Source organism: Pan troglodytes, chromosome 10 (assembly GCF_028858775.2).
Source record: "Pan troglodytes isolate AG18354 chromosome 10, NHGRI_mPanTro3-v2.0_pri, whole genome shotgun sequence".
Classification (NCBI taxonomy): Eukaryota; Metazoa; Chordata; class Mammalia; order Primates; family Hominidae; genus Pan; species Pan troglodytes.
The window spans coordinates 111,987,400-112,131,578 of record NC_072408.2 but is presented as its reverse complement, the minus strand read 5'-3'; the positions used below and the strand labels follow the sequence as shown (position 1 = coordinate 112,131,578).

The window sequence follows — 144,179 nt, the reverse complement described above, 5'->3', positions numbered from 1 at the left end:
TTCTTTGACTGGTCTGGCACACTAAAGACAAGCCAATTAAACAGAGAAACATAATTCCAAAATTTACTACAGTGGAGCCCCCAATAGACTTAATCCAAGTCGTGGGGTTTAGTCCAGAAAGATTTTCTGCCACCTGATCTAATGCCTCAGCTCCAGGCACAATGGATAAATGAGCTTGAGAGGCTTCAAAAATTTGTTTCTTTAATTTAGTTATGTCCAATGTTAAATTATCTTCCCTACCTAGAAGGTGTCCTTTGACCATTTCGCATGAATGATCAGTTTCATTACAGGAATACGGGGTGATACAGAAATCAGAAGTATTCCAATCGCACTGCATTTGCATGCGATGTTCAAGACTCACTACCCAATCTCCAAGCCAAATAACAGACTGTCTTAAATCATTAATTTGATTAGCAAATTTTTGATCAATGCCTTGTTGAGAATTCCACATTTGGGTGGAATTGGCTTGCCAATCATTAACAAAATGAGCCGTTTGAATAGATTGGTGTAATGCCATTCCAGCAGTGGTGGCCAGTGCAGTGACTGTAATTAGGCCCATGATCACAGCAATTAAAGTGAAAACAAATCTCTTAGATCTTTTTAGAATTTGCTGTAACACTTCATTAATTAAATGTATTGAGGGGGAGGATTCCCAAAGTCTGGGCAAAGTTACCGGAATCCAGATTCCTTCTCGAGCTCGAACCAACATTACACTTTTCCCAGAGTCAAAATGGGAGTTAATACAAGTGTATAAATGACTGTTAATGCATTGGACAGTTTGATTGCTCGTCCAAATTTTGATATTTCCCACTAACAGCATGTAAGGAGGCTTAACACAACTCTGCATGGGAACAGTCAGGTTGGAAGTAAGCAAAGCAGAATGTCTGTATTTATGTTGATACTGAGGGAGAGTGACGGTATCAGGGACAACAGACAGAATAGTTTCCCCTTCCCATACTTGCAGTCCAGACATGGCAATAGCCAATTTCCAAAGTTCTGGGTGTTCTGGGCTCAGAATGGGGAGTATCATATGAGGCCTCGGAGTGGGGGGGGGGGTAATGCCTTTATCTTCCCATTTTAAGGGAAAGAACGAGTTGAACCTCCTATGCAAAGTAGAATGATGATTCTTGTTCTCCTGATAAGAAATCAAATAAGCAGCCTCCAGGCATTCCTTTCTGCCAGAGGAGCAATTGTTTTTTAAATAGCCCTTTGGTGCCCAGTCTATTACTAAACCATATGAGTCATTTTTTAATATTACTGCATGTGAGTTAACACAGTCTTCCCAAATTAAAGTTTTACATGGGCCCTCAAAATTTTTAGGGCATGGTTTTCCTGCAGGTTTATATTGAAAGTATGGGGTATCTCCCATTACTCCCCCTTTCGTTTGTTTTAAACAAGAAAGGGAGAGGCCAGAGACTAAATGTCCCGGTTCCTCTTTAGCTGATCTCTCCAGAAGATAAGCAGCCCAGACTTGAGTTTGTAGATGGATACAACCAGGTGTATGTCCGAGGCACAGAGAGGGGTATTTATAACCCATGGTAACATTAAATGCAGTGCCTTCTTCTCCTGGTTGAGTGGGGCAATGGTCATCTGTAGCTCCAGGCATCCACACACTATCATTAGTGTAGATTTGTGCAGGAGCATCCATCCAGGTGAGAGGTCAAATAAGTGGAGGAAAAGGCACATAAGCCCAATAAGAATAATTTTGTGTAGCAGGTAAATCAGTGTGAGAGGAAACTGGTAAGACAGAAAGTATAAAGAGGAGAATCATTAAATAAAACATAGTAAGTGAGATTCAGTGCTGAAGGAGGAAGAGAAGAACAGAGAGATGTTATTTTCAGGCTAATAGAAATGGTGAGATTTTTAGGTTTGTAAGGAGAAAAAGAAAGGTAGTCAGGAGAAGTGGGATTAGTTAGATGGGTCTCCATTGCCATCAGGGAGGATTGAATCAGACCCATTGTGATTTGGTGTGCCAGCTTCTAAGGAGTTGACACAGATCTCACCACGTCTGAGGGCGGTCTCTGATACGGATGTCTTTTCTCTGTGGTTTTCGTTGTCAGTATTCACCCGAAGCTTGAGTCTCCTGGTGGGTACCCAGACAGGGGATTGATGATCTCCTGGTGAAACACAAGCATATCCTCTCCCCCACATTATAACTGTGCCAGGTTCCCAGGTATTGGTTTGGGAGTTTTTCCATAACACTGGCTTGCCTTCGTTTAGGGAGAATTTTTTGCCTGTATAATGGCGTTCAGCTGCAGTTAGATCTTTAGGAACATTAAAAAATTTTAAAGTTAACAATGCCAAATGTAATTGGGAGTGGGGGGTAGTTAAATTATGTTTTTGTTGCTCAGACTGTTTGGACAATTGGGTTTTTAAAGTGCGATTGGCCCATTCCACCACAGCCTGTCCCTGAGGATTGTAAAGGATTCCAGTAATATGGGAAATTCCCCACTGTTGCATAAATAAATCAAAAGCCTTACTGACATATCCAGGGGTGTTGTCTGTCTTTATTTGATATAGAAGCCCCATAACTGCAAAGCAAGAATACAGATGTTTTTTAACATGGGCCGTGCCTTCCCGTTTGGTAAGTAGCCCAGATAAAACCTGAGAAGGTATCTACAGAGACCTGCACATGTGACAGTCTGCCGAAGGAGCTAACATGGGTCACATCCATTTGCCATAAATCATTAGGAGTTAGGCCTCTGGGATTAATGCCAGGTTCCTGATTTGGAAGTACAAAAACTTGGCACTGAGGGCAGCGGTGGATAATAAGCTTAGCCTGTTTCCAGGTAAGAGCAAATTTATCTTTTAATCCAGCAGCATTGACATGAGTGAGATTATGGAACTCCTGAGCTTCTTGGGTTGCAAAAGAGACCAAACAGTCGACTTTATGGTTACCAGTAGACAGGGGTCCTGGTAAAGTGGTATGAGATCTAATATGCATAATATAGAAAGGGTGTCTACGTTGGTGAACCGACTGTTGTAACCTTGGAAATAAAGAAGCCAATTCAGAATTATCAATGTTTGATAGTAGCAGTTTCTATATTTTTAGTGGCATGTAAAACATAAGCAGAATCAGAGACAATATTTAAAGGTTTGGGGAAATCCTGTAAGGCCATAATCACAGCAATTAACTCTGCCTTTTGAGCAGAGGTATAAGAGGTAGAAATAAGCTTGTCTGTAGGACCTACATAACCAGCATTGCCATTACTGGAGCCATCAGTGAACACTATAACGGCCTCAGGAATGGGCTGATCTTTGGTTAATCGAGGGACCACCCAAGACGTCATTTTTATAAAATCAAACAAGTTGTTCCTTGGATAATGATTGTCAATAACGCCAATGAAATCAGCCAAGTGAATTTGCCACAGTACGGAATGTTGAAAGGCGGCTTGAACTTCCAGCCAATTTAAAGGAACTACAATTAAATTCGGATCAAATCTGGAAATTTTAAGTATTCTGCACTATGCCTGTCCAATTAGAGTGGCCATTTGAACTAGATAAACAGACAAAGTTTTTGACACAGAGTGAGGAAGAAAACACCACTCCACTAAATCATTATGTTGAACTATTAGTCCAGTAGGGGAGTGTAATGAAGTGAAAACCAGAAGCTGAAAAGGCTGAAACAGCTGTACTCTAGATAACTGGGTGGTCTGGATTCTTTCCTCTATGAATTACAGTTCTAGTGAAGCCTCAGGGGTCAAAGTCCTGGGACTGTGGAGATTGGAATCTCCCTGCAGCATAGAGAACAAGTTAGACAGCACATAGGTCGGAATGCCTAGAGTAGGTTTTAAATATTTAATGTTACCAAAAAGTTTTTGGAAGTCATTTAAAGTTTTTACAGAATCTCTCCTAATTTGAACTTTTTGAGGTTGAATACGTTGTTTATCGACCACCATTCCTAAATATTGAACAGGAGTGGTCTGTTGAATTTTATCCTGAGCGATGTGTAATCCAGCCTCTGTAACATGGCAGCTCAAACTTTGATAACAGTCAATTAATTCTTTATCAGTGGGGGCAGCAATTAAAATATCATCAATATAATGAAGAATAAATGTTGGGAGCAAAATCTGGCTATAAACTGGTCCCAAGACTGGCCATAAACAAAATCTCTGCAGCACTGTAACATGTTCGTAATGGCCCTAATGCGCTGCAAAGTTGTGGGTTTACGGGAATGAGGGCAAGGAACACCTGGCCCGCCCAGGGCGGAAAACCGCTTAAAGGCATTCTTAAGCCACAAACAATAGCACGAGCAATCTGTGCCTTAAGGGCATGTTCCTGCTGCAGTTAACTAGCCCAATCTATTCCTTTAATTCAGCCCATCCCTTCATTTCCCATAAGGGATACTTTTAGTTAATTTAATATCTATAGAAACAATGCTAACGACTGGTTTGCTGTTAATAAATACATGAGTAAATCTCTGGGACTCTCAGCTCTGAAGGCGGTGAGACCCCTGATTTCCTACTTCACACCTCTATATTTCTGTGTGTGTGTGTCTTTAATTCCTCTAGTGCCACTGGGTTAGGGTCTCCCCGACCGAGCTGGTCTTGGCAAGTGGCGTCCATCGTGGGGGCTCGAATCCAGGTCAAAGGATTGCTGGAGCGACGGTTGGAATGGAAAACTAGCTGGAGGACACCCGAGTACTCTTAAAGCAATCCCCATGGTGAGTAAGAAGGGGAGCTCAGAAGCGTCAGGGTAATGATGGGACAGGTATGGTGTCTGGTTTGTATCACCTTGGAACTTTTTCACACTGATAATGAGGAGGAACAAGAGTATAGCGAAGTAACAAAAGAGCTTACAGAGCATGTTTATTTACCAGCTAAAGCTAAAGCGGAAAAGGAAGGAGAGGTTCATCCTTACCCTTCTGCACCCCCTCCTTATTATTTTGAAGACAAAGACCCTCCAGATCTTTCTTTTCTGGAGGACACTGGGCGAAAAGTAGTTGCCCCAGTGACTGTTCGAGCAGCCCCTTGAGCGACGGCTCTTAGTTCTATTCAGGCAGGAATTCAGCAAGCTAGACGAGAGGGTGATTTAGAGGCTTGGCAGTTCCCTGTTAGAATACACCCCCCAGATCAACAGGGAAATATTACAGCTACATTTGAGCCTTTTCCTTTTAAATTCGGGAAAGCACATTCAGTTGATTATATCAAGGCCTGTGATGGTATCGGAGGTAATCTGCATAAAGCTACTTTGTTGGCACAGGCACTGGCAGGACTGAGAGTGGATAAAGGAAATACTCCATTTCCTGGAGCTTGTTTTAACTGTGGGAAGCATGGTCATACTAAAAAAGAATGTAGAAAAAATCAGCGAGTCAGGCTGCCAGATAGGGGAAAAAAGAAAACTGTTGAGCCTGAAATATGTCCAAAATGTAAAAAAGGAAAACATTGGGCTAGTCAGTGTCACTCTAAGTTTGATAAAGAAACCCAATTTCAGGAAACGCCATAAGGGGCCCATCCCGGGCCCTGTTCTAAACCAGGGCATTTCCAGCTCAGGCCATTCCCTCACCCCTGTACAATGTCTGCTCCCTGCCACAGCTAGTAGTGCCACAGTAGATTTATGCTGCACAAAAGCTGTGAGCCTTCTGCCTGGGGAACCCCTGCAAAAGGTCCCAACAGGGGTCTGTGGACCCTTGCCAGCAGGGACAATAGGATTACTTTTAGGAAGGTCTAGTGTAAGTTTAAAAGGAGTACAAATACATACAGGAGTCATTTATTTAGATTACAATGGGGAAACTCAAATTGTTGTATCTACTTCTGTTCCCTGGAAAGCAGAGCCAGGAGAGTGCATAGCACAGCTCCTGATTGTGCCACACGTGGGAATGGGAAAAAGTGAAATTAAGCAAACAGGAGGATTTGGAAGCACAAATAAACAAGGCAAAGCAGCTTATTGGGTAAATCAAATTACTGATAAACATCCTACCTGTGAAATCGCTATTCAGGGAAAGAAATTTAAAGGTTTGATAGATACAGGAGTGGACATTTCAATCATTTCTCTACAGCACTGGCCGTCCACATGGCCAATTCAACCTGCTCAATTTAACATAGTTGGAGTTGGTAAAGCTACTGAAGTATATCAAAGTAGTTATATTTTGCATTGTGAGGGGCCTGATGGACAACCTGGGACTATTCAACCAATTATAACTTCTGTACCTATAAATTTATGGGGAAGAGATTTATTACAACAATGGGGAACACAAGTTCTAATTCCAGAACAATTATATAGCCCTCAAAGTCAACATACAATGCATGAAATGGGGTATGTCCCTGGTATGGGACTAGAAAAAAATTTGCAAGGTTTGAAAAAACTGCTTCAAGCAGAAAAACAAAGTTCCCGCCAAAGATTAGGAAATAATTTTTGATGGTGGCCATTGTTAAGCCTCCAGAACCTATACCTTTAAAATGGTTAACAGATAAGCCAATTTGGATAGAACAATGGCCGCTAAGCAAAGAGAAACTGGAGGCTTTAGAGAAATTAGTTATTGAACAATTAGAAAATGGGCACATAGCTCCAACATTTTCCCCTTGGAATTCTCCAGTTTTCATAATTAAGAAAAAATCAGGTAAATGGAGAATGTTAACTGACTTAAGAGCCATCAATTCAGTTATACAAACTATGGGAGCATTACAGCCAGGATTGCCTTCTCCTGCTATAATTCCAAAAAATTGGACTTTAATAGTCATAGATTTAAAAGACTGTTTCTTCACTATCCCTTTAGCTGAGCAAGACTGTGAATGGTTTACATTTACAATTCCTGCAGTAAACAACCTGCAACCTGCTAAGCATTATCACTGGAAAGTGTTGCCACAGGGCATGTCAAACAGCCCAACAATTTGCCAGACATATGTGGGGCAAGCAACTGAACCTACTCTTAAAAAATTTTCATAGTGTTACATTATTCACTATATGGATGATATACTTTGTGCTGCCCCAACTCCAGAAATATTACTCCAATGTTATGATCACTTGCAAAATTCGATTTCTCATGCTGGTTTAATTATAGCTCCTGACAAAATTCAGACTACTACTCCTTACTCCTACTTGGGGACCTTAGTGAATGACACTACCATTGTGCTACAGAAAGTAACCATACATAGGGATCAACTAAAAACATTAAATGACTTTCAAAAATTACTAGGGGATGTTAATTGGATACGACCTGCTCTAGGCATTCCTACCTATGCCATGAGCAATCTGTTTTCTATCCTTAGAGGAAATCCTAGTCTCACTAACCCTCGGCAATTAACAAAGGAGGCTGAGGCAGAGTTACAACTGATTGAGAAGCAAGTCCATAAAGCTCAGATAAATAGAATAGATCCAGAGAAGACTCTAGATTTGCTAATTTTTTCAACTCAGCATTCACCTACTTCTGTTATTGTCCAAGAACAAGACTTAGTAGAGTGGCTTTTTCTTCCACATACTAATTCACAGACTCTAACTCCTTATTTAGATCAAATCACCACTATGATAGGGATTGGAGAACTCGAATTGTTAAATTACATGGATATGATCCTGGAAAAATTATTGTCCCTCTCACAAAGGCACAAATACAGCAAGCTTTTATAAATAGTCTTACTTGGCAAACCCATTTAGCTGACTTTGTGGGTATTCTCAATAATCATTTTCCTAAAATTAAGCTGTTTCAGTTTTTGAAATTAACTAATTGGATTCTCCCTAAAACAACTAAATTTAAACCAATTTAAGGTGCTGAGAATGTTTTTACAAATGGGTCTAGTAATGGTAAAGCTTCTTATTCTGGCTCAAAAAGTAAAGTTTTCCAGACGTCCTATACTTCAGCTCAAAAAGCGGATCTTGTAGCTGTAATTGAGGTATTGACTGCTTTTGATATGCCTATTAATGTGATTTCTGATTCTTCATACATGGTTCACTCCACACAGTTAATTGAAAATTCTCAGTTATGATTTCATACAGATGAACAACTGATGACTTTATTTACCCAATTGCAAACAGCAGTTAGGAGTAGAATGCACCTTTTTACATCACTCACATTGGAGCTCATATACCTGTTCCAGGACCTTTGACTGAAGGGAATCAAATGGCTGATTGCCTAGTTGCTAATGCAATATCTAATGCTAGACACTTTCACAATTTAACCCATGTTAATGGCTCTGGTCTCAAATGCAGATACAGCATTACCTGGAAAGAAGCTAAAGCTATTATCCAGCAATGCCCAACTTGCCAAATGGTACATTCCTCATCTTTTACAGGAGGAGTTAATCCTCGAGGACTGGAACCTAACTCTCTTTGGCAAATGGATGTCACACATGTTCCCTCGTTTGGGAGACTAGCTTATGTACATGTATGTGTGGACACCTTTTCTCACTTTGTCTGGGCTACATGCCAATCAGGAGAGTCTTCTGCCTGTGTTAAACGTCATCTTTTGCAGTGTTTTGCGGTGATGGGCATTCCAGCTTCTAGTAAAACAGATAATGCCCCAGGCTATACTGGCCAAGCTCTAGCTACATTTTTCTCTATGTGGAATAGAAAACACATTACTGGTATCCCATACAATTCTCAAGGACAAGCCATAGTGGAAAGAATGAATCTCTCCCTAAAACAGCAGTTGCAAAAGCAGAAAGGGAGAGACAGAGAATATGGAACCCCACAGATGCAACTGAACCTAGCATTATTAACTTTAAATTTTTTGAGCCTGCCCAAAGGCCAGATGTTTTCAGCAGCTGAACAGCATCTACAGAAACCAGCTGCAAAGACAAAAACAGAACAACTGATTTGGTGGAGAGATCTGATAACAAAAAGTTGGGAAATAGGTAAAATAATAACTTGGGGTAGAGGTTATGCTTGTATTTCTCCAGGACAAAATCAACAGCCGATTTGGATACCATCAAGACATCTGAAACCTTATCATGAGCCAGATGCCGAGGAAGAGACTCCAGGAAGATCCCGAGGACCCCCCCAGTTGCAGCCATGTCGAGACTGATGCTGAGGAGGACCCCAACTGTCACGAGCAACACCCGTCGAACACAGCCACCCACCTGTGGACAGATCAAGAAGCTGTCACAGATGGCGGAAGAAAACCTGAGGAAAACGGGACAAACAGTCACAATGAATAATTTAATCATAGCTATGATAGCGGTTATCACCACTGCCATGAGTATTCCTTCAATAAGGACTGGCAATAATGCCTGGATGCAATCACTCTATGACACAGTTACACATGCTTTCTGATCTCAGTATTTACCATAATAAATCTGCTCCTATCATTGAGGCATACCACCCTCAAAAACCTATTTGTAAACAGGATTGGACCCAATTAGAAAAAATGAATGTACTTGTTTAGGAAGATTGCTTTGCAGAACAGGCAGAGGTGCTGCACAATGATTCCTATGGAATCATTATTAATTGGTCCCCTAAGGGGATGTTTAGCTTGATTTGCACCTCTCAGTCTGCATACCATGGTCACACTATGTTCAGATGATCTGAACAAAATGGTCAGATGGTAGAAATGATAAGAAGTACGGCAAAAGTTCCTGTTATCTGTAACCATGATGGTATAGTGGCACCTCAACCTCAAATGATATGGCCCGCTCTAGGAGCTAAACATAAGGATTTGTGGAAACTATTAAATGCAAACTTTGGGAAAGAATAAAAAAGCATCTAGAAGGACACTCTACAAACTTGTTTTTGGATATAGCAAAATTAAAGAACAAATGTTTAAAGTATCCCAGGGACACCTGACCTTAATGCCAAGAACTGGAGTGCTTAAAGGAGCTGCAGACAAATTAGCAGCTAGTAACCCATTAAAATGGATAAAAACACTTGGAAGCTCTGTGATTTCAATGATGACTATGCTTTTAATATGTGTTGTTTTTGTATAGTCTGCAGATGCAGATCCCGACTCCTGCGAGAAGTAGCTCACCGTGACAAAGCTGCCCTTGCTTTTATCGATTTGCACATCAGAGAAGGGGGACATGTTGGGAGCAAGCCCCCCAAAATCTGGCCATAAACTGGCCCCAAGACTGGCCATAAACAAAATCTCTGCAGCACTGTAACATGTTCGTAATGGCCCTAACACCCACATGCAAAGTTGTGGGTTTACGGGAATGAGGGCAAGAACACCTGGCCCGCCCAAGGCAGAAAACTGCTTAAAGGCATTCTTAAGCCACAAACAATAGTTGCAGTGATCTGTGCCTTAAAGGCATGTTCCTGCTGCAGTTAACTAGCCCAACCTATTCCTTTAATTCAGCCCATCCGTTCGTTTCCCATAAGGGATACTTTTAGTTAATTTAATATCTATAGAAACAATGCTAATGACTGGTTTGCTGTTAATAAACACGTGGGTAAATCTCTGTTCAGGGCTTACAGCTCTGAAGGCTGTGAGACCCCTGATTTCCCACTTCACACCTCTATATTTTGGTGTGTGTGTCTGTAATTCCTCTAGCACCACTGGGTTAGGATCTCCCCAGCCCAGCTGGTCTCAGCAAATATAGGCCTGGGGACATTGGGCTTGAACTAGTGAAAGCACTTGCCCAATATAAAGCTGGCAGATTGTAGGGCTATTTAGCATTCTCTGAGTAAGTACTTTCCATTGATAATGAGCTGCAGGCTCCTGATTATTGATAGATGGTACAGTAAAAGCAAATTTTTTGCAACCCAATTTATGTAAAGAAATATGAAAAAAACAATCTTTAAGATCAATAACTATGAGAGGCCAATTTTTAGGTATTAAAGCAGGGGCAGGCATCCCGGGTTGGACGGCCCCCATAGGTTTAATTACAGCATTAATGGCCCTTAAATTGGTTACCATCCACCACTTGCCTGATTTTTTTTTTACTAGAAACACAGAATTCAAGAGGCAAAGAAAAGGTTCCACATTTCCAAGTTGTAACTGTTCAGAAACCAAGTGAGTTAAAGCCTCCAGTTTTTCTTTAGAGAGCGGCCACTGGTCAATCCACATAGGTGTGTCAGATTTCCATTGTAAAGGGATAGGATCAGGAGGCGTGGCAGTGGCCACCATTAAAAAGGATAACCTAAACTAGCCCTGTCTTCTTTTACAGTAATTAGGAGGGGTTTAGTAATCCCTTCATGTTTTGGACTGAGACCAAGCCCAGGAACAAACCCCATGTTTTCCATCATATGCTGACTGGGAGCACTATAAGAGTTCTGTGGAATATTAATTTCAGCCCCCCATTGTGCCAGCAAATCTCTACCCCAAAGATGAATGAGAATTGGCGTGATATAGGGCTGAATTGTACCCTTTTGACCATCAGGGCCAGGGCAAGGCAAGATAAATGTGCTCTCATAAACTTCCTCAGCTTTTCCAACACCTACTAGTCCCATTTAGCAGGATGTTTAAGCCAGGAGGAAGGCCATAAACTAGAAGAAATAACAGAAACATCAGTGACCTCGTAAAAGAAACAGGAGCTTGGCCTGGGGCACGTAATTTATCCGAAGCTCTGATACACACCTTTGTTACTTTTTCTGTGGCAAGAGCATCAAAGCCTAATTGGGCATAAGTATCAGAGAAACTGTTGGAGCCTGTGAGCTGAACCTGAGTAATTAGAATGCCATTAGTCCGATTTAGCCAAGCCTGCAAATGGGCCTCCTCTGCCCACCAGGTATGGAATTGTAAATGCTGAGATGGAGTTAGAAGAGCTTTTGCCTAAAGGTCCCAGTCTAAAGGAAGCAAAACGACCTCAGTACAAAAAGTTTGTAATACCATTTTAACATAAGGAGAAGTAGGACCATACTGAGTACAAGCATCCTTAAATTCTTTTAAAAAGGTAAGATTAAGAGGTCCATAACAATGCATTTGTACCCCTCGGAAGTTAGGAGGGTCTAGCGTGACCAGATAAGCCCATGCATCTAATCCACTTGTTTCTTTGTTTTGGCATAATAAGCATTGCATTGAAGTTTCAAGAGTAGGTATCTGAGACGGAGTTGGCATAGAAGTGACAGGAAAATCATGTGTAGATAAGGGAAACTGAGGGTGAGGGGGTCAGACCGGAATAAGAGTATGAGAAAGGGGAGCAGAAGGAGCAGAAGTATACTGATGATTACTGGCATCCATGTGTGAGGAAGGCTATAGAGAAGCAGGCTGAGTGGATGGCAAAGTGACCGGTTGAGGAACTGAAACGGCAGGAGGGTTAGGGGCTGTAATGGTTGGGGGACGGCCTGCAGAATTACAGGTAAACTGTAGTTTGGTCCCAGAGTCATTAGGTGATGCCCAGAAGCAAATACTGCAAAGGTTTGAAGAGGGAAGAATTAGCATATATATGGTCCCGGGCTGTGTGAGTTGGGGCCACAGGAACTACAAGTACCAGCTGTTCGTGAAAAGGAATAAGGTCAGCAGGGGGTAACATTAAGCCAAAGTCACCGGAGTTAGACATTGAATTTTCAGCATCGTTAAGTGGGGGAGGAGTAGCTGAAGCGAGGGGCTGATCAGATAATGAAGGCAGTGTGGGAGAGGAAGGTTGAGGAGGTATTAGGACAGCACACACCAAGGCCTAATCACCCCAAACAGTGATGGGAACATAATTCTCTGTCGAGACCAGTTCCTGGAATGTTGTACCAACAAGATCCAATACTTTTACATGTACGGTTCCTCTTTCAGGAAACCAAGGACAGTAATTTTCCACCGCCCTGAATAGAGTTACCATATTTTCCATGGTTACTCGGACCCTTCCCTGTTTTAACAGGTTTACATCTAAGGTTCCTTTTTCAGGAAACCAAGGACAGTATTTTCCCACTGCCCTGAATAGAGTGACCATATTTTCCATGGGCACTCGAACCCTTTTCTGTTTTAACTGGAGTTTAATATAGAAGAGATAAGTATAATTTTTAGACTTCGTGTGACCCATAGTTAACTCAGATCATACACAGACTACTCACCAGTCATCAGGGAGTCGAACAAGCATTTCTGTGGAACAAACCAATGATGTTTCTGCCCACCTACCAAAGGGAATCAGGTTCCCACGTGCACTTAGGATAAAAGAAAGACCATGTGGGCGCCAGATATCAGGGGAACCAGCCCCCAATAATTCAACGTAGGTTCTTTTCTATTTTCCCTAAGTGTCGGCCGGTCTGAGAAATAAAGGGAAAGAGTATAAAAGAGAGAAATTTTAAAGCTGGGTGTCCAGGGGAGACATCACATGTTGGCAGGTTCCGTGATGCCCCCCAGCCACAAAACCAGCAAATTTTTATTAGTGATTTTCAAAGGGGAGGGAGTGTACAAATAGGGTGTGGGTCACAGAGATCTCATGCTTCACAAGGCAATAAAATATCACAAGGCAAATGGGGGCAGAGTGAGATCACAGGACTGGGGCGAAATTAAAATTGCTAGTGAAGTTTCAGGCATGCATTGTCATTGATAACATCTTATCAGGAGACAAGGTTTGAGAGCAGACAACCAGTCTGACTAAAATTTACTAGGCAGGAATTTCCTCGTCCTAATAGGCCTGGGAGCGCTATGGGAGACCGGGGCTTATTTCATCCCTTATCTTCAACCATATAAGACAGACATTCCTAGAGCGGCCATTTTAGAGACCTTCCCCTAGGAACACATTCTCTTTCTCAGGGCTGTTCCTTGCTGAGAAAAAGAATTCAGTGATATTTCTCCTATTTGCTTTTGTAAGAAGAGAAATATGGCTCTGTTCCGCCCAGCTCTCAGGCAGTCAGACCTAATGGTTATCTCCCTTGTTCACTGAACATCGCTGTAATCCTGTTCTTTTATCAAGGTGCCCACACTTGCTTTATGAGAGATTTGTGCAGTTAACACAATCATCACAGGGTCCTGAGGCGACATACATCCTCAGCTTACAAAGATGACGGGATTAAGAGATTAAAGTAAAGACAGGCATAGGAAATCACAGGAGTATTGATTGGGGAAGTGATAAATTCCCCAATCAATTTATGTGAAGATGAAATCTTCACAATTTATGTTCAGAGATTGCAGTAAAGACAGGCGTAAAAAATTATAAAAGTATTAATTTGGGGAACTAATAAATGTCCATGAAATCTTCACAATTTATGTTCTTCTGCCATGGCTTTAGCCAGTCCCTCCGTTCAGGGTCCCTGACTTCCCGCAACACTATGATAGGGCCTAATATTTTCTCCTTCCACAACCTCCCCAGTCTAACTTTAAATTGCTATGCATTTTAAATCAGCAAACTTTTCTCTTGTCTCATTTGCCATGTGGTATTAGTCTATTTTCATGCTGCTGATAAAGACATACCCAAGGCTGAGTAATTTACAGAAGAAACAGTTTTATGGTTTTTGGGTTTTTTTTGAGACAAAGTCTCGCTCTGTCACCCAGGCTGGAGTGCAGTGGCGCAATCTCAGCTCACTGCAAGCTCTGCCTCCCGGGTTCACGCCATTCTCCTGCCTCAGCCTCCCGAGTAGCTAGGACTACAGGCGCCCACCACCATGCCCGGCCAATTTTTTTTTTGTATTTTTTAATAGAGACGGGGTTTCACCATGTTAGCCAGGATGGTCTCGATCTCCTGACCTCGTGATCCACCTGCCTCAGCCTCCCAAAGTGCTGGGATTACAGGCGTGAGCCACTGCGCCTGGCCAGAAGAAACAGTTTTAATGGACTCACAGTTCCATGTGGCTGGGGAGGCCTCACAATCATGGCAGAAGGTGAAAGGCACATCTTCCATGGTGGCAGACAAGAGAAGAGAGCTTGTGCAGGGAAACTCCCCTTTAGAAAACCATCAGAACTTGTGAGACTTATTCACTATCATGAGAATAGCATGGGAAAGACCCACCACCATGAGTCAATTATCTCCCAACGGGTCCCTCTCACAACACATGGGAATTATGGGAGCTGCAATTCAAGATGAGATTTGGGTGGGGACACAGCAAAACCATATCACCACGTCACTAGGCTTGGGCTGCTGGGGTAGCCACATAATATGGCCATGCTCATAAAAAACTGAGATGGGCATTACCAACCCCATACCACATGTGAAAGCACCCGTATATAATTTTTCTGCAAATAGGTAACCCTCTACCTGCAACTCCACCCTCTGCTACCAAAATACCAACACGTTTGCCACTTTCCTCTCCTGCAGGGAGCATGGGGTTTATCTCTTCTCTGGCTCTAGGGCTGTGAATATCTCCCATCATTACAGAAACAAATTCTATCAGGTTCCTATCCCCACTGCTCTTTCTGGCTGTCCTCAATTCCCCAGAGTATGGGTCACCTCTGGTCTCTCCATAGTCTCTCTAGGTGTATGCATCATGAACATTTGTTGAGCTTCTCCTGAGACCACCAGTCTCCAGACTCACCACCTCAAAGGTAGGGAGAGACAAGCACAGTCTCTCCTGTTCCCAATAGTGTTGGGTATTGCTGCTTGATGTAATAATTGATATACTAGGTGATGGCAGTGGCCTGATCTGGTTTTTGCCTGTCCAGCATTTCTTCTCCTTTCCTCTTGTCACACGCACTCAACTTTTTTGGCAGGAGTAACTGTCCATCTCCCCTTCAATGTGGTTCTGCTGGGACTTTGATCCATGATAGCTCATCAAGCAGAAGGAGTGGTTGAAGGGTATGCTGTCATCCAAACTAGGCCAATCCAACTCTCCCCCAAGAATCTGCACCTTGAACAGAGGAGCACAAAGCTGGAAAGTGGTTGGAGCTGTCATCCTGATGACAGTGCCCAGAAGGGCCTGTTCATGGCATCTCCAGAGCTTTCCTGCTTGCTTCTTTCCAGAGGCATCCTTTGATTTTGTAAAGCTATGCAGTTTTCTTTCAATACATGCCATTTTCATTAAGTTAACCTGAGTTGGTTTTTAACCATAACCAAAGAAATGTAACTGATACAGTGACTAATAAATATATTAATTAATTAATGCTTCTTTAGAAACCAACCTAGAAGTACAAATTAAACTATGCAGTTTTCCCGAAGTTATCATAATTATAACATGCATTCTCATGCAGTTTGATTTCTTAAAGTGATAGTTTCCAAAATGGGATAGTCCCATGGCTGATAAAAATCAAACTGAAATCTCTAAGGGTGTTCTTTCAAAGTACTCAGCTTCTATTCCAGTTGTTTCTGTATATACATGACAAAAAAGAATTATGCTTAAAAGATCTCTTGAGTTTTGTTCGAATTTTTTTTATTTTAGAAAATATAATGCAGTTTTTAAAAAGCTTAATCTTTATGCCTTGGAAACATATCATTTCTGCTACTTGTCACAAGCTGGGGAGGTGTTCAGCTTGGAGGGGCAGGTGCCTCTCTAAGGAATTTAAAAGATCCAATATTCTCATACCCCCTCCCCCATACTATTCATAATCTTTACTAAGGGAGAAAATGGACTCTAACTTATATTGCTTTAATTAGTGTTCTTGGCAAGTCTTAATTTGACTGGCCAAGATTCATCCTGCAGAAAAACACGTTTCACTGCTGGTAGATGACAAGCTGCCTAGTGCAGGGGAGCCCAGAGAAGTTCCTTGGCAGGCTTATTGACTTGTAATTGTTTCCTAGAAAACTATTCAAAATCCCTACCAATGGCTTTAAATAGCTCTTTTCAAAAATGAAGTCTTTATCTCTCGACAGAAAAATAATAGTTAAGGCAATTCACCGGAACCCAAGTTCAAGGTAAAGATTACTTTGTTAGAAGAACATAGTTTCAGCTTAAAAAAAGATTATTTAATTTTAACTACTTTGCCATTATTTATCTATTTATCTATGAACATCAGGCATTCATTCTGGGCTCTTCATGCAGACCTGTTGAGTACCATGTTTACACTGCCTCACTCTGACATGCTCTCAATAGAACGTCGCCTTATTCTTATGATAAATTCCATCTATTATCTTCCATACTTGCCACCAGTTGCCAAGGAAACTTTTCTTCCTTGTGTGTACGGTAGAATTTTGTTGTGTCTTTAAAAGAATCTCTTTGGGAGCAATTGTGTCTTACATTTCTTATTCTTATTAGGCAACAGGAAAGAAAACATAGTTTCTAATCTTCAGTGAGGAAAAGATTCAGCCAAACTTAGAAATGATTTATCTTAAAACATGTTTTGTCACATGAGCTAGACAGTGGTTTTGAAATACTAGTTCATAGACTGGCTTACACTCGAAATCATAGGGAAGCTTCTTCAAAAGCATAAATCTCTAGGTCTGGCCTAATCCACTAAATCAGAATCACTTGAATGAAAAACGTGTGCCCACTTCAAAGAATAAAGTAGAGCTAGATGTGCTACAGTAAAAAGTATCCGAGATACCGTGATTTGGAAAAGCAAGTTACAGAACAGTAAATACGGGATAATCATATTTGTAGAAAAAAAAATGAAAATGCATATGATTGTATTATGTACCAACATTTTTGGAAGGCAAGACACAATAATGTGTTAAAAGTGGGGTTATTCTAGTAAGTGCAAAGTGGAGGAGAGGTCATTTATCTTCCACCCTTTGTACCATTTGAATTATTTTAACCAAAAGCATGCACTACTTTTATAATTGAAATTAATTAATCAACAGCAAAAAATATGTTAAAAACTTCCCAAAGGATTCTGATAATCAGCCAGTTTCAGGGACCATTGCACCAGCCAAATGAGATAAAAGTCCATTGGTTTAATTTCTCAATTAAATGAATTGAGCTTCCTCTCAAGATGCAAGTTCTTCCAATTATCCTGTAACTACCAGGCCTCAAGCAATGTTGACACCTGCTAGCACTTGTCTACACAGCAAGTAATAAAGCAGAGAAGAAATGATGAGGGGAAAAAACTCATTTGAAACTGGGAGGCGAAACGTTACAGGCTGGAAAGAGGGGGAAGCCCTAAAACCTTTTTTACAGGGACAGCAGACAGGAAACCTAAATTCCTACCCACCATCTAATACTTCCAATATGTAAAGTGTTTTGTCTTCCTTCCTTTAATGAAAAGATCCATAAATCAAGCTAAAATTTTACTCGTTGAGTTCCTTCCTGGAAAGTTTAAATTTTGCTTGTCCATTGGCCAAGATATTGAGTGTTATTATTTCGAACTGCAATCATCTATGTTTCAAGGTAGGTCTTAATGAAATAGGATGACTCAGCACCAAGTGGAGTATTCTTTAGTATTCCTCAGTGATAAAATTCCACTGCCACTAGACAAAGAAACTGCTCTTTAGGTTATGGTTTTGAAACACCAGCTTTTACACTGTTGCTCTCCTTCAGGTAGGACTCAGCCCAACACCCTGTTAGAGATGAATGCAAGTTTACAAGCATGTAGAGAAACCTCAGGACAGAAATTCCTATGGGTAGGAATTCAGAAAGATACAAATGATTCTTAGCTCAGGCTCTTCATCAGAACAGCATGCAGTGCCAGTTCAATATTCAGATTCCTAATGGCCACATTTAATACTTTGGTGACTGGGCTCAAGAATCTGAATTTTTGTCAGTGCTCTAAGTGATTCTGATGCTGCCTTTAGAGGAACCATTGGAGTGGAAATAGGTCTGAACTGAGAGTTAAAATACTTAGCTAGTAGGCTGAGACCTGGTGCTGTCTGGGTTATTCTGGGCAGTCACATCACATCACTATGCCTTAGTCTTCTTCCTGTTGAATGAAGGTTTAGATTATTATAATAATGTATTACAATCATCTCTAAGGTCTCTTCAACTTCTAAACTTTTATGATGCTATAAATTAACACAGGGATCAATCAAGTCTTTATGGAACCTCTCCATATTGCTTCCTAATTCTGCCGTTGTTTCCGCTACCACTCAATGCAAGAACATTCTTTATGGGCTCTTCTGGAAAGCAAGGAATCAGTCCTTTTCATTAGATGTCTCAAAGTGTTATTTTCAAGGCCAGACCAGGCTAGACCACAGCATTGCTCTGAAGCACTTAATCACTTCAATAATTACTAATTCAGTTATTTCCAGTGGGTCTCCCAGCCATGGAATTTCTCTGTACGATTGTTTCTCTCCTGACCTGGGCCGGTCACTTGGGTAAATTCCACTTGCGTAATTGGTTATCATCTTCCCTAACCAGGTGACTCTTATCATCTAGTCATGCTTTGACAGATTCTAGTTGCTGACCCAACACTCATGCCCACCCCTACTCTTTGTCCCTACTAACAGAAGCTCAATTTTTTTCAAGGAAGCTGAAAATATCCAATTTCCCAGTTTTGTTTGTAGCTAGAGATGATTATGTCACACAGTTCTGTCCAGTGAAATATAGGTATAAGTCCCCAGAGAAGCTACCCCTTCTTGAATAAAAAGTCAAATCCTTTTGCTCCTTTGTTCTTTGTTCTCCCTGCCCACACACACACTATTTTTTTTTTTTGTGAGTGTGAACTTGGATGTGAGACCTGGAGGTGTAGCAATCATATTGAAACCCCAAGATAAGATGTATGAGGATGAAAGCCTATATGCTCAGGATAGAAAATGAGACAATTCTGGGACCCTGGAGGTATCATTGAGCCATGATACCAGCCCTGGACTGCCTACCCCTAGACATGAGACAAATAAACTTCTGTGTTTTAAGCTATCAAATGGGTTTTTTTTGTTATTTGTGGCATCTGATGAAATGCATACCTCCTTAGTTGACCAATGTAGCTCCCTTACCCTCACACAACTGCCATGCCTGCTGGCCATCAGCTTTTCTGAAACATTTCCTTTCCTTCTTTCTGCTCTTGTTCCCAATGACTCATTACATCTTTACACTTTTAACTCTGGGGACATTTCCCTACTCCCAAGAAATTTGTCTTGCCTTTTCCTGTAATTAATATTTTCAAAATATAAATATTCCTAAATATGATAATCTTCCATATAGATTTATTATAAAACAAGTTACAATATAATCCACATAAATTGAAAAGGTTTACAGACAGCTTTGAAATTGTCAAGCTTCTAGCAGTCATTAATTCATCCATTTATTCATTATTAAGCAAATTCTTGTTGCATGTGTATAATCTGCTTGTCACCAAATGATGCAATAAGCACTGAAGGATTTTTCAAAAGGAGTAAGGTCCACCTTCTCCCCTGGAGTTGGGATAGAAGAGATATACAAGCCTGAAACTGTTATGTAATAATGCAAAGACAGCAGGTGATCAAATGTTAAAAGAGAAGATTTTGCAAAAATAAATTATCATTCAGAGAGGATGGAAATTACACTGGTTGGAACAGTTTTCTAGACAATTTCTTTTTCTAAATAAGACATTTACTTCAGCAAAAGAAGCTCTTCTAACAAACAGAAGAGGGCAAATAGTAAGTCTATTTTGGAATAAAGAGGGTTATCTATAAAAGAGAGAGTCAGAAACTCTTTGTAGAAATGTTTTCATGTCCAGCCCTCAGTTCCAAATGTCTCTTTATTTTACCCCAAAGACACATTAAACCCTAAGTAAATATGAAGCTGTATTCCAAACCTTTCCTGCCAACTAGAACTCCAAAGTGGTGACGCAAATGATTTTCTTATCATATCCTGTTTTTATATGTACTATGTACTCTTACCAATGAGGCTGCAATCACACGGAATGCAAAGACTGGCACTTAGTCACCTAAGTCCCCACAATGCTAAGCACAATGCCTGAAATCTGGAGAGGAAGAAAACCTTTGAATTAAATCACAGAGATAATGTATGTGAAAACACATTAAAGGCAAAGAAATTTCTGTGGAAATAAAGCTGTGTAATTGTTGTCTGATAAATATGGCAATAAAACCCAATACAATTTTTCACACTTTTCAGTTTCATTTCATCATTTTATTTACGTTTTTAAAGAGACAGGGCCTCTCTCTATCTCCCGGGCCGGGGTGCAGTGCTGCAATCATGGCTGCCTGCAGTCTCCAGCTCCTCGGCTCAAGTGATCCTCCCACCTCAGCCTCTCAAGTAGCTGGGACTACAAGTAGGTGCCACTGACACACAATTGTACATATCTATGGGGTACAGTGTGATGCTTTAATACATGTGTATCAAATCCAGGTTATTAGCATATCCATCACCTCAAATCCTTGTTATTTTTGTGGTGAGAACATTCAATATTCTCTCTTCTAGCTGTTTTGAAATATGCAATACATTATTGTTGACTGTAGTCACCCTACTATGCAATGGAACACCAGAACTTATCCTGCTATCTAACTGTAATTGTGTTCTCATTGATCAGCCTCTCCCCAGCCCCTCTTCCCTACCCTCTGCAGCCTCTGGTAACCACTACTCTATTCTCTACTTCCGTGAGATCAACTTTTTTAGATTCCACATATGAGTGACATTACGTGCTTGGTTTGTTTCGCTTAACATAATGTCCTCTAGGTTCATCCGTGTTGTCATAAATGACAGAAGTTCATTCTTTTCTATGGCTGAATAGCATTCCATTGCGTATGTATACGGTATTTTTAAAAATCCAATCATCCACTGATGGACACTTCGGTTGATGCCAAATCTCAGCTATTGTGAATAGTGCTGCAATAAACGTGGGAGTGCAGATATCTCCTCAGTATACTGAGTTCCTTTCTTTTGGATATATACCCAGCTAAATCATAGGTCGATCTATTTTTAGTTTTTTGAGGAACCTCCATCCTGTTTTCCATAGTGGCTATACTACTTCACATTCCCTCCAGCAGTGTACTGGCATTCCCCTTTCTCGGCATCATTGACAGCACCTGTTAGTTTTCCTCTTTTTGATAATAGCCATTCTAACTGGAATGATGTGGTATCTCATTGTGGTTTTGATCTACAATTCCGTGATGATTAGAGATGTTGAGCATTTGTTTCATATACTTGTTGGCCATTTGCATGTCTTCTTTTGAGAAATATCTATTTAGATCTTTTGCCTGGTTTTTGATTAGGATAGTAAAAAAGAAAAAAGCAATCTAAATTTTTTCACACTTTTTGTTTCACTATACACTCATGTATTCCCTTCAACATGTCACACAGAAAACCTAGATGTTATAGTTTCAGAATAACAGAAATGTGAACCAATTAGAAACATAACAAAGAATGCTACTTTGCAAAAGGTCACTTTCCCTGAGTACCAGAAAGTTTAGTCTTTGTTAAAAGGCCAGGTATGGTGGCTTATGCCTCTAATCCCAGCACTTCAGGAGGCCAAGGCGGGAGGATCACTTGAGCCCAGGAGTTTGAAACCATCCTGGGCAATATAGTGAGACCTTGTATCTACAAAATATAAACAGAATTAGTCGGGCATGGTAGCGTGTGCCTGTAGTCCCAGCTACTTGGGAGGCTGAGGTGGGAAGATCGCCTGATCCCAGGAGATCAAGGCTGCAGTGAGCTGAGATCGTGCCACTGCACTCCAACAGTCTGGACAACAGAGTGAGATCCTGTGTCTAAATAAATACATTAGTTAATTAAACAAATGAATATATATTTTCAAAAACCTGTTTGCTTTATCATATGAATGGCATCATTTATCAGCCATACTTCTATCATAAAATAGTTTATTTGGTTTGTTCCTGAAAAATAAGTTAAAATGTCAGTTTCAGGATTATAATTGACAGCTTCTACTCTGTCACAAATACCAATAATAATCATCATTGAAAGTAGAAAGGAAAGGATGTAGTACAGCTTTGTTTAAGGTATCCCCTGGACTTCCCAGAATAATCCTAATGTCAAATATTCTGTACCACTGTCTCTGTACATGTCCTTGAACTGGTCAAACCAAGCATCTCTCTAATAGGCATCTATTGTTTTTTCTACTTAGCGTCGCCTGCTTTGCAAGAACTGCTCCTACCCTGACTCCAATCAGATGGTTTTGTTGGTGGCTCTAAATTAGAACATCAAGGGTAGGCACACGACCCTTAAAACAGATGTGATTACTGTGTCCTCTTGATTAATTGGTCCCTTTATTATAATGGATTTACCTGTGGCCCTTCTTTAGCCCTGGTAATATTCTTTGCTCACAAATCTACTTGATGAATTATTCATAACAATAAACTTACACAAAGTTTTGCACATCAGGGCTTATATGAATTAGTGATTTCAGGATTTTGATGAAAATAATGCCAAGGAACAAATTTTAGATTTTTTTTCACATCCGAAAACTGTGGTCACTATGAAGAGGCACTTTCATGAAAAATCTCTGTAGGTACTTTCATTGGCTGTCATTTTCCTTCACTGAGAAGTATAAGGTTAAAACATTTCAGAGGATTATGAATTCTCAGCGGCTTATAGTATATAGGCTTTAACTACTTTAAAGGCTTTTATCTGGATCTAGGCTACACTCCAATGGTGAATTGATTTCTGCCTCTTGAAACTTTAAAGAACCCCTTTACCTTTAAAAAAAATTGTATTAAAATACACATAACATAAAACTATCATCTTAACCATTTTTAAGTGTACAGTACAGTAGTGGGTTTTTTTGTTTTGTTTTGTTGTTGTTGTTTTTGAGACAGGGTCTGGCTCTGTTGCCCATGCCAGATTACAGTGGCACAATCTTAATGTACTGCAGCCTTGAACTCCTGATCTCAAGTGATCCTCTTGCCTCAGCCTCCTGGGACTGCACCTCATCTGGCTAATTTTTGTTTTTTTGTTTTTTTTTGTAGAGATGAGGTCTCACTATATGGTACAGCCCGGTCTCCAACTCCTGGACTCAAGTGGTCCTCGCACTTTGGCCTCCCAAAGTACTGGGATTGGATTAACAGGCATGAGCCACACAGTGCCCAGCCTCAGTTCAGTAGTGCTAAGTATATTCGTACTGTTGTGCAACCAATCTTCAGAACTTTTTCATCTTGCACAAACTCTATACTCATTTAACAACTCCTCACTTCCCCCTCCCTGCATCCTCTGGCAACCACCATTCTACTTTCTGTCTCTATGAATTTGAGTTTCCTTTACCCTTTAAACTACATTACACTTCATCAATAACAAAGTATTTTTTTGCATAAAATTCAGATAATTTGGAAATGTACAAAGTAGAACATTAAATCCTTCCTATTCCCAACCCCACAATCCAGAAATAGTGACTAGGTTTATGGACATACCACCATGCTTTTTTCCTATGCATCTATTTGAGAAAGAGGGGAGGGATTGAATCATATCCTCTTCCTGTAGAGTCACCTGATCACCATGCCTGTAAATTTCATGGTTGTCCTGCTGTTATTCACTCACTGTGGTTCCATGCTCATTTGTACTGTTCACAGACCGTAATTCCTGGACTCCGCCACCCATCACTCCCACCATGGGTAATTGGTAATTAATGGATAATTAATCCACTCTCCTTGCAGGGACCAGGAGGCACATGTAAACATGGAGTTTCAGTTTAGGACCCCATCATTTACTTCCACTCTCAATACCAACTCAGAAAAAGCAGCAGGTTTTACTAAGGGAGAGCATAAAATACTTCAAATAGCTGGTAATAAATAAAATAGTTTATTTATAATAAACCATCTACTAAATAGTACTTTTCCCACCAACCAAAGGAAAAGCTATTCATGTAAACTTTCCCCGGGGCTCCCCCATGGATTCATCCTGGTCCTATTCTTGTTCCCTTGGCCTTGAGTTTGCTGTTATTTCTAAGATACCTCCGTTTTCTAGGCTCTGTCAAGAAACTGTCACCCCATCTTTCTGGAAATCACACCCTCTACTGGCGAGGTTGTTCTCACCCAAGTTCTCTCACCTGCCTCAGCACTACATATGCCTGTCTAAGTTATTCAGTCCAAAATAACATGCCAGGGACTCCCATAGAATGGTTCCCCAGGACTTCCCATTCCAGGTTTCCGCAGCCCTGTGAGTTACAAATATATTTCAACAAACTTCCAAGTCTCCAGTTGGATCAGACACTCATAAAACCACATGGTTATCCTCCACACCTTGTTGTTAACGTCTGCATCATTTCAGGACTGAGTAATATAGCAGTAGCTGCCATGACAAACCCCCAAATCTCAGTAGCTTCATGTATGAAGCCTAATGAGGATGTTCTTGGTTGGTGGCAAATCTTCTACGTAGTCATTCAGGAGCCAGATCCCTTTCATCTGAGGCTCTGCCATGCCCTGGATCCTCAAAATTTTCCACAGATGACCCTTTGAAATTCCCTACTTCAGTTAACAGACATGGGCAAAAGAGTGTGAAGGTGCATGCAGGAGTGCTGATGGGCCAGATCTGGAAGTGGAGTGCATCTCTTTTGTCCCTGTTCCATTGGCCAGAACTCAGTCACGAGACCCCCAACCACCTGCAAGGGAGGGCAAGAAATTTAGTATAGCTACGTCTCAGCATGTAAGGGAAATGGATTTTGTGAATACATAGCAGTCTCTGCTACAACCTCCATAGTCTCAGTTTGAAGCACTCCACCCTCTCTCTGATGACCATCTCCTGTTTCCAACTCATTCCTCAAGTACCCATGTACAGCAATGCTTTGTCTTCCCAGCCACTCCAGTGCACTGAGCCCATCATCCCTTCACTCTCTGTGCCCCCACGTCCCATGTCATCACCTATATTTTTACGTGGTTTGGAAGCTCAGTTTCATTATTATGATCACCCTCTCGTGTGCATCTTTGACTCTCTTGTTTCTCTCTCCCTTTGTCTTAGAATTTCTATTGAGTTGCTTAAAATCATTTCAATGATGCTTGAGCCATGTAACTCTCTGCACATATACCAAGAGCACTAGTTTCAAACATTCTACCCCAATATCTGGTTCAAGTTCTTGTGCTCTGCTTGCTGGTGTCATAGCCTAACTAATCTGCCTATATGGATATGTGATTTTTCTTTCCCAATTCTCAGATATGCCAACTCTCAACTCTATGAACTTTTGGCTTGTAATGTTTGCTTGCTCCTCTAAAGCTAACATAACTCTGAGTCCTTATCATCCACTGTTCCTGAAATCTCCTTAACAAAAAGTTATTGCCTTGATCAACCCTACCTGCTCCCATATCTACCTCTCTAACTCCTACCTAAGGGAGATCTCCACCTAAGTCATGATCACAATCCAAACCGACAGTGGAATTTGGACAAGAAAAATAGACAGAGCATTTCAAATAAAAGGAATAAAATGAGAAAAGACACAATAGTAAGGCTATGGATAATAAACTTAGACCGGGGAGGCCCTGCCTTGGGGACAAGCTATACAGAAACTATAGGAGTAGGTGCTTGCAAACAATTATAAGTTTCTGAGAAACATTAAAACATATTTATAAAGCTATAATAATTTTAAAATAGTGGAGTTTTCTTTACAGATATTGATGTGTGAGGTGGGCATACTAATGAAATGCAATAGAAAGTCCATACATTGACTTAAAACTATATGAGAATTGAGTATGTGATGAAGGTGACATTTTAAGTCGGTAAGAAGAAGAGAGATTAATTATTAAGTCTGGGACAACTAGGTAGCCATCTCCAAAACAATAAAGTTGAAGTCACACCTCATACCTTACCCCAGATAAATTAAGGATTTAAGTGTTAAAAAAAAAAAAAAAACTTTGCAGGCACTAGATACAAAGTTAGGAGAATAGTTTTATAAATGTTGAGTATGAAAGTCATTATAAGTATGAAAAAATTCCCAGAAGTCAAGAAATGATTATTACATTCCATTTTCCAAAAGACAGGCAACAAATTAGTGGGAAATGTTTGAAACTCTAGACTGAAGATTAATTTTCCTAAAATATAAAGATTTCCTCAACCCAATAAGAATAACCTCAAAACCCAGTAGAAGAACAGGCAAAAAGAATAGCCTATTGCAAAAAAAAGAAAATACAAGTGGCCCTTAAACATACGACAATATGCTCAACTTTATTCATAAGAAGAAAAATATGTAAAAATTAGATCCACACTGAGATACCCTGTTTTCTCTGTCAGGTTAGTAAACTATGTTAGTAAGGGTTTGAGGAAATAAGAATTCCCTCACACAGAGATGGGGAAAATGTAAATTGATAAATCTTTCTGGAGGCTAATTTGGCAATATTAAAATTACATATCCACATAGTGTTTGATCCAGCCATCTTACTTCCAAGGATTTTTCCTAGAGATATGTGCAAAATACTTATGTAGACAATTATTCATCATGGAATTATGGGTAATTGCAAAAGATTGGGAACAACTAAAAATCCCACCAATAGAAATCTGGTTAAATTGATTTTTCATACAGTAGTACCCTACGGAGACTTTTAAAAGACTGAGGAAGAGCTCTGTGTATTGATATGAGATGATTTCCAAGTTATATTGTTAAATTTAGAAAAGCAATATGTAGCACAAAAGGTACAACATGCTATTATTTGGGGGGAAAAATAGGATGGGTAGAAATAAGTATATAGAATAAGGTTTATATTTGAATTGGTAGCATTATACCAATATCATTTTTATTGACTATATGCTATGCTAATGCAAGATTACCATTTCTGTAACTTCTTGTGATGTTACAAAAAATTTTTTGAAATATTTGCTATAAACTACTTCAAACTATAAAGTTATCTTTAATGATGAATTTATATACCTATGCAGGTGTATAAGTATTTGCGTGTGAATGCATAAACTATCAGGAGGGGGGAATCCATGACCAACTGAAAACATTGATTACCTTTGGGAAGGGTAACTGGCTGGCTGGGGAGGTAACGGAGGATGTTTCTTTGTATACCCTTGTGTTCTTTGTAAATTTTAAATCAGGTTTAAAAACACAGCTTATCAAATAAGGTTTTGGGCAGTGACAGAAAAAGAAGGAAGAGAAGCAGAAATCATAAATGAACATTCGGTTTCAACCCTGTGTCTCTCAGAAGGTAATCACCAGCAGTAAGAATAAGTTTCTCCCTAAACTTCAGAAAGGAAGTGCCTACCTTCTCCAGTGTTCACTTTGTTCTTCCTTTGAAAATGATTTGCTGAAATGAGCATTTTTATAACAATGTGGTAAAAAGGAGTATCTAGCACAAGAATAAATATTAAAGAAATTCACAATCATCAGCAAGATCTGAAACTAAATGTTCCTCCTTTCCAGGGATACTGATAATTTTTAAATGTTCTTTTTACAGTTTGTCACATTATTGCAGGAAAAGCACTATGATTCTTTTGAAATTGTTTTCCAGCTTTTAAAATATAAGATACTCATTTTCATCTCTTTGATGAATATAACTTAAGTGTTTCAAAAACAAGACATCCATAGCAGTTAGAAGCAGGAAACTCTTGTGAAATTGGCAGAGTAATCTCAGGAATTGGAGGACGGGTGGTCTTTACATATAAGTCTTTTTCAAATTAAAAATTATTAAAGAGGTTATTTTGTCCTTTTTGCTGGCCGAACTTAAAAAATTCAACTTTTATTTTATGCTTTAACTATGTTTAATAACTTATTTAGAGTAAGTAATGCTGGAATAATTCCCAGTACTGAGTCTATAAATTGAGGCTAATTCATTTGAACAACTGAAAGCAGCATATGCTGATTGCTGTTTTTTAAAGAAAATTAAAAGAAAATTGCTTGTGTTAGAGAGTATTTCTTAATAATTAAGAAGTGATTTCTCAATCTCAGAAGTAGTACAGCAGAGGGATTTAAGAGCTCATGTTTGCCTTTTGCTGTTTTGCATTTTAAAAACGCACCCAAATTAAAACCCATGTGTAAATTGTTGGGCTTTTACATGTTTTTTGTGAAATTAATCTTTGTTAATTAATGACCGTGTGCCTTACCCCAGCAAGAAGGAAGGATTCCATCATTTCACAAAAATTCCAAAGAGCCCTGGGTAGATGTGGAGCTGAAGGCACCCATCCCTCTCAACTCCCCAGCCTCCCAGCATCCTGAACCAACAACCCAACAACCCAGCTTCTGTGACTGGCACCTCCAATCCACCCAGTTGCACAGATCAAAACTGTGGGAGAGATTTTTGGTCTCTCTCTCTGCTTCACCCACCACATCCAATCAACCACAAAGTTCTTCTCAGCAAAGTTCCTATATAGACATGTCCATATTTGATATCCTCACTTTCCTACTTCCCATTCTGTATTCAATTTAGTCCAGTTGGGTTATTATCTCTACCACTTCTCCATTATCAAGGTCATTATCAAGATGTAGATACTCTACATCTAGCCAAAGCCTAGTTCCTTTTTCATTACCTTTTAGTCAACCTCTCAGCAACAGTTGACCATGCTGTCATTCTTGAAAGTCTTTTCTGAGCCTTTGTAAGATCACTCACCTGGACTTTCTCTTAACTCAGTGGCCACTCTTTCTCAGCCTTTTTATTTTGTTCTTCCTTTCTGTAAGGCTTCTATCTTTTAGGTAGCTCATATTTCTATCCTTGGCCCTGTCTCTTCTCTACATTCTCTCCCTTGACTTCAAGTACCATCTCTATATTTATGATACTCAATTCCCAACCCCCCAATTCCAGAATCATATATCAACTTGGAAGTCCAGTAGGCATCCGAATTTTGTAGAACCAAAACAAAGCTATCTACTTTTCTACTCCTCTCTCTCCCCTACCAGTCAGCCCCTTACCTGCTTCCTCACTAAACCTTCCTCTTTTTGGTAAATTGCACTGTCATATTCTCAATTGCTCAGGTACAAAACTTAGAGCTTATTCTGATTTTTCCCTCACCCTAAAATCTTGCATCGAGTCCAGCCATGTATGTTGCTGACTCTACCTCCAAAATATAACCACAACCCTACATCTCATCACCCAAGTTGAAACCATGATGTCTGGCCTCATCTTTGCAGCAATCTCCCAACGAGTCCCCCTGCCTCCACTCTTACCCTTATACAGTCCATCCTCCACACAGCAGCCAGAGGAGAGATTAGACTCCTTAACTTCTCCTTCTGGGTACTGCCAATGGTTTAGCATTAACCTTACAGTGGCATCTCATTGTGGTTTTGATTTGCATTTTCCTAAGGATTAGTGATGAATCTCTCTTTCTGTGCTTATTGGCTATCTGTGCATCTTCCTTGGAGAAATGTCTATTCAAGTCCTCCAATTAAGTAAATTAATTACAGTACATTAAAGTAATTAAGGTCCATTTTTTAATTGAGTTGTTTGTGTTGTTGAGATGTAGGAGCTCTTTATATATTCTGGATTTTAACCCCTCACCAGATACATGATTTGCTATTATTTTCTCCCACTCGATGGGTTGCCTTTTTCACTCTGTGATAATATCGTTTGCTGTTGTACAAGTTTTCTATTTTGATGAAAAACTATTTCTTCTTTTGCTACCTGTGCTTTTGATGTAATATGCAAAAAATCATTATCCAATCCATGTCATGAGGTTTTTTCCCTATGTTTTCTCCTAGGAATTTATTAGTTTGGGGTCCTACATTTAGGTCTTTAATTCATTTTGAGTTGATTTTTGTGTATGATCTTAGATAAGGATTCAACTTCATTCTTTTGCATGTGGATGTCTGGTTTCCCCAGCACAATTTTTTTAAATCTGCTTTTTCCCCCATTGAATTATCTTAGCACCCTTGTCAAAAATTATTTGGCCGTGGCCGGTCATGGTGGCTCACGCCTGTAATCCCAGCACTTTGGGAGGCCAAGGCAGGTGGATCACGAGGTCAGGAGATCGAAACCATCCTGGCTAACACGATGAAACCCGTCTCTACTAAAAATACAAAAAAATTAGCTGGGCATGGTGGTAGGTGCCTGTAGTCCCAGCTACTCAGGAGGCTGAGGCAGGAGAATGGCATTAACCCGGGAGGCGGAGCTTGCAGTGAGCCGAGATGGCGCCACTGGACTCCAGCCTGGGCCACAGAGTGAGACTACGTCTCAAAAAAAAAAAAAAAAAAAATTATTTGGCCATACAAGCAAGAAATTATTTCTGGACTTCCTATTCTATTTCACTGTCTTTATGTCAGCAATCTACTATTGATTATTGTTGCCTTGTAGTAAGTTTTAAAATCAGGAAGTGGGAGCCCTCCATATTTGTTCTTTTTCAAGATTGTTTTGTGTATTTGGCGTCCGTTGACATTCCATATGAATTTTAGGATGGGCTTTTCTATTTCTGCCAAAAGTATCATTGAAATTTTATAGAAGCTGCATTGAATCTATAGATTGCTTTAGATGGTACTGCCATCTTAACAATAATCACCCATGAACATGGATGACTTTCTATTTAGCCAAGCCTTCTTTAGCTTTTTTCAGCAATGTTTGATACTTACGTACAAGCCTTTTTCCTCATTAGTTAAGTTTATTCTTAAGTATTGTATTCTTTTTTATGCTATTAAAAAGGAAATTGTTTTCTTAATTTCACTGTTGGTATAAAGAAACAGAATTTTTTTTGTGTGCATTGACTTTGTATCTTGCAACTATGCTGAATTCATTCATTAGTTCAACAGTTTGGATTTCTTAAATGAAATCTTTAGGGTTTTCTAGGTATAAGATTATGTCCTCTGTGAACAAGGGTAATTTTACTTCCTTTCTGGTTGGTACTGTTTTTATCCTCACTTTATAAATTATAAACTGAGTATATCAGATAAGAATGCATTCAGTTGTACATAACAAAATTTACTGGGGCTTGACAAATGAATTGTTTATTTTTCTCACTGAATAAGGAGTCCAAAGTCCAGAGCTGATGCAGAAACTGCACTATACAATTAAACTACTGGACTCTAAAACAAACAGCAACAACAAACAACTACCAGGCTCCTTCTGTTTTCCCTTCCTGCCTTCTTAGCATGTTGACTTTCCTTTCCAAGCCACAAGGTGGTTGCTGCCCCTCCAGGATCATGTCTGCATCTAGGCAGGAAGAACAAGGAAGGATTTTCTCCTCCTAAGGATCTGCCTTATATTTGGTATGGATTATGTTCCCGACTTACCTCAGCTGACTTGCCTTTCCATCTCTCTGGTCATACCTGGGTTGCAAGCCCACCTTTAGACTAATCGCTGACCAAAAGGAATAAGATTTCTATGAGTATTTTTGACCAATCATGATTCATATCCTGGGGCTGGGATAGGGTATAGGAATACCCGAGGTCAAGGGACATCACACTAATATCAGAACAGATCTGTGTTCTGTTACCACCAAAGAGGGCTTTTGGCAGGTGATATCAGTGGAGCTAAGGCACAGAGAGGTCAAGTGATAGACCCAAAATTCAAATTCAGAAGGTTTAAAGCCTGCTCTCCTAACCAGATCAACAGAGGAACAGAAGATTCTGTGCCCAAAAAGCCAAACTGAGTTAATGATTGAGTAGCACTTGTTATCCTAGGACACTAATGAGAGTGGGGATACCAAAAGGCAGAGATATCAGAATCCCCTGGAGGCCTTCCTCTAAACTATGGCCTCTCCCCAGAAAGTCTGCCGTGATCCCCAAGTAAAAGTGTGGCCCACAGCCAACCCTCATTGGAATCAATGTAGTCTGAGTCACTGTTAACAATGGCTTTGTTGAATTTGGCAGGAGGGAGGGGACTAAGAACCACTCTGATAAGAAATATGCAAACTACAAGAATTCAGTTTTATGTCTTTTAACTGGTTTTGGGCGATTTGCTTTTTTCATTTTGTATTCTGATACTATTTCTTTAAAAAAAATTCTGAGTCTTTGTTAAATTAAGCGGAAAAGGAATTTGTCTCTACTGAGTCTCGATACTTATGAAGATATTTTAAAGGAGCAAATGTCTAAATATTAACCACTTTAAGTCCTTTTCTGGAGCAAAACAAATAACTAGTGTGCGTGTGTGTGTGTGTGTGTGTGTAATTGTTTCTGCATTTAGGATTGCTGAATTGAGATTTAGTTCATGCAGTTCAATTCAACAAACATTTACTAAGTGCTCCATACAAGACTCTATACTGGTTACAAAAATGAGTAGTTTTGCAAAAAAAGTTCAGGGAAATCTGTAAGTCCTTAAATTTGTTTGCAAAATTCCAGGATGTTTGCTTAAATGATACATACATCAGTAAAGAGTTCTTCTTAACCTTCATCAGATTCTTAAGTGCTTCTGTGACACACAAAAGGTTGACCCACTGATCAGAATGGTCAGTCCCCATAGGTGGGATGTGGCCACAGTAGTCCTTAGGCAGCAACAAGATGCATTACAAGGTGGGTGGCATTACTTTGGTTCCAGGAGAAACTTCCCCAGGGATGAAGGAAAATTCTAGCCACTGGACATAGACAAGAACATAGTTCAACCCCCAGAGAGAAAAGGCTAGTGAGAGTTCAGCCACACAAGTCATGACTTACCTCTGCCAGTCAGGCCAGACACGCAGGGTGGGTGATTGGAAGGCTAGAGTTGGATAGTTCCAGTGGTGCCCAGGGAGTCACTCAGGCTTAATAAATGCTCATTTGGGGGAACGACAGAAATTCTGTTCTCTACTTGCTGTGCAAATGGGCGCATTTTATGTGCTATCAGGCTTGGTGAGCACTGACTTAGGAGCTGAGCCCATGGGTTGGAAATCTTAGGTAGAGCACACCCTTGGATCGCTCTACCTATTTCCAACCCATGGATTTTTAGTGGTGGTTGGCTTGTAGTATGGCGAGATGCACAGAAAAATCTAATAACTTAATTACAGATAAGGGCTATTGTAATTGAGTTATTTGATTTTTCTGTGCATCTCGCCCTACTATATACTACATACTCCAAGGGTGAAGAGTAAGGAAGAGACCAGGTAAGCATGCAGAGAAGTTGGTGTAGAAGGGATAGGAGTTGATGAACTTAGCTTTGTGAGTGAAGTGAGACTTCCTGCAACCCCTGACCATGCAGGTTTATATAGCCATTTAATCACCAGAAGCAGCGGTGAAGAAGAGAGAAGGCTGTCAGCACAGTACAGTGGGTAAGGCAGCACAGTGTGTTGATTACCAGCATGAACTCTGGCGCTAGACAGCCTGGGTTCAAATTCTGGCTCTGCCCCCTAGTGGCTGTTTAACATCAGGCAAGTTATTTAACAACTGTGCCCCAGTTTCCTTATTTGTAAAATCAGAGTATAAGGGTACAGTCATGCATCACTTAATGATGGATATTTATTCTAATAAATGCATCACTGGGTAGTTTTATCATTGTGTGAACATAATAGAGTTAACTTACGCAAACCTACATGGTACAGTCTCCTACACACCTAGGCTGTATGGTAGAGCCTGTTACTCCTAGACTACAAACCTGTACGGCATGTGACTGTACTGAATACTGTAGGCAATTGTAACACAATGCTAAGTATTAGGTTGGTGTGAAAGTAATTGCGGTGATGGCAAAAACCGCAATTACTTTCTCACCAACCTAATATTTGTGTATCTAAACATAGAAAAGGTATAGTAAAAATATGATATCCTAATATTATGAGACCACTGTCATACATGCAGTTAGTTGTTGACGAAAACATTGTTATGCAGTACATGACTGACTTTAGCCCATAGGATGTGGGCTAAATAGGTTGTGATGATTAAACGGATTAATCTTCAAAAAGAGCCGGGAACAGTGTCTGACACAGGGTAAGCATTCTAAATCAAAATCATGATTAAGGCAGGGTTGAGAACTACCAGAAAGTCAAGGAGGTGAGGGGATTTAGGTAGATGTAGTGAATTCATTGATGCACCATATGGGCCAAGGTGGAAAAGGAAGAAGATAAAATGAAGCCAGGAGGGGTGACAGGCTTAGAAGATAGGGAGGAGTCAAGAAGAAAGAAAGGGGAAGAATGATTTTAATGGACACAAGATCATGAAAAAGGTAGACTAATAAGACGCTTTTAATTTTTTTTATTTTTTAATTTTTGTGGATACGTACTAGATGATCTGATACAAGAAGAACTTCACAATTTTAACTTCTAGAGGTGGCCCATTTGGAGAAATGGCAAGTCCCAAGGTGTGATCAGGCAAGTAGAGGTAGCCAAATGGATAGGAGGGGAATGTTATTGGAGCAGAGAGCCAGGGTCGAGAACCTGGGAGGACATCAGTGTTAGGTGACTGATCTAAGGAATGTTGAAGTCCCAGAGACAGCACAAGCAGGGGAACAAAAAGCCAAGTGCCAAGGCCCTGTAGTCCAGCTTGCTTTCCCACACATGCATGCCCTCTGCCCTTTCCTTATCTCTAAGGCAGCTCAGGCTCAAACGAGTGGTAGCTTAATAGTGTATGGACTTTGGGGTCAGTACTACTAGTCCTGACTGCCTGCTGTTGACTCACTGCTAACATTAAATTCTTCAGGATTCTATTTTATCACTTGTAAAATGGGACTCAATATCTGCCTAATAGAGTTTTCAGAATTAAATGAAATAATGTATGTGAAGTACTTAGTGCACTCACAGTCAGTGCTGAGAAAGCAACCTTGAACATCCTGGCACTGGGCAGATGCTCACAGCCAGGCCATGTTCTCCTACTGGATAGAAACAATATTACAAGACTTCAGTGTCAGCCAAGGCCACTCTGAGATCATGATAAAGTGAGACAAAACATGGTCACTGTGCAGCCCATAAAATATTAAACATTCCCCTCTGTAGGCCGAAATGAGTGACTGCTACTTCTTTACCAATTATGGTTTTTTCCCTGCTCTAGTCTGTCCTACCTAGAGAGAATATTTTTTGAGATGCCCAGTTGAAGGACTGCCCCCCCCTTCTGACAATACCCATTCTAGAGTGGGCTTCTGCTTCATTAGACCCACCCCTAAATTACCCAAGCATGTCCCAATCCTATAATAAGTTCCTTCTGACAACCTCACACTGAGAAGTTCCATGGTTTTTCTAAGGTATGAGTTCTCCCTCGATGAAGTGAGCAGGGAACCCAGCTTATTCAAGCACAGGTGTGTTCCTGTTGGTCTTGGCTGAAGAACATCAAAGTGCTCAGTTAGACATAATTATTATCTTGGGAGTTCATTTCTCTTCCTCTTCTGATGCTGAAATGTGTTTACAAAACATAAACATTGAATTTCCCATTGGTGTTAAATTGGAAAATCCAAAATTAACCTATATTAAACTGATGACATTATGAGTTGGCTTCATGAAAAACAGAATAATCTTGGCAGTATTTTTTTTCTTCTTTACAGACAGAGTCTAGCTCTGTCTCCCAAGCTGGGGTGCAGTGGCATGATCATGGCCCACTGCAGCCTTGAACTCCTGGGCTCGAGTGGTCCTCCTGCCTCAGACTCCTGAATAGCTAGGATCATAGGCACATGCCACCATACCCAGGGTTTTTGTTTTTGTTTTTGTTTTGTAGATATGAGGTCTCATTATGTTGCCCAGGCTGGTCTCAGACTCCTGACCTCAAGCAGTCCTCCAGCCTCAGCCTCCCAAAGGGCTGTGATTACAGGTGTGAACCACTGCACCCGGCCCTTGGTGGTATGTTTAATCTCCTCTGGGATCACTGAGTGCTGGCTAAAAAGGAATATCAAGGTGTTACAGAATACCTTTTCCTTTATCTAGAATTCTCTGCACAGTAAGTACAAGGTTGTTATTTGTCTCATAATCACTTGGCCCTTGTTAGTTCAGCATGTCCCAGATTTGATATGATACAAAGTTTTAGTCTTGTTTTTATAAATGCTCACTCCTGATCCAAGTACAATGAAAGTCACATAGGGCTGTAGGGACATGTTGGTCCCTAGGAGCAGGAAGAGAGGCAGTGACTATGTGGTGTTATGAAGGGGCATCTGGAGCAACTGTTTATGAACCGCTACCAGGCCCCCTTTTCTCTCTCATCATATCCACTAGAAGATTGTTAAGGTTCTTTCTTATGCTAAAATTCCAGCAGCCTAATACTATATTTTAAGACCGTTGCTCTAACAGGCTTCCATTCTATTTTTCTTTGCCCTACAACATGGAATAAATTCAGCAAATCTTTTCTGAGCACCTACTATAAACAAGGGACAGTATCGGGCACTATGGAGACCAGAATGATGAGTAAGACATGTCCTTGCCCTAAAAGAGCTGGAGAGTAGAGAGTAGGGCAACATCAGGATACAAATGAACAGGTTCATGCAGGATGTGGAAATGAGTTTGGGAGGGAGGTGCCTGGGTAGAAGGAACCTGAGGGAGGGAAGTTGCCATTTAAGGGTTGCCAGCTGCTTCTCTATTTGGAAACAGTAAATCATCTTGCTGCAAACATTCTCTATTCTAGAAAGACTTATGTAGATGGCTCCTCTTAGTGGTGTAAATAAAAGGAAAGATGGCAGCTATTGTCCTGGGGGAGGGTGTAACAGAACTCTGGTCTGACAAAGGCTGTCCTTTGGAGGATCAGGAGTATGAAAAGCTGTTAAAGAATAATGCTTTAAATATATCATGTGTATTTAAATATATCATGACCCTCAAACAAACATAAGATGCACATTTGTCAGAATTTTATTTAACTCCCTAATTAATGAGGGAACCAGTAAGATGTTGCAATGAGTTCAAAGGCAAATTCAAAGTATCACACATATATAGGTCAACCATGAATGCTAAAATGAATTTAGAAAGAGATGCAAAACTGGCTTCTTTTGAAAAGAAGGGGAATCAATTGTCCTTACACAGATTTTACATTTACATTCCTATCAGTTGTCTACAAATCAGAGTTATAAAATTGTTCAAAGACAATGAAAGTCACAGAGGTCCCATAGAATCAGATAATCCAGAAAGGTGTGCTAGATAAAAATAAAGACACTCAGTAATCTTTCGGTTCATTTTAAAGTCTTAAACAATTTTTCCTCGCAAATCTCTTTGGGACACTGATATTGTCCTAATAGAATTCTACTGAGAGAGAAAGGCATTAAGGGCCCCAAAAGGAAGTCTCCTTTATTATTATTATTATTATTATTATTATTATTATTATACTTTAAGTTTTAGGGTACATGTGCACAATGTGCACGTTAGTTACATATGTATACATGTGCCATGCTGGTGTGCTGCACCCATTAACTCGTCATTTAGCATTAGGTATATCTCCTAATGCTATCCCTCCCCCCTCCCCCCACCCCACAACAGTCCCTGGAGTGTGATGTTCCCCTTCCTGTGTCCATGTGTTCTCATTGTTCAATTCCCATCTATGAGTGAGAACATGCAGTGTTTGGTTTTTGTCCTTGCGATAGTTTACTGAGAATGATGATTTCCAATTCTATCCATGTCCCTACAAAGGACATGAACTCATCATTTTTTATGGCTGCATAGTATTCCATGGTGTATATGTGCCACATTTTCTTAATCCAGTCTATCATTGTTGGACATTTGGGTTGGTTCCAAGTCTTTGCTATTGTGAATAGTGCCACAGTAAACATACGTGTGCATGTGTCATTATAGCGGCATGATTTATAGTCCTTTGGGTATATACCCAGCAATGGGATGGCTGGGTCAAATGGTATTTCTAGTTCTAGATCCCTGAGGAATCGCCACACTGACTTCCACAATGGTTGAACTAGTTTACAGTCCCACCAACAGTGTAAAAGTGTTCCTATTTCTCCACATCCTCTCCAGCACCTGTTGTTTCCTGACTTTTTAATGATCACCATTCTAACTGGTGTGAGATGGTATCTCATTGTGGTTTTGATTTGCAATTCTCTGATGGCCAGTGATGATGAGCATTTTTTCATGTGTCTTTTTGCTGCATAAATGTCTTCTTCTGAGAAGTGTCTGTTCATATCCTTTGCCCACTTTTTGATGGGGTTATTTTTTTCTTGTAAATTTGTTTGAGTTCATTGTAGATTCTGGATATTAGCCCTTTGTCAGATGAGTAGGTTGCGAAAATTTTCTCCCATTTGGCAAGAGGTGAGCCAGGCTCCGCACTAGCATCCAGAGGGCTGGTCCTGGCGTGTGGCCAAAGCTGTCCCTCTACTCCTAAGCCCCATAGCATGGTGGACATGCTGCAGGGACCATGACAGAGTATCTGAGTGCAAGCCCAGGACTTGGAATGTTGGAGGCCAAACAAGAGGCCTGTGCACTTACCTTGGCCGGCAAGGGCATCACTATGGCAGTGGACAAGAACCCAGTGACTGTACCACATGGATTTTCAGTGGTGGTACTAGTAGTAGCTGAAAATTGAATCCCTAAAAGACCAGTTAGATTTTCTAGTTCTTCAGCTTTATAGGGTATTTGGAAGTGGTTCCCTGGAGTCTGAAATTTCAGGGGAAGCAGAATTCTGAGAAACCGCATTGTTTAAAAAGCAGGTAGGGAATTGAGTTTGGCAATTTCTTATACAAGAGTTTCAAGAGAGTGGTGGTTATAGAAGCCAGATTGTAAACGGTTGAAGAATGGGTGGGAGGTTAAAAAATGATGGCAATGACTGAAAGTAATAATAATACAGCAAATTCCATTTTCTATCTGTTTAAAGCACTTGGAACTGGTTATTGTTTAGTTAATTGAAAAAATAGCTAGAGCATGGAATCGTAAGAAAATCTCATAAATAATTTTAGGCATATTTAGATTTAAAACACATAATTGTATGTACAGCCATCAGTCAATTGATATTCTACAGACAAAGCCTTTTATTTGAGTATAAGTCTTTGATTAGAGTTCTGTGTTATGTTTCTTGAATAAACCACACTAATAAATCATTTTGTGTGAAGACTCTCCCTAGAGCTTTATAATTTTCACCAATCTTTTATAAAGTTTTGCCAACATCTAATTTTGTAGCAATTCTTTTTATCAATTCACTTTTATCAAGTCTTTTGAAAACATTAACAAAGCATGCAAAAGAAGTTTCGCAAAAAGCACTTTTGCACTTATAGGTCATTGGTTTAGTATTATGTGATTATAACAATAAGTACAGCACAAATAAACAGGTTTTGGGCCAATTGCAATTCAAAGGGCGGGAACCGATATGTCCAGATACTTAGCATGCCATGGGCATGTCAAAAGTGGCTGTATATTTTAAGAGGGAATGGAGAGTTGGGTTGAATTAGATGGATGGGTTAGGTAGAAGGTAGTTAAGAGAGCTTCTATGCAACAGAAAACATTGATTGTATTCTTAATTGGTCTAACCTTTTAAGTGTTGCTTTAGCCTAATCTCAATTCATCTTTTCAGCAACCAATGAAGTGAACACTATTATTATCTTCATTTTAGAAATGAGACAATTAAAGCAGAAAAAGCCTAAATCATTCATCCAGAGACACACCAAGCTAATAAGTACAAGTAACAGAATTTAAACACAAAGCTAGTGTTTTTAACAGCTTCTGCACAAAATTCTCTTTTGGGAATTTTGAGGGTGAGCAGGAGCAGGTATGAAAGGGGATAGCCTCAGGAATGTAATTTATACCAACCGTTTTGTTTCTTGGGAATAGCACTGATTTTCCTTTGGGATAACACCCCTCTCTTGCTCTGAGGTCTACATTAAATAGAATTCATCACCCACCTGAGCTCCGGGAGAGAACATATGACCCGGAAATGGCCAATGAAAGTGCTTTATTCCCCTAACCACAGTGATTGGCTGAAAGGTGAGCACATGGCTCAATTTTGGCCAATGAGGGCCAGGCCTAGGACTCTTCCTAGTAACGTTGGGAAAGAAGAGTACTTTTGTATCCCTATTCTCCTACCCCTCTCCCCCAGGATCACTAGCTAGGGACCATGAAATCCTGTCTGAACATGAAGCTAACAAAGGCAAGAAGGGACTAGAGGTGGAAAGAAGACCAGTAACATACCAGTTTTTCAGCTTCTGGTTCCAACCAGCTCCAGTTCCAGTCTGGAACTCTACCAGACCAATTCCTCATGATGTACAAAACTGAGTTTAAAATCCAGTTTCTATTCTTAAGGTGCAGGTAGCTGAAGTCAGGTCTCATGGATATGTTAAACTTATATCAAACAAAAAAAATTTTTTTAATGTGTTTTCTGGCCCAGCGCAGTGGCTCACGCCTGTAGTTCCAACACTTTGGAAGGCTGAGGCAGGTGGATCACTTGAGTCCAGGAGTTCGAGACCAGCCTGGGCAACATAGTAAGACCCTGTCTCTACGAAAAATACAAAAATTATCAGGGCGTGGTGGTATGCACTTATAGTACCAGCTGCTTGGGAGGCTGAGGCAGGAGGATCACTTGAGCCCAGGGAAGTCGAGGCTGCAGTGAGCTGAGATCACGCTGTTGACTTCCTAGAACTGAATCAAAAGAAAAACCCCACCTCTCCACACCCAAGTAACAAAAGGATCAGAGGCTACTCCCTTTGCACTGCATGGTAGATGATAAATGAAAAGTACCTCCAATTGGTCCCTTCCCATAACCAATCAGACTACCCAATTCTTCATGTGTAACATTGTAATTTCACTTCAGCCTCTGATTGGCCACCTCCCATGACCAATCAGTCTGGTCGTGGGCCACTCCTTCATTTACATAGGCTGTAAACAAGTAACCAATGGGAAACCTCTAGAGAGAATTTAAACCCCAGAAAATTGTGTAACCAGCCTCTTCAGCCGCTTGCTGGAGCAAGCTCCCACTCCATGGAATGTACTTTTGTTTTAGTAAATCTGTGCTTTCGTTGCTTCATTCTTTCATTGTGCTTTGTTTGTGTGTTTTGTCCAATTCTTCGTTCCAAACACCAAGAACCTGGACAACCCATAGTCAAGACCCTCCACCAGTAACAACTGCACTCCCCCCAGGCAACAGATTGAGATCCTGTCTGATTAAAAAAAAAAAAAAAGTATTTTTCTACTCCAATGTGCTGTGTCTATTGGTCTATACTTACCTCCCTTTTTCTCTTAGACTTCCCATTGTTCCTGTTTTACTCCTCTGACCCACTACTAATGGCTAATTAAAATGTTTTTCCCAGTCTAGAAATGGATTTCCTGTCTAAGTCTACAGAAGGACATGCATGCAGAAAAGCACAAGCGTTTTAGCCGTGAACCTCTTTTCAAATGAAATCTTACCTGGAATTCTAAGATACAAAATTGTAGTTTTTCAGGTTGAAGTTGGTGCAGAGGACCTGAGGAGCACAATCCAACTCCAGCTGTGGCAACTCTGTTATCTGACAAACTCTCAGATGTATAATATAGGATGGTGACTCTTGACAAAGCACAGAATAGAATTTTGACAAGCCTAATGATTTTTGAAAACTCTTTGTCAAATCTTGTCATATACTATAAGGATCCATCAAAATGACAGTCTGCACGCCCTGCCAACATGATTAATTCCTTAAAACAATCAGAAAACTCATTACTTTGAAAGAAAGAAGAAAATGTAGAAAGAGATGTTTAGCATCCTCTCTCTTTTAACAATTATGTGGCTTATAAAACAGACAATAGATATACAACCAACATTGCGGTTTAATTAGGGCAATAGTTTCAAAATGACTCTATCAGAAACTAGAGAAGGGAATATCTTTGGAGAGCCTGAGCCTGTGTTTCAAACCACTGCAGCAGCAGAGCAACTAAGAAAAGAATAATAAACAGTTGTGATATTTAAGGGTGGATACTTTTAAGCAGTAAATAAACAAAAATTATCGTTATCACCATCATCATCATCAAATCTGACACTTTGAGCACGAAGCCTGTGTTGGACACTGTGCTAAATATGCTGTGTGCACCCCCTCATTTCATCCTGACAGCCCTCTGAGGGCGATACTGATATTATCTCTGAGAGATTAAGTGGCTTGCTCAGAGTCACATAGCTGATAAGTGGCAAAGCTGGGGCCAGACCTCAAGTCCATCTGTCTCCCAAGTTCTTTGATACAACTGAAGCTTGTAAGTATTGGAATGTGAGGAGCCCAAAATCCCAAGCACAGATCCATAGCCAGGGGTTCCAGTACTCACTGGAATTTGGTCTCCCCCTCCCTACTTCACTCACCGAAAAAGGATGACTACAGATGTGAACTTTCACAAGTCTGGGATTCATGACACCTTATGTGGAATTGATTAGTTCAAAGACCTCAAGCAGAGAGTCTCTCCTTTATTTTCTCAGTAGGTCTGTGAGTTAAGGAGAGGAAGGTTTTATTATTGCTGACATCCATCCTAAAGAAGAAAAAACAGGCACAGAAGATGGTGAAACTTTTCAGGGTCATACAGGGAATCCTTATGACAGCAAGTCTTTCTGTAATAAACTATTGGCTTGCATGCTAGAAGGGACTTGTGGCCCCAGAAGCAAAGCCTAGACCCTGGCCTTCCTCCTTCTCACCTTCCTACTAAAGTCAGGGGCCTGAATGGGACCTTAAAAACAGGATCAAAATAGCTAATATTTATTAAGTTTTACTCTGTGCTTTATGTACATTACATCATTCATACCTCTCTGAAACCTTCTGCAGTAGGTACTATGTCCTCCAGGTAAGAAGAAAGGAAAATAGAGATTCAGCGTGGTTAGGAAGCTTGCTCAGGATGACACAGCTAGCTGGAAACAGAGCTGGAATTTGAATTTGGCCAGCCTTGCTTCTAATTTATACTCTTAACCTGGCACAAATCAGCCATGTCCAATGTACAAAAGGATTATGTTTTAATTTGTTTGTTTGCTTAGAATTGGAACATGTTTTCTCTTAGAAACAATTTTTAAATGGTAGGGCTCCCAGATCAGCCCACAGAGGCCTATTTATGCCTTGATGTTGTTCAAATTCACCTATTTGCAGAAAAAATAGCAGGAACAAGATGTTTCAATTGATGATAATGAAAGTAAATATGAAAGCAAATACAATGAATAAGGAACATTTAAAAAATCTTAAATATCTATGTTGGGAAACTCCAAAATCACTAGAAGAGGTAAATGAAAATTTTGGGAAAGCTTCTGAAAATTTCTCCCAACCAATTTCAAGTACTTTAGAGGTGATTACTGCTGGCCATTTGTTATGAATTTCCTCTTTTCCGATCCAGATGCAACAGCATTAGTCATACACTCATCAAAAATATAAAGGCTGTTGTCTTTCAGTTTTGCACCCAAAAAGAGAGGTGCATGATATAAAGAAAATGCAGGAACTTTGAAACCCAGCAGACAGGGATTAAAAATGAAAATTCTGACAGATAGAGAAGCAATCAGAAAATCTCAGTCCCACTTTAGCAGGGCTTAAGTGAGTCTGTAAGTGGAAAGCTATAAGTTTGGGTTGTCTGGTCATTCCTCTGAACAGAATAGGGTATAAGACCTTGGGTATCACACGTACAGACAGTTTGAAGAATTGGGGTGACTAAGTAAAAAGGCTAAAATTAAGAAAGATTAAAATGTATCATGAGAAACAAAACATTGAAATGAGTTAGGAGAAATTGCATGTACAAAAATCAACTCTGGTTCCAGGCTTGAAAGAAATCATTCTACAAACAAAGTAGGTATACTAATGAATGCCCAGAGGAGACCCACTGAACTGGTAGCTTTTCAAGATATCCCTCGCTGCAGTCAGGCCATAGGAGTGTAGGATAAGAAGAGACTGTAAAAAGTGAACCAGTACATTTCTTGGTTCTGGCTCAAACTGCCCTTACATCAAACCAGAAACCAAACCTTGGTCCTTTACTTAAAAATACCCAGATGATATTGCAAAACCTTTCTCAAGAACAACTGTTAGAAAGTGACATTCTTTTGAAAACTCAATAACCATCAACTTTTGTTAAATATTTTGCCTTCTTTTAGTTTATACTCTTGCCAATTGGACCTTTAGTAATGTTGACTGGAAGATTGATTGGCTTTAAAATCCAAATCAAATTCTGAATCCTAACATTTTACATCCAACCAAATGCAGCTATTATCCATCCTTTTTTAATGCCAAAAATTTTTTTAATACAAGATTTTTCTCAGTATGTCAATAATATCTCAGTAAAAAAAGAAAAACCTGTAAAATTTCAGTATCTTTTGTATGAAAGTTCACTTTTTTTAAAAAGGTGTTATTTTTCCATTTGAAAAATAAGCACACTGGTCAATCAACAGTTTATATCTGGTCCTTTTAGAGATTTTGCAATACAATGAAGATTTTCTTTTTTTGACAACATTTTTCTTTCCATAAAACAATTATTGTTCAGGGGCAGATTTCATTGTTTTAGCAGTGGAGTAAGCCACAGCCCCAAACTGAGAGGAGAACGTGGAGGTCCTTGAGGCATCTTGAGATAAACAGTTCCCTTGGAAAGCTACAGCACCTTCTGTTTCCTCATCTCCACTGCTAGGAGAGGAGAGTCACTCTCCCACTAGTGAAAAAGCCAGACTTGGGTCTTGCTTATAGGACCAAATCATAGCCTAAGTAAGAGCAGAGAGAGCCAGGAAGCCATCTGACAGCTACAGAAGTTCTCTCTTGTATTACTTTCTTGAAAGTTTCTTAAAGCCCAGGGAATGCCAATCTAGATCCTGTTTACATTTTGTATGCTCAGTAACGGGGTGATGATCTGATATAAAAATCAGTCTTTTCCAGTGTGGTCGGTAATATGTAGCCCTCTCAGGTCTAAGTGAGCCTTGTTAAAGCTACATTCAATGAGCGCAGTCTCTTATCTCACTACTCCAAGAAATATGTGTGTGTGTCTTTATGTGTACACACAAACACAGAAACACACACAGACTCACACGCATATATATAAATTGAAACTATGTGCCAGGGTTACTTGACACACATTTTTTAGTTGATATTCACAGCCACCTCATAAGCTGGTGTTAATTCTTAAGCTTTAATACCGAGTCTTAAGAAAGGTTACAAATTTGCTGAAGATCTTATAGCTGGTAATGGTGGGGCTGGGATAGGAACCAGATGAACCTGGATGATTGCAGTGGTTAATGTAGCAGCTGTTACCAGTGTCCTGCTTACAGTCTTCACCAACGCTCCAGCTGACACAGCTCCCAGTGTGGGCCTCTAGGGCCTGGAGGCTCTTTTTGGAACCATGGGAAGCTATTCTAACTGACATATGCTTGTGCAGAGAAGCACCAGGAAATGACCACAGCCTGTCTGCACTCCAATAGCCCTCCAAATGTATCTCCCCTAGCCACTTGCTACTCAGGAAGAATTATTCTGAGATGTGTTTTTTACGCCATTTTTTAGAACATCCCTGTGAAATTACATTTCAATTGCCTACAGCAGTAGTTGGTTTAATAATGGAGCCTTGGCCAGGCACAGTGGCTCACGCCTGTAATCCCAGCACTTTGGGAGGCCGAGGCGGGTGGATCACCTGAGGTCAGGAGTTCAAGACCAGCCTGACCAACATGGTGAAACCCCATCTCTACTAAAAAATACAAAAATTAGACGGGCATGGTGGCAGGTGCCTGTAATCCCAGCTATTCTGGAGGCTGAGGCAGGAGAATCACTTGAACCTGGGAGGCAGAGGTTGCAGTGAGCCGAGATCGCGCCAATGCACTCCAGCCTGGGGTGACAGAGCAAGACTCTGTCTCAATAATAATAATAATAATAATAATAATAAAATAATGGAGGCTTTACTAGCTTCCTTTCCTGTGTCACTTCCCCGTTCCCTACCAGTATTCCCTGCACTTCCCAAATAAACGACTTATACTCAAATTCTTGTCTCAGGGTCTGGTTTGGGAAGAACCCAAACTGAGACAGTCACACAACCCAGTTCAGATATATAGATCCATAACTATGGCTTTCCAAAGACTTCCTTTTGGGGTTTTACAAAGGCCACAAAATGAGGAGTGCAATTGAACACAATAGAAGGGAGAACTATATACATTTTATTATTCAGTTAATACAGTTCTATCACAAACCACCACTTGTTGGGGTCTGACTATCATTTTCCTATTCCCTCCTCACAGAGGAAGTGCAACCCTAAGAAAAGAACCCTAAGGAAAGGATGGTCAAGATAAGTCTTTTTCTTCTGGTCTTTGGGTTGGAATCATTTGTTCTGCTGATGTTCTGTGTCTACCACTCTGACATGCTGGGATGGGACTTCCTGCATGGGACTACTTATTCCAGATCTCTGCTCCGTGGACTTTTTCAAGCTTTAATTTACGGGGTTTTTAAAATAGAACTTATTTTTTAGAGTAGCTTTAGCTTCACAGCAAAATTGAATAGAAAGTACAAAGAGCTCCCATATAGTCTCTGCCCCCCACAACACAGCCTCCCACACTATCAACACCCGCACACTGGAGTGGCTACATTTATTACAATGGATGAGCCTATATTGTCATCTCATTATTGCCCAAAGTCCATAGTTGACACTCTTGGTGTACATTCTATGAGTATTGGCAAATGTATAACGACATGTATCTACCCTTATAGTATCATACAGGACAGTTTGGATTCCCTAAAATTTCTGTGCGTTCTGCCTCTTCATTCCTCTCTCCTCGCAACCCTTGGCAACCACTGGTACTTTCACTCTCTTCATAGTTCTGCCATTTCCAGAATGTCACATAGGTGGAATCATACAGTATATAGCCTTTTTCAGATGGGCTTTTTCACTTTATAATATTCTTTGAAGTTTCCTCCAAGTCTATTCATGGCTGGATAGTTCATTTCTTTCAAGCGTTGAATTATAGTTCATTGTCTAAATGTACCCTAGTTTATTTATCCATTCGCCTACTGAAAGACACCTCAGTTGCTTCAAGTTTTGTCAATTATTATTAAAGCTGCTGTTAACATCCACGTGCAGGTTTTTGTGTGGATATAAGTTTTTAATTCATTTGGGTCAATACTAAGGAGCACAATTGCTGCATCATATGGTAAGAGTATACATAGTTTTGTAAGAAACAGCCAAATTGTCTTCCAAAGTGGCTGTACCATTTTGCATTCCCACCAGCAATGGATGAGAGTTCCTGTTGTTCCACATCCTTTCCAGCATTTTGTGTTGTCCGCATTTTGGATTTTGGCCATTCTGATAGGTGTGTAGTGGTATCTTATTGTTGTTCATATTTCGGCACCAAAATTTTTTACATCACTTACGTTGCTGAGGAAGGCTAGCCCTACAAAGTGTCAACGATGTACTACTTATCCCAGAGGGGGTGGCTTCTCTCTCTGTTTGCTTGAGGACACAGCTCTTGTAGTTCCCCTGTGGAGAGGAAGGGATCCAATTCTATTACTTTTGGGAAACAGTGTCACTTCCTGGTGGGACTCATGAAAGGTCCCTCTCTGGGGGCTGGTTCTGTAACACTTCCAGGTAATGTTACTGACTACTTCCTGGGACCACAGAAGTTACTGTTCAGGGCTTTCTTACCCATTTCATTTTTAGTCCCTTTCTTGCTAAGCTTGCCATGAAGGCCAGTGGTTTTCAATCTCATTTGTCTTGATCATTTGACAAATAATCAAGTTTTCTAACGATTTACACTTTGTTCTTAAGTTTAAAAAGATGCAAGATTATCTTTATAATAACTTTATATTTCACCTGTTTTCCAAAACACTTTTTTTAGTATGAGGGAAAGGGATGGAGTAAAGCCAAATGGGAGGAACCTAGAAATTTCCATAGCACATGGGAGTGTCATGGGGAGAATTCTGAGAACCTCTGGGGCGGGCTCTTGTCTTACTGGGCAGTGCTCAGCATTTGGAAAAGCTGATGTTGAGGTGGGGGCAAGAGGTGGATGTGAATGCAGAGGCTTAAAGTTTTACCAAGCAATGACCTAATAGCAATAATTTTTTTTTTTTTTTTTGAGACAGAGTCTCACTCTGTCCCCCAGGCTGAAGTGCAGTGGTGCGATCATGGCTCACTGGAGTTTCTATCTCCTGGTCTCAAGTCATCCTCCCACCTCAGCCTCCTGAGTAGCTGGAACTACAAGCACACACCACCACACCCAGCTAATTTTTTGTATTTTGTGTAGAGACATGGTTTCATCATGTTGCCCAGGCTGATCTCCAACTCCTGGGCTCAAGTGATCCTCCCACCTCCGTCTCCCAAAGTGCTGGAATTACAGGCATGAGCCACCGTGCCCACCTGCTAGCCACTATTCTAAGAGCTTTGTATGTATGATTGTATTTAGTACTCAAAACAGTAGCAGGTACTTTTACTATCACCTCCATTTTGCAGAGAGTTTAAAGAACTTACCTGTAGCTCCAGTGGTGCAATCAGTTAGTATATGGTACTCTTAAGAACTTACCAGACAGCACAGAGATACGGACTGAATCTAGCCAGGCTGATCCAGGTTCTGTGTTCCTCAATGTGCCACATCACCTTGATGCTGAGACTCATCTGAGACTTTCTTAATGGCATTTCCTCACCCCACGCCACCTCCTCTGTTAATAGCATGATATTATTAGGTTGGCACAAAAGTAATTGAGACTTTTGCCATAAAAGTAATGTATCCATTCGCCTACTGAAAGACATCTTGGTTGCTTCCAACTTTTGTTAATTATTATTAAAGCTGCTATTAACATCCATGTACAGGTTTTTGTGTGGACATAAGTTTTTAATTCATTTGGGTCAATACCAAGGAGCACAACTGCTGGATCATATGTTAAAAGTACGTGTATTTCTGTAAGAAACAGCCAAACTGTCTTCCAAAGTGGCTGTATCATTTTGCATTCCCACCAGCAATGAATGAGAGCTCCTGTTGCTCTACATCCTTGCCAGCATTTGGTGGTGTCAGCAAACCTGCTCTCCCCTCCATTCTATTAGATTGGTACAATTACTTTTGCAATTACTTTTTGCAATTACTTCTGCACCAACCTAATAGAATGGAGAGGAGGGCAAGTTTCCCAATGACTGTCCTCACTCACCCGTGTATTTATTCATTCATTTAACTGACAACTTCTGATCAAGCTCCAACTGTGTGCTGGGTACTCTGCTTAACCTTGAGAATACAGCAAGGAATGGGACAAAGTCCCTTCTACTCTCATAAGAAGTATATCTTTCATGTTGGAAACCAACAACAAACATATACATAAATATGGAAACTGTGATGGTGACAAGTGGCGGGAAGAGAAGAAACATACACAATAGAGAGTGTCTGGGAACTACTTTAGATTCAGTGGGCTGAGACCTGAGTCACAAGAAAGGCTTCATGAGAAGATCTAGGTTAAGAGACCCCCAAACAGAAGGAAAGGGAGCCTACTGCGTGTGTTTGGAAACAGACAATAGGGTGGCATTGTTGGAGTGAAATAAGGGGGCCTGGGGCCCCACCAGGTACAGCCCTACAGGCCATGGAGAGGACCTTGGATTCTACAGCATGTGTAATGGGAACATGGGAGGGTTTGAGCAGGGGAGTTAGATGATCCACATACACCTCATTTTTTAAGGTTTTCGTTCCTTACAGGTGCAGTGGCTCACGCTTCTAATCCTAGCACTTTGGGAGGCCAAGGCAGGAGGATTACTTCAGGCCAGGAGTTTGAGACCAGCCTTGGCAACATAATGAGATCCTGCCTCTACACAAAGATTTAAAAAATAGCCAAGTGTAGTGTGCGTGCCTGTAGTGCCAGCTACTCGGGTGGCTGAGATAGGAGGAGTGCTTCAGCCCAGGAGTTCGAGGCTGCAGTGAGCTATGACTACGCCACTACTCTTCAGCCTAGGTAACATAGCAAGACTTAGTCTTGCAGAAAGATAAAAAAAGTTTTCATTCCCTGATTTCACCTGTAGCAGGAGTTGCCAGCTGGTTGACAGAGACCTTTCTGCCTGTGTTAGTGTCTCGTGTCTTATTCAGTTGATCTTCAAATGGGTAGCTGCCACCGTATTCCTTTTCCTACTGATTTCCAGGATTCCCAGCTAGGCAGAATCTGAGTGGTCCAACTCTCAATCTGTACACTGCTCTTAGGGCCCCAGAGAGCCGCAAATAGACTGCAAAGCTGTCAGCCAGCCCCTAGGTTGTGCCCAAATTCTGTCTGGCCTGTGTGTATGTCGGCGTGTGGAGAGATTGCTCTGCATTCACCAGATACCCAAAGAGATCCCTAAGCCATAGAAACATTAAATCCACTGCTCATCTGCATGAGAAAAATGCAATGAGGGAGAACCCCTGACAAACAACTCTACTTGCAAAAGTAACACCTGGGATCATATCGAGTCCACATAAAATGCTTACAACTATCATATAGATTTTGGAGATGAATGTTAAGTGCTCGACAAATATTTGTTAAATGAATAAATGAGAAATTATCCAGCTTCCCATCCCCTGCACATTTCATGGTTGAGAAAACTGAAGCCCAGATGGGTTCCATATTTTGCCCAAAGTGACATATTTAGAACGTGGCAATGTTGAGCCTCAAGCCAAGATCTTTCAACTTCAATAACTGAACTCTCCACTTCAGTACACATCATATTAAAGAACATATTAAGGAATATTTGCCACAAACGTAAATATCTTACTGGGATATTAGAATGCAATAATGGTAATAGCTAACATTTCCCTAGCACTCACAATGTGCTAGCCAATCACTTCATCCTCTCAGTAACCTCATGAGGTAGGCACTCTCATTACCCCCAATTTACAACGACGCCCCTGAGGCACAGAGTGGGTAAGTCAGTTATCCAACGTCACACAGAGTGGCAGTGGCAGTAGTCAAACCTTGGATCTGCATGCTCAATGCCACCCAGCCCCTCAGACTGAGTTTGTTACTTTGCAACCTCTTATACTGGAAACCTGAGCACAGCTTGGGTACAGGAAGACCCTAGCCAGGAGGTTGATGGGTTCTTAGCAGTCAAAAACAAAAGTTCCCAGGATGTGAAAGTCCAAAACACTGAGAAAACCCTACCTGACTTGTGAAATGAAAACCCTTTCCTCAAGAATGTAAAAGCAGAGGGAATTAACAGTACAAGTAAAAGGATAAAGAAAAAGCATTAAGCTCTCTAGAATACAAAACCAGTGGGCAATAAGACGTTTTACAAATTGAAGGTGGCAGTTATTTATGTCTGTGAGACTTTTATGGCATTTTCTTGACAGTCACATAATGAAATTATTTCAAAATGGGCCCTTCAAGTTTATTAGCATTAAAAAAAACCCCTCCCCAACATGGAACAAAGAAGCCTAAAGCGGCTGCTACTTTTACATCATTTTATTTTGCCCTTATTTTTCCTGCTGAGAGTAGCATATTTTGTATACGGACCTTGTATTTTTCTCTTGGATGTACTCCAAGTTTCTCCGAGGCTCCCAAAGCAACCCCTGGAAGGTACATGTCACATGCTGGATGATACATGTCACATGTCGCAGACTCAGCTGTACTACAGATGGCTGGATAGGTTTTCTCTTCTTCCCTGGATTCTGATGAACTAGAGTTACTTTGTTTTCTTTTAGGAAGCAATGCCTTCAAAATATTTTGCATCCAGTTTTGACATATGATGGCTTCCATATTTATAATTTTAGTTTTGTAACAGCACTGTCCCTGTTGTTTAAATTGTTATCCAAAGGCATGATGAAAGACATCAAGACTTGTCACAGTCAACTCTTAAGTTTTTTCAGGTTGTACATGTGAGCTTATATGTACATTGGAGCAAAATAGAAAACAGAGTGTAATTTGAAATCTTATATGTACGTAGTGTAGGAAATAACTATATAGTTACATATATGCAAAAGTCCATATGCAAAAGAGGTTTAGTAACTGAGGGAACCAAACGTTCATAGGAATGAGAAAATATGAGCTGCTTCTATAATAATGCCCCATGGCTTTGCTAGGCTACTTAACTTCATAGTTTCATTTCCCCATTTGTAATACTAAACTAGGTGAGATTGCTTTTATTGCCATTATTAAAGCTGTTTTTCAGGATCTCTGGTTACTCTCCTAATGAGATTTTTAGAGTTATTTTAGCATAAATTTCATATCAGGCATACATTAGCTTATTCCACAGTACAGTATGTTTAACCTGTTTCTAAAAATGGGACCCTCTGCCCATTAACCTTATGCTAGATTTGTTCTTCAACAGGAAAAGTATCCAATATTTCAGAGGAAAAATTTGGACTATAGCAATAAATGGCCTAGCCATGTTTTACTATTGAAATTAAAAAATAACCATTGTATTCCATTCTTTTTTTTTTCTGGTTCCTTGGGTGCACATAGATGGGAGGAGGCAAAGTACTTTCCCTCTCCATTTTTTCCTAATTCTTTGCTTGAATCCACATATTTGAGCCAATAACCTCTTGCCTATAGCTGGGAATGCACCCAGCAGTTGATTTTTGGCTTGTATCTGCTTATTTCTAAGAAAGTCCTCTTTATTCACCAAGGTCCCAAACAAGAGCTGTTCTCTGTTAGACCTTTCCAGACCATCCACCGTGACCCTCCAGAAAGTCACTCATCCCTTCCTCCATATCCAATAATACTTTGAAACTACCACTGGTACAGCACAGAAGCCATTATACCACTTTTATTTAGGGAAGAACTGTTCCTTATTTATCTTTGCATTCCCAATGCCTAGATTTATTGCATATGTATCAGTGTCAGGCATAATGCTAAGTCATGTTATTATTGACTGAAAAGAATACAGTGAGGTTTTAGGGACCTCACTTAAATTCCTTGAATGTAATGAATATAATAAGGAGAAGTGGATGAGTTTGTGCAGCAAAGACTGATTTCAATATTCATTTTCCATTTCCTCCATTGTAATAGAACTCCTGGTTTCTGGCTGCACACAGGGCAATGCCAAGATAAAGACTGAATTTCCCAACCTTCTTTGCAGCTAGGTATGGCCATGTGACTCAGTTCGGTCCAATGGGATATAAGTAAAAGTCTCATATGGCGGCTTCTGAAATCCTCCTTAAAAGAGAGCTGGCAAATACCGTTTACTATTTCTTCCTTGCCCCTTTCTACTTTCTGCCTGGATTGTAGATTCAATGGCTGGAGCTGAGCAGCCTTCTTGGGCCATGATGTAACCTATGGAGGTTATATGATGGAGCTTCGGGATAGAGGGAGCCTAGATCCCTGAGGACCTCATGAAGAAAAGCTACCACATTAGCCCTAGATTGACAATTCTGGCCTTTTATGTGAGAGAGAAAATCTGTGTGTTTAAGCCATGGTTATCCAGGGAGTAGGGAAGGGGGCTGAGCTACTAACATTGAACCTAATCTTGATACTGGATTGGGTTTTTCTGCTTCTTAGACAAAGTGTTTTGTAACAATCTCAAGCAACAACAACAGAAACCTTCCCTCAAAGGTTTAGATGAGGCATCTGGAATCCTTAAGCTAGAAAACTAAATTTATTAATATCACTGATTGCCCTCCCCCTCATCTTGGGCAAAAGTTAGTAGGTTTTGTTATTGCATTCTTATTGTATGCCAGAAATGATAGTATGCTTCACAAGTATGATTTTATTTAATCCTTGTAAAAACCATATGAGGTAGGGACTTGTATCATCTTCACAGTAGAGATGCTAAGTAAACAGCTGTGAGTGATCAAACAGGCCCAAAGAAAGGGCCGACTTCCCTCCTAGTCCATGCATTAATCACTGCTGGACCCTCACTGCAGGGAGGGGCTAAGGAGAGACCCTTCCTCTGTCGGCGAGGGAGCTTTATTTGCAAATTCAGTGAGCAACAACGTGGCAAATGCCAGATCATCAGGGAATGGAATTCTGCTATCAACAAGGTGACCACTGTGTACACCCCCAGGAGAAGAAGGAACTGGTTTAGGAACTTGTCTGCTGACATCTCTATAGAGAGTCAGAGGCTAGTGAAACTCACCTCTTATGAGGAAGTCAAGGAAGGACGATGGGTCAGGAGAGAATATGGGATGGATCAAGTGGAGTGCTGCAGCACAGGCAGAGGTTGGGGAGGTCTGCCCACAGCCTAAAATGACCTCAGCCATAGAACCAAAGTCATACATAATGACACAGGCACACAGAAACCATAGAGCCAGCTTCACATTTGAAGACTGGAGAGTGAAACACCCAAAAATTCATATTTAATATGAAAAGCATTCAGGAAAAAAAGATGTATACATTTTGCTACCCTGATCTCAATAACAACCCCCCAATCATAATGAAAAAGTAATTCACTCCCTTTTTATCATCTATGCTATAAACACTCATTCATTCCAGAAATATGTATTGAGAGACCACTCTGTGCATGGGCTGTACCAAGCAGGGCCTGGGGCACACAGTGGAAGGAGGTCCTCCAGCACAGTGCAGTCAGGTGGGAACACCTGCCTATAAAGAGATCCTTATAGTGCAAGGGGCCACGTGCCATATGGAGGTATGTAAGGGCTGGTTGAAGCTTAAATGAGAAGCATTCCACCTTGGGGTCAGGGAAGGTCTCCAAGGAAGATGATTAAGTAGGGTCTTGAGGGATGACTTTGACATCCCTCAAAACAAAAAGAAAAAAAAAGGAACTCATGCTGGTTAATATAGAGGAAACACCCTCTCCCTCATAGACAGCCTACCGTAGCTCCAGGGATAGCACTATTCATGTTAGAGAATCACAATTCATGCTTATAAAAATGGCCTTAACACACCAAGAATAGAATGTTACATTCTGTCTACTCTGTTTAATAAGGCTAAGAAGAACAAAGGCACTTTTCTCCCAAGATTTTCTGATCCTCCTCAAAAGTATTTTTTAAATAACAAACTGACAATTCAGTTATATGGGGAAAAAAACATTGTGTTCCTAAAAATGCTACATCAAAGGAATCTTTTCACAAGAACACTCCTTCTCCACATATTTCCATTGCTCCCATTTTTCTTAATTAAATATTTTTAATGATTACAGGTACATAATAGGTATATGTATTCATGGGGTACATGTGATGTTCTGTTTCAGGCATACAATGTGTAATAATCACATCAGGGTAACTGGGGTATCAAAGACTTTTCTTCAATTACATAGCATCCCAGAAAGCAAGATTCAGGTATAGAATCACATTTTCAGGGCAGTTCAGTGTGGTGGGCAAAGCACAGGCATCAGAGTCAGCTAGATCTGAGCCCAAATCCCAATGCCACCTCCAAACTTGTCATGTAAGCCTCTGTTTCCTAATACACACAATAAGAATAATGATACATGCCTTGCGTGGTTGTCGACCTCAATTATATAAACACCTAACACAACATCTAACATACATTAGGTCTCAATGTATGGCAGTTATCATGGTCTATGATTGTTGTTGCTGTTGCTGTTATTCTATTCCAAGCATTCCAAAATGTTGTACTAGATAGGCAAAATTGCTATAGAACAATTTTCCAGCAGAGATGGACAATCCTATCTGCCTCATTTGAATCTTCAGTGACCTTCTGGGTGAGCAGCGTGACTCAGAGAGCTATGACTAAGAGCTGAGTCCTCCACGGTGTGTCAAAATCATGATTTAACTTTATTCAGGAATGAGAATTCCATGAAAACTTATTTGTGGGTTGGGAATGATTTCAAGTGGTCATTGGATCCAGCAACCCACTCTCACTTCCAATATGTCAGAGCTCATGGGAGTCGTTTAAATTAATGAAGTGCAGTGAGTGGCTGAAGCTGTAGACATGGCCAGTCTAGCCTCTAACATACCCTGGAGGGACCCAAACTATTCAACAAAGGGATCTTCATGGAGTCCAAGCTATTCCACAGTGCCTAGGACTTAACAGAGGCTTGCCGAAAGTAATGATGACCCTCATGAAACTTCTTCACCTAAAACACATCTACAACTTGATTTTCTAAATCCTCAATAGTTTCTGAAGTGAGTTTGCTCAAACTTTCCAAAATATTTCTTCTTTTAGACATGATTAAGCCTGAAAAATTTCATCCTAGCTGGGAGAACCCTAGTGAAAAATAAACTATGTATGAGTAAGCGTACTTCTATAAAGGAGGCCTTCGTGACATTCTTCTCTACTGGAGAACACTTTGAAATTACATGAAGGCAGAAGGTTGATGGGTCGAGGGATGGGGAGAAAAAAGGGGGAGGATGGAAAACAGACCTATGTCATCAAGAATCCAAGCATCAAACAACAAATCTGTTCTCTCTGGTTACCCAGAGTTGAGCACTGTAACCAACTGCACTCCAAATGAGCCACGTGCAGTTTTGATGACCAGATATGGTAAGTTTTGCAAAGAAATAAACCTGAAATTTGTGAGAGAAGCTATTAAGTGAGGGGAAGAGATGGAAAATGGTTGATATGGTTTGGCTCTGTGTCCCCACCCAAATCTCATCTTGAATCGTATTCCCCATGTGTCAAGGGAGGGAGGTGATTGAATTATGGGGATGGTTTCCCCGATGCTATTCTCATGACAGTGAGTGAGTTTTCACAAGATCTGATGGTTTTATAAGTGTCTGGTATTTCCCCTGCTTGCACTTCTCTCTCCTACCACCATGTGAGGAAGGTCCTTGCTTCCTCTTTGCTTTCCACCAAGATTGTAAGTTTCCTGAGGCCTCCTCAGCCATGTAGAACTGTGAGTCAATTAAAACTCTTTTCTTTATCAATTACCCAGTCTCAGGCAGTTCTTTATAGCAGGGTGAGAACATACTAGCACAACAGTATTCAACCCTTAGTGGCTTTCTGAAGTCTAAGGAGGACCTCTGTGAGAATTTAGTGAGAAGTCTTGAGCCCTGGCCCAGGAGCTGGTGCAGCTCTTGCAGCAGCTAAGGGACTAATTTCATGTTCATTCTGTGTTGATCTCTGCAGTGGTTGGAGAAAAAAAAAAAAAGATAACTCTGGCAAGACCGAGCATCCATCTTTTGGTATCTGAGAATGGAGCAAAGAAAGAGAATCCTGAGCAGGAGGTGGAAGGAGATAAAGTCTTAAAATATGCATGACTTGATCCGGTTACTCGTGGGAGGCACAGTGAGAAGGAGAGGAAGTGAAATGGCATTTACTGAGAGGCAACAAGAATGTAAGGTTATGGAAGGAAGGTATTCTGCCTGTCTTGTTCACCAATGTGTTCCCAGCTCCTAGCATAGATCCTGACATGCAGTAGACACTCAATAAATATTTGCTAAAGGAAGGAAGGATTGGCATGGCACAGGTCTCATTCCATACTGGGAATTCAGTGAATTTTTTTTTTTTTGAGATGGAGTCTCACTCTGCTACCCAGACTGTAGTATAGTGGCACAATCATGGCTTACTGCAGCCTTGACATCCAGTGCTCAAGTGATACTCCCACCTCAGCCTCCCAAGTAGCTGGGACTACTGGCATGTGCCACCACATCCAGCTAACTTTTAAATATTTTATAGAGACAGGTCTCCCTATGTTGCCCAGGCTGGTCTAGAACTCCTGGCCTCAAGCAATCCTGCCACTTTGGCCTCCCAAAGTGCTTGGATTACAGGTGTGAACCACCATGCCTGGCCTCAGTGAATATTTTTGAAAGACTCGTTTAATTAATGAGTACCTACCGTATGCCAGGCATTGTTTCATTTCTCATTCCATTTACAAAAGTTTACTGAGCGAACTCCTATCATTTGCTAGATACTCTATTGGACACTGTAGTCAAAAAAGAAAAGAAACAGTTCCTGCCCTTGAGAAGCTTATAGTGCAATGGCAGTGAAATATCTAATGACCACAGGCTGCATCAAAGTGCAGGGAAACACAGAAGAGCATCCCACTCTTTCTGGGAGAGCCGAGGCAGTCTACAGAGGAGGCAGCCTTCAAACAACTGAGACTTAGGATGAGCAGGTGCTTCCGGGCATTCCAGGCAATGAGAACGGTGAGAGAGAACTGCAAATAGATCATATCTGCAGAAGCAGAGATTTCTGTGGCGCAAAGAAGGTGGGAGAAAGGAAAGAAATGAGGCTTAGGCCTAATCACAAAAAGCTTAGTCTTTCGTTTGAAGCTGCGTGATATAGAAAATAGGAAAGAGGACCAGCTTTGTGGGCATGTGGCCTGTACACTGTACTGCATTAGGCCCCTGCACTCAGAAGGGCCCCGTGCTTGGTTTAATGCTCTGCTGTCGACAGTCTTGAAATTCTTAATAATTGTATCTTAGAACTTGTGTTTCATTCGCTTGTCCTGGAGCATGAGCAGAGGAGATGTGTGCAGTATGCATGTTCACTTTTTCTCGCCAATTCATTTAAATACGTTCATGATGCCCCCGGGCACAGAATTCCACTGTACCTACTATGTGTGGGAGTTTGGCAAGACTCAAAGCAAGTACAAGGTACCAAGAAGTGTGTATCAAGAAGTGAAATAGTGTAAAACAGAGGGTTAGTTTGTGCAGCATTTCCACTGTTGTGGTAGGAATGAAATACAATGGGCTAAAAATACAAATTGCATGACTTCAGTGATTCCACATATGCATTAAATGCTCTTATATTTTCATGTAAAACTGGCATTGCATAATATAAAGAGGAACAGTAAAGGTTATATTAATAATTTATAATTCAAATTTTTCTTTACTTAGAACACTAAGTAATAAATAAAAACACCATGACAAGTTGAGACAGAAACTATGAAAAAGCAAATATCTTTCTATTTCAATCCAGCTAATGACACTTTTCCCTTGCTTTCTGAACATTTTGCTCTGGGCCCCACAAACTATGTAGCTGGCCTTGATGAGGCACCACTAAAAAATGTTGGGCAGGGAAGAGACAGGACATGACTATCATTTTGGAAAAATAACTGTCACCAGAGTGTGGAAGTTACAGCAGGGGGAGAAAGATATGACCAGGAGCAAGAGGACCAGTACTTGTGGGTAGCACAAGCTTGTGAGGTCTGTGCTGGAGCAGGGTCAGAGGGGCTGGAGAATGGGACAGATGTGCAAGGAATTAGCGGACAGAGCCCTAGGGCTTGAGAATTTATGGCAAGTGGGAGATAAGCCAGAGGAAAGAATACAGCTTGGCTCCCAGATTTCTGGCTTCAGCCCCTGGGTGATGCTTTTCACTGAGATGTGGAGTAGGGGAAAGGGAGCTGGGTATGTGAGGGAGGAAGGATGGGTTGACTGGGACTGGGACATGCAGTAGACATGTGTAGACATAGGGTAGACATGAGTCATGTTTGGGTGCGTGCAGTACCTCTCCCCATCCCCCTTCTTCTGGTAACAGACTCCACCTCCTCTGGCCTCAGGGGTGTGGCCCTGACCTAGGCTGGGCCCAGCATGGTACCTGGTGGTATGCACACACATACACACACACGGTCACAGTTAGGGGTCCAAGAAGTTGGCAGGTAGGTGTCTGAAGTCAGGGTAATCAGATTTCTTCCCTAGGACTTTTGAAGCCAAAGCTAGATGTCCCTTTCCTCTCTTTGACCAGAAGCGAGCCTGCAGCTGCCAGCCGATATGGTTCTAGCGACCCTGAGACTCAGGTTTTGAAGAATAAAGACAGCATGGAGAGACGTGTTTGCATGAGTGGTGAAGAGAGAGTCCAAGGGCTTTGGCTTCCTAGTTCCAGGAAGTTTCTGCCCTCACATCTGCCCTTCCTGGTTATACAATCCAAAAACTCCAGCCCCCAACCCCACCACCACCACTACCATCACCACCACCACCACTAGCAGCTCCCGCTCTTCCAGGTTTTTATGTTTTCCTTAAGCTAGTTGGAGTTAGGATCTGTCATTTGCAACTGAAAAAATCCTGATTAATACAGACACATAGATAAGTGCCTAGGGAAGCAGGATATAGTAGGCAGTATCGTGCTCATCTCATAGAGAAGTGAACTGAGGTTCAGATAGCTTAAATACATTTACTTTACTTGCGCAAAGTCTCATGGCTAGCAAACTGCAATGCCAGGGCTTGAACGCAGGGCTAACTCCAAAGTTGATGATCCTTCTACGATGCTACACTTTCCTCTTAATCTGTTAATTATTCTTACCACTCTTTTCTATAAACCCAGGGTTTCAAATTTAGGAATATTCATGCTGCTACTCCCTCGAGTTTCTTACTCAATGACCAAAAGTGATGAGGGCCAGACCATGATTTCTCTGGAGTGTTTCCCAGGCTCTGACTAGTCCCACTTTGAAAGTCATGGATAGCAAAGGACCAAGTTGCTAATTTTGCAGAAGTTTAAAGTCAGCGACCTTGTGCCTTGGACATTATTCTCCTAAATTTTATCTTGTTTTATGAGTTCAAATGGAAAGTCAAGGCTTAATGCCTACCAAGAGTCACAGGAGTGGTAACAAACTGAACCGAAGGCTTCAGAACTTGAGAACATCTCTCTGTACCCTTTGCTTGGACTTGTTTCTCTGTGTATCATTGTGTTCTCTTCTTTTTTTTTTTTCTTTCTATTTCATTTTTTCCCTTCTATTCCATTAACTCAAACCTATTCTAAAGAGAATTTTTTCTGACGAACTCATTCTAGGGAACTGTGACAGACATCATTGTCCCCAAAATGATATTTCCTCCTTTTTTATCTTCAATAATAGAACACACTTTTAAAATTTTTATTTTGAGACAGTCTCGCTCTGTTGCCCAGGCACAATTACGGCTCACTGCAGCCTTGACCTCCTGAGCTCAAGTGATCCTCCCACCTCAGGTTCCCAAGTAGCTAGAACTACAGGCATGTATCACCACAGCTGGATAATTTTTAAAAATTTTTTTGTAGAAATGAGGTCTCATTATGTTGCCCAGACTGATCTTGACACTGTGAGCTCAAGTGATCCTCTCGCCTCCACCTACCAAAAGTGTTGGAATTACAGGTGTAAGCCACAGTGCCCAGCCTAGAACCCATTTTAAAAACTTTATTATTTTTGCACTGAGATATAACATAAAATTGAACATTTTAAAGTGCATGATTTAACAGTTTTTAGCAGATTCATATGGTTGTGTGACCATCACCACTAATTCCAGAAAATGTTATCACCCCAAAAAGAAACCCTATACCTGTTAGCAGTCACTCCCCCTTCCCTCCTCCCTCCAGCTCCTGGCAATGACTATCCTACTTTCTATCTATATGGGTTTGCCTATTCTGAACATTTCATATAGTAGCTGGAGTCATGTAATAGATGGCCTTTTGTGTCTGGCTTCTTCTAATTAGCAGATTATTTTCAACGCTCATCCACATTGTGGCATGCATAAGTGCTTCATTCCTTTTTTAAAATTGTTTTATTATTATTACACTTTAAGTTTTAGGGTACATGTGCACAATGTGCAGGTTTGTTGCATATGTATACATGTGCCATATTGGTGTGCTGCACCCATTAACTCGTTGTTTAACATTAGGTATATCTCCTAATGCTATCCCACCCCCCTCCCCCCACCCCACAACAGGCCCCAGAGTGTGATGTTCCCCTTCCTGTGTCCATGTGTTCTCATTGTTCAATTCCCACCTATGAGTTAGAACATGCAGTGTTTGGTTTTTTGTCCTTGCGATAGTTTGCTGAGAATGATGGTTTCCAGTTTCATCCATGTCCCTACAAAGGACATGAACTCATCATTTTTTATGGCTGCATAGTATTCCATGGTGTATATGTGCCACAGTTTCTTAATCCAGTCTATCATTGTTGGACATTTGGGTTGGTTCCAAGTCTTTGCTATTGTGAATAGTGCTGCAATAAACATGCGTGTGCATGTGTCTTTATAGCAGCATGATTTATAATCCTTTGAGTATATACCCAGTAATGGGATGGCTGTGTCAAATGGTATTTCTAGTTCTAGATCCCTGAGGAATCGCCACACTGACTTCCACAATGGTTGAACTAGTTTACAGTCCCACCAACAGTGTAAAAGTGTTCCTATTTCTCCACATCCTCTCCACACCTGTTGTTTCCTGACTTTTTAATGATCACCATTCTAACTGGTGTGAGATGGTATCTCATTGTGGTTTTGATTTGCATTTCTCTGATGGCCAGTGATGATGAGCATTTTTTCATGTGTTTTTTGGCTGCATAAATGTCTTCTTTTGAGAAGTGTCTGTTCATATCCTTCACCCACTTTTTGATGGGTTGTTTTTTTCTTGTAAATTTGTTTGCGTTCATTGTAGATTCTGGATATTAGCCCTTTGTCAGATGAGTAGGTTGCGAAAATTTTCTCCCATTTTGTAGGTTGCCTGTTCACCCTGACGGTAGTTTCTTTTGCTGTACAGAAGCTCTTTAGTTTAATTAGATCCCATTTGTCAATTTTGGCTTTTGTTGCCGTTGCTTTTGGTGTTTTAGACATGAAGTCCTTGCCCATGCCTATGTCCTGAATGGTATTGCCTAGGTTTTCTTCTAGGGTTTTTATGGTTTTAGGTCTAACATTTAAGTCTTTAATCCATCTTGAATTAATTTTTGTATAAGGTGTAAGGAAGGGATCCAGTTTCAGCTTTCTACATATGGCTAGCCAGTTCTCCCAGCACCATTTATTAAAAAGGGAATCCTTTCCCCATTGCTTGTTTTTGTCAGGTTTGTCAAAGATCAGATGGTTGTAGATATGCGGCATTATTTCTTAGGGCTCTGTTCTGTTCCATTGATCTATATCTCTGTTTTGGTACCAGTACCATGCTGTTTTGGTTACTGTAGCCTTGTAGTATAGTTTGAAGTCAGGTAGCGTGATGCCTCCGGCTTTGTTCTTTTGGCTTAGGATTGACTTGGCGATGCAGGCTCTTTTTTGGTTCCATATGAACTTTAAAGTAGTTTTTTCCAATTCTGTGAAGAAAGTCATTGGTAGCTTGATGGGGATGGCATTGAAACTACAAATTACCTTGGGCAGTATGGCCATTTTCACGATATTGATTCTCCCTATCCATGAGCATGGAATGTTCTTCCATTTGTTTGTATCCTCTTTTATTTCATTGAGCAGTGGTTTGTAGTTCTCCTTGAAGAGGTCCTTCACATCCCTTGTAAGTTGGATTCCCAGATATTTTATTCTCTTTGAAGCAATTGTGAGTGGAAGTTCACTCATGATTTGGCTCTCTGTTTGTCTGTTATTGGTGTATAAGAATGCTTGTGATTTTTGTACATTGATTTTGTATCCTGAGACTTTGCTGAAGTTGCTTATCAGCTTAAGGAGATTTTGGGCTGAGACAATGGCATTTTCTAGATATACAATCATGTCATCTGCAAACAGGGACAATTTGACTTCCTCTTTTCCTATTGAACACCCTTTATTTCTTTCTCCTGCCTAATTGCCCTGGCCAGAACTTCCAACACTATGTTGAATAGCAGTGGTGAGAGAGGGCATCCCTGTCTTGTACCAGTTTTCAAAGGGAAAGCTTCCAGCTTTTGCCCATTCAGTATGATATTGGCTGTGGGTTTGTCATAGATAGCTCTTATTATTTTGAGATACGTCCCATCAATACCTAATTTATTGAGAGTTTTTAGCATGAGGCGTTGTTGAATTTTGTCAAAGGCCTTTTCTGCATCTATTGAGATAATCATGTGGTTTTTGTCTTTGGTTCTGTTTATATGCTGGATTACATTTATTGATTTGTGAATGTTGAACCAGCCTTGCATCCCAGGGATGAAGCCCACTTGATCATGGTGGATATGCTTTTAGTGTGCTGCTGGATTCGGTTTGCCAGTATTTTATTGAGAATTTTTGCATCAATGTTCATCAAGGATATTGGTCTAAAATTCTCTTTTTTGGTTGTGTCTCTGCCCGCCTTTGGTATCAGGATGATGCTGGCCTCACAAAATGAGTTAGGGAGGATTCTCTCTTTTTCTATTGATTGGAATAGTTTCAGAGGGAATGGTACCAGCTCCTCCTTGTACCTCTGGTAGAATTCGGCTGTGAATCCATCTAGTCCTGGACTTTTTTTGGTTGGTAAGCTATTGATTATTGCCTCAATTTCAGAGGCTGTTATTGGTCTATTCAGAGATTCAACTTCTTCCTGGTTTAGTCTTGGGAGGGTGTATGTGTCGAGGAATTTATCCATTTCTTCTAGATTTTCTAGTTTATTTGCATAGAGGTGTTTATAGTATTCTCTGATGGTAGTTTGTATTTCTGTGGGATCGGTGGTGATATCCCCTTTATCATTTTTTATTGCGTCTAGTTGATTCTTCTCTCTTTTCTTCTTTATTAGTCTTGCTAGCGGCCTATCAATTTTGTTGATCTTTTCAAAAAACCAGCTCCTGGATTCATTAATTTTTTGAAGGGTTTTTTGTATCTCTATTTCCTCCAGTTCTGCTCTGATTTTAGTTATTTCTTGCCTTCTGCTAGCTTTTGAAGGTGTTTGCCCTTGCTTTTCTAGTTCTTTTAATTGTGATGTTAGGGTGTCAATTTTGGATCTTTCCTGCTTTCTCTTGTGGGCATTTAGTGCTATAAATTTCCCTCTACACACTGCTTTGAATGTGTCCCAGAGATTCTGGTATGTTGTGTCTTTGTTCTCATTGGTTTCAAAGAATATCTTTATGTCTGCCTTCATTTCGTTATGTACCCAGTAGTCATTGAGGAGCAGGTTGTTCAGTTTCCATGTAGTTGAGTGGTTTTGAGTGAGTTTCTTAATCCTGAGTTCTAGTTTGATTGCACTGTGGTCTGAGAGACAGTTTGTTATCATTTCTGTTCTTTTACATTTGCTGAGGAGTGCTTTACTTCCAACTATGTGGTCAATTTTGGAATAGGTGTGGTGTGGTGCTGAAAAGAATGTATATTCTGTTGATTTGGGGTGGAGAGTTCTGTAGATGTCTATTAGGTCTGCTTGGTGCATAGCTGAGTTCAATTCCTGGATATCCTTGTTAACTTTCTGTCTCATTGATCTGTCTAATGTTGACAGTGGGGTGTTAAAGTCTCCCATTATTATTGTGTGGGAGTCTAAGTCTCTTTGTAGGTCACTCAGGACTTGCTTTATGAATCTGGGTGCTCCTGTATTGGGTGCATATATATTTAGGATAGTTAGCTCTTCTTGTTGAATTGATCCCTTTACCATTATGTAATGGCCTTCTTTGTCTCTTTTGATCTTTGTTGGTTTAAAGTCTGTTTTATCAGAAACTAGGATTGCAACCCCTGCCTTTTTTTGTTTTCCATTTGCTTGGTAGATCTTCCTCCATCCCTTTATTTTGAGCCTATGTGTGTCTCTGCACATGAGATGGGTTTCCTGAATACAGCACACTGATGGGTCTTGACTCTTTATCCAATTTGCCAGCCCGTGTCTTTTATTTGGAGCATTTAGTCCATTTACATTTAAAGTTAATATTGTTATGTGTGAATTTGGTCCTGTCATTATGATGTTAGCTGGTTATTTTGCTCGTTAGTTGATGCAGTTTCTTCCCAGCCTTGATGGTCTTTACATTTTGGCATGTTTTTGCAGTGGCTGGTACCGGTTGTTCCTTTCCATGTTTCATGCTTCCTTTAGGAGCTCTTTTAGGGCAGGCCTGGTGGTGACAAAATCTCTCAGCATTTCCTTGTCTGTAAAGTATTTTATTTCTCCTTCACTTATGAAGCTTAGTTTGGCTGGATATGAAATTCTGGGTTGAAAATTCTTTTCTTTAAGAATGTTGAATGTTGGCCCCCACTCTCTTCTGGCGTGTAGAGTTTCTGCCAAGAGATCCCCTGTTAGTCTGATGGGCTTCCCTTTGTGGGTAACCCAACCTTTCTCTCTGGCTTCCCTTAACATTTTTTCCTTCATTTCAACTTTGGTGAATCTCACAATTATGTGTCTTGGAGTTGCTCTTCTCGAGGAGTATCTTTGTGGCATTCTCTGTATTTCCTGAATCTGAATGTTGGCCTGCCTTGCTAGATTGGGGAAGTTCTCCTGGATAATATTCTGCAGAGTGTTTTCCAACTTGGTTCCATTCTCCCCATCACTTTCAGGTACACCAATCAGACGTAGATTTGGTCTTTTCACATAGTCCCATATTTCTTGGAGGCTTTGTTCATTTCTTTTTATTCTTTTTTCTCTAAACTTCCCTTCTCACTTCATTTCATTCATTTCATCTTCCATCACTGATACCCTTTCTTCCAGTTGATCACATCGGCTCCTGAGGCTTCTGCATTCTTCACGTAGTTCTCGAGCCTTGGCTTTCAGCTCCATCAGCTCCTTTAAGGACTTTTCTGCATTGGTTATTCTAGTTATCCATTCGTCTAATTTTTTTTCAGGGTTTCTAACTTCTTTGCCATTGGTTTGAATTTCCTCCTGTAGCTCGGAGTTGTTTGTTCATCTGAAGCCTTCTTCTCTCAACTCGTCAAAGTCATTCTCCATCCAGCTTTGTTCCGTTGCTGGTGAGGAACTGCGTTCCTTTGGAGGAGGAGAGGCGCTCTGCTTTTTAGAGTTCCCAGTTTTTCTGCTCTGTTTTTTCCCCATCTTTGTGGTTTTATCTACCTTTGGTCTTTGATGATGGTGATGTACAGATGGGTTTTTGGTGTGGATGTCCTTTCTGTTTGTTAGTTTTCCTTCTAACAGACAGGACCCTCAGCTGCAGGTCTGTTGGAGTACCCGGCTGTGTGAGGTGTCAGTCTGCCCCTGCTGGGGGGTGCCTCCCAGTTAGGCTACTCGGGGGTCAGGGGTCAGGGACCCACTTGAGGAGGCAGTCTGCCCGTTCTCAGATCTCCAGCTGCGTGCTGGGAGAACCACTACTCTCTTCAAAGCCATCAGACAGGGACATTTAAGTCTGCGAGGTTACTGCTGTCTTTTTGTTTGTCTGTGCCCTGCCCCCAGAGGTGGAGCCTACAGAGGCAGGCAGACCTCCTTGAGCTGTGGTGGGCTCCACCCAGTTCGAGCTTCCTGGCTGCTTTGTTTACCTAATCAAGCCTGGGCAATGGCAGGTGCCCCTCCCCCAGCCTCGCTGCTGCCTTGCAGTTTGATCTCAGACTGCCGTGCTAGCAATCAGTGAGACTCCGTGGGCGTAGGAACCTCCGAGCCATGTGCGGGATATAATCTCCTGGTGTGCCGTTTTTTAAGCCCGTTGGAAAAGCGCAGTATTAGGGTGGGAGTGACCTGATTTTCCAGGTGCTGTCTGTCACCCCTTTCTTTGACTAGAAAAGGGAACTCCCTGACCCCTTGTGCTTCCCGAGTGAGGCAGTGCCTTGCCCTGCTTTGGCTCGCGCACGGTGCACTGCACCCACTGTCCTGCCCCCACTGTCTGGTACTCCCTAGTGAGATGAACCTGGTGCCTCAGATGGAAATGCAGAAATCACCCGTCTTCTGTGTCGCTCACCCATTCCTTTTTATTGTCAAACAATATTCCACTGCATGTGGATACTATAATACCACCTTTGGTTTATCTATCAGTTGATGGACATCCGTGTTGTTTCCCACTTTTTGGCTATTATGAGTAATAATAATGCTGCTATGAATATTCATGTACAAGTTTTCGTGTGGACAGATAGTTTCAATTCTTTTGGGTATATACTAGGAAGGATCTGGTGAGTCCCAGATAACTATGTTTAACATTTTGAGGCACTGCCAAACTATTCTCCTCAGTGGCCATGCCATTTTATGTTCCCACCAGCAATGTATGCTAAGAAGCCTTGATTCCTTGTTGGGCATACTGAGCCTGGAAGAAGGCCAACTTTCCAGCTTCCCTTGTAGTTGTGTGTGGCAATGTGACTAAGCTCTGGCTTATGGAATGGGATGTAAGCAGAAGTTCTGTGTGCAATTTCTGCTGGAAATGTGTCCTTCGTTGTTGCTTTCTCCAACCTGCTGATTGAAATTTGACTAGATGACTGGAAAGCCAACAGCCATCCTGGGCCATGGAGTGACTTTGGTTAGGGAAGCCAGAGAGGACAGGACAGAAGGCATCTGTCTCTGACACTGTGACAGGCCACACTAGCCCTGGGCTGATCACCTCTGGACTTCTTGAATACAGGAGAGAAATAAAATCTTACCATGTTTTAGACACTATTATTATTTTTTCTTATTAGATACAGCCAAATCTAACCCTAATTGAAACAGTTACCGAATTCCTTTACTCACTGAGTAAATTTTTACTGAAAGTCAATTAACAGCCAGGTTCTAGGCAACCTGCAGAATGGGTGAGAATTTTTGCAATCTATCCATCTGACAGAGGGCTAATATCCAGAATCTACAAGGCACTTAAACAAATTTACAAGAAAAAGCAAACAACCCCATCAAAAAGTGGGCGAAGGATATGAACAGACAGTTCTCAAAAGAAGACATTTATGTGGCCAACAAACATATGAAAAAAAGCTCATCATCACTGGTCATTACAGAAATGCAAATCAAAACCACAATGAGATGCCATCCCATGCCAGTTAGAATGGCAATTATTAAAAAGTCAGGAAACAACAGATGCTGGCAAGTCTGTGGAGAAATAGGAACACTTTCACACTGTTGGTAAGAGTGTAAATTAGTTCAGCCATTGTGGAAGACAGTGTGGCGATTCCTCAAGGATCTAGAACCAGAAATATCATTTGACCCAGCAATCCCATTACTGGGTATATACCCAAAAGATTATAAATCATTCTACTATAAAGACACATGCACACTTATGTTTATTGCAGCACTATTTACAATAGCGAAGACTTGGAACCAATCCAAATGCCCATTAATGATAGACTGGATAAAAAAAATGTGGCACATATACACCATGGAATACTATGCGGCCATAAAAAAGAATGAGTTCTTGTCCTTTGCAGGGACATGGATAAAGCTGGAAGCCATCATTCTCAGCAAACTAACACAGGAACAGAAAAACCAAACACCGCATGTTCTCACTCATCAGTGGGAGTTGAACAATGAGAACACATGGACACAGGGAGGGGAACATCACACACCGGGGCCTGTTAGAGGGTGAGGGACAAGGGAAGGGAGAGCATCAGGACAAATACCTAATGCATGCGGGGCTTAAAACCTAGATGACAGGTTGATAGGTGCAGCAAACCACCATGGCACATGTATACCTATGTAACAAACCTGCACGTTCTGCACATGTATCCCAGAACTTAAAGTAAAATAAAAAAAAAAAAGTCAGGTTTTGAGGTTGGTGCTAAAGAAATAAAGATACACGAGATAAGGGCCTTATAATATAAGGGCTCACTGTTCAGTCCAGAAAGATAAGCACATTAGATAAATAAGATAATGGCATAAGTGCTAATAAGAGCATGTACCAAGTCCCATATGTGGATGGAGGAAAGACAGATGAAATCAATTTTAAGCAACCTAGAGAAGGTCTTAGTTTAGCCTACGTGCCCCCACTAGGAGTTTCTAAATTCCCAACAGATATCATTCTTTGGGATTTGGGAATAAGAAATCAGATTTCCTGGAAAATCTCAGGAATTCTTAAATCATAAGCTATTCTTAATACACTTCTAATATCATATACTATTTACTTGTTACTATGAATATAGGCAAACTCATAAATAAAAACTAATAAATTTAGTAGTATTTATGAAGAAATATTGCCTGTACTGAACATTCAAACACTGGGAAATGATAGTGAACATTATTGGGTGGCATTTGAAATACATTTCTCCTAGCACAGTAGAAGCACTACACAGATTCTTTTTTTTTTTTTTTTCCTTGAGACAGAGTCTCACTCTGTTGCCCAGGCTGGAGGGCAGTAGCATCAACTCAGCTCACTGAGACCTCCACCTCCCAAGTTCAAGCGATTCTCCTGCTTCAGCCTCCTGAGTAGATGGGATTACAGGTGCCCACTACTATGCCCAGCTAATTATTGTATTTTTAGTAGAGACAGGGTTTCACCACGTTGGCCAGGGTGGTCTCGAACTCCTGACCTCAAATGATCCGCCCTCCTCAACCTCCCAAAGTGCTGGGATGACAGGTGTGAGCCGCCATGCCCGGCCAAGGATGCATTTTTCTTCAAGAACTTGTTACTTCTTGGAACACTTCTCAAAATATTTACATAAGGTATAACATATATATAAACCTACTAATATGTATTTTGTTTACTTTTGCAATAACTCACCATAGGCAGCAGACAGAGACACAAACACACAAACATGGCAACAGTTACAGGCAAGATTGATTAGATCGTGGTTACCTTTCTCCTACACACTCCTGTCCTGTGCATCATCCCCTATCAGGACACTCATTCCAGAAATGTTGACCTTAGCCTATGACTCCTTTACATGTGCTCCCTGTGTCCTGTGGATTGTCCTCTACTGGAACACTCCTGTTTTTAATCGTCTGCCATTAGTAGATGGGAATCTCCCTCGAAGGGCAGCAAGTCCATGTTTCTTTTACGTTATTAAACCTGCAGTGCCTACCTTGGTGCTTGGAACAAAGTACATGCTTCATTAATATGCACAGAATTGAATTTCATTGACCACAGAAGCGATATTTAAGCACAGCTTTAGAAGATGAATTTGTTAAGAGACCCATGGAGGAAGGGGATTTGAGGCTGAGGGAAACAATCTCTGCAAAGACACAGGCATGGGAAACTACATTTTCAAGGACTACAGGGAACTTTGTAAGGCACGTGTACAAAAGGTCATGGCAGAAGATGATGGCAGCACAGTAATCAAGCAGGGCTTTGTGAATCCTGCTAAGGAATGCAGACATTATACTGTAGGCAATAAGGAGCACTGAAGGAAGCCTTGGAAGAGGCTGGAGTTAGAAACATATTCCACAGGTTTGAATCCCACCTCTGAAATTAGCTAACTGTGGGCAAGTTCTTTAAGCTTTCCAGGCCTCAATTTCCTCACCTTTAAACTGGGGATTATAACAGCAAATAACCAATGAGGTTTTGAATAATTTTAGGAGATAATGCAGGTAAAATCCTTAGTATAGTACCTGGCACATAGTAATGGTTCAATAAGTAAGTGTCTGTTTGCAATTAATGTTATTCCTCTTATTATCACCAAAGATTTTAAATAGCGGAGTGGCAGGATCAAATTTGTATCCTGAGTGAAAGTCAAAGGCCAGTCGCCACCATGAGATGAATACTTGAGAACTGACGAGCTTTTTTCTCCCCTTCATTGTTTTCCATGGTGATCTCTCAGACGTGAAGGACTCCAAACCTCCTTGGAGGTCTTGAATTTCCTCTCTGTTTCCATGGACTGGCTACAGGGAGCAATGAGAGGACAAATGAGAGGACAGTCTCATTTGTCTCATAAAGCAAATGAGAGGACAGTCGGTGATACAGAACCTGAGTCACAAGTTTTGGGTGGAGAGAACAGGATTGAATGCTGCCATTCAACAAGCATTTGAAAAGCATTATGGGAGGCCGAGATGGGTGGATCATGAGGTCAGGAGTTCAAGACCAGCATGGCCAAGATGCTGAAACCCCGTCTCTACTAAAAATACAAAAATTAGCCGGGCATGGTGGTGGGCGCCTGTAATCCCAGCTATTCAGGAGGCTGAGGCAGGAGAATTGCTTGAACCCAGGTGGCAGAGGTTGCAGTGAGCTGAGATGGCGCCACTGCACTGCAGCCTGGGCGACAGAGTAAGACTCCATCTCAAAAATAAATAAATAAATAAATATTTTAAAAAATTAAAAAAAAAAGAAAAGGAAAGGAAAGCATTTGTTGTGAGTCAGACACTATGTAGGCACCTGGGAGGTAAAAGGACAGGAATCCTAGGTTCGGGTAGTCTGAAGCTTCCTACTGAGCAGGCTTCCTTCTTCTCTTTGGGTACAGTGGGCAGAGCCCTGGCATTTAGAATTTGGGCCCTGTCACATCATTTGTTTGAGCCTCAGTTGTAACGTTTATCAAATGAGGATACTAATACTTATGCCTCACCTTCCTGTGCTCCAAGATGACTATTTTATGCCATCTCCTCTCTCCTCAAACCTTGAATACCATCTGACCATTATTGCTTTGAGCCGATGGCCTTGCTTCTTATCTCACTGAGAAAAATAAAAGCAATCAGAATAGAACGCCTTCATTCCTCCCATTTAATCTACCAACCTACTGTTCTTGTATCACTATGAACGTACTGTCCTTGCTTCTATCTAAGGCCATCCCTATCCCTTGTGATTTGTTTTTTGCATTTTTCTTTTAAAGAGTCTCACTCTGTCACCCAGGCTGGAGTGCAGTGGTGCAATCTTGGCTTACTGCAACCTCTGCCTCCTGGGTTCAAGCGATTATCTTGCCTCAGCCTCCTAAGTAGCTGGGACTACAGGTGCTCACACGCATGCTCGACTAATTTTTGTATTTTCAGGAGAGACAGGGTTTCACCATGGTGGTCTTGAACTCCTGGCCTCAAGTGATCGACTTGCCTCAGCCTCCCAAGCCTATCACTTGTGATTTGGATTCTACTCCTTTTTGTCTGTTCAAGGACTTTGTTCTTGCAATTGTCACCTCTCTATCTTTAGCTTTTCCCCCACTCTACTGGATCATTCTCATCAGCATATAAATAATCTAAGAAATCCAATCTCTTTCAGACTTTTATGTTTTCTTTAAGCCAGTTGGAGTTAGGTTTCTGTGATTTGCCACTTAAAAAGTCTTGACTAATACAGGACATAGAGACAGGTGTGTATGGAAACAACTTGTGATTGGTAATGCCATTCTCATATCATAGGGAAGTAAACTGAAGCTCAGAAAGATTAAATACCTTGCCTAAAGTCTACAACTTTTTCTATTTTAAAACAAGCAAACAAACCAAAAACCTCCCTTTTTTTAAATCATCCCCTGCAGTCACTTCCCCTTCAACCACTTCCCTTTATTGAAAAACCTCTTGAAAGAATTGTCTTTGTATTCCCACCATTGCTCTTGAACAGACACCATCTTGCTTTCAAATAAAATTGCTCTTATCAAAGTCTCTTACCAAATTCACCGAATGACCTTCCTATTGGCAAATTTAAAGGTCAATTTCTGGTCTTTATTCTTACTTGATCTCTTAGCTGCATTTGACATTGTGGATCAATTCATTTTTGAAACCTTTTGTCCCCTGGCTTTTAGGATAGTAGTGCCTCCAAGTTTCCCATTCATAGGGCTTCTAGGGTGGTCTATTAGTCTCCTGATATTCCTCCTACACCATTAGCTGCTGGATCTTGCTTGGGCCTCAATCCACCAAGCTTTCCTCTTTCCTTTCTGTATTAGATTCCTAAGAAATCTCATCTACTCTTTTGGTTTAAATAACATCCCCATGTTGGTGAACTCCTGGATTTATACCTTCAGCCCCAGTCTCCTCCTAAACTCGAGTGGTATATACAAGTACCCACATGAAACCTCCACTTGATTGCCTAATGGGCATCTCAATCACAACAGCCTGAACAGCACTATTGATGCGCCGCCACCAACAACCTGCTTCTCCCCAGGGTTTTCTGTCTCAGTAAATCACAGGACCATTTGCCCAATGGCTTTCCCACTTTCTCTCACATACTACATCCAGCATATCCTGTCAGTTCTGCTTTCAAAATATGTTCAGACTTCAACTACCTCCCAACATTTCCATACCCTCGACTTTGACCTATATCTCTCAATCTCTTGCTTGAAGGATTGCAAAAGCCTCTTCAGAACCCAGAGATAGTCTTTAAAAATGTAAATCAGACCCTGTCATTCAGCTGCTCATATTTACAGTGGCTTCCTGCCATATCAAGAGCAACACCCAAAGTCCCTCCCATGGACTCAGCGTCCTCTGTGAGCCAGTGATTGGCATCTCTTCAACCTCATCTCCTCCCACTCTTTCCCGCCTCGCTGTCCTTAGCCACATTGGCCTTTCTGCTCCTCCTCAAAGAGGAGCAAGCCTCAGGGCCCTCACACTTGTTCTTTCCTTCGGGCTGGGCTTCCCTGATTCAATTCTCAGCTCAACAGTTGCACACCTCAAAGAATCCTTTCCACTTCCCATGATCCTCTATTCCTTTACTAAAGGTTATCATACACTTACCAACTTGTATTTGTTTCTTATTATTTCCTCCATTAGAATATAAACTCCATTAGGGCAAGGACTACTTTTTGCTTCAGCCTATATCCTCAGCTTCTAGAGAAGAGTCTAACACACAGTCGGTGCTACCTAGTGAATGATTAACGGCAAAAGCAGCATTGTGCTATCAAATGAAATGAGATTCATGAAAACATTTTTTAAACTCTGGAGTATCAATCATGTATAAGTTATAATAACATATTATATTTTAGTAAGTATTTATCAAGCAACTGCTTTTGTGCTAGGTAATGTACTAGGCACTCTAATTACAGAAATAAATAAGACCAAGTTCCTGCCCATTCTAGCTGGAAGGTTGGAGGTGGAAACAAAGAGAGTAAGTGTTATTCTAGAATTATCTCGGCAAGTGCTACTGCAGCACACTCAAGGAAAGGAAAATGTATTCTGCTTGTGGGGACAGGAGTAAATGAAGACTTCATCAAAAAAGTCACATTAAACTGGGATTTGATGATTGTGGTTGGGTTTGTCAGACAAGAGGTAGGAGAAAGGGCTTGACTGGCAGAGGAAAGAATCTCAATGCGTGTGCCCTACCATGCAGTTTGCTAAGCATCTCCCAAAACAGCTGCCTTCTTCACTCCTGCCTTTCTCTCTTACTCCTGAAGCCCAGGCCTTCTCTGACCTGGCCATCCTGGGTCCTTTTTTTGTGTCTCACTGTGTCCTTTTCCCCATTGGCCTTCAATGGGTCACAGGTTACACCTCCATATAATTCATCCTCTCTCTCTCCAGACATCACGACAACTCCAGACTGTCCATCTTTGTACTTCCTGTCACCAACTTCACAGCTGACCAGGGATTTCAGAGACAGTGGGGTGGATTTCTAAAATCCACCTGCATAATAGTTTAATAGGAACAGATATATACTCTTTAATGAAACATTTTTAAATGTTCATGTTGACATAAAAATTCCTCTTATGTAGTTTCTCACAGATTATCAAAGGAGAGGATATTTGCCTTCAGAATTTAAATGAGAATCAAACAAGTGAGAGACAGTGCTTAACACTGAGCAGTCTATATTTAATACATGAATGAATGATTGGGTGAATTAACAAATGAGATAAATTAAAACCATTTATGCATGTGTTGTATTTCCAGATCTACTTTTGTAACTTAGTTGTTTTGAATTTGGGATAGATTTTCCCATAGAAACAATGTTGTAAATAGTTCTTAAGTTCCAAGAAATCCCACTAAGGCTGTTTAGCCCATAATGTAGCAATAAAATGCACAAAAGTAATGGGATAGCTTAAACAATTTTTGAATGTTGAATACTAGTATTTGAAGAAAAGTAACTTTAATTAGAAGATGAGGTGGTACACGAAAAATGCTGTGATTCCCAAGGGGCTGTCTGAGCCCTTTCAAGGGTTCTGAGGGCACTAACTTCTTGTAATGCATATTTTCAAATTAAAATGTGCACATTTATTTCCCTTGGTATAATACTATCCTTGTACTGTTCTCGCAATCAGAATGAAGGAAGAGCATGAGTCTGGCCGTGAGGAATTAGATTTCAGTGAGAAGAGAGTCTGGGACACTGGATGAGGTAAAATGCACTGAATGGCAGGCGGTATAAAATGGAGGAAAGGTCAGAAATATGGTGTGAGCATGATTCCACCTATAGGGAAGACAGAGTATGGTGGAGGCAAGAAAGAATAGGGAAGAAAGAATACTGTGGAGGAAAATATGGTAGATGGAGGCCATAAAATGGTTCAGGTCAGGTTGGCGCTGGCCAGACCAAGGGAATAATGGCCTTGGAGTTTTCAAGTGGTCAGGCAGCATGCTACTATACTAGACTGTCAGAGGTGTCAGCAATGCAGATTGGGTCTTGATATACCTAAGAGGTCTCTGGAGAATGTAGAATTTATATATTACCATATCCCCTCTGTTGATTTTGGTGACACACATACTGCATGATTTTTTTTTTTTTTTGAGACGGTCTTGCTCTGTTGCCCAGGCTGGAGTGCAGTGGTGCCCTCTCGGCTCACTGAAACCTCTGCCTCCCGGGTTCAAGTGATTCTTCTGCCTCAGCCTCCCGAGTAGCTGGGATTACAGGCGCATGCCACCACGCCCAGCTAATTTTTGTATTTTTAGTAGAGACGGGGTTTCAGCATCTTGGCCAGACTGGTCTTGAACTCCTGACCTCGTGATCCACCCATCTTGGCCTCCCAAAGTGCTGGGATTACAGGTGTGAACCACCACGCCCGGCCAGTCTTATTAACTTCTAAAGAAGGAACTTCAGAAACCCTTGCCTTCCGTGTAAAAAGATGTCACGTTCCACTTGCCAGTCTTCTTCCATCCCTCTCCCTTCCTTCTTTTCTTCCTCTGGCGTTTACTAACTGACCCTGGGCAGACCACTTATTTCTCTGGGTCCCATTTTCTCATCTCTAAATGACAACACTGGAACCTAGATTATCTAGCCCTTCCAATTCTAAACATTTGATTATGAAATTCTCCAAAATGACAAAACATAAACCAGGAGGACAAGACCTAATTATGACCACATCAAATAGCTGTGGTTTCCAAAGTGGTTATTTCTGATGATCACAGACGAGTCAGTTATCCAGCTTTTCTCCTCTTTTCTTTGTTCCCATAGCATAGGCGACCTCTTTGCTCTCAGAGCTGTTTCAGGGGCGTCGAAATTTATCTAGAAAAAGTGGTGTGGGAAGTGTGGGTTTTTCCTTCCATTAAAAGAAAAAATCTGTTCGCTCCTTCAACTCAAAAGGTTTTCTGGGTAGCCACAAGCAGATAAAACCTTATCTTTCTACCCTCGAGTTCCTCTTTTGGACTTCATATGCATTGACTTGACGGACCTTCAGCACAGAGAACAAACACCCGAAGGGTTCCCTCAGCAGCGGGACTGGCACCCAGAGCCCCCCACTCCCCGCGAGCCGGCGAGCGCAGGCGGAAGCGCGGGCGCCACATTTCCGGTGTCGGGACTGGAGCTCACCATACTTCCGGTTTCCCTGCCGGGCGCGCCACACTTCCTGTTGATCCGGCTCGGCCGGGGGCTGGGCCGGCGGGAGGGCCAGGAGGAGGGCCGGCGGCAGGCGGCGGCGGCCACTGGCCAGGCGTGGACGCGCGCGGGGCCGCCGCGGGCACGGAGTGTCCGCCGCGTCGCCTGAGCCCAGAGCCCGGGAGCGCTCTCGGCCGCCGCGTCTCCTTCCCTCTGTCCTTCCAACCCAGCCCTCGGCTGAGCCGCGCCGCACCATGCCCGCCGTGGACAAGCTCCTGCTAGAGGAGGCGTTGCAGGACAGCCCCCAGGTACCTCCCGCCGCTCCGGTGCCCCTCGCCCGCAGGGGTGAGGCCGAGGAGGCCCCTCCAGCCCCGGGGTGGAGGCCGCGCCCCCGGCCGGGCAGCAGCGGGAGTGCGCCCGGCCCCCTCGCGGCGCCTCCCACCGGGTTCTCTCGGGCTGAGGAGGGGGCGGGCCGGGCCCTGAGTCCTGAGCCGGGGCAGAGCTGTGGAACAGGGGAGAGAGCCCCGCGGCCGGAGTCCTGATGTCGTGACCCCCCTGCAAACTCAGCTGCAACTGAGTCTGCGAGATCTAAACTTTGATTCCATTTAGTAGCTGAGTGCCTCAGGAAAACCACCTTATTGTGCCTTAGTTTTGTCGTCTGTAAAATAGGAATAATAATTGTGCCTGTTTCATAGGGTTGTTAGGACAAGTCAATGAGAAATACCTGTAAAGTTGTCAGCTTACGATGTCCGGTACAGATAATGAGTCAGTCTCATTACTGCTACTCCTAATGATGTGATGAGACCTGTGCCAGCCAGAATGAGAGGCAGAGGGCCTGGATCTCTTTTCCGGCGGTATCAGGCCTCCTTTTGGCACCGTTTTCCCATTAGTGAAGAGAAAAATACAATACCTGCCCCATTTGTCGCACAAGGGAACTTCATTAGCACACTCGAGATGAGAGTCAAGTCCTTTGAGCTCTGCAGATGAAAACTGGTGTGTAAATATAGCAAATGAGTGCAGAATGACATTAGTTCATAATTCAGCACATCTTTCCCCAGGGGTCTTCTGTTCTCCTTTGTTTAACATTTCTCCAGCTTCGTACCTACACTCCTGGTTCAGCATCCCGGGTTTATTTAAATAAGTGCCTTTATTTCCTAGTGTCTCAACTCTTGAAAACTTAGAATAAGATTAACCTGTTTTCGTTTCACACTTTCCCCTCTCTTTTGGGGTTCCTTCCCTTTTTCTTCTGAGTGAGTAATACTTCCCAGGATGAACCTTGTATGGATTTACCTACATCAACAGTTCAGAATAAGTCCGAAGGGCTGTATGCATAGGTGTCTTTTGTTCATTTTTTGTGATCCTCCTAGTGTAGATAAGTAAGGAACTGGAAGCAAGCTGTGTGTGTGTTTTTTGTTTGTTTTGTTTTTTGGTAAGTTTGCATCCTCTGGACGACTTTTTCAAGGCCCCCTTTTTTATATAGCTGTAGACTCCTGGCATTTTAATCAGACTAAAGCCCTTGGTAGAAGGCATTTTGTCCATGTTCATATCTGTTGTGTGGAATCTGAAGATAGCAATGTGAGATTTTAAATGATCACTTTGAACAAGGATCTCTGTTTGCCTTGCACTTATGGAAACTGAGGTGCACAGAAATATCCTGCTTTTCTAACCTACATGGTGATGCCTAAGCCAGGTTACAGTGGTTCTACTAACCGATTCTTGATGTTGTCCTCACAAACAGATCATATTCTTAATTTCCAGCTCTAACATAAAGGAATATACACTGTTTGTGAGTGGCTTAAAGGATTTGCCCAGCTGTGAGGAAGTAGACAGGACTGTAGAGCAAGTCAGGAGACCTGGGTTCTAATTCTGGCTCTCACGCTCACTTAGGATGTGATGTGGGTGAGTCTCTTCATCTCCACCCTGTGGCTGGCTCAGTTTCCTAATCTACAGAACATCTACAGAATGAGAGACAGGGAGGGAGCAGGTGATCTTCAAGGTGCTTTAGAGTTAACATTGTGTCATATCTACATGGTGTATAACTTTGAACTTGTATGTGGCAGAGGAGGTTTAGAGATATTATCATTCTTATTTAATATGTTCCTTTTAATATAGGAAGTTTATTTGTCATTGCTTTTGAGACTTGGCCATCACCCTTAAGAGGGCTCTTGGGCCAGGCGCGGTGGCTCACGCCTGTAATCCCAGCACTTTGGGAGGCCGAGGCGGGCGGATCACGAGGTCACGAGATCGAGACCATCCTGGTTAACACGGTGAAACCCCGTCTCTACTAAAAATACAAAAAATTAGTCGGGCATGGTAGCGGGCGCCTGTAGTCCCAGCTACTTGGGAGGCTGAGGCAGGAGAAGGGCGTGAACCTGGGAGGCGGAGCTTGCAGTGAGCCGAGATCGCGCCACTGCACTCTAGCGTGGGCGAGAGCGAGACTCCGTCTCAAAATAAATAAATTAATTAAATTAAATTAAAAAAAAAAGGGCTCTTGATGGTGCTGTTGTGCAGAATGGAAACTGACTTTAAGAAGGTCTTTAATGATCATCAGAGCATATTTATGTACTACTCTCTTGTATGTGACCTGTGCCTAATGTAGCTTTACTCCCAAGGTGACTCATAGACTTGGAACTGGAAGGAATCTAATCCATCCCCTTCATTTTATGTGCAAAGCATAAAAACAATAGCAAATGCCTGTCTCATGGATTTTATGTGCCAGGGACTCTTCTAAATGCTTTACATATATTAACTCACTCAATCCTCCCAATAGTCTTGAAGTATGTTCTCTATTTAAATAACTAAGGAGCAGAGAAGTAATTTGCTTAGAATTATACACCATAAAGTGACAGAGCCAGGACTGGAACCCAGGCAACTTGCCTGTACTAGGGATATGGTTCAAGTTAGCCCAGCTATCTAGCACCGGGCTTTTCTGTCATCAGTGACCTAAAATGTTTCACTAAAAGGAAAAGATCCTAATAAACCATCTATTGTGTGTTTCTTCTGGTTTTATGAAGAGTAATTTTGAGAGTTGCTTCAGTAATGTGATTGCACAGGATGAATTAAATGAACACCAAAGCTTTTGTAATTGAACTGAGTGACCCAGGAAGAGCTGAATAGCAGTTTACTGACCTTAGACACATCTATTCATGGACTCCTTTTTAGTTTGCAGTGCTGCACGATGCATTGTAAAACTAGTCTGTGTGCATACACATGCATTATTTCTGCTTACCTCTCATATGTGGGAAGCTGAACGTTTTAGGGATTAAGAAATCTGCCTCCATTGCTGTTTAGAAGCCTCTGCTCCTTGCCTGGCACTACTGGCTGTTGGGAATGTGATGATAAATAAGAGTGCCTACCCTTGACTGGTTCACAGTTTGTTCCAGAGACAGATAATGAGGCAACAGTTCCAGTACAGTGTGAATCCTGCTGCGATAGGAACACAAATGCAGCTTTGAGCTCCTGCAGCTTGTGCTTCTTCAGGGGCTTATTCTCTTGTCCTGTAAGTAGTACACTTTTGAGGTAAGGTGAAGACAACAGCCCTGTTGCTTGCTCGGTTTGTGTTTTGTTTGTTTCTTTTGCGATTGGCATAACGGAACAAAGAAACGAAAGATGTAGTTCTGAGGTTATGCAGTTGAGTGGCCCAGCTGGGAGCAGCCCTCTCCAACCAAATCAGGCCTTTCTTTCCTCAAACAAGATAATCTCAAAACATAACCTGGTGGTTTTATATGTCTTCACTGTGGAGATGTTTTGTGCTGTTCCTCTTTTTGTTTATAACCTATTTTTCCTTCCAATAGACTGGGTTCTTTTTTTTTTTTTTTTTTGAGACAGGGTCTCGCTTTGTTGCCCAGACTGGGGTGCAGTGGCATGAACACGGCTCACTGCAGCCTCAGCCTCCTGGGCTCAAGCGATCCTCCCACCTCAGCCTTCTGAGTAGCTAGGACTACAGGCACGCATCACCACGCATGGCTAATTTTTTAATTTTTATAGAGACAGAGTCTTGCTGTATTGCCCAGGGTGGTCTTGAACTCCTGGGCTCAACCAATCTTCCTGTCTTGGCCTCCCAAAGTCTTGGTTCTTTTCACTAGGACATTCTCTTCCTCCACCAAATTACGGAGATAAGAACTTTGTTTATAACCTTAAAATTTGCTTAATAGTCAGTGGTGTTAACATTGGGCCATTACACAATTACACACTATTCTTGAGAATGTCTAGGAGTGTTTTATTAGGTAATACCCAGTTTCTTTAAGGTAAAGGAGTGATAGGGAGCTGAGGCTGTATGCATAGGGTGCTTGGATTTGTTTCTCTGGCCAAGCATACCCTTAAAAGTGTCGGGCAGTAGAAAATGGATGGAATTCCACTCCTGAATCTGCTACTGTTACTTTTGGCAAGTTACTCAATCTCTCTGAGGTTGTGTTTGGAGGTATGTAAAATAAAAATAAAAATAGCTATTTAGTTGAGTTGTTAGGAAGAACAAATAACATATGTAAAGTGTCTCCATGCTGGCATGCCATAGTAACCCCATAAATGATTGCTGTTGTTACCTTTATAAGTGAGATATACCAGTGTCTTTCTGACCATGTCTTTCTGACCGTGGGATTTTGAGCTACTGGTGTGCCTTTGCTTTATTCTTGGTCTCATTCCTTCTTTATGTCTCAGAATATCTCTGTTGTTCCAAAACCAAAGTTTGAGCAGACACAGTATAGTAAATGAGGATAGCCAGTGTCCAAGGTAGCTGGTTATATTTTTTCCGGAGGTGATCACTGCCAAGTTAAATTAAAAAGGGAAGACCAGAGTTTCCCTGTCAGTTCTACTGGGCATCACAGTCGCATGTCCACGATATAAGGAAAAAGGACACTTGTGATGTAGTTCTCTGGCAGGTATTGTGGACAGGAACATGGTAGTAGCATCCAGCTCCAGTCTGCCCCTGTCCTGCCTCCAGTCAGGGCTGTACGCTGTGGACCAAAGATCATGCTCGCTGATGAGAGCCACCCTGCTGGTGACCTCAGTGCTGCCGACCCATTTACATCCCAGCCCTGCCACATTCCTACAGTGGGAGGTTGAACACATTTCTTAACCTTGATGAGCCTCAGTTTCATCATCAGTAAAATGAAGTTAATGGAACCATGGAATCTACCTTGGAGAGTTGCTAGAAGAATGAAATGAAGTCACATATGTTTAGTGCCCAGCACAGCGTCCAGCACATAGGTGGTACAGAGTAAGTGGTAATTTTAGTTTTCTTTCTACCCTCTTTGTGGAGGACATTCATGCAAACCCTCTCTTTCCCTTTTTACCTCTTTTCTTCCAGTCTGTTTTTATCCCTTAGAGTATTAAATGCAATAAACAGGATTTGGCTAAATGGACATAGTAGTATTTTTGAAAAAACTAGCCACAATCCAGTTATATCACTTCTCATTCTCCTAAGTCAGTGTTTTTAACCTACTGGTTGACATCCATTAGTAGATTATGAAATCCAGTGGGTCACAACCACCATTGTTTATAAATGGAATAGACTAAAATAGGAAAAAGCCACAATGTGTATGCATATTATCAATAAATATTGTTTGGGAAAACCTTTGTTCAGGTCCTGATGTATTTCATACTGTGATTATGAATTTTTGAAAGTTCAGAGAGCTCTTCTAACACAAATTATACACTGTACGAATTCTGTGTTGTTTTTCTTTCACTGAGAGCTTTTTTAAACATGATGTTACAATTTCCTTATTCATTATTGCACAGTGGCTCTTCTATGGATAAGCATTGGTACTGAAGACAGTACATTAGTCCTGGTGTTTTTAGCCCGGAAGACTGGGCAAAGCGGGATAAGCATGCATTGCTGTGAAGCGCATTAGAGTTTTGGAGCAGAGTCTGGGTAGAGCATGTGTGGTGGGAGGTAATGATCCCAATGCATAGGTTCTTATTCTAGTTTTTTGAGGGTGCTTTGGGGTCAGTTACTGTTCCCTTACCTGAAATAAGTTAGAAAAAGAAAAGGAGGAATTGCAATTTATTTGCAGGGAAATAATGAACCTTAGTGAGTTGTATTTGGTAAAGTGCTTTGATATCACCTCAAAGGCATTCCTGAAATTATTCTTCATTCTATGCCTAATGGGTTATATTTTGAAGTTGTGATCCAATTATTGCTAACATAGTACTTTAAATTCCCACTGTGCTGGGCACATTAACGAAAATCCCTTGAGTAGATCTGCCTCTGTGCACCTTGATTCTTGTTCGTACACCATCCAGTATGTAAATATTTCTCTAGTGCTTTTTGTGTTCTAAGCACTGTGGATGAAAATGATAGGAAATGCCTTTCAGCTTATGACTTTGCTCAGCTGCTCTCTGAGCACTGAGGAGTTTGTCTTCCTAAAAACGGTAAACTAGCATTCTTACTAAGTTGCTATTTGAGTTTTATGTCCAGAGCTGCTGCTGGTGGGCCCAGGGGATGTGAAATTTCTTGGCCGTGAGTTTGAAAATGGTTGAATAAAATATAATTAAACACAAGCAGGCCAGGTGCGGTGGCTCACACCTGTAATCCTAGCATTTTGGGAGGCCATGGTGGGTGGATCACCTGAGGTCAAGAGTTTGAGACCAGCCTAGCCAACATGGTGAAACCCTGTCTCTACTAAAAATACAAAAAAGTTAGCCAGGTGTGGTGGTGGGTGCCTGTAATCCCAGCTACTCAGGAGGCTGAGGCAGGAGAATCCCTTGAGCCCGGGAAGCAGAGGTTGCAGTGAGCCGAGATCGCACCATTGCACTCCAGCCTGGGCAACAAGAGCGAAACTCCATCTCAAAAAAAAAAGAAAGAAAGAAAAAGAAACAAGGAAATCGTAGTACCATAAGAGGAAAGAATGACACACTCCTACACTCCTGCAAGACATCCAAGATTACAAAAAACCAGACTGCTGGTTCCTGCTGGGATGATCACACTACAGCTGTGCTAGATGACCACACCCCAGGTACACAGATAGGCCTGACCTGTGTTTATCTTATGGACTTGAGAGGAGAGGCTGCCCTTTTAAACACTTTTTTTATTGGATAGACTTTACTGGTGCTTAGGTAGGGGCTAAAGTCAGAACAGATAATAGCCCTTCAGTCATAATCTTTTAAAAACTGGCTTTTCTGGCTCCAATTCTGAAATTGCCCTGACACTGTAGTCTAAAGGATTAGAAAGCGAGTTCTAAACCAGAGCTCCAGGAATCAAATGGTACTGGTACTATCAATAAAAGAAGCCAGGGAACCAACAGGTACCTTTCTTTCCTCCCATTCTGGTTTCTGCATGTGCGGGTGTGTGGATCTTCCTCCTCCTCTGTAACTTTTCCACTTAGAAATGAAATTGACCTTTTTTCTTCTTTCCTTCCAGACTCGCTCTTTACTGAGCGTGTTTGAAGAAGATGCTGGCACCCTCACAGACTATACCAACCAGCTGCTCCAGGCAATGCAGCGCGTCTATGGAGCCCAGGTATGCTGCCACCCCTCACCTGGATACCGCAGAGTGGGCATTCTCTCCCCTCATCCTGAACTTCCCTCAGAGGTTGAGAAATTGGAATCCGAAAAACATCATTTAAGATTTTGAAACAAAATCAGAACTGTTTTCTCACTACTTTTCACCTCAAAAACCTAAGGACAGTCTGTTCTCATTGCTTAAGAGTGATTTTTCTTTAATTAGAACCATTAGAGATGGACCACATAACTGCTCCTAATTTTTTTTTTTTAAATTAAACCCAGTGGGAAACATTTGAGTCTCCTCTTCCTACTTGTGAATAAGTGGGTCCAGTATTTTGACACATACTCTTTGTCTTTTTCATAAATGGGCAGAGTCTTAGATGTCAGTGTGGGAGGGCAGAGATGTTTTTTTCAACTGCTTCCTCTGAAAAGACTTGAGTCACAGTTCTGAAACTATCGGGTGGCTTCTTTGTTTTGTGGAACAAATATCTCTGGCTTGCAAAACCATGCAAAAGAAATTGCTGAGTAGCAAAAGTGAATCTTTTTAACGTCAAGAAGTGCCCATGTGTGTTGCTTTCTAAGAGAAGATTTATGAGTTAAAAATACAATACTTTATGTTACAAAGCATTGAACACATCACAATATTATGGTAACTGATCATTTTCATTGTTGATTCCTTGCTGACTTAAATCTTGTGTGTTGATGTTTTTCTCATTAATAATCTCTTAAGGAATATAGATTGGGCATCCCAAATTTGAAAATCCAAAATCCGAAATGCTCCAAAATCTGTAACTTTTTGAGTGCTGACACGACACATAAACGAAATGCTCATTGGAGCATTTTGGAGTTTTGGATTTGGGAAGGTCGACTGATACAGCAAATACTTCAGAATCTGAAAAAATCCTAAATCCTTCTGGTCCCAAGCATTTCAGATGCAGGGTACTTAACCTATACCACATTCAGTAGTATATAGCTCTTACTAATAATATATAGTCATTTCTTATTGCATAGGTTCACCACTCATATTACTGCTCATTGTTTTATTAGTCATTTCCCATCATATGGGAATAAGACTCAGTCCTTGCCGTTGGGGAGCTGACAGCTGGGTTGGGAGGCAGGCAAAGCAATCACCAGAGAGCCTTAGAGGGGCCAGGAGAGGAGAGCCACCTAACCTAGTGGGGTTGTGCTGGGCACGCAAAAGGAGGGTGATTGTAAGGGTTGAGATTTATTGAATACTTAATAGCATCCAGGAACTTCCAGGGGCTTTTATGTTGATTATTTTATTTAAATTCCCCTAACAACTCTGAGGTGGGTATTGTTATTGTTATTATGCCTATGGTATTGGTTGGGAGACTTAAGGATTCTGATGGTGAGAAACTTGTCCAGGTGCACCCATTTAATTCATGGCAGAGCAAATCAGCTGGAGCCAAGCTGAGACTCTTCACTCCTAAGCATAGGGGAGGTGGCAGTAGAAGTGGAAAGAAGCAGCTGTACTTGAGAGGTATTTAGGAGGTGGATTGGTGATTGATTGGGTATGAAGGGGTCAGGTGGTAAAGGATGAATCAAGAATGATGTTCAGGTATTCATCTGGAACGGCAGGGTGGATAGATGGGAGAACACAGGAAGAGGCGCAGGGTGCGTATGAGTGTGTGTGCGTGCCTGTGAGTGCATATCTGTCATGGGGATGCCCAACTGTAATTCTCTCTGGAAACACTGATTTTGAGGAGTTCATGGGACATCAAAGTGGATAAAGAGATCTTGTTGAAAGTTCAGATCCAGAGTACAGGGCTGGAGATACAGATAGGCAAACTATGCAGTAAGGTATAAGTGTAACTTATTAATTAGAACTAGCTTTGGGCCGGCCTGTAATCCCAGCACTTGGGAGACCAAGACGGGAGGATTGCTTGAGGCCAGGAGTTTGAGACCAGCCTAGTCAATATAGTGAGGACCTGTATCTACACAAAATTTTTGTAAATATTAAAAAAAGGACTAGAGTCTTTTTTTTTTTATTTTTAATTTTCAGAGACAGGGTCTTACTCTGTCACCCAGGATGGAGTACAGTGGCATGATTATACCTCACTGTAGCCTCCAACTCCACGGCTCAAGTAATCCTCCTGCCTCAGCCTCCTAAGTAGCTAGGACTACAGGTGCACACCACCACACCCAGCTAATTTTTTTTCTCTTTGATTTTTGGTAGAGATAAGGTCCTACTATGTTGCCCAGGCTGATCTGAAACTCCTGGCCTCAAGTGATCTGTCTTAGCCTTCTGAGTAGCTAGAACTAGTTTTAATGACCAAAAGAATTATGTGCTCACCTGTGATTTTAATGTGTTTTGTTAAGACATTCAGAATTTAGAGAAATGAGAACTTCGTCAATTTTTAATTTGTTTTTGTATTTTTCCCTAAATATTCTAGATTTAAGAAAACAGGAATGTTCTTACTGGGCTTATACCTGAAATTGCTTGCTATTCAGCAATTTGTATTTCGTCACTAAGTGATTTGTCTCTTATTTAAGGCTTAAAAACCCAAGACGTGAGAGACTGTGTCTCTGTCACTCTGAGGAGTCTCTGTTCTGCCTTTTGGTGTCTGTCAGAATCATCTACTTGGGGATATCCAAACACTGTCTCATGCATTTTTTTCTGTTGAGGCAGAAAACGACATTTTGCCAAAATTAAGTGGGTCTTTCCTTCCTAGAGGCTGTAACCCAGCTTTTAATGCGCAGCATATGATCATCACGTGGGTTCTCCTGCTGGCCAGAAACCCTTCCTCCTGCCTCAGCGTTTCCTGCAGCAGAGGCTGGTGAGAATGTCTGGTTAGTGCTGCCAGATTCAAAGACAGAGTCAAGCAGTGATCAGCTGTGTTCAGATTGGCTGGGCCAGGGACACTTGGTTTTTCAGGTTTCTTTGAAAGCTTAGGTGTTTCGTTTTGTTTTTAATTGAAGAAAGAAAGCTTTTCTGATTCCTGTTTTGATCTGTTTGTTTTCATATATATATTTTAAGATAGTATATTTCTCAGTGTTTTCATTCAAGTTTTTTCCCCTAAAGTTATGTTTTCTTGGTTTCATTGCACGTTATTCCATAAATATTTTATACCTAGGCATGTTGAATTTGATTGATAGAGTTTTATAATTTCCTTTTTAAAAACAGACTCTCCGCAAGATACAGTTTTTCATTATCATATTTTCAAAAGCAGGCTTACGCTGCTGATAGATAAGTATTCATAAAAGATATTTTAATCAGACTACACGGTATATTTCTGGATGCTGATATTGCGAATGCCCTTCAGAGACCTTAGTTTTAGAAAGAGGAAGAACAAGAAAAACTAGAGGAAAACTTCTATGAGCAGTTTTGCTGATTGTGGCTAGTTTGGGGAAATTTTAAATTTTGTTTGTCTTAACCTCTAGAATGAAACTATAGACTCTAAGCTGTTTTCAGCATCTTACAGTAGTCCCTGGAGTCACATCTGGCAGTAGTCCATTGTGGGTCCTTTGAATGAAAGAAGTAGTATACCTTTCCAGTGCATTAACAGAGAAGAGCCTGGTTACTTAGAACAGTCTGTTTTTCAAACTATTGGCTAAATAAGTTAAAAACTTCAGTTATGTCTAAATAGATGCATATGCATATATATTCAGTTAATTCTCAAATTTTGCATTCAACACATTTAATATTTATTTTCATTCTGCATCTCGGCCATAATGTTCTTCTTTCCTAAAGAGGTTTAAAATTTTCTAATCTTTTAAAATGGATTTGTTAGGGGCTTACAGTGAAATTTATTTAGGTCATCTTGCTTCTCCTCTCAGCTGTTGTACTGAGAAAATGGGGCCAGGGGTAATAATGTTCCTGGCGGGCAGGACAGGAAGGCTATCCCCAGCGGTATTCACGAAACCTGGCAACCCTTGTAACCTGGCATTCTCTTCCACCAGATGACAAACCTCTGTAGTTGCTACCTTCAGTTTGTATGAGATTTTTTGGTTTTGTTTTTGCTTTTTTTTTTTTTTAAGTAAATTTGGGATGGAATTTTTTTGAAATGAGAACCGTGATTAAGACTCTCACTTTCCTTCAGCAAAGCAGGTTTAATTTAACACAGTTACATGTCTGCAGTCGTTCTTAACCAAAGCTTTCAGAATACAGAACTACTGATCCTGAAAGTTGATCTTAAAACTCCTGATCCTAGAAGCCCGAATTGGAGGTGGGAGTAGTATTTTCTCAAATTGGGGTAAAGACAGTGGGAGGGAATAGGAGTAAAGTATGCATAATTTGGTATATAAAGAAAAAAGTACTTTTCTTTAGAATGATGATATAGATAGCAAGCTAAACAAGTGAATGTACCGAGTGGGAAACCAGATGACAGTAGTGAGCATCCAGGAGTGTGAGTTTGTCATGGGGGAGGGAGAAGCACCTAGGAGGCAGATCAGGGTCACAGCTGCATGTTTTAAGAGTGAAAATAGTGGCCTTTCTTAGGCACATAAAAGTGCCACGCACTAGGCTGGCCACTCAGCTTTCACAACAGAGGAGAGGTATTTGTATAGTATGTGCTTACAGATGAGGAAGCTAAGACTCAGAGAGGTTAAGTAGCTTGCCTAAGGTCACACAGCTGATGAGTGGCAGAATTTTAAACCCAGATCTTTGACTGCAAAGCCTGCGCTCACTCTTAACCACTATGCTTGCTCTCCTGACACGCTAGCCACCATTAATGGCAGCAGAGGCCAAAGAAGTGTAAGCTTTTAGAGGCTCCTCTTGTCATCATGGAAGAACCACCCTTGTTTATCAGCTCACAGCTTTGTAATATGTTAGAGGCAGGACCCAGTTCCTTTTTGTATCCCAGAGTAACTTTCTTGGTTTCATTAGTTTTTATCCATAAATGTTCTAATCAGTGTGTTTTAGCAGCCCTGAAAACCAGTCACATTGAGGCTTATCTGACAGGGACTGAGAGGAGGTGCATATGTAGCTTAAGGTCGGAGGGAGCAGAGGGCGTGAGTGGCTCTTAGTAACGACTTCATAGACCTGGGTTCTGCACTTGGTCTGCACTTGGGTCTGCAGCTTTCCCTCATGCTGGCATTGGTAGCTTTCAGATAGCAATCTAAAAGCTGTTGATTGCTTTTAGATTATTCTGGGTGAGGCTCACTCACTCAGGTACAGGAGTTAAGTGTGTGACCTTGGACTTCACAGATCTGAGTTCCAGTCTTGGCTCAGCCGCTTGCTGTGTAACCTTGGGCAGGTCGAGCCATCATCAGTTGATTGCCTGAGTTTCCTTATCAGCTAAACAAAGGCCATAAGAATACCCACCTCAGAGGGTTCTTGTGAGTTAATCATGTTAATACCTGTAAAATGCTAAGATCAGTCTCTGCTCACAGAGTGCTCTCAGTGTGAACAGAACCGTCTTCTGTTTTATGATGATAATAGTTGCAATAGCAGTGTACACTGGCACTGTTATTTGGGTTAAATAGAAGTTTAGTCCTCTCATCCTTTCTTGAAGGAACAGCAGTATGTGCCATCTTTGGCTCCTCGCCAAACATCTGATATTTGTTCCTCAAGCCACCTCAGTCTGGTCTTGGCCTCCACTTTGCGTGGGAGGCTGCTTAGTGCCTGGCTCACAGCCTCTCTCCACTCTGCCCATGGGCAGCATCTGATTCTGTTAATAACACCCCCCTCGAGACTGTCTTCCATTGGTTCCTCTGACAGGCTGTCTCCTGGCCCCCTCCTGGGCTCTGCCCCTTGTTCTTGGTGGTTCCCTGAAGTCTTGGGGTCCTGCAGAATTCCTTTGGAATCCTTCTCTGGTGAGTCTGTGTTCACTCCCTGGGCAAGATCACTTTAGCAACTGCCTGGCCATTTCTGAATCCTTTTCTGGCCCTTGCCGCTTTCCAGACTCTGGGTCTTTATTCGAAACAACGTTTGCCTGTTGTTACTGTGCAGAGTTAGCTTTAGCTCTTCCCTGGGCGACTGCGGTTCCTGTCGTCAGGAAGACGCCTTCCCCTTTTCATTCTTCCTCCACACCGCAGCTGGATTACTTCAGACCTTCCCGTCACCTCCTCATCTTCAGACGCCTCCATGGCTCTCTGTAACCACAAGGAAAAGGCATAAAGTCCTCAGCAAGGCATGCTAAATCCTTCATGAGCTGCATATCAGCCTGCTCCTCTTGTCTTGTTGCTGGCTGTTCCAGAACATGCCAGACCTTTTGCACACCCTCCACTCCTGCTCTGCCACTCCTGCTGCCTGTTTCTTTATTATCCTGTTGCCCTGGCAGATGTCCTTCCTGGCCTCTGAGACTGACCGCAAGCCTAACAAAGTTTCTCTGACACCTTTTCTTCCTTCCTCCTCTCCCTTCCTGGCCAAAGTGCCATTGCCCTTCACCAGTGTGCCCAAATGCCTTGTACACTTGTTGGTCAGAGCACTTAAGACGTAATGACGCGGTCTCCTTGTCCCTTCATGGACTCTCAGCTCCCAGAGCTCAGAGTTAGATGTTGCCAGTGCCCTACACCATGTCTGGCCCCATTCAGTGTTTGGTGGGTAGCAGTCTGGCCCCATAGGTGTTGAATGAAGGACTGAATTTGGGACAGCTCCACCTAAAAGCAAGGACATCTCAACGGCACACTTTTTTGTCATTTCCAAATTCATATCCCCTCCTCAGTTCCTTGGCTGAAGGCACCGTTCTCCATCTGGCCTTCCACATGGGCAGCACAGTTCTTTCTGACTCCCCCGTCTTCCTCACTCACCACACCCTGCTGTTTCTGCCTCAGGAACACCTCCATGCCCCGCTCTGCACTGTCTGCCTCAGGCTCAGACCCTTGTTTATCTCAGCTTCTCCAAGTGGCCTCCTGATCAGTCCCCCTCATCTATTCTCTCTCCCACTTCAGTGTTTTCTTCCCACCACCACCACTCCTGGTTTTCTTCCACCCGTGCCTGAGCTTCTCATACTCCTGCCTGAGTTCCTCGGTGCTTCCCCACTGCCGCTGGAATAAAGTCCAGGTCCAGCAGGCATCCCCCCGTGGCCTGCCTCGCATGAGACGCTCCAGCCGCGTTCTTGCCACACCCCTCACTACTCCCTGTGTGCATCCTGTCTCGAGGGGCTCCTGAACTAGTGCGACCCGTGACCGCCAGCTTTATGATAAACACTGGGTACTGAATGTGACTAGGCAACATCTCCAGCCAAATAGTTGGTATAGATCGATGTGGATTTCCTCCACCCCACTCTCTAGCCTCTCCATTCATATTCACCGTGGATGCTGCTGCGCACAGAGGCCCTTGGGGGTTTCGGGTGACAGTTGCATTTAGTTAGCGTTCTGTGCTACAGAAAGATAAACATTCCTTTGCCAAATGCCCAGTTTTCCTTTCAGGCTTGCTAGCCACTTGATTTTCTGCCTTGGCAACAGCCCCGGGAGGTTCTGTTGAGCATGGGAGATGCCGTCAGCAAACCCTCCTCAGGGTGTCCTTTCAGGGCTTCTCACAAAGCGGTGCATAGTGTAGATGGCAGCCAGAGCGGCCCAGAGTGCCCACAACAACGCTGCTCATGGAACTCCATTGAGAATTCCCATTTTAGTCCCACGTCTTTTGCTCTTCTACCACTAGAAAAGTGTGGGACTTAGGTTCAGATCTATGGGCCCTACAGGTCCTGCCCACCTGAGTATTGAGTAGGTGCAGTTTTGGACTTTAGATTGGAATAGCATAATAGTCAGAACATGAGCTTTTGATTTCGAGTCCTGCATTAAGTTGTTGCCTGCCAGTCACTAGTCATGTGGCTTTAGAAAGTTATTTATCCTTTCTGAAGCTTAGTCTCCTCGTTTACAAAATGGAAATAATAATAGTATCTACTTCATGGGTGCACTGTGAGGATTAAATGTGATAATATATGAAAAACATTTAACAGCAACATCAAGCACTTAGGGCAGACTCAGCGTTAGCAGCTATCTTTATTGATGTTATTGCTAATATTTACTCCTCACTCGGGCTCCAGTTTTGCAAGTCCTGTTGTAGAGATATTTTTGCAGGCTTACCTCACAGGGCACAGGGCGTGGATTAATTAGCTGATGTTGGTAAAGCATTTCATACAACCTTTGTGTACAGTAGCTTAAGTATGAGTAAGATTAAAGTTGATCTCTTTTGAAAGACTTTTCACACAATGTGCTCTGTTCAGGGCAGGTGACAGGCTGTGTTGTAAGCATGTTGGTTTCCGATGAACTCATACTGGCTGCACAGAATCATAGTTGGTCTTGCACCCTGAAATATTACACATAGGAAAACACGCAGCATTTTCAAATGGTATTCCTAGGAGAGACCCAGAGAGTCTGGTTGTTCGAAGTCATTTTGGAAGGCAGCTGTTGTGTGTTGCACGCTGTGCCCCTTCCTCCCTGAGCGGAGGTGGAGCTGTGTGGCTGTGTGAGTGGCACATGAGTGCTCTCCCCTTGAGCTTTGGGTACAGCCTAATGCTGGCAGTTCCCTGGCAGGTCTTTCCATTACATTCGGAGCATTTGCCAGTAAGCTCTGAGGAAGAATTTGAGTGGCCCATGGTCCCTGCTTGTTTGGAAGGCCTGGAGGGTGGGTATATGTGTTGACCAGTCTCTGAAGGAGGCATATATGGGGAAGTAACATATTAGAGTTGACTAAAATAAAGAAAAGAATGAATTAGAAGAGTAGAAGCTCCTGGGATCTGAAATGGTGTAGCTTAAGAGAGCCTCCTGCAGAGGGTGTGGCAAAAGAATGGGTCTTTGAGACATCTGATGACAAAGCAGGATCAGTAATCCATGGCTCTTGGGCCAGCATCTTATTTTTGTAAATAAAGTTATATCAGAATGAAGCCACATTTACTTGTTTATATGTTATTTCTGGCTTCTTTTGTGCTACAAAGCAGAGTTGAATAGTTGTGGCAAAGACCATATATGGCCCACAAGCCTAAAATATTTACTCTCTGGCTCCTTACAGAAAAAGTTTGCCCACCCTAGTGTAAAGCAGAGGCCTTCTCCTCTCCTGCCTTGTGGTGGAACTTGGGATCTTAGTAGCATTTAGGAGTGTGGATTTTAGAATCGGACAGCTCCGGGTTCACATCCCAGCCCTGCCACTCATCAGCTGTGTATCCTTGCACAGGTGGCTTAATCTCTCAGTGCTTCAGTTTCTTCATCTATAAAATGGAGTTATTAATTAGAACCTGCTTTACAGGGTCATTGGAATTAGATGAGGTCATGCACAGAATGCATTTAGCATAGGGTCTGGCATGAATGAAGCCCTCTGTAAATGTTAGCTGCTGTTACAATGATTCTGTGGGTCTGCAAATCATGTTCCACATGGTGCTGCCCTCAGGCACATGCCAAGATAGCTTGAATGAATCCATCTGCTGCTAACTCAGAAAGAAGGAGCACGAGATTTTCAGTCATAGCTGAGTATCAGCCCAGTGGGTGAGATAAGACCTTTGTTTCCATGCACTCTGATCTTCAAAACAGCACTGCTAAAGATGGTTGACAGGTAGTAGTCTCTGGCCAATTGCTTCGTATTTTATTTCATTTGTGATGTTTCCTTATATAGTTAGGAAGGATTTTAAAACCCTTACACCATGATTTCAGGTATTGTTTTAAACTTGGAATTTAGATGAATCTTCTAATCTTGTTCATTCATTCATTCATCAAACATTTGTTGAGGGCTTGCTGTGTGCTAAGAACTGTTGGACGTTCCTGTGTGAATGAAGGACATTGTGCTTGTGGCTTTGTCCACTTGCTGACTTCTTGACTATGTGGCTAGAAGTCACATTTCTGGTTAGTTTTGAAAGGGGTTGAATACCAGTAGGATGTCAGAGCCAGGCACTTCTTTTGTATTTGTCTGACTTTCTTCTGAGGAAAAAGAGCCACGTTTCCTGGTCTATTAATGCCTATTCCTTAGGGCAGAGCAGGAAGTCAGGGAACAGGTTGGCCAGTTGTCTGCGAAGAGGGTCAAAAAAAGGTAGGACTTGGCTCTACCGTATTCTGCCAAATAGGACTGGGAAAAATAAAATAAGCTCCTGCAGAGCTCAGGACTTAGCCTTAAAGGAACAACAACCCCAGGAGAAATAGCCAGTGGAGGCCAAGGGCAAGGAGGTAGGCCAGTGTCCTCCCATCATCTGTGCCACGTCAGACCCAGTGGCTCTGCTCCTTAGGAATAAACCCTGAATCTTAAGCTTTAACTGAGCTTTAGAAATGTAAGGCAAGTTTTCTAGGCTGCCCACATCAGTGGTAGGAGGATAGTGGTAGAAAACCGCTGTGTAGCCAGAGATTAGAGGAATAAACAAGAGGAGAGGAAAATGAGCAGTACAGGCTGGTGGAAATGGCACAAAACAGGCCTCCCAGGGCATCGCAGCTCTTGAAGAGCAGTGTTTCCTCGGGTTTTCTGGGATACTTGGGTTTAGCTGTGCTTCTGTTACCATCCATCATTGCCAGCGAGTGTTCTAAGCCTGGTGGAATCTGACCTTGTCATATGCTGCTTCAGTCCCCACTGTGCTTCCAGTATGTGTGAGCCTGGGCCCCGGGGGCCTGCACACCTTCCCACTGCCTCATTCCCAGCCTGATATTGCCTCCAAGTACACAGCTCTTGCTCCAGCCACGCTCCACTTCAGAGCTGTTCAGACAGGCAGTGCATTTCTTCCACGTGTTGGCGCCTCCTGGAAAGCTCGTCCCCATGGCTGACTCCTAGTTTGTCTTCAGAACATCTGTTCCCTGGAGACTGTCTGTCAGAGCCTCCCAACACAGCCAGTATTTTTCTTTTGCAGTTCTCATCACACTTGTAACTATTTTTTTGATGCGTGCTTCCCTAAAAAGCCCCATGAGGACAGGGACTGTGCCCTTGTTGAATGTCTGGCACATTATAATTGCTCACTACATTTCTTTATGGACTGAATGACCAGAAGGAGCAGTCATTTGTAAAGGGTTAAAAAATAAAATAGCAAGCTTTAACCTTTTGATTTCTTTTGGTCTTGTTTTCCAAATGTCTGAACAAAACATTTTATTATTTGACAGGCACACACATATGCTTTCTTCTTCTTTTTTCTTTTAGCTACATATGGTAGAAAGGGATTTTTTTTTTCTTTTATAATTTTTTTTTAGAGACAAGGTCTCACTCTGTCACCCAGGCTAGAATGCAGTGGCACAATGATGGCTTACTGCAGCCTCAACCTCCTGGACTTAAGGGGTCCTCCCATCTTAGCCTCCTGAATAGCTGGGACTACAGGTGCATGCCATCCTGCCTGGATAATTAAAAATGTTTTTATTTTGCAGAGATGGAGTTTTGCTGTGTTGCCTAGTCTGGTCTCAAACTCCTGGTCTCAAGTGATCTTCCTGCCTCAATCTCCCAAAGTACTAGGATTATAGGTGTGCACCACTGGACCCAGCCAATATTACTTTTTAAGGGATTCTCAGAGATGGCATTTTTCAGTGACTATGTATACATTGGACTAATCTTACTTGCTTTTTCTCTTCTCTCCACAGAATGAGATGTGCCTGGCCACACAACAGCTTTCTAAGCAACTGCTGGCATATGAAAAACAGGTAACTTGGTATTTATGTGGCCTATGATGCCGCTGTGTTCAGGACTTTCTTAAGTGGAATTATCCAGAGGCATCCTTAGAGACCTAAATTATTTGTTTCATTTTCTTCATAGTTTTTTTGTCTTGTCTTTTCCCTTCCACTGTTGTATTGAAATCAGTGATTATCCCACAGTCTTTATGAGGTATTCTAATTAGCCTCTAGAAGTAATTAACTGCCATTGAGGGTTCCAAGTCTCCAAGGAACTACAAGTGAATCAACATTAGCAATTCCAGGAAATAAACACTCAAATAACGTCAAAAAATATGTTTGACAGAAAGGAATGGCCAGGGAGGGTCAGATGAGTGCACCCTGGGGGCAGGACAAAGGGGATAGCTGTGACTCCCTCTTCAGGTAGACACTTCTGACAGGACGTGCTCTTGGAGAAGAAAGGACGTTGGTGTGGAGGGTCGTGTTCTGCAGGTGATGCTTCGTGCTGAATTCCCCAGTATTCACTTAACACCTGCTTCTTTTATTCTTTGGTCTTAGAACTTTGCTCTTGGCAAAGGTGATGAAGAAGTAATTTCCACACTCCACTATTTTTCCAAAGTGGTGGATGAGGTAAGATAGCAACATAGAAAATTTGTATTTGATTCTTTCTTGAACTTTCTTTTGTTGTTATTTTGGCCCACTTTCCATTTTTAAATATCTACTTAAATATCTGAGAAGGTATCTCAACTTGTTGATCTTCCAAAGCTCCTTTCATAGGAGAGGTTGTACACTAACTATTAATGTTTGTTTCTGGTTTGAGGGGAATGGCTTCGATATATATGAAGAATAGACCAAAAGAAAGATTTCTGAGAATTCGGTTTCCAAAGGAGAGTATATTAGTTTCTCAGATTGCCATAGTAAATTACCATGAATATGTAGCTTCAAACAACAGAACTTTATCCCCTCCCAGTGTGCTATAGGCCAGAAGGCTGAAGTCAAGGTGCTGGCAGGGCCACACTGCTTCCGTTGGCTCCAGGGAGAATCCTCGTGCATCTTTTGGTGGCTCCAGGTGTTCCTTGGCTGTGGCAGCATCACTCCAGTCTGGCTTTACATCCCCTCTACCCCACATGTTTTTCCTCTTCTGTGTCTTCTCTTCTTATACAGGCACTTGGCATTGGATTTAGTGACAATCCAGGATAATCTCATTTCAGGATCCTTCATTACATCTGCAAAGACTCTTTTTTTCAAATATTCACATGTTCTGGGTGGTCATATCTTTTAGGGGAGGGGCACAGTTCAACCCACTACAAAGGGTTTATTTTTATATTTTTTTCTTATTTTTTAATTTTGTAGGGATGGCCTCTTGCTTTGTTGCCCAGGCTGGCCTCAAACTGTGGCCTCAAAGGATCCTCCTGTCTAAGCCTCCCAAAGTGCTGGGGTTACAGACATGGGCCACCATGCCTAGCTTACTACAAAGGGTTTAATACAACTGTTCTTATAGCTATATTTTACAGTACATTTGGAATATTTGTAAAAAACAAAACCAGGTATTATAGGAAAAGTGCATAAATTCTAATTGTAAAAAACATAAGAGCTCAGATGCTACTAGTGCTGGACAGAACTCTGCAAAATTAGGTAGATATAAATAGTTCCATCTTTTTTTGTTGTTTATAAGACGGAGTCTCACTCTGTTTCCCAGGCTGGAGTGCAGTGGCGCAATCTCGGCTCACTGCAAGCTCCACCTCCCGGGTTCACACCATTCTCCTGGCTCAGCCTCCCGAGTAGGTGGGACTACGCCCGGCTAATTTTTTGTATTTTTAGTAGGGTTTCACCGTGTTAGCCAGGATGGTCTCGGTCTTCTGACCTTGTGATCCGCCCACCTCGGCATCCCAAAGTGCTGAGATTACAGGCATGAGCCACCGCGCCTGGCCAAATAGTTCCATCTTTTAAGGAGTTTGAATACTCAAAAAATCATGATAAAGAATAAACATAAAGGAGTGTGCAGATGCCGTTTAACTGACCAGTTATTGATCTGCAGTAGATACTGTCTTCAGTTTACAAAATGAGAAACTAACATTCATATAAAACTGTACTGATTGCATTTTCGTTTATTCAACAAACCAGTTCAACAAGCCATTATTTATTCAACAAACATTTATTGATGACCTCCTATTTAGCAGACGCTGTTCTAGGCACTGGGGATGTAAAAGTGAACACATCATATGATTTTTATTGGGCTTTGTCCTCTACCCTACTAAACAGTAGGAAAAAGACTCATTCTCTTTCTATACTTTCAGCACTCAGCACACTTTGGTCTCCAAAATGTGTGGGTTTTCCCCACATCAAGCAATTGTGTGACACTAACTGGCTGTCCTACAATTTAACTCAATTCCGACATATCTACCTGGAGATAGCCTCAGATCCCACAAGTTAAGGGCATGATCCTGCCAGACTACCCCCTCCCCCACACTTCAGATGCCAGTTGCAAGTCTAGGCCTCTGGTACTTCTGACAAACGAGCTATAAACTAGGGGTTCCTGCAACATCCCCCTGGGATTTGATTATTTTCTAGAATGGCCCACAAATCAGGGAAACACTTAAATTTACCTTTATTATAAAGGATATTACAGAGGACACAGATGAACAGCCAGATGAAGTGATACATAGGGCAAGGTACAGGGGAGGCGGCGTGGAACTTCCATGACCTCTCTGGGGACGTCACCCCTCTGGGCTCTGCTAGGTGTTTTAACGACCTGGAAGCTCTCCAAAGCCTGCAGTTCAGGTATTTTTATTGGCAGCTTCATCACATAGATGTGATCAACCTCCAGCTCTCTCCCGTTCCTGGAAGATGGGGGCGGGGCTGAAAGCTCCAAGCTCATAATCGTGGTTTGGTGTTTCTGGTGACCAGCCCCTATCCTGGAGGCCACCAGGAATTGCCTCATCAGATAAAAAGACACTCCCATCATCCAGGAAATTCCAAAGGATTAGGAACTCTGTGTCAGAAACTGGGGTCAAAGACCAAATATTATAACAAAATATGCTCCTAGCACTTCTATTGATCGGGAAATTACAAGGGTTTTCAGAGCTCTATGCCAAGAACTGGGGGCAAAGACCAAATACATATTTTTTATTATATCATGATATCACACGCACTGCGTGGCTCTCTCTCAGATGTGTTGAAATGGATAAAAGATACATAGAAGATGTGATTATAGAGGAGCAAAAGTGATTTTTGGAAGGTTGGGGAAGAGTTTTCCTTAATTAACAGTAGAAAGATAACCCAGGGCGAGAAGCAATAGACTACACCCCTGAGTCACATGTTTGCTTGAGAAGAGAGTTGCTAAGGAAACGCGGTTAGTTGTCGAAACCCCAGAAGCAAGATTTCCAGTTTAAAATATTTACTTACAACCACGTTGTCATGGGCAGGAGTGATGATTGTTTTAGTAGGGAGTGAATAGTTCCCAAAGGATGGAAGTATGGTTTTTATTTTTTTATTTTTTGAGACAGAGTTTTGCTCTTATTGCCCAGGCTGGAGTGCAATGGCACGATCTTGGCTTACCGCAACCTCTGCCTCCCGGGTTCAAGCAACTGTCCTGCCTCAGCCTTTCCAAGCAGCTGGGATTACAGGCATGCACCACCACGCCCGGCCAATTTTGTATTTTTAGTAGAGACGGGGTTTATCCATGTTGGTCAGGCTGGTCTTGAACTCCTGACGTCAGGTGATCTGCCCGCCTCAGCCTCCCAAAGTGCTGAGATTACAGGTGTGAGCCACCATGCCCAACCGGAAGTGTGGTTGTTACAGGTAGTATCATGGCACCCTGGAAGAGTTAGCTCTGCAAGTTTTCAAACAAACCTTTTGATGTAAAGACCCAGAGAGTGATAGCAGTTAGCCCAGGTGGGGCCTAAATCTGGGAAGAGGAGAGTAACTGTTCTCTCTACCTGGGCCTAAACCAGGTTGAAAAAATTTTAAGGCAAGTTATTTGACTCAGAAATTACAGGAAAGTTCAACAAAAAGTAGAAATTTATGTGGCTTACATCTGATAGAATGCATTGGAATGAGATCTTCCATGTTATAAGTCACACAGAGATTTCCACGCATAGTGATTTCCCTAAAAGCAGAGTTTCTGGACCACTTCCTTTGAGTGCACCTGAGACAGGATGTCATTGTCATTAGAGTCCACTGATTGAAGACCGAGCATGTGTGCCAGGCACTCTGCTCTGAGTGTGTCCTGTTCATGTCACTGTCTTGTCCTCACATGCCTTAGCCATGCAAGGAAGATGCTGTTGTCCCCATTTTCTATATGGTGATGCTAAAGTTGTGAGAGGTGGGTGCATGCCCCTTCCATTCTCCTGAGTGAAGGTGCTCTGGTCAGCAGTGATTATCCTGTACAACTCACAGCTCAAAATCCCCATGTTAAAAGCTGATGACATAACCCCCTTAATTCTTGGGGAGAAAATGAGTAGCTGGGAAATGTACCATTTCTGTAGTGCATAACCATTGGAAAGACACTTAATCTTTCTGAGTTTTGGTTTCTCCATCTTATATGGCATCAGCAAGGCCCACTTAATTGGGCTATTATATTGATTGAATTAAATAATGTCTCTCAAAGCGTCAAGCACAGAGCCTGTTAACTGTTAATGAAAAACAGTACCTTTCTTATAGAAGTTATTCTGGAAAAGTAGTCATCACATTCTGTTCTGAAGGCATTTACTGGCATGGCTGTCTTCCTGTGTTACCCCCAAATACAGCTGCCATGCTTTGACTTGGTCGAGCAATAGGGAAAGTGTTAGCAGCTTGCCCCGGTGCTTCCTTGCCTGGCAAATGGTTGACCTTAGGCAAGTCTTTAAGCTTGTAAGAGTGGCCTCTGAAGCCACAGCCTCGAAGGACCAGATCTGTTGGGAGATGCGTGTGCAGAAGGTTGATGAATATGCGTGACTGCCAGCACTGCTAAAAGAAACTTTGCCACATGTTGAATCCAAAAATGATTGCTGGGTGATTTCCCCTTAGTCACCCAGCAGGAATCCCAAAATATCTGGAAGTCTGTGGTCTAGTGGGAAGATCCCTTCCACTGTATTCATTGCCAACGTCTAGATTCCCAAACATGTGAGCATAAAGGACAAATTCTGTATCCCAGGCTATGTAGTGGAAAGTAAACGAATCTTAGATCTCACCAGCCCCAGATTAAAAGCCCAGCTATGCTGTTTATTTGCCCTCTGGATTTGGAGAGCTATTTGCATGTCTGTAAAGTGGTGATGATAAATAATACCTAACTCACAGAATGGGTGAGAACTACTTAGTATTGAGCGTATAAAGCTGGCATGCAAAAAGTACTCAAAAATGCACTGATAGGGATAATTTTTATTTCTCCTAGATAATTTACAAAGATAGAATTTACTGAGTCCTTGAGGTAGAAGGGGAGAAAGAGTCAAGGGCTGTTAAAATCATCTGGTGAGGAGCATCACATCCAAATGCAGTTATCTTATTCTCAGGTCCTTTTCTAGACTAAAGGTCTGAAATCTGGCAGAGTTGTTTTGGTAGGAAGTATTCTTTTTTTTTTTTTTTTTTTTTTGAGATGGAGTCTCGCTGTGTCACCCAGGCTGAACTGCAGTGGCGCGATCTTGGCTCACTGCAAGCTCCACCTCCCGGGTTCACACCATTCTCCTGCCTCAGCCTCCCACATAGCTGGGACTACAGGCGCCCGCCACCATGCTGGCTAATTTTTTGTATTTTTAGTAGAGACAGGATTTCACTGTGCTAGCGAGGATGGTCTCGATCTCCTGACCTCATGATCCGCCTGCCTCAGCCTCCCAAAGTGCTGGGATTACAGGCGTGAGCTACCACGCCCAGCCGTTAGGGAGTATTCTTTCTCCAAAGTCACTTCCAGGCCCATAGCTGGCCGTGGTTTTCAGGCGAGTAGGTTTCCAGCAGGCCCATCTTTAAGGCGTGGCTTCAGCCTCCCTGGAGAGTGAGAGAGTCGAGCAGCCTGGCGAGGTCCTGAGCCATGACAGCACTGACAGCTGGCTGTGTTCTCTGCAGGCACATCCAGGCATTAGGATTCTCCAGTGGGGTGGGGCCCAGAGTGGGAACACAGAAGAAGCAGAGTCTGCCCAGTGAACAGGGTAGCTGTGGGCCCAGACACTCTGTTAGCAAGCTTCATTGGTGCCCTGGTCAGTTAGAACCTTGCATTTCATTTTTCATGCTTCTAGGCCAATATCATTTACTGCTTCATGAAGGGTACTTACTTGCTGAGGAAGTCTACCTGAGCTCTGTGACCACACGGAAGTGTTCAGTGTGATTCCTTGGTGAAATGAGACTATGTCCATAATAATAATGTATTTAATTTACTTGAATACCATTCTCTTTCTTTCAGCTTAATCTTCTCCATACAGAGCTGGCTAAACAGTTGGCAGACACAATGGTTCTACCTATCATACAATTCCGAGAAAAGGATCTCACAGGTAAAGTAACTGAGTTCAATGCCAGTTACCTTCAAAATATTGTGTAATGCATTTCATAATAATTCTTACTGCATTTCTTTCAATGTGTGGATCGCTGAGAAATGCCTTTCTTTTTGAGCAGTTCAATTCAGTGAACTTTTACTGACTTCCCACTATGTTCCCGGCTCACCTAAAGGAGATCACAGGCCAGTGAGAAGACAGGTGTGGAAACAGATCGTTGTAATGTCATTTGCTGAGGGTAGCAGGACAGAGACGCACAGGAGTAGAAACAGCACACAGAAAGGCGTGCTAGGGACGGCTTCCTGAAGAAGGTGATCTCTGAGCTGGGTTTTGAAAAATGACATTAAGGCTGTGTTCCAGATTAGGGGACATTTGTAAAGTCATGCTGTTCTTGGGGGAACCGTGAATGCTTTGGAATGGAAAGCGGGGGCTTGGAGAAAGGGGAAGACGGGATAGGAACCATGCTTTCTCTGTGCTAGACTCTGGGGATGCAGCTGTGAACGATGGATGGGGACTGCTCTTATGGAACTACCAGTTAGTGAGTAAGGGAATCTGTGAGTCAGTCAGAAAACTTAGTTGTCCTTTTGGACTAATTTTGGTTCTTCAACTAAAATAAAGCATTAGGACAATTTTATATTTCTTAGAAATCAAATTAGTCACAAAATGCACATAAAAAAGCATGAATAATCTTGAAAAAACTTCGCTGATGTTAGAAAAGGGACTCCACATTTTCTAGTCCTATTCTCTCTTCATTGGAAGTATTTATTACTTAGAGTTTAAGAATTACATTTTCTAGAACACTGATATAAACAAGTTGCTGGCCCCAAAAAAGCCTAAACCTGAATGCTAAAAGATCTGGTCAGTATATTACTTACTCTTTAAAAATATATCACTTTAAGCTTTTTTTGCGGCGGGGGTTGGGGCGGAGAAGGTTGCAGTAAATCTAAAGACAAGTCTTAAAGGTAAAGATTGGCTGGGCGCAGTGGCTCACGCCTGTAATCCCAGCACTTTGGGAGGCTGAGGCGGGCGGATCACGAGGTCAGGAGATCGAGACCATCCTGGCTAACATGGCGAAACCTCGTCTCTACTAAAACTATAAAAAATTAGCCGGGCATGGTGGCGCATGCCTGTAGTCCCAGCTACTCGGGAGGCTGAGGCAGGAGAATCGCTTGAACCCGGGAGGTGGAGGTTGCAGTGAGCCGAGATCGCGCCACTGCATTTCAGCCCAGGCGACAGAGCGAGACTCCGTCTCAAAAAAAAAAAAGGGTGAAGATTTTCCTCCCTTGCTTTGAGATCCCCTGTGTTGGTGTCACCTGAGGCTAAGGAACAAGGATAGAACTGGCATAAACTCTACCTAAGGTCAGTTTGGCAGCACTGAAACTTAATAAATAAAAAATAACAAGTAATGCCTCCATTTGCTTGCATAAAGGGAAACCTTGATTAAACAAAGCAGGAATTTTAGTGCTTTTTAGTGTTGCTCATCTGTCATTGCATAGGAAGCTAAAACATGCTTGCCTCAGTCATCTGCTGATGATTCTGTCCTCACTGAATGCCTTAGTGGGTGCATTTTTTTGAAGGGTTTTCTCTAAATAAAATCATTAGAAGTCAACGGGATGTCATTTTAAAAACAAACTCCAAGTCCGTTTGAAAGAAAATAATCATCTCCTAAGACCTATGTTGTCAGATTTATGTCTTTCAGGTTTGCTTATGGGAGGCAGAACTAGAATTGAGAGTGCCCAGCAGCATTAATGACAGTGGCCTCCATTAATCCAGAGTGACCCCAAATGTGGATGAGTAGTATTTGCCCAGGATGGTGATTTTTTTTAAGTGGAATAAAACTGCTCGTTAGTAGTAAGAAGGAATCTTCTTAGTATCTTTGAAAAACGTTAAACATCCTTTTCTGATGCCATCAGGACCTCACTTTGAAGTATTTGGCCCCAGGTCATACCTGAGTCAACATCAGACCAAATTAGAATCTGATCTCCCCTCTGCCTAGACAGTGGTGTTTTATCTTACATTTCTCGGCCTTTATTCACTCACCAACACAAGTACATAATCTGAATGAAGAGAACGCAAGAGATATTAAGGAAACTACTTAAAATTGATAAGTAAAGAAACCTAAAACTTGACTCCAACAAGAAGTAAAAGATGGGAGAGAAAGAAAGAAAAATGCAAGCAGGAAAGGGCAGAAAGTAGCCTGATACCAAAAGAGTATGAATAACGCGAAGAGCATTTAAAAGCTGGAGGCAGTTTGGAGGCAAATTGAAAACTAGTATAACCAACATAGATGTGAATGGCTTTGCTTTGTTTGATAAAATGAAAATGGATTGTTTTAGAATTGTAGAAAGTGTCACTTTCTTTTAGGTATCAATCGTTGTGTTTTTAAGTTTCTAACCTTGGACGGTCACTGCTCTCAATGATCTTTTTGGATTTTTGGTCTTGGGCTTGGTTCAGCCATCTCTGTGCATGATGGGTGTGGCACTCACTCGGAGTAATAGTTATTGGTGTTGGCTTGTCGCAACTACAGTATGCTAGATCGTGTCACGTTTTTCATTAGTACAAGCACCGCGTATTCCTTTGTCCAGGGATGACTCCAGTAAGTCAGATATTAAAATGGCAACACAGGAAGCTTTTAGGTTCTGGGTGTAGAAAGATGTATTAAGACACTCTATTTGGGGGCTGAGGCATCAGAACTTAAGTTTATACTCCAGGTCTCCATGAAAAGTACCTGTCCACCACACTGTCCAGCCCACCTCCCCAGCGTGCCCTCTCCCTCACAGACCCTCAGCGCTATGTGGAGAGGCAGGGCTGCTCAGGCCATCAGGGTCACTGGGTGTGGGGCATGGTTGAAGCCGTATGTTCCAGTGAGCCCAGGTCCCAGCCTCTGGGCCAGCCTGTGAGAGCCAGGGACTGAGGGTGCAGGGGCTTCCCTTGCACGCATATTCTCTTATTTTCAGGGGAAAGTGCAGAGCTCTGGGTTGGCATGTTTTATTTTTCATTGCTCTAAGACGGTCCCTTTTCTCCTTTTCAGAAGTAAGCACTTTAAAGGATCTATTTGGACTCGCTAGCAATGGTAGGCACCTTCTCCATTCCTGGTGTGTGGGTGTGTGGGCTTACTGTGGCGGGGAGGAGACCCCCAATGAATGTTCTTCCCTTTCGACCCTGACCCTCCTGGGTGTTCAGATGTCTGTTTATTTTTAGAGCATGACCTCTCAATGGCAAAATACAGCAGGCTGCCTAAGAAAAAGGAGAATGAGAAGGTAAGAATACTTTACATGTTGTTTTTCACTTCATTTACATAAAGGCCTTTCATGCCTTCCTCTTGTGAATTTATGGCATGAAAGGGTGCGTGGTTATTATTTTTTTTTTTAGCTATACATGGACTTTTAAAATTGTTCATTCCAAATCTCATAAGTAGACCTCCACTTCTCTATTCTGTCTTTTCAAACTGGTTTATTAAACACCAGCTTAGAGCCATTGTAAGATTATGATCACACAGGGGTTTTAACTTCAGCTTGCTGCCTCATCTGACTCATTTATCACCCAGGTCACTTGAACTCCTTGCCCCAAGTGTTGACTCTGATTCTTTAACCCATGCTTTCTAGGACCTTCGCTACTCTAGATAATATTGACTATTTTCATGCATATAACTTTTTACTTCTGTTACATGATTTCCTTGGGCTAAATTATTTCCTTGGCATACAGTCTTATGAGTGAACTAGAATGTCTGCAGCCTTCTTCAGTACATGCTGCCATATTGTTATCCTGAAGGACTGTAGGACTTTGCACTGCTCCCAGGAGGGTACAGGCTTCACCTCACTGCGGCCTCACGAGCACTGAGATGCTGTTTCTTGCATATTTTTAATTTGGATTTTTTAGAAAGTTGAAGTGCAGCCTTATCTGTGTTTTGTTATATTTGTCACAAAAATGGTTATAATGCATAAACACACATTTTGAAGCGCACGCTTTTACAGAATTGTCACGTACAGTAGACAACTTGAAGTTTTCCTTTCACCGTTTAACCAGGTAAAGACCGAAGTTGGAAAAGAGGTGGCCGCGGCCCGGCGGAAGCAGCACCTCTCCTCCCTTCAGTACTACTGTGCCCTCAACGCGCTGCAGTACAGAAAGCAAATGGCCATGATGGAGCCCATGATAGGCTTTGCCCATGGACAGGTAGGGGAGTCCCTCCCTGAGGGCTGAAACCTAAGCTAGCTGTGGCGTTCTGCTGAGAGGGCACGCAGGAGACACTGAAGCATCGTCGTAGAAAGAAACATAAATGCACAATCTCCCTGGCAACTTTGTGGGATTCAGCACTTGGACAGCTTCCAGTTGAGCTGGGTCATCTTCAGCTGGACATGCATTGGCCTCGAGTTAGGCCATATGTTCAGGAAATGAGGCCTGGGTCCCAAGCCTCTCTTGGGGAAGAGCCTGTGTGGCCCTTTCTTTCTAATCCAAATGAAAGCCAGCTGGGTGCAGTTCTCCTAGAAGCAGCTACCACTGGGGTTGGGATAGCTTGCCTGTCACCCAGGATTCCCGGCACTCCTTGCTGCCTGTAGTAAGGCCCCCGCTCTGCTGGCTCCTCAGGTGCACCTCTCCTTGATGATCCCAGCACCTTAACATCTGGGCATGGGGAAACGTTGCCAGTGCTTTATGAGGTCTCCTTTATTTATTGGGTTTCTATCCTCCTATTTAATGGTTGGCTGAATATTTGTCTTAAGAGAGGCTCTACTTTGAGGATGGGGAGTTGACTGTAGTGGCACCAGTGCGGCGGAGACAAGAGTGACCATGAGTGTGAGGCTGATGGCACCACCCCCTCACTTTCCACCCCATCCTGCGTTTGCCCCACTCACGTTGTCTCCAAAGCCATCCTTTGGCCCGTGAGAAAGGCACCCAGGAATCTTCTCTCAGTTGACAATCTAGGAACAGAAGGGGATGCGAGGAAGCAAAATGTTATTAAGAAAAAGTCACCAACTTAAAAATACCTGATATATGAACATCTAACACTTCTATAATACATTTTTAAGGCACATATATTAAAAAAACAAAAACTTCACGTCAGTGTCATTCAACAAGAAGGGGAATGAGAGAGGAGCTTTAACCCATTTCCTGTTTAGAGAAAAAAAGTGCAGCTCACTGCCAGAACAGTACTCTCAGGGCAAATGGGAAATGGGTTCGGAAGATATCCAAGCTCAGTTGTCTTCCTTCTTAATCTAGTTGTTAGGCTGTTGAATGGTGAGCTCACTGAAGTCAGCCTGTGCCTTTGGAAGTGATACTTAAATAGAGCGATAAAGTCTTTCTGTGTCTTCTGAGTGAAGTAGCACCACCCAGCTGTGGGCGGCATCAGTCCTCAGCAGATCTTGGGAGCTGTCCAGGTGCTTATGATGGGCACTTGTGCACACAGGTGTGCAGTAACTCATACTGTTGCCCTTCCCTCTCCTGCAGGCAGTATCGCAGCTGGCAGATGGCCTTGCCATATTAGAGAATGCCGGGGCTCTCTTTGTTCTCTTTAGTTAACCCCTCCTGGATTGACGCCATCCCTCTGGGGCCGTAGCCTTGCTCAGTCAGAGGCCTAGGGTCAGGAAGGGTCTCAGATCTAGCATCTTGGAAGGATGATCAGCTCTGGTCCTGATCGGTCAGTGCTGTAGAACTTGCTTGATAAGAGGGTGTCCTGCAAGGCCTACAGGACAAGCTTGACACCAGCTGGTTTCATTCTCATTCATGGCCAAGGACTACCTCACTGCTCCCAGCCTGGACTCTCTTAAGTGAGTGCTCTGGCCACAGAGGGAGAAGAGGAGCTGTGGGTACCGTAGCACACATGTAGCCCCAGTTCTGGGGGAACAGCAGAGCACACCGTCATTATTCAGTGGCAGGAGCATCATTGTTGAGAGCTGAGAATGGCATCTTTCATTTTTCGTATCCAGATTTCAAGACACAAGACCAAGTAGGCCCTTTGCCTATGCATTATTTTTAAATGCACATGGAAACAATAGCTCCTTCAATAGCCAGACAAGTTTGTTGCCTGGCCCCGTGGAGTGATCTTCTGGATGATTCAGAAGCATTAGCTGTCCTCCTGCCTCATCCGACCTTGGCAATCAGGGTTTATTGAGCCCCAGCCTCTGTGAGCTGATGGTTCCATGAACATAGCACTTCCTGCTGCTCACTAAGGCAGTTGTGGTGGAGACTCATCAGGCTTCTCGGCACCACCCACCTTTGTGGAGGTGTGGGGACTCCATTCCTGCCTTCTCCAGCCCTTGAAGTCATGTTCGATCCTCATGCCTGCAAACTGAGGCTCTGTAATCAGTGCGCAGGTTTTTGAGAACGGAACAGTGACCTCCAGTGTTATATTGACAGGACAGGCTGTGATGCGGCTGTAGAGCCAGTGTCTTACCTGCCTTCCGTTCATCCATTCGCCCACTTTTCTTAGGGATTATGTGAGCCCCTGCCCTAAGGAGATTACAGAATAGCAGAGGAGCTAAGACATGGCCTAGGAGTGTAAATTCTAAAGGAGTTCAGGGAGGGGAAGGAGAGGGAGGCCACCATGACATTGTGCCATTAGAAATGCAGAGTGCTGATTTAACAAATTAATGATATTAAATGATTAATACTCATTTTGATATTTAACACTTCAGAAGTTCCAAATGGCATTTCCAGTGGTGATCTCTGTATGATTTAAAGATCATGGGGCCAGAACAGTCCCTTGCATGTATCACCTGGGTTAGGATGACCACAATCATCCGTTTTTAACCTGTGATAACTAAGCACATTAGAATACATGCTTTCCCGGGGTATCTGGGGAATAGATGCAAAGCCGTCAGAACTATGCTGAGAATACCTGCTAGCCTCTTCAGGGTCAGAGGTCGATTTTGGTGCCCGCCATGCCAGGAAAGGGAGGCTTCCAGGTCAGACAGACGAGCCGGGTTAATGTGTGAGAGAATACCCTTGCTCACACGGAACGTTTTCTCTCTTTTTTCATCATCTAGGCTTGCAACTGTTACTGTTACCTCCCAACCAGCAGACATAGAAAATGGAGCAGTTCATACCTAATGGGCAGATTTGTAAAAGTCATGGCTGTAGAAGAATGCAAACTGGAGCTGCTCAGGGTGGGATGGTGCAGATGCCACTAATACACAGAAATGTTCTTCTTCCCCTCTCCCATACCCCTGCCCTCCAGGGTTTGTCAGGGGACCCAGACTTTCTGGGAAGTGAATATTAGACAGGAGTTACAGGAAGTAAGGAATCCCTTCCATTGGCACCCAAAAGCCAGCAACTGTGGTTTCAGTTTCAAAGTGCATAGTGCTCAGGTGTAGACTCAGTAGAGATGCTGCCAGTGCCGCGTGCGAGGCGGGCCAGCCAGCTGTGATGGCTGCCCTCACGCTGCCTGTCTCACCTTCAGTGAGTTCACTGATCACTTCCCTGGATGATTTTCAGAATATTATAATTATATCTTTCAGATTAACTTTTTTAAGAAGGGAGCAGAGATGTTTTCCAAACCTATGGACAGCTTTTTATCCTCCGTTGCAGACATGGTTCAAAGGTAATGCTGCACTCCGGCCGGGTCTTGTGTGCCCCTTGCCTTTCATGCTGATCTGACATCTCTGGGAGGTCACGGGGAGGGTTCTAACTGTGGAGGGTCGCACAGAGCCTCTGTCCACCCCAGAAATGCTCGCTAACAGTGCCCTTGCCTTAGCTGCCAATATTCATAAATATCTAGGGCACATTGGCAGAGTTTTCTCCAGATCTCTTGTTGTGAATATTGGAGTTTCACATGTCACAAGCCTGGGAACCCAGCTTAGCTTTGCTGTGGTTTTAGAAGAGCTCTTGACTTTCTTTGAGAGTACGTGGCAGTAGCAGATGGAAGTGCTGTCACTTTTCAGGAAACTCTGACCAGTGCATTAATTTATAATAGGTAAAGGAGGGATAGAGCCTTTTTGGAATTAATTTTAAAAACTGTATTTGCTTATTTTAAGAAATACAACATCACTGTCTTCAGTAGTTGAGTAACTGCCACACTAACTGGAGGCTGTGGGCGCCCTGCCACCCGCCCCTCCCCAGCTTCCATGACGGAGCTCTGAGGGGGGCCCCGGCCCCTGCAGCCTCAGGCTTGGTCCATCCGGAGCACGGCATGGGCTCCCAAGCGCTTGCCACGAGTTCTGGAGTACAGAAATAGGTCCGTGTGTGTGTGTGTGTGTGTGTGTGTGTGTGTGTGTGTGTGTGTAGTTGACAAATAGACAAAATGGAAATAATGAATAGGAATTTTATTTCATGTGGATACACGAAGAGAAAGTTGCTCATTTTCTTGAAGATGTTGCATTTCACCACACCTCATGAAGGCTAAACAAGGGAATTGATCTAGGTAGAAGTCTATCTGAAATGCTCCAAAAATAATCAGTCCCAAGAAAAACCAGTGCTGAGCATTGAGACAGATGCAAAGCAAGTTGAGAGCATATACCCCTACCTGAAAGTCATTGAGCTGTTTAGCTCTGAATAATTGGCAGCAGTGAGTGATGTAGCTTTTATTTATAATTATGCTAGAAACCAACTTGTGAAATCTGATTGCAGTTTCTTGCCTTTTAATTTATTTGGTTCTTAGCCCCTGGGAATGTTAGGAGGAGGTAGAAGATGAGAGGCTATTAAATGGTCGCTTTGTAAAAGTATCCTCTGTCCCTCATCTTTCACTGTCTCTTCCTCATCCTGCTTTAACTCTCAGAATTCCTCGCACTTCTGTGTTTCTGGAAGAACCATCTATGCCTCAATTTTTTTCACACACCTGATTATTTTCTGAATGGGTAGCAGGACATTTGTGCCCATGCGTGTGAGTTGCCATGGTTTCCTCTTTCTGCAGATCCTAGAGCCTCTGTCTTCCCTTCTTGTCAGCATTTCCATTAACCATTATTAGGCCAACCCAAGTATAGCACCAGCCATCCTGAGAGAACCACAACCCAGGCATTAACGTCAGGGTCTGCGCCCGGGCTACATGGCCTTCTCTGTGCAGGCTGGGGCTGGTTCTGTGAGTTACCCCCTCTGTCTGACAAGCTGTATTTAGTTATGGGGTGACAGGCAGCTGGTGGGGTTTCCAAACTGAACCTTGCAGCACTTGATTCAGATAGCTAAAGTACTGTTTTGAATGCTATTTTTCCTGTAATTTTAAATTTCATGTTGGTGAGTAAATATGACCACTTTTCTCCAAACCAAGGGATGGTTTTGCTGCAGCATTGCCATGCATGAGCAGCCAGCCCACCCAGGGAGGCCTCAGAGCAGGATCTGGTGGTGGCCCTGAAGCTGTGCAGCCCTTCCCCGGGGGATGATGCCACAGGTGCTCTGTGCTTTCCAGGTGGGGGTGGATTCAGAACCCAGTGGTGGGAATCCAGACAGCGTGGCATGGTTTCCAGCCACCCTGCAGAGCTTTCTTTATTCCCTAACCCTATAGTGATACAGTTCTACCTTTCTGAGGCTCATATCTATATATCAACAGATATATATATAATTTTATATATATGTGTGTGTGTGTATATATACATGCTTTTTTTTGTTGTTTGTGAAGAGAACCAGTTGAAAGCAGTTAATTTTGACCCTGTTCCTTTGGTTCCTGGGAACCTTGGATGAGCTCCCAGTGTTTGAGCCTGAGTCTGTGTGGGGTGGAGGAGGGGAAGGCAGGGCAGCTACTAAAAATCTCCTGGAGTTGAACGCAAGAAGCCACGTTGGTGCCCGTGTCTTTCTGGGGACAGGATCCTTCTCTTGTATCACATCTTCAAAGAGGTTTCTCACCCATAAAAGCTGACCCTGAGCTCTTGACAGGCTCTTGGTCCCTCCTTCCCCTTCTCTCCTCCCCCGTTCTATGTGCTGCGCTTGGTCTTCCACGTTCCATTCTCTCAGCCGGGGCAGTGACAAGCAGGCGAAGCTAATGAGGTTTGTCCTCCAGCTTACCTGTCTTAAGGCCACCAGTGGTAGAGTCCCTCATCATCCCAGTCAAATGTCAGAAAAGCCAAAATCGAGCTGCATTAAAGAAGAGGGGCTAACCAGGAGCAGTGGCTCACACCTGTAATCCCAGTACTTTGGGAGGCCAAGATGGGTGGGTCACTTGAGGCCAGGAGTTCAAGACCAGCCTGGCCAACATGGTGAAACCCCTTCTCTACTAAAAATACAAAAATGAGCTGGGTGTGGTGGTGCATGCCTGTAATCCCAGCTGTTTGGGAGGCTGAGGCATGGGAATCGCTTGAACCCAGGAGGCGGAGGTTGTAGTGAGCGAAGATCATGCCACTGCACTCCAGCCTGGGTGGCGGAGCAAGACTCTCTCAAAATGAATAGATTAGATAGATAGGATAGATAGATAGATAGATGCATGCATACATACATACATACATACATACATACATACATACATACAGAGTGGGGGAATATGGAATGTCCAAGCCCAACGTTCCTTACCTACAGAAGAGAGAGAATCCTGAGGTGCTCATGTGGAGAAACACTGGCCCCCTATTTGCTTCTGATTTTAACCTTGTGGTTGCCGTGTCTCCTGTAACACAGTGCAGAGCAACACCTCCTCTAAATTGTGATTGCTCAGATGGATGGCCCCGTTGGGCAGATTGTGTTTAGGACTTTGTAACCAAGACTGTCACTACTGGGTGGGGTGGCCTGGTGAGGTCTAGCTCGGTAGGGGAAAAGGGCAGCCACCATTTCCACACCTCAGCACACACCTCCATGAAAGCCAGGGGCTAATGTCCCAGAGCCAGGCCATCCGCCCACTTACCCCTGTGTGGGCAGCCCTTGGCCTGCTAGCCTATGAAGCCTCAGGGCAGAACTGTGGCTGTTAAAAAAGGAAAAGCATTGCCTTTGGCTTTGTTGTTGCACCTTAGTACCACTTCCTGGTCATTTTCCTGTCACCACCACTCCTGCCTAAACCAAGAGCAGGGGAGGCATGACTACCATTTCATTCCTTCCTTTATGGAACTTGCTTAGGCTGCCTGTGTGAGCAGCCCTGGAGGATGGGCTTCTCAAAGCTTTTCTCCAAAAATTTCCATCAACGGTGCTGAGCATGGATACCTCTGTCAGCAGCAAAACTGTTTAGCTGGGTTCAGCCGGGCGCGGTGGCTCACGCCTGTAATCCCAGCACTTTGGGAGGCCGAGGCAGGCGGATCACAAGGTCAGGAGATCGAGACCGTCCTGGTGAACACGGTGAAACCCCGTCTCTACTAAAAATACAAAAAAAAATTAGCCGGGCATGGTGGCGAGCGCCGTTAGTCCCAGCTACTCGAGAGGCTGAGGCAGGAGAATGGCATGAACCTGAGGGGCGGAGCTTGCAGTGAGAGGAGATCGCGCCACTGCACTCCAGCCTGGGCGACAGAGCGAGATTCCATCTCAAAAAAAAAAAAAAAAAAAGACTGTGTAGCTGGGTTCAAGCATTGTTCAATGGCATTCCTTAGGTTCTGTTTTAAAACAGCAGTCATATAAACACATTTACTACTGCAAAATTGAGTCCCTGTGATTCATAGTTTTCAGGGCCTAAGGGTAGAGGGTTGTGGCCCTGTAGGAGGCTGGCAGCTCCATCTGTAAGGCCGGAAGCTTTGCGGGGGTGGAGTGATGGCTGCCAGTGGCTTCTTAGTAGTGCTGGGTTGGCCAGCAGTGAGTAACTGACCCAACACCTTCTGTCTTAAGCATTCAGGTAGAACTGGAAGCCGAGGCGGAAAAGATGCGGGTGTCCCAGCAAGAATTACTTTCTGTTGATGAATCTGTTTACACTCCAGACTCTGATGTGGCCGCACCACAGATCAACAGGAACCTCATCCAGAAGGCTGGTTACCTTAATCTTAGAAAGTGAGAACGCCACTTTTTCTGAAATCGGTTTTCCCTAAGAGGTGGCTGAAAAGCAATCTTACGTGCCTCATTAAAGTCGGAGGGAGGTGGGCGGGTGAGACTGGGAAGAACTCCCATCACAGCAGCCCTCCCACTTGCAACACAGGAAACCTCTGGGGCCCAGGCGCCAAACTGCACTAAGAGATGGGGCTGGAAACGAGTCCTCTAAGAGCCCGGTGCTGTGGACTCTGGTCACTGTGGCCATGTGCAAACAGACCACTCTTAACTGTTGCCGTCCTGGACCACTGACAGTTTTTATCCCCTCATGCCACTTCCCCCACACCAGCTGGCAGATGAGAGCCATGTGCTGGAGACCTACCTGCGAGGCCAGAGGCAAGGTCAGGAGGCTTTTAGAGTCAGTTCGATTCATACTGATTGAGTCACACATTTACCACTCAGGTCTTTAAGTGTCCGTTTTGAATGGAAGGGATGATCAGGTTTAAGTATTTCTGTGAGCAGAGAGGATATTGTCATGGTGTGGTGTGAAAAGCACTGACTTTGGAATCAGACATCCCAGCTGGGCTGAGCCTTGATCTCTTCATCTGTAAAATGGAGCTGATAACTGCAGCTGCTTTACGAAGTTAGATTGAATGTGGTCATCCCTCCCAGGCAGTGAGCACTCAGATGTCAGCCGTTGCCATTTGGGGAAATTATTGGGGCAGGAAACTCAGTGCCTTTGGACATAGTTGCTACTCAGTAAATACTGAGCCAAGTAAATGTGTTTGATAACCCCCAGTGGAGGGTCCATGGAGAGGAACTGCCAGCTGTTACCAGGCTGGAGTACCTCTAAGGTCTGTGAACTTGCAGCGATCACAAGCTAAATGTCCCCTGTAGTTCTGCAGATGTAGAAAACCTACCGGGTTCTGTCGTTATTTGCCAGGAACTAGATTTTCCTTTTGTAAGCTGCCCACAAAACAAGAATGACCTTCAATTACAGCAAAATCCAGTCTGTTGAGAGCCTCCTAGGACTATAGGGTGGGTGCTGTGGGCTAAGGCAACCCTGACTAGATTCAGAGCAGCTCAGCTCCAGGTGTCAGAGAAATGATTCTCTAGGTGTTCAGTCCTTAATGGTGTCGGACTCATTCTAGTTGCATCTCCTGGTTTAGTAGTCAGCATGTGGCTGCGGTGCGGGGAGTCGGCCCTGGGACTGGTGTCTCCCTTGGAAGCAGAGCCCATGATCTCCCAGATCATTCCAGCTAAATTGTACCCTTCTGCTGCTCTTTCCACTTGAATGGGCAGTTTTGCTTTAACGATATAAAGAAACACATTATTTCTAAAATGCCACCAGTACCCATAACGAGGTAGCAAGACTTGGAGGTGGCCGTTGGTGTTTTCTGGTACTAATGGGCTTTTTAAAACACAACTCACAGCAAAACAGGGCTGGTCACCACCACCTGGGAGAGGCTTTATTTCTTCACCCAAGGCGGGAATCTCATGTGTCAGCCCAGGGGAGCCGTGGCTGGAGGTTTGATCCAGGACCTGGACAACTGCTCAGTGATGGCCGTGGATTGCGAAGACCGGCGCTACTGCTTCCAGATCACCACGCCCAATGGAAAATCGTATGTTTCACGCGTTTTATTTGGGAGGAGAATGAGTATAGTGGTTCCACCCGTGCCAAGGGCCTCCTAGTTCATTCCTATGTGCCAGCCCTCTGTGGGAGAGGCCCCAATCTGGGTATTGTTGACCTTTCAGGAGGATGATTTTCTGCTCTCTTTAAACAAGCCCGCATGACCCATAAGGGATCCAGCCTGCCTTATCCCATATGGAGATAAGTGAGGGTTTGTCTGTGGCTTTGGAGAAGAGATGACCTACATGTGTGAGACAGCAACAGAAGTCGTGCTTGTTAGCATAGATTCTCAGAGAGAGAAGGCTGTGGCTACTCCTAGCCTGTTGTAAAGAAGCATTTGTGTTTGGATTGCAGCAGGGGAGAGTAACTATTTTGGTAAGGACGACCTTCCTGAGAAGGCCATTTTTCCAGCAGAAGCAGGAGTTGTGAGAAGTGTACTCCACTGCAGCAGTATCGTCGGCTGCCAGGCTGTTCCCACATGTCCTGTGTACCTGAGGGGCCCCAAAGAGGTGGTACTTTACCAATCTGCAGCCTGTGGCCATTCACAGTAGACCCCATCCCAGTGGGATCCCCTCTCAGAGTGGTGGTTTTTAAACTGCTCCAAGGAGTTCAGGGTCCCATGGAGGGGCTTCAGGGTCCCATGGAGGGGCTTCAGGGTTCACCTGCCTGGGGAGAGGAGTGGCCCTGCCCGTCATCAGAGCCGCTCTTCTCACACTGCATTCTATTAAGATTTGACCTGAACAGCAGGGGTAGGGGTGGGGACGGCATTGGGATGATGTCTCTCCTCCCAGCTTGGCAGAGCAGCTTTAGACCTCATCCTTCCTGCTTTGGTGATGGGAAATGACCTGGGAATAGAGATTCCTGGATGCTCATCATGGTCCTTTGCAGTTACCTCCTCTGGGCCTCACTTTCCTCAGATATAAAATAGGGATAAGATCTATGTTACTCCATCTGCCACAGATGAGAGGAACAAGGGAACTGGCAGATGTGGGTTCTCTTTAAAAAGTTAAAGCCTCGGCTGGGTACAGTGGCTCACGCCTATAATCCCAGCACTTTGGGAGGCCGAGGCAGGTGGATCACCTGAGGTTGGGAGTTTGAGATCAGCATGACCAACATGGAGAAACCCCGTCTCTACTGGAAATACAAAATTGGCTGGGCACGTTAGTGGTGGCGCATGCCTGTAATCCTAGCTACTCAGGAGGCTGAGGCAGGAGAATCGCTTGAACCTGGGAGGCGGAGGTTGTGGTGAGCCGAGATCACACCATTGCACTCCAGCCTAGTGCAACAAGAGCAAAACTCCATCAAAAAAAAAAAAAAAAAAAAAAAAAAAAGAGTTAAAGCCTCCACAAAGGTAGGGCAGTATTACTGTTACCTTATTCCCGGGCCTCCATACGCAGCAGACTTTTCAGTTCTGGGAAAGGAGTGAATGGGCTGCCAAGTCCTTCTTTGGGCATGGTTTGAGGAGTGGCTGGGCTTGGAGTCCTGGTCATCTTGGATCATTAGAGGAGGTCAACAGATGGATCTCACTGTACAAACACAGACTTGGGCTAGAAGATCCGAGTCCCGCCTTCTCATTTCATAGATGAACATGCTGAGGCCCAGGGAAAGGGCCATGTTTGTCCAAGATCACATAGTGAATCAGGGCAGAGCCAGACCTACAAGCCCATTTTCTTTTTTCTTTTCCTTTTTCTTTTTTTTGTTTGAGATAGGGCCTTGCCCTATCACCCAGGCTGGAGTGCAGTGGCACAGTCACCACTCACTGCAGCCTCAGCCTCCTGGGCTCGATCGATCCTCCCACTTCAGCCTCTCTAGTAGCTAGGACTACAGGCACACGCCACCACGCCCAGCTAATTTTCGTATTTTTTGTAGAGAGGGGGTTTCACCATGTTACCCAGGCTGGTCTCGAACTCCTGGGCTCAAGCCATCCTCCTGCCTCACCTTCCCAAAGTGCTGGGACTGCAGGCGTGAGCCACTGCACCTGGCCCTGGAACCCCATTTTCTTTCCCTCTCATCATGCTGCCTTCATGGCACTTTTCCTCCCACACCCCAGCTAAGTTCAGTTTATGTAGAGAAATTCCCAGTCACTGAGATTGGGGAAGCACTTAATTACTTAGACACTTTTGTTTCAGGGGAATAATCCTCCAGGCTGAGAGCAGAAAGGAAAATGAAGAGGTAAAAATTTTGTTTGTCATATTTCTTTCCTAACGTGGTGGGTGACTTTGGGATTCAGTGTTCTTTTTTAATGTCCTCTACAGTGGATATGTGCAATAAACAACATCTCCAGACAGATCTACCTGACCGACAACCCTGAGGTAATTATCAGCCACCGGCATCTCAGCCCTTTTCTCAACCTGGAAGGTAAGCGTCCACCTCCTGGGACTGAGTGTGTCTTCCTGTGGATTTTTAGGCAGTCGCGATCAAGTTGAATCAGACCGCTCTGCAAGCAGTGACTCCCATTACAAGTTTTGGAAAAAAACAAGAAAGCTCATGCCCCAGGTAACTAAAGGACAAAGAAAAACTAGCTTTTGTGGAGCCAAATTATTGATTAGGAATATGAAATGAGTTGTTGCTTAATCCACACAAACCAAGGCATGTTTTTCAGCCTGTTTAACAGAAGCAGTAACGATGGCTGGGAAAGGTTAAATACCTGCCTGTGTTCACACCACATTGTGAGTGGTAGAGCCAGGATTCAAGCCTGTCTGATGTCAGCATCCCTGTCCTTTCCACTGGACCATGCTGCTGCAGTCCAAGCAAACAGGACGTGCATGGAGGGTCCTCCTAGTCAGGAGTTCTCCCCACATTTTCTATCAGTGTCAACAAAGTAAGGGAACGAAAGCAAAAATGTTTTTAAAAAATAAGGAAAAAAAATCGCCTTTTATGTATCCCATGTTAATGCCCACGCCTTATCTGAACATACAGTGATAGTTTTATACGTACATTTATTTTGTATTTGCACATACTTTTTTTTTTTTTTACTATTTCTACATTTTTCAGAATTGTTCCTTTTAGTAACTACACCCTATTCCATCATTTATTTTTTTACTTACTTATTTTTTAATTTTTTCGAGACGGAGTCTCACTCTGTCACCTGGGCTGGAGTGCAGTGGAGTAATCCCGGCTCACTGCAACCGCCACTTCCCAGATTCAAGTGATTCTCCTGCCTCAGCCTCCCGAGTAGCTGGGATTACAGGCGCCCACCACCACACCTGGCTAATTTTTGTATTTTTAATAGAGATGGGGTTTCACTTTGTTAGCCAGGCTGGTCTTGAACTCCTGACCTCAAGTGATCCACCCGCCTCAGCCTCCCAAAGTGCTGGGATTACAGGCATGAGCCACTGCGCCTGGCCCATTCTACCATTTATTAACCATTGAATATTTAGGTTATCTCCCTGGCGTTTACTGTTATCATTTAGAGCAAACATTTTCATGCATACAGCTTTCCTCATTTTGAATACTGCTTTAGGATTTATTCCAGGAATCCTACCTTTTGTCTTAATGGGAGTTTCCATCTGGTTAAATAGTAGAGGGTTGTATTTTCATACTAATGAAAGCCTGGCATTAAAGGGTAAATTAAAATTATGACTATTTGGTGTTCATCTTTTAGTGGCATGGTAGAAAGAACCCCATTACATTTTTTACAAATATCTAATGACCCCAGAAGGAAGTCATTAGAAAACTCAGTGGTTAAGTAACTTCCCAGAATCTGTGCAGTGTGGAGCCAGCGTTCACATGCCGGGCACGGGGTATCTGAGAAGGAATGGGAGAAGGTAAGGCCAGAAAATAGGTTTGAGTCTAACTGGAAAGACCTGGGTGCCCTGCTTAGGAGTTACAGGCAATGGAGCAAAATGGAAGGTTTTGAGAAAATGGGCGATGGTCAGAACCAGGGTTAGGGAAGACTATTCTGTACCTGAGTAGGATAAATTTTAGGATACAGGTTGTGGGAAGAAGGGGAGAGTGCAAGACCCAGTAGGATGTTGATGTAGTAGTAGCTGTGAAGCAGAACATGAGAACGTAAACAAGTGTTTTTAAAAAAGAGGAGAAAGAGGCAACAAGTCCGAGAAACATTTCAGCACCGTAACTTAAGGATTTAACAGTTGATACAAGTAGCATGCTTTATGAAATGGAACTCTAAGGAAGACACTATATGAAAGGAAGTGGAACTAAAGATCCAGTCAGTGAGGGTTAATCCCGTAGCCTTCTCCTGGGTAAATGTATGTCTTCTCTTTGTAAAGTTACAAAAATGTTTGATGTGCACAGTGGAGGGAATACCAGACCTGCAGTTGAGAGACATGGGTTCTAACGATATCTCTGCCTTGTGTTATACACAGCTAGATGTCCCTGAGTAAGTCAGTAAATGCTCTGGGCCTTTGTCTTCTCAGCCTTGTGACATACAGGGAACTAGCTAACCTCCTAGGACCCTTCTAGCTCTGATATGCCATCTCTCAAGGGTGTTGATGGATAGTTTAGGGGGGTTTGGAATTAGAAGGTGTGATAGGTTTCCTAAAAAGACAATTTGCAGCCTATATTTAATTATTCAGTAACTGATTTTTCCCCCTATTCTAGAATAAGCAAGTCACATTCTTAGACCAAAAGGACCCCACAGAAGGGACACAGAAGACTCCCTGGGGGAAAAAAAAAGACTCTAGCCAGCCAGCCGAATTAGCCCAGTGATTGGATGGGTGACAGATGTGGCTGCCTGATGGCCCCAGAGCTGTGGGGAGAGGGGTACTATCTCTTTTAGGGTCAGCCCACTGAGAATAAAGCAATGTTTTGATGACAGTAGGGGGGAAAGAATCAGAGAAATTGTGTTCTTGGGAACAAACTGCTATTTACTTCTAAGCAAGTACCATGTGTGGACTTCCCTCATTCTGCAGTTACTATATATCTGCTGTTCATTCATTTATCCAGCTACTCAACAAATATTTGAGTATCTACTATTTGCCCAGGCCTGGCCTAGGTAAGAAAACGCAGGGATTACTGGGGAGAACAGGCAAAAGGTAAGCACAGGCTGAGTTAAAATGAGGGGAAGCATTGCAATGTTAAGAAGATGAGGTGCTGTCATGGAGGGTGAAGAGACCTGTGCAGGGCCTGGCTGTGAAGATAATATTCAAGCTGCAAAGTGAAAGACAAGACGCAGCCACTCTTGCAAAGAGCCAGAAGTAGTGTATTCTTGGTAGCAGTTGTGGAGGTAACAGGACAGAGAAGAGCTTAGTGTATCTGAGGAACTGAAAAAAGGCAGTGTAACGGGACAGTGCAGGCAGAGGGAGATCATGGGACAGGATGAGGGCGGGTGGGGAGGGAGGCAGGGGTCGATCATGAAGGAAGCATGTGGGGAGCTGTGGAAGGGCTCTGAGAGGTGCGTGTTTGTGATGGAGACAGAGATACCCACTCTCCATTTTCCAAAGTTAGTTAGCTCTGGCTGCTCTGGAGAGCACAGAACAGAGCAAGTCCGTAGCCAGTGAGGAGGCGTCCCAGCAGCCCAAGAGAAGATGATGGTGGTTTAGACCAGGATCACGGCAGAGATGAAAAGTAGATGGATGTGGACTTATTCTGGAGGTAAAACCTATGGGACTTTTGATGGATAAGCGTAGACGGAAAAGGACAGATCAAAGGATGACTCCAGTTGGAGCTGAACACCTGGGCAGATGGTGTTTTTTAAAGAGAAGAAGAGTTCAGTTTTGGACATGTTAAGCATGAGAGGCCTGTGAAACATCCCAGATGAGTTGTCAAGCAGTCAACGGATGATACAGGTCTGGAGTGCAAAGAAAACGTCTGGTCTGGGTGTATGAATCGGGGACTCATAGCACTGAACAGCAGTGGATGAGGTCCTCTATGGGAGAAAGGAGAGGGAGGGGAAAGCAGAGCCTGCAACAGAATCCTAAAGAACTCCAGCATTTAGGGTAGAAAAGGAGCCTGCAAAAGACATTGAGAAGGAACATCAAGAAAGGTAGAAGGAAACTCTGTAAAATGTGGCACCAGCCGAAACCGAGAGGAGAGTTCAAGGAGAGAGCAGCTGTGTTAGATGCTTTAAGTCAATTATGATGACTGTGAAGTGTCCATTAGAGCTGATGACATGGAGATCCTGTACAGGTGAAACTTAACATCATGTCACTCCTATGTTCAGAGTCTTTGGTGGCTCCCTATACTGTTGTGTCAAGTTCAGACCCCACCTGACGGTATAAGGGCCCTCTACAACCTGGCCTCACCCTATCTTGATTGTTATCTCCCCCCTTTGACTCTCTGGGGAGCCAAAATCTTAGACTCACTTTCTCCCCTTGAAGCTTCTACTCCCCTTGAAGCTTCTACTCCAGTGCTTACCACTTATTATATCACAGCCCTCTCTTAAAGACAGGATCAAACAGATGTGACTGTCCCATTTAGGGTTATTGAAGCAGTATGACATCCTGGAGATGCACTCTCCTGGCAGTAAGGAGACCCCTGTTTATAATCTGGCTCGCCCACCAGGTAACTGAGTGCCTTCAAAACTGCCCAATTTCTCCAGAGGCCTCAGTTTCCTTTTCTGTTAACAATGGAGGTCAGACCAAGTGGTCTCCAAGGGCTTGCCTTGCAGTGACCATCTACAAGCCTATGTACTGTTTCATCCACATTCCAGTCATTATGATCATTTGTCAAATGCCTGTTGTAAAGTAGTTTGATACACTACATTCAGTTATTGACATGTTTGAGAAATAGGAAAATATTGACATATCAAATGAACAGAAAGATCACTGAGAGCTTTTTAAGGTCCAGGCAATGAAAGAAATCAAAATACATTGATATTCTTTGCCCTTCAAAGGAGTTTATAGTCTGGCTGGGGAGAAAAGATTTTTAAAATGTTGAAAAGTTAAATTACAGTATTCTGAGACTGGAGGAGAAGAACATGTTGGTTCCTGATTAATCTGTCCGCAGAGAGCACAGTATTTGATGGGCCACGATGTCAGCAATGAGTGTGGGCACAATGTGAAGCTCAGGAGGCACACAGGGCCGCAAGACTGTGCCTGTGACTTACTGAGAAGAATCACAGGAGTTCAGAGGAGGGAGGCGGGGTGCCGGCTGGCCTAGTGGATAAGGAAGAATTTGAGCTGGGTTGGGAGAGTTGGGTGAGCAGCAGAATTGGGATAAAGATGGAAATAAGGAAAAGCATGTGGTATGTGTGGTACAGCTCTCGTAGAGGGTGCATTAAAGGAGTGGAAAGGGAGGCTTTTGGGGAAATTAGAGCCAGATGGTGATTAAATGCCAAGCCAGGACCTTTGGTTCACTCAGCTAACATTTTTTAGTGCCTACTATGTTCCAAGAATACATATGACTTAGCTATAGCATAGGCCCTCCAAAACCTGCCTCACAGAGAAGGATACAGACAGAAAACTAGTAACAGTGCAGGATGCTGTGCAGCAGAGAGAACTGCAGGAAATGGGGCAGACTGAAGGTTTTTAGCCAAGGATATGAAGGAAGTTTGAAGAAGGTTTATTTGTAGAATGGATTAAGGGACTGAGGTCAATCTTTCCCCTTGTATTTTCATTCATAAAAGTCACCTCAGCCTTCAACAAGTATTCACTTGATTATAAAAGCGTAAGGTTAAGGGAATTGATTTTTTCCCCTTCAGCCAGAACCTGAAAAATTCAGAGATGGAAAATGAAAATGACAAGATTGTTCCCAAAGCAACAGCCAGGCTACCTGAAGCAGAGGAGCTGATCGCGCCTGGAACGCCGATTCAATTCGATATTGTGCTTCCTGCTACAGAATTCCTTGATCAGAACAGAGGGAGCAGGTATGGGCTGAGAGAGGTTATCTCTGGGAGAACTGAAAGTAAATTTGAGGTCTCTTGTGTCCCCCTCCACCACCAAAGACTGTTGCCATTCTGACTTCCAGTTCAAGTGTTAAGTGCCCTTCTAGCTGCAGCTGTCGTGTTTGTTCAACTCTGGCTATTCCCCTAGGCGTACCAACCCTTTTGGTGAAACTGAGGATGAATCATTTCCAGAAGCAGAAGGTAAGTGACTAGTTTGGTGTCCTTATTCTTTCCTCTGCACAAAATGACAACGGCCATTGAAATAAGATGTGAAATCATGTTTTAGAGAGCTATGATTAGGAGTATGAATTAAGATTTGTTGTTCTGAAAGTTTAGTAAGATATCTGCAGTGGAGGCAAGTCTTGGATAAAAACTGAGGGGTAGCTGAAAGACCACCTGCCCCTATTTCACCATTAGCCATAGCGTTTTTGTAGCATAGCATAGAAATGTTGTGAAATCTGAATCTGTTATCACATTCAAATGCAGTCTTGGTGAACTGGAAATATGCTGTGTCATTTTAGAAAACCAAAAGCACAAATAACTTGTTCTTGAATTTGAAGATGACACAAATGATATTTAAGTCTTTCAAATTCAAATTTTTGGTTTTTTACATTCTTATAATGTACTTAAGAACGTATCTGATGGCCGGCGCGCTGGCTCACGCCTGTAATCCCAGCACTTTTGGAGGCCGAGGCAGGTGAATCACCTGAGCTTAAGAGTTCAAGACCAGCATGGGCAACACAGTGAGAACCCCGTCTCTACAAATAATATATATATACACAAAAATTAGCCAGGTGTAGTGACCGGCGCCTGTAATCCTAGCTACTCAGGAGGCTGAGACATGAGAATCACTTGAACCTGGGAGGCGGAGGTTGCAGTGAGCTGAAGTCATGCCATTGCACTCCAGCCTGGGCTACAGAGTGAGACCCTGTCTCAAAAAAGAAAAAAAAGAAAAAACCTTCTTTGGTCTTCTAGTTATGGTTGCTGGGAGTCAGTTTTGTCAAGTTATGTGCCACTGTCAGCAGCCAGGACTGACTTCCTTTAGGCTATGAAACATCATCACTGCCTTTCAGTAATACACATGAAGTATGAATTGCATGAGACCCAACATGAGATCTTATATCCTGCAAATAAAATTTCTTTTCTAAGAGGACTTTATCAGTGGGCCAAAGTAATGAATTTTCTATTGTCTAGTGAACTCACTCTTTTCAGAGAAAAGGTACAATGTAGTCACCTAGAGTTTCAGCATTAGAAGGATGTTCATCTGGTACCACCATCATTTCATTTTATAGATGAAGAAAAGCCTTTCTAGTCTAATGAAGTAGTTCCAAACAAACTGACAAGATGTAGACAAATGGAAGATGCAGAGCTTTGGCAATATTGGGCTTATAAAAGTGGTATTGAGAAATTTTGGTAGAAAGTCCTCCACAGAAAGCAGGCAAAACTAGCACATCTGACCCTGGTATGCAGATCAACAGCAGCAGGAAGTAAATGAGATCCTGAGCGGAAAATGCTGTCTTCCAGATTCTCTTTTGCAGCAGATGTTTATAGTTCGGTTTTTGGGATCAATGGCAGTTAAAACAGACAGCACTACTGAAGTGATTTATGAAGCGATGAGACAAGTATTGGCTGCTCGGGCTATTCATAACATCTTCCGCATGACAGAATCCCATCTGATGGTCACCAGTCAATCTTTGAGGTACGTTCAGTTTTATTTTCAGACTTTCTTATGGCTTCAGCTAATTCCCCTTTTAAGGCTAATGCACCCATCTGAAATGTTGGTACTGGAAAGAAGAGACTACTCTTGCTTTTGCCCCCACTACTTTTTACATAAGATAGATAGCCTAGAAAGTGCTCCCTTAGAGACAAGAACTGGTATCTTCAAAAATCCAGTGGTGAGTGAATACTGTTGTTCACAAAGATGCCATCACACTAGACTTATTCTCTATATTATAGCTCAGAGCTTGAAAATGGAAGTTTTTTGGTTTTGCTTTTTTTTTTTTTCATTTCTGAGAGTACTATTTATAAAAAATAATGGAAAAAAACTTAAAAATCTGCCTAAATAACTTGGCCATCACAGAGAGAGCAGGCCATATTAACTACATGATTTAGTGTTTCAGGTAATACGATCTGGGTTTCAGATATGACCAAAATCCTGGTTATGAACACGGGCGTATGAAACTGTAGCCACAGGTAGCATCTGCAGCAAAACTAGCCTGAACTGAGATGTGTTTTCAGTGTTAAATACATACCAAATTTCTAAGATTTAGGATGTAAAACATCTCACTAATTTTTTAGGTTAATCACATGTCTGGTAATATTTTAGATATACTGGATGAAGTAAAATTAATTTTATCTGTTACTTTTAATGTGGCTGCTGGAAAAACTTCGATGACATATAAGGCTTCCATTACATTTCTAAGGGACAGCACTGCTTTAGAGCCAGAATGTCTCAGTTTATTCCTGGCTTCGGCATTTCTTAGTTATGTGACCTTAAGCAAATTTTTGAGCCTCTGTACATCAGTTTTTTCAGCTGTAAAATGAAAGTAACTATTCACACCCTCCACTGTTGTCATGAGGAATAAATGTGCTAATATATGTAAAACATTTACAACTCACTGGTACATGAAAAGTGCTCAATGAACGTTAGCTTCAAAAAAGGTAACTAGGACTATAGCAAAAATTAGGATATAGCTTCTTCCATTCATTAAGCCCATCCTTTTCATTTATTATGAACCTTATCTGAGAATTAAGTTCTTATTAATAAAACCTTTTCTTTCAGTATGTCCTGGACCTTTTACAGAAATGGGCTCATGGTTCTTATAATCCTATTGGTCCTGGAATAATTTCCACCAAAAAGATCAAAGGAAAATATATGTAAAAGTACTGTGAAAAACCACAGCACATCAAAGTGAAAAGAAAAACTACAGAATGGGAAAAAAGTATTCACAAATTCTATCTAATATGGATGTAGTAGACAAAATATACAAAGAACTCTTATAAAACTCAACAGAAAGACAACCCAATTAAAAAATGGACCAAGGACTTGAAATAGACATTTTTCCAAAGATCATATACAAATGGCCAATGAGGACATGAAAAGATGCTATGTGTTACTAGGGAAATGCAAAACAAATCCACAATGAGATATGTCACTCCATATTAAGATGGCGTGCGCACCCATGCACACTGTCTCACAGATGTTTATATATATATCAGATATATATCATATATATCATATATCAGATATATATCATATATGATATATTATATATATCATATATATCTGATATATATCTGATATATCTGATATATATCATATATCTGATATATATCATATATATCTCATATATATGATATATCTGATATATCTCATATATATATCTCATATATATGATATATCTGATATATCTCATATATATGATATATCTGATATATCTCATATATATGATATATCTGATATATCTCATATATATGATATATCTCATATATATGATATATCTGATATATATATGAGATATATGATATATATGAGATATATGATATATATCATATATATAGTTAATGGAAAATAAGCGTTTAGCAAGGATGTGAAGAAACTGGAACCCATTGCTGGTGGGAATATAAAATGGTTCAGCTGCTGTGAAAAAACAGTTTGGCGGGCTCCTGGGTAGTTACCCAAAAGAATTAAATACAGGTGTTCAAACAAAAACTTATACGCAAATGTTCATAGCAGTCCTTTTCGTGATATCCAAATGGTGGAAATAATACAAATGCCCAACATCAAATGAATGGATCAACAAAATGTGGTAGAGTTGAGCATTCCAAATCTGGAAATCTCAAATGCTCCAAAATCTGAAACTTTTTGAATGCCAACTTGATGCTCAAAAGAGATGCTCATTGGAGCATTTTGGATTTTGGGATGCTCATCCTGGTAAATATAATGCAGGAATTTAAAATCTGAAAAAAAAGCTGAAATCCAAAACAATTTCAGATACAGGATACTCAACCTGTATATATATATATGATGGAATACTATTTGGTCTTAAAAAGGAACAAAGGACTGATAAGTGCTACAACATGGATGAATGATGAAAACATTGTGCTAAGTGAAAGAAGCCAGGTACAAAAGGCAACATACTGTAGGGTTCTGTTTATATGAAATATCCAGAGTAGGCAAATCCATAGAGACAGAAGACAGACTAGAGATTGCCAGAGGGTGGGAGGAGGAATGAGTAACTGCTTAATGGGGATGGAGTTTCCTCTGGGATGATAAAAATGTCCTGGGACTAGGTAGTGGTAATGGCTGCACAAAGTTATGAAGACACTAAACATCACTAATGATAAATCTGACGTTATGCATACGTCACCACAGTAAACATACCCCTGCAGTGGAATAGGTTCTGAGACCATTTAGAGGTCACACAGAAAATCAGAAGATTTAAAAAGAAAAATTGATTCCCAGACAAGATGCCTGAATAGGAACAGCTCCAGTCTGCAGCTCCCAGTGAGACCAACACAGAAGGCAGGTGATTTCTGCATTTCCAACTGTGGTACCCAGCTTATCTCACTGGGACTGGTTAGACAGTGGGTACAGCCTATGGAGGGCAAGCAGAAGTAGGGTGCGGCATTGCATTACCCAGGAAGCACAAGGGGTCGGGGAACTCCCTCCCCTAGCCAAGGGAAGCCATGAGTGAGGGACAGACCTATCCAGCCCAGATACTAGGCTTTTGCCACTGTCTTTGCAGCCCGCAGACCAGGAGATTCCATCGAGTGCCTACACCACCAGGGCCCTAAGTTTCAAGGACAAAACTGGGCAGCCATTTGGGCAGACACTGAGCTAGCTGCAGGAGGATTTTTTTCCCACCCCAGTGGCGTCTGAACATCAGGGAGTCCGAACTGTTCACTCCCCTGGAAAGGGAGCTGAAGCCAGGGAGCCAAGTGGTCTTGTTCAGTGGATCCCATCACCACGGAGCCCAACACACTGAGATCCACTGGCTTGAAATTCTCACTGGCAGCACAGCAGTCTGAAGTTGACCAGGGATGCTCGAGCTTGGTGGGGGGAGGGGCATCTGCCATTACTGAGGCTTGAGTAGGTGGTTTTCCCCTTAGAGTGTAAAGAAAGCCACCAGGAAGATCAGACTGGGCTGAGCCTGCCGCAGCGCCATAAAACTGCTGTAGCCAGACTGCCTCTCTAGATTCCTCCTCTCTGGGCAGGGCATCTCTGAAAGAAAGGTAGCAGCCCCAGTCAGGGGCTTATAGATCAAACTCCCATCTCCCTGGGACAGAGCACCTGGGGGAAGGGGTGGCTGTGGGCGCAGTTTCAGCAGACTTAAATGTTCCTGCCTGCCAGCTCTCAAGAGAGCAGCAGGTCTCCCAGCACAACGCTTGAGCTCTGCTAAGGGACAGACTGCCTCCTCAAGTGAGTCCCTGACTCCGGTGGTTCCTGACGGGGAGACACCTCCCAGCAGGAATCGACAGACACCTCATACAGGAGAGTTCCAGCTGGCATCTGGTGGGTGCCCTTCTGGGATGAAGCTTCCAGAGGAAGGAGCAGGCAGCAGTCTTTGCTGTTCTGCAGCCTCCACTGGTGATACCCGGGCAAAGAGAGCCCGGAGTGTACCTTCAGCAAACTGCAGCAGACCTGCAGAAGAGGGGCCTGAAGGAAAACTAACAAACAGAAAGCTAGAGCATCAACATCAACAAAAAGGATGACTACACAAAAACCCCACCCAAAGGTCACCAGCATCAAAGACCAAAGGTAGATAAATCCACAAAGATGAGGAAAAAGCAGCACAGAAAGGCTGAAAATTCCAAAAACCAGAATGCGTCTCCTCCTCCAAAGGATCACAACTCATTGCCAGCAAGGGAACAAAATTGGATGGAGAATGAGTTTGAAGAATTTACAGAAAGAGGCTTCAGAAGGTGAGTAATAACAAACTCCTCCAAGCTAAAGGAGCATGTTCTAACCCAATGCGAGGAAGCTAAGAATCTGGATAAAAGGTTATAGGAACTGCTAACTGGAATAACCAGTTTAGAGAAGAATATAAATAACCTGATGGAGATGAAAAACACAGCACGAGAACTTCGTGAAGCATACACAAGTATCAATAGTCAAATCGATCAAGTGGAAGAAAGGATACCAGAGATTGAAGATTAACTTAATGAAATAAAGTGTGAAGACAAGATTAGAGAAAAAAGAATGAAAATGAGTGAATAAAGCCTCTAAGAAATATGGGACTATGTGAAAAGACCAAACCTACATTTGATTGGTGTACCTGAAAGTGACGGGGAGAATGGAACCAAGTTAGAAAACACTCTTCAGGGTATTATCCAGGAGAACTTCCACAACCTAGCAAGACAAGCCAGCATTCAAATTCAGGAAATACAGAGAACACCACAAAGATACTCCTCGAGAAGAGCAACCCCAAGACACATAATCATCAGATTCACCAAGGTTTAAATGAAGGAAAAAATGTTAAGGGCAGCCAGAGAGAAAGGTCACATTACCCACAAAGGGAAACCCATCAGCCTAACGGCGGATCTCTCTGCAGAAACGCTACAACCCAGAAAAGAGTGGGGGCACACATTATTTAACATTCTTAAGGAAAAGAATTTTCAACCCAGACTTTCATATCCAGCCAAACTAAGCTTCATAAGCAAAGGAGAAATAAAATCCTTTACAGACAAGCAAATGCTGAAGGATGTTGTCACCACCACACCTGCTTTACAAGAGCTCCTGAAGGAAGCACTAAATATGGAAAGGAAAAACCAGTACCAGCCACTGCAAAAACATACCAAAATGTAAAGACCATCAGCACTGTGAAGAAACTGCATCAACTAACAGGCAAAATAACCAGCTACCATCATAATGACAGGATCACATTCACACATAACAATATTAACCTTAAATGTAAACAGGCTAAATGCCCCAATTAAAAGACACAGACTGGCACATTGGATAAAGAGTCAAGACCCATCAGTTTGCTGTATTCAGGAGATCCATCTCATGTGCAGAGACACACATAGGCTCAAAATAAAGGGATGGAGGAAGATTTACCAAGCAAATGGAAAGCAAAAAAAAAAAAAAAAAAAAAAAAAAACAGGGGTTGCAATCCTAGTCTCTGATAAAACGGACTTGAAACCAACAAAGATCAAAAAAGACAAAGAAGGGCATTACATAGTGGTAAAGGGATCAATGCAACAAGAAAAGCTAACTATCCTAAATATATATATACCCAATACAGAAGCACCCAGATTCGTAAAACAAGTTCTTAGAGATGTACAAAGAGACTTAGACGCCCACACAATAATATTGGGAGACTTTAGCACCCCACTGTCAATATTAGATCAACAACACAGAAAATTAACAAGGATATTCAGGACTTAAACTCAGCTCTGGACCAAGTGGAGCTAATACACATCTACAGAACGCTCCATCCCAAATCAACAAAATATACATTCTTCTCAGCACCACGTCACACTTATTCTAAAATTGACCACATAATCGGAAGTAAAATACTCCTCAACAAATGCAAAAGAACAGAAATCACAACAAACTGTCTCTCAGACCACAGTGCAATCAAATTAGAACTCTGGATTAAGAAAGTCATTCAAAACTGCACAACTACATGGAAACTGAACAACCTGTTCCTGAATGACTGCTGGGTAAATAAATAATGAAATTAAGGCAAAAATAAATAAATTACTTGAAACCAATGAGAACAAGGACACAACATACCACAATCTCTGGAACACAGCTAAAGCAGTGTTTAGAAGTAAATTTATAGCACTAAATGCACACAGGAGAAAGTGGGAAAGATCTAAAATTGACACCCTAACATCACAATTAAAAGAACTAGAAGGTTGGGCACCATGGCTCATGCCTGTAATGCCACCACTTTGGGAGGCCAAGGCAGGTGGATCACCTGAGGTCAGGAGTTTGAGACCAGCCTGGCCAACATGATGAAACCATATCTCTACTAAAAATACAAAAAATTTGCTAGGTGTGGTGGCAGGCACCTATGTAATCCCAGCTACTGGAGAGGCTGGAGCAGGAGAATCACTTGAACCCAGGGAGGTGGAGGTTGCAGTGAGCCAAGATCATGCCATTGCACTCCAGCCTGGGCAACAAGAGCAAAACTCCATCTCAAAAAAACTAGAGAAGCAAGAGTAAACAAATTCAAAAGCTAGCAGAAGACAAGAAATAACTAAGATCAGAGCAGAACTGAAGGAGATAGAGACACGAAAAACCCTTCAAAAATCAATGAATCCAGGAGCTGGTTTTTTGAAAAGATTAACAAAATTGATAGACTGCTAGCCAGACTAATAAAGAAGAAAAGAGAGAAGAATCAAACAGACACAATAAAAAATGATAAAGGGGATTATCACCACTGATCCCAGAGAAATACAAACTACCAACAGAGAATACTATAAACACCTGTATGCAAATAAACTAGAAAATCTAGAAGAAATGGATAAATTCCTGGACACATACACCCTCCCAAGATTAAACCAGGAAGAAGTCGAATCCCTGAATAGACCGATAACAAGTTCTGAAATTGAGGCAATAATTAATAGCCTACCAACCAAAAACAAGCCCAGGACCAGATGGATTCACAGCCACATTCTACCAGAGTTACAAAGAGGAGCTGGTATCATTCCTTCTAAAACTATTCCAAACAATAGAAAAAGAGGGACTCCTCCCTAACTCATTTTATGAAGCCAGCGTCATCCTGATACCAAAACCTGGCAGAGACACAATAAAAAAACAAAATTTCAGGGCAATACCCCTGATGAACATCAATGCAAAAATCCTCAATAAAATACCAGCAAACTGAATCCAGCAGCACATTAAAAAGCTTATCACCATGATCAAGTGGGCTTCATCCCTGGGATGCAAGGCTGGTTCGACATACGCAAATCAGTAAATGTAATCCATCACGTAAACAGAACCAATGACAAAAACCACATGATTATCTCAATAGATGCAGAAAAGGCCTTCGATAAAATTCAACACCCTTCATGCTAAAAACACTCAATAAACTAGGTATTGATGGAACATATCTCAAAATAATGAGCTATTTATGACAAACCCACAGCCAGTATCATACTGAATGGGCAAAAACTGGAAGCATTCCCTTTGAAAATTAGCACAAGACAAGGATGCCCTCTCTCACCACTCCTATTCAACAGAATATTGGAAGTTCTGGCCAGGGCAGTCAGGCAAGAGAAAGCAATGAGGGTATTCAAATAGGAAGAGAGGAAGTCAGATTATCTCTGTTTAAAGATGACATGCTTGTATATTTAGAAAACTCCATCGTCTCAGCCCAAAAACTCCTTAAGCTGATAAGCAACGTCAGCAAAGTCTCAGGATACAAAATTAATGTGCAAAAATCACAAGCATTCCTATACACCAATAATACACAAACAGCCAAATCATGAGTGAACTCCCATTCACAATTGCTACTAAGAGAATAAAATACCTAGGAATACAACTTACAAGGGATGTGAAGGACCTCTTCAAGGAGAACTACAAACCACTGCTCAAGGAAATAAGAGAGGACACAAACAAATGGAAAAACATGCCATGCTCATGGATAGGAAGAATCAATATCGTGAAAATGGCCATACTGCCCAAAGTAATAGTGCTATTCCCATCAAGCTACCACTGACTTTCTTAACAGAGTTAGAAAAAACTACTTTAAATTTCATATGGAACCAAAAAAGAGCCCGCATAGCCAAGATAATCCTAAGCAAAAAGAACAAAGCTGGAGGTATCATGCTACCTGACTTCAAACTATACTACAAGGCTACAGTAACCAAAACAGCATGGTACTGGTACCAAAACAGATATATAGACCAATGGAACAGAACAGAGGCCTCAGAAATAACACCACACATCTACAACCATCTGATCTTTGACAAACCTGACAAAAACAAGAAATGAGGAAAGGACTCCCTATTTAATAAATGATGTTGGGAAAACTGGCTAGCCATATGCAGAAAACTGAAACTGGACCCCTTCCTTAACACCTTATACAAAAATTAAGTCAAGATGGATTAAAGATTTAAATGTAAGACCTAAAACCATAAAAACCCTAGAAGAAAACCTAGGCAATACCATTCAGGACAGAGGCATGGGCAAAGAGTTCATGATGAAAACACCAGAAGCAATGGCAACAAAAGCCAAAATTGATAAATGGGGTCTAATTAAACTAAAGAGCTTCTGCACAGCAAAAGAAACTATCATCAGAGTGAACAGGCAACCTACAGAATGGGAGAAAATTTTTTCAATCTATCCATCTGACAGAGGGCTAATATCCAGAATCTACAAAGAACTTAAACACATTTACAAGAATAAAACAACCCCGTCAAAAAGTGGGTGAAGGATATGAACAGACATTTTTCAAAAGAAGACATGCGGCTGACAAACATGTGAAAAAAAGCTCATCATCACTGGTCGTTAGAGAAATGCAAATCAAAACCACAATGAGATACCATCTCACACCAGTTAGAATGGCAATCATTAAAAAATCAGGAAACAACAGATGCTGGAGAGGATGTGGAGAAATAGGAACGCTTTTATACTGCTGGGAATGTAAATTAATTCAACTATTGCGGAAGACAGTGTGGCGATTCCTCAAGGATCTAGAACCAGAAATAACCATTTGACCCAGCAATCCCATTACTGGGTACATACCCAAAGGACTATAAATCATTTTCTATAAAGACACATGCACACTATGTGTATTGCACCACTATTCACAATAGCTAAGACTTGGAACCAACCCAAATGCCCATCAATGATAGACTGGATAAAGAAAATGTGGCACATATACACCATGGAATACTGTGCAGCCATAAAAAAGAATGACTTCATGTCCTTTGCAGGGACATGGATGAAGCTGGAAACCATCATTCTCAGCAAACTAACACAGGAACAGAAAACCAAACACTGCATGTTCTCACTCATAAGTGGGAGCTGAACAATGAGAACATATAGGCACAGGAAGGGGAACATCACACACTGGGGCCTGTTGGTGGGTGGGTGTCAAGGGGAGGGATAGCATTAGGAGAAATACCTAATGTAGATGACAGGTTGATGGGTGCAGCAAACCACCACAGCACATGTATACCTATGTAACAAACCTGCACGTTCTGCACATGTATCTCAGAACTTAAAGTATAATAATAAAAAAAGAGAAATCTAGGTTACCTGATTTAAACAGCAAACTTCTGAAAGTGACCCACAAAATATGCATGTGTTTTCACTTATAAGGAATTTTACAAAATACCTATGAAAGTTATTCCAACTTGAGGAAAACTTTATGATCTATATTCAAAAAATTAAATTCATGCCCATTAATAGGGACATAAAAGTAACATTTCTTAAGCTTTGTCTACTTAAATTTCCATACACACTTCTCATTAACTGTCATAACCACCTCTTGGAAGTGGGGGTTCTTACCACAGTTTTACAGATGAACCAGTTGTAAGAAGTCCGGGTGACTTGCACAAGATCAGGTGAGGAGCCAGGGTAGAACTCAATCTCGAGTTCTCTGATTATAAGTCTTACGGTTTAATAAGTATAACTGCACGTATTTCTAACTGTAGCCTTTTGTTGGGGGCATGGGGGTGTACCAGTTTTACTGAGATATAATTCACATACAATTTAAATGTACAATTCAGTGGTTTCTAGTATATTCAGAGTTGTACAACCATCATCACAATCAATTTTACAACATTTTCATCACCTCAGAAAGAATACCCATTAGCCCCTGGCAACCCACCCAGCCCTAGGAAGCCACTAACCACTAAAATTGCCATCTCTATAGATCTGGACATTTAACATATAAATGGAATCATAACCATTTTTTCCACAAACTATATTTTTGCTTTCACCTATAAAATGTATAGTAATAATTTACATAATAGCATGTTAATTATTCCAACACGAGTACAATACAGTAGAAATTTATACCCACTTATCTAAGATAGCAATAAATTCTCTCATATAGTTTATTTTCTAGGGTATGTCAACCTGATTATTAGATGATGCTTAAAATACTGTTGAAGAAATATATTCTGAAGGCCTGGCGTGGTGGTTCATGCCTGTAATCCCAGCACTTTGGGAGACTGAAGCAGGCAGATGCCCTGAGGTCAGGAGTTCGACACCAGCCTGGTGAACATGGTGAAACCCCACTTCTACTAAAAATACAAAAATTACCCAGGCATTTTGGCTGACACCTGTAATCCCAGCTACTCAGGAGGCTGAGGCAGGAGAATCGCTTGAACCCGGGAGGTGGAGGTTGCAGTGAGCCAAGATTGGGCTGCTGCACTCCAGCCTGTGTGACAGCAAGACTCTTCTCAGAATAAATAGTAAATAATTAAAACAAGGAAATATATTCTGGAATACTTTCTTAAACATTATTCCTCTTTTACCCAAATTGATAAGAGTTTTGTCAAAATCCCTTCACTATTTTGTCACCGCTACCTCATCTTTTTCAATAATGTTAAATTTAGACTAAGTTGATCTTGCACTTCAGGGACATTAAAGTTGCCAATGGATGTTTGTTGAGAGGGAGGCTGTACAGAATATAATCCATCCATATTATATAGCAGATCTGTTGAGGATTATAATGCTGTCTTTTTGGGTAAGTTGCAGAGTCCTGTGAAGTTAAATCTTCTACTTGCTATATAATCTTCCATTATAGGTACCCTGAGCTTTAGCTACACAGGTTCCGTAAAGGCAGAAAGCAGGACACGTGGTCACACACAGCTATCTCACCTCACCCTCTAACAGGCTTTATCTCTATTTCGGGGAATTTGTATTTATTCTGGACTTCTACAAACTCTTCTAGGAATATTAAATTTATCCAACATTTGTGACATAATGTATCTTTTAAAATTTCAGGTTGATAGATCCACAGACTCAAGTATCAAGGGCCAATGTAAGTACCGCATACAGGTTCATGTTAGTGATTACTCCTTAATTCACCTTTGTATCTACCTTAAACACAGCCTAGGCACTTTATTAATAAAGATCTGCCACTAATAGGACTAATAGGATACTTTTTCTCATGACTTTTCCAGAGAGTAGCCTTGTCAGTTTTTAATTCTAGTAGTTGTATGATCTGTTGCCTTTTTTTCCCACCCCCCGCAGTTTGAACTTACCAGTGTCACACAATTTGCTGCTCATCAAGAAAACAAGAGACTGGTTGGTTTTGTCATCCGTGTTCCTGAATCCACTGGAGAAGAATCTCTGAGTACATACATTTTTGAAAGCAACTCAGAAGGCGAAAAGGTCTCTTTTTCATGTGAAGATCCCATAATATCCCAGTCCAAACAAGTCCATTTTAAAAGAGTTTTCTGGCATTACTTCCTTGGATATTTAGTTGATTATTCTGCATGTCTCCATCCAGGAGTTCAGATAATACCTCCTAAGAAGGCCTCACTGAAAGAAAACTCGATTTAAATTTCTCTGTGGAAAATACCTATCAACCAGAATAGGGTGAATGAGGAAGAAATTTCATGGCAAGACATATTATTTAGTCGGGATATAAGGAAATGTCGAAAGCAGTTCCCCTCAAATTTGTTCTTTAAAAAAAATTAAGGCAAAAGCTACAATAGAGAATAATTTAGTCTCAGAGAGCAAACCAAGGAAGATATTAGAAAAGTTACACACAAACTGTTGGTTTAGTATGAAAAACTTTTGACTCTATCTGCGACTTAGAATTTATCACAATTAACCAATCCTTCTTTCAGTAAATTATCTGTTTGCCACTGTGTATATGGACATATCGTGGCTAAATACATTAAAGAGAGAGAAGAAAAATTCCTATTAAGAATTTTTAACACTGGAATTACCTGAGTTTCACTTAACCTGGAATATTTTTTGTGTGGCATAAATTGGCAACAGAGGTCAGGACAGTTGGACGCAAATGCCCCGGGCCCTATGTGATGAGTCTCCTGCAGCCAGGTCCTATGTTCCCAAGTGGGAACAGTGAGAACAGTGACTTCACTGTACTCCCAAATCACATTTGTTCTAAAATTTTATCCTTCTCTACTTTTGCCAATCACTACTTTTCTTGTCTTTTGCAGATATGTTATGCTATTAATTTGGGAAAAGAAATTATTGAGGTTCAGAAGGTAAGATGCATTCTAGTGCTGGTTTAGTAGCTACTCAAAACACATCTGTGTACACATACCAAGAGTCTTTTCAAAAAGAAAAGTGATGTTCACTGGAAAGTGTGGCCAAGTTTGGGATTTCCTTTTAAAAGTATTCTAACCACCAGACGTTTTTGATCAGCTAGTTCCATGTTCACTGTTAACACATGAGGACTTCTTATCACTGCTGGAGCTCCTGCTTATCTGTTTTCTTGCTTGCATACTAGTTGGCTAGATTTCCTTTCTTTCAGATTAAGATGATAGATAAGTACCCACCGTGTGCTCTAAGGCCTTGCTCCTCAGAGTATGATCACATGCCCCACAGCATTAACAGACGTCACCTGGGAGCTTTTAAGAAATGAGGACTCTGAGACCTCCCTGTCTTTCAGCAGCTTTTAATCTTTTGTTCATTCAGCAAATTTTTGAGAGCCTAGTTTGTGTAAGAAAAGCCCTGGAATTATAGTAGTGAACAAGACAGATATAGTCCCTGCCCCCAGGGGGCTTCTAGTTCAGCAATGTACAGAACTTTCTGCAATAATGGAAATGATTTATATCTGCACAATTTAATATGCAGATTGAATATGGCTAGTGTGACTGAGGAACTGGATTTTTAAATTTAACTCAAATTTACATAGTAACATGTAGCCAGTGGCTACCATATTAGTGCAGTTCAGTCTTGGAGAGGTCAGGAAGACCAAGGACTAAGGCCACATACATGAAATAATGGCAAGCACTGTAAGCTAGTATTTAATGGTATTGGTCAAAAGTTGGCAAACTTTTTCTATAAAGGGTCTTTATGTTTTTGGCTATCTCCCTTGCAACAGATTCAACTCTGCTATCATAAGACAAAAGCAGGCCAGGCATGGTGGCTTATGCCTGTAATCCCAGCACTTTGGGAGGCAGAGGCAGGAGGATCACCTGAGGTCAGGAGTTCAAGACCAGCCTGGCCAACATGGTGAAACCCCATCTCTACTAAAAATACAAAAATTAGCCGGGTGTGGTGGTGCACACCTGTAGTCCCAGCTACTCGGGAGACTGAGGCACAAGAATCGTTTGAACCAGGGAGGCGAAGGTTGCAGTGAGCTGAGATCATACCACTTCTCTCCAGCCTGGGCGATAGAGCGAGACTCTGTCTCCAACCGCCGCACCACCCCCTCCCCCCCAAAAAAAAGCAGCAGCAGCATGGACAGTATGTAAATAAATGGCCGCAGCTGTTTTCCAATAAAAATCAAATGGTTAGCCAAATGACCATAGTTTGCCAACTTCTGGTATAGATTAAACGTGAGAAAAGAAGGAGTTTAAAGATAGAGAAGACAAAAGTTCTGTGAAGGAAGTTCCTCTATGGAATCTTTGGGAAGATGATACGAATTGACTACGTAAACAATATTTTGGCTCAGAGGAAAACAGTCTAGATTCTAGAAGTGACATGCCTGAGTTTGAGAAGCAAGGAGACTCAGCGGAAGGCACATATACACAAGAGTCAGGAGAAACAAGACTAGATTACAGAACATATTGAAAGCCAGGCCAAAGGGGTTTAAATGCATCTTAAGCCTTTTCTTTTTTCCCTTTTAAACTCTCCTAACTTCAGGATCCAGAAGCACTGGCTCAATTAATGCTGTCCATACCACTAACCAATGATGGAAAATATGTACTGTTAAACGATCAACCAGATGACAATGATGATGGAAATCCAAATGAACATAGAGGCGCAGAATCTGAAGCATAACTCACTTGCGCCTGTGGGGGAAGAGCAAACAGGAAGGAGAGCTACCTCCTAAGGGTTTTAACTTCTCTAACATACAGGCACACTGACCTGATTTCCGAAGGCTGACAATCGTTTGTGGAATGTAATCTTGATGCCTTGATACTGAGACTTAGGAGGGAAACTAAGAAATGGTTGACAGCGTTCCCACCCATCTACAATGTTATTTTAGGTGCTTTGTGGTAAGTCTTTTTTCTTAGATTGCGCTAAATTTCTTAGATTGTTCAGCGCTCAGAACAAAAGTTTGAAAAATGCATTGTTCATATGAATGTCATCTCTTCAGTTTCCAGTATCCTTTTTAAAAAATGGCAAAAGCCTAGATTTACAATTTGATGAACACTAAATATTTCTTATTAATATCTATTTTTGTATTTTACTTAATGAGCTTTAAGTGCCTGTCGTTCTGAAAATTGTGTATTTATAATTCAGCTTATCTCATAATTGGACCTAATAGCATTTCTTTGTGCAGTTAGGTGATGAGCACTGCTTTGAGGACCAAGCACTAGTAGAGATGCGCGATACAGGTCTAGTTTCGGTAACTGTTCCAGACATCAAGCAATAAAAAAATGAATACCACAAAAGATGTTTGATTTTACAGTGGAGCCTTACTGAACCAGCATTCAGAAGTTTAAGGTCCTCCTAGGTATGAGTATTTTTAGTAGTGGATCACTGTGGACAGGGTGCAGCTCTACCAGTTCCTGTTTCTTCTGAGCCAGACCCTCTTCAGGGAAGGGACCAATTAATTTTAAAACTCACTTGAAGCACAGCTGGTCATGGGGCTTGGTATAAAGTTCCTATTTCCACCCTGATACTTCCAATTCCTGGAACCCCAGCCCACTCCCCCATCCCTCCTCCCTATCAAACTAGTATAATGATTTTGAATCGGTACAGTGTGTCTAACTGTAACTAAGTTCAACAGACTATTATTATCTTTGTAATAAATTAACCTAGCAATAAAAATTATTGTTTCTTTCTTTTGTTTGTTGTGGTTATTTTCTAGAACATCCCTGGAAGAAAACTAAAGTCAGCTCTATAGCTTTAACATTCAATTTCCCAAAAACTAGGGCATAATGAAATCACAGAAGAGGGGATATAGTATCAAAAAATACTTCCAGTCAACATGAGTAGAATATGTGATCCCATTGCTAAAAGTTTTAAAGGTGTTGCTTTTAAAATGGTGGATAAAACAACTTTTGTAATCCAAAATTAGGTTAATATAGGATCCATTTGAAATGTATACACCATAAAAGACATAGTGAGCCAGTCTAAGCCAGTATGAGATTATGCACTGTAAAATTAATTCATTGTTCACTAATGCCTTACAAATTTGTATGACATAACCGCTTTAGATCAATTGGTTCTCTGACAGACTGCAAGAACCACAGTCCCCTGAACTTTTTTTTTCTTGCTTAGACTTTTTTGGGAGGGGTAGAATCTGAAGTCCTAAACAATTATTAGTTTGAAAAGTGAAATACTATACATTTCTTTATACATTTCAAATGGATCCTATGATGTTAACCTAATTTTGTATTACAAAAGTTATTTTATTAATCCACCATTTTAAAAGACTGCATGGCTTAAATAAGACACAAAGCATGCACATCATTAGGGAAACATAAAAAGACTGAAATTCAGTCCATTAAAACTAACTTCATCAAAAACCACCACAGAGAATGAAAACACACAACTAAACCAAAGATACTAGCAAGCACACAAGACCAACAAAAAATTAGCATCCAGAATATATAAAATACTCCTACAGGTAGAAAGATAAATTGAAAAAAAAAGTCATGAAGGCATTTCATACACTAAAAAAGACAAAGTGTTCATAAACAGAAACAGACTCCTTATAGTAATCAGGAAAATGCAAATTAAAACCACAGAAACATTATATTCACCAGACTGCAAAAATTCAGCTGTTTGTAGAAATGGAGCAAAGGGGAATCTCCTCAGCTGCTGGGATGAAACAACAGTTTGGCATTCTGTCCAGTACATTGAAAGGGCACCTGCCCTACTACCTAGCAGTTTTACCTGCAGGTACACAGCCTAGAGAAACTCTAAACACATGGACCCAGGGACACGTTCAATAATGATTACAGCATCATTGTTTACAATATCCCAAAAGTGAAAAACACCCAGATGTCGTCAACAAAAGATAGCTGTATTCATGTAATGAAATGCTAGTTAAACTACAGCTATATGCATCAAAGTGGATGAATTTTTAAAATAATGAAAAAGTTACAAAAACATATAATAAGATCCCATTTCTATTTAGTTTAAAAACTGAAACATAACCATATTATCAATATTTAGGAAAATACCATCAGTTGTAAAACAAGGGAACAGCAAGAGAATGATTAACACCAAACCCCCATGTGGTTTTCTCGGGCAGAAACTGCAGGAGCTTCTAAAGTGTTCTTAACTGATAACGGTAGCTTCTTTCCAAGTGCTTTATTTTCATTCTTTAAATAGTATAATACATATTGTATACCTTGCATGCACTGACTATTTTTAAATAATTTTAAAACTTAGAACTAGTGGGTGATTTGCCCCTTTTCTCCACTTACTGAACTGTGTATTAATACACATTAAAGAGCTCTGAAAGATAACAAGTGCCATGTAAATGAAAGGTGGGAAGGGTGGGAAGAGAGGAAATGGGACCTTTTTAGAAGCCAACTATTCTTACCAATTCCCACTTCCCAGGCTGGTTTAGCCTCACATACCCATCAGACTACCTTTAGGGAAGAACAGGGTCTTCCTTACCTTGTCTGCATCTACCTGAGCCACTTAACAAGGAATAGTTTTTTAGAGACCCACTTGAAGTCAAATACAGACTTTAGTTTCAATCGTTCCACCTAAAAGAATAGTTAACACTTAATGCTTATGTGCCAAGTTTATTTCTACCTATGAGAGTACACATAATACAGTAATAGCTAATGTTTCCAGTAGTTATATACAAGAGCAGCTAATATTTAGTTACTGTTTCCTAATATATAAAGTGCTTTACGCAAATTAAATCCTCAAACAACCTATGAGCTACATACTGTCATTATCATCCCACCTTTTGCACAAGGAAATGAAGCACAGAGATATTAAGGAATCTGTTCCTAAGCAGGAAATCGGGATTCAAATTGTTCTGGCTCCAGAGTCTATGCTTCTAACCACTCTGTGCTATATACAGATGACCTCAAGAGAGAACCAGATACTAAGCAATCTCCAAATATTTCTCAATACATTAAGCTTTGACGATTTATTCAGTAGCAGTATCAACCTAAAGCATAATATCTTTAATACTTTGCTCCCTTTTGTACAGATGCTGAAAAGAGTAAATACTTTAATACTAATCTGATAAAGACAAGTGCTTCTAGGTATAAAAGTTAACTCCTTCCCCCATCAAATGAGGGCATTATTAAAGAATGCTTGACTCTTACCTACAGAATGTATTTATAGTCCTTAGAGATGATCCAAGAATTATGGTATCAGATCTGCATCGACTGAATAAATTTGATGTACATTCCTGAGTATATCTCCACTAATGGGAAATGGAGGTATCAGGTAAACTGAGTGGTAAAGAGGAGCCAAACTACTGAAAAGAAAATACTTACTTGCCCAACTTTTCTTATACATTATATATATGCTGACCTGTGTTATAAACTGAACTCTAACTTTGCCATCACCATCTCTTGAGTTCACTGCCTTTGCTTATTCTCTACAGATTTCCACTTATTCTGGATTCCCTTTTTAAACTTCACATCTTTGACAGCCTATTAAAGTATTCCTAACATCTGAAAGCCTTTGTTGAAAAAAAAAATGTGATATTAAAACTTCCCTTAAAAAACGAATACCGTCTTCTGAAACATCTGCAATGAGAAGCTGGAAAGAAAATCCTGTTACAATTATTAAAATCAATTAAAGCCTACCTTTTACATTTAGCAGACAGCATAAAATAGTAACATGAAGTATCCAATATTTTCTCATCTTTCCCAATTTTACAAATTTACTGCCTCAGAAGAAAAAAGGAACAGCAACCAGACTTAACTTTACCAAGAATGATTTCTGCAGTGTAGTATTTAACAGGATTGTACCTTGTCTCCAGTGTAATATTTTGAAGGCTCTGTTGTCGTTACTGTAGTCCCTGCTTATCTGAGAGGGATACACCAAAACGCCCAGTGCATGCCTGAAACTGCAGATAGTATCTAACCGTATATATACTGTTTTTTCCTATATATACATGCCTATGATAAAGTTTGTAAGTTAGGCACAGTAAGAGATTAACAATAACTAATGATGAAACATAACTGTAACAAATACTGTCACCAATGCTGCGGAGAGAAGATTCATTCTTACCACAGATCTTAGCAACCCCACATATGATTTCTTTTCTTTCCTTATTGAGAACTTTCATGTTTTCACTTAAAGGATGCATTTTAAGGCTTCTCTTATAGCATATCTGAATTGCCAGCATCACTGCTCTTGCACTTTGGGGCCATTATTAAGTAAAATAAGGCTTACTTGAAGACAAACACTATTGATTTGACAACCTAGCTACCAAGTGATTCATGGGCAGGTAGCACATACAGCATGAAGATGCTGGGCAAAGGGGTGACTTACGTCCCAGGCGGGATGCAGCATGACAGCACAAGATTTCATCATGCTACCCAGAATAACACACAAGTTGAAACTTATTGTTTCTGGAATTTTCCATGTAATATTTTCAGACCACAGCTGACCACAGGTAACTGAAACTGGAAAGTAAAACATGGATAAGGGGAGACTACTGTATTC

At 42.0% G+C, this 144,179-nt stretch overlaps 1 protein-coding gene across 11 annotated transcripts; it reads left to right on the top strand.

The window, feature by feature from the left end:
- The first annotated feature begins 76,964 nt into the window (after nt 1-76,964).
- Nucleotides 76,965-140,368, top strand: APPL2 (adaptor protein, phosphotyrosine interacting with PH domain and leucine zipper 2). Of its 11 annotated transcripts, none has more exons than XM_001160746.6 (21): nt 76,965-77,201; nt 84,251-84,349; nt 95,773-95,832; nt 96,358-96,429; nt 102,170-102,257; nt 105,289-105,330; nt 105,459-105,517; nt 106,284-106,430; nt 109,709-109,791; nt 113,913-114,071; nt 115,481-115,669; nt 117,807-117,849; nt 117,933-117,989; nt 118,085-118,173; nt 123,281-123,445; nt 123,612-123,664; nt 124,988-125,162; nt 136,380-136,416; nt 136,629-136,769; nt 137,567-137,614; nt 139,221-140,368. In XM_001160746.6, the coding sequence occupies exons 1-21, from the start codon at nt 77,148-77,150 to the stop codon at nt 139,356-139,358; spliced, it is 1,998 nt and encodes a 665-aa protein (XP_001160746.1). In that variant the 5' UTR covers nt 76,965-77,147; the 3' UTR covers nt 139,359-140,368. The 11 variants fall into 11 exon arrangements, with proteins under 11 accessions (XP_001160746.1, XP_054520615.1, XP_016779585.1 ...); XM_054664640.2 differs by having other exon boundaries at nt 76,974-77,201; nt 139,436-140,368; XM_016924096.3 differs by having other exon boundaries at nt 76,974-77,201; nt 105,441-105,517; nt 139,436-140,368.
- Nucleotides 140,369-144,179: the final 3,811 nt, after the last annotated feature.

Bases quoted from the DNA above. Each gene is read 5' to 3' on its own strand.
- APPL2 (XM_509331.7), top strand. From the start codon at position 77,148: ATGCCCGCCGTGGACAAGCTCCTGCTAGAGGAGGCGTTGCAGGACAGC. The intron at 106,431-109,708 runs GTAGGGGAGTCC...TATATCTTTCAG, and splicing joins TAGGCTTTGCCCATGGACAG to ATTAACTTTTTTAAGAAGGG. The intron at 109,792-113,912 runs GTAATGCTGCAC...TTCTGTCTTAAG, and splicing joins GTTGCAGACATGGTTCAAAG to CATTCAGGTAGAACTGGAAG.